The sequence below is a fragment of the Oncorhynchus keta genome, chromosome 10 (genome assembly GCF_023373465.1).
Source record: "Oncorhynchus keta strain PuntledgeMale-10-30-2019 chromosome 10, Oket_V2, whole genome shotgun sequence".
In the NCBI taxonomy this organism is placed as follows: domain Eukaryota; kingdom Metazoa; phylum Chordata; class Actinopteri; order Salmoniformes; family Salmonidae; genus Oncorhynchus; species Oncorhynchus keta.
In genome coordinates, this window is record NC_068430.1 from 46,666,319 (window position 1) to 46,810,497 (window position 144,179).

The following is a 144,179-nucleotide window of genomic DNA, read 5'->3' on the forward strand; positions in this document are numbered from 1 at the left end:
TGCCAACAAAGTGTCTTAAAAAGGGTGTTTGTCCTCCACCAGCTGCAAGAACAGCTTCAATGCGCCTTGGCATAAATTCTACAAATTTACCTAAACAGTGGCAGGAAAACACACCCCATACACACCATAAACTTTGTCCCTCATTTACTCAATTGTTTCCTTTATTTTGGTAGTTACTGGTTGCCTACAGTCTGGAAGGCTGCAATTTGGGCAGCATGCATGCCAAATGTACAGCTTGTTGTGTTGTGGCCATAGACATAATACATAGATTTTTTTGGAACTTCTTATCCTGGCATTTTGAGTGATGTCACTTGCTCTTAAAGTAGTAGTTCCCCTTGCTCTGCAAGGGCTGCGGCTTTTGTGGAGCGGTGGGTAACGATGCTTCGTGGGTGACTGTTGTTGATGTGTGCAGAGGGTCCCTGGTTCGCGCCCGGGTATGGGCGAGGGGACGGTCTAAAGTTATACTGTTAAACTAGCAGCACTATTTTTTCAAAGTAGCTCATCCTGAGATAGGCTATTGCCAAGAGGAGCGCATTGGCCATCACCGTGAGTAGTAGCATATGGTGACTTCATCATTACGTGAGTCAGTGTGCCACTGGAAATTGTATTTAATTGCCCAATGTAGTAATATATAAATAAAAAACACAATTCAAACAGGAAAGCTTTTTTAACCTCTTGAATCTAGGGGGCACTATTTTCATTTTTGGAAAACTAACGTACCCAAAGTAAACGGGCTATTTCGTCAGGACAAGATGCTAGAATATGCATATAATTGACAGCTGTGAGTATAACAGAACTGATATTGCAGGCGAAAGCCTGAGAAAAATCTAATCAGGAAGTGACTCTTATTTAGAAACCTCTGCGTTCCTATGCGTCCTTATTGAGCAGTGAATGAGATATCAACCAGATTCCTTTTTCTATGGCTTCCCTAATGTGTCTAGTGTCACAATACATAGTTTCAGGCTTTTATTTTGAAAAATTAGCCTGAACGTCAACATTGCATCAGTGGTCAGCTGGAGTCTCTCAGAGTGTTTTGTGCATGAGGGACAAATGCGGCCATTGTTTCTCTTTCCTACTAAGAAGCCATCTGTTCCGGTTGCTATATTATCGAATAGATATTTGAAAAACACCTTGAGGATTGATTATAAACAACATTTGACATGTTTCTGTTGATATTGTGGAGCTAATTTGTAATATTTTTTCGGCTTTGTCGTGAACACAATTTCCGGTCGCAATTTCCGGTCGAGTTCTCAGCCAAAGTGAAGAACTAACGGAGTTATTTCAGCTACAAAAATAATATTTTTGGAAAAAAGGAACATTTGCTATCTAACTGGGAGTCTTGTGAGTGAAAACATCTGAAGCTCATCAAAGGTAAACAATTTAATTTGATTGCTTTCCTGATTTTCGTGACCACGTTGCCTGCTGCTAGCTAGGCATAATGTTATGCTAGGCTATCGATAAACTTACACAAATGCTTGTCTTGCTTTGGCTGTAAAGCATATTTTCAAAATCCGAGATGACAGGGTGATTACCAAAAGGCTAAGCTGTGTTTCAATATATTTCACTTGTGATTTCATGAATATGAATATTTTCTAGTAATATTTATGTCCGTTGCGTTATGCTAATAGTGGCAGTTGATGATTACGCTCCCGGATCCGGGATGGGTAGTTACAACATTAACATACTCAATTACAATTTTTGGGAAGGAAAACCATTTCACTCATATTGTAAATTATAGGTCATATTTCATAGAAATCTGGAAACATTGGGCATTTACTTTAAGAAGATTTCGCCGTTTGCTATCGAGTTGATGTCCTCACCAATACCCCGCCCTCGATTCCTTTTTTCAGGGTCTTGCATGTAATGTACTTCAACCTCACCAGGTCCACGGATTATTATTTCTCTGTTGCGTAGCCGTGAATGGCCTGTGAGGAGACCCCTTTTTGAGAGTCCAACTCCTTCAACGCTTCTTTAACCAACACCATCGTGGGTGGATGAAGAGTTTTTCGTGCCACAGCAGGTGCTTTGCTGGTTTCTAACAATGAAATTGACAAATGTATCGACCGTAATCTAACCTAATAACCGTAAAATTAGGCTACTCAAACTGGCCTAAACCGCACATGGTTTTACAAACCTGAATTAGCTTTTCCTGACAATTTTTCATATTTTTTGGGCACGTCAGAAAGTGAAGTTACTTCTTCGGAGCCTGCTGCTTTTTCTTTAGGTGGCATGATCAAACGGTTCATCTCAAAGTTAGGCTACATAAAAACGTTAGTTTAAAAACAGTAACTGCATTCTCAGCCTACACACGTTCAATGTTATGCACTTCAAGCAACACTGCAGCAAAGCACGCGGTTTATCTGAACAGGCGCTGACATTTAGGTACCAGTCAGAGCATTCAAGGTCAACTGATCAGTCCGAGTAGTGTGAACTTGCTTTTTCTTCTCTCCTCCGTTCCTTCCTTCCACCCTACCTTTCCTTTACTGCGCTTATCAGTTTACCTTCACTGCTCTGGCGTATTATTAAACATGACTCACCAAACATAAATGAAATATGAAAACCCTTCTACATTTTAGAGATTCTAAAACTCTCAACCACAAATGCAGGGTTTTGCAGTTAAACTTTGTGCAGGTGTTAAAAAGTTGAAGATAAATATTTTTCTCAGAAAGACAAGTTAGTTTGTTGGTTTAAAAAATCAAATTATCGGCAATAATGATACAAAATAACATCTGTTAAAGACAGACCGCTTTAGAACCTAAACATAATTACTGATACATGATTCTGAATGTTCAGCCTCCTTGTCCTCTGCAACATGACATTATCCCATAGTTGCCATATGAGACATCTGTGGTTTTCCTGTGAACAAGCTCTACATCTGCATTTCTGTTGAAACAACAGTTAATCTTTGTCCCAGTCACTGCCACCATCTTCTGTGAAGTCAGACTAACAGTATGTATGTAGCTGTCTAAAAAATGACATTGTTCATCCCTGATATGGCTGGTCGTCTGTTTTTGCTCATCCTCCTTTTCGGTGAGTTATTTTTCCTCCCATCTGTTTGTGCTACAGGATATTCCATTATTCTTTCCCCTCTTTTAGTCTTTTACTTTAGGAACTCTTAATATTTCAACATGTTATGGTTATAATGAGTGTGTCTTATTCCATTGATCATCCTATTGGTTTATATTTCTCTGTCATTATTTTACATTTTGTACAGATAGGAATGACCACTGCTTGATAACATGGCTGTGAATGCATTACAGACTGTTCTGCTTCGCCAGCTTGTGTAAAGTGTTCCCATCTCATGTTTTCTTATTTTTCATAATGGCAAAAAGAGCATGATAATGACCCATTTTGTTATGTCTAGATACCTTCCAGTACCTCAAAGCCAAAGGTCAGTATTATTATTATAAATTTAAAGCTGCAATATGTAACCTTTTGGGCTACCAGACAAAACAACGGGTTACCAAAAAATTCAAATAATGATTAACATATTTTCAATAATAACGTTATTTTGATTAACTTATTCATACGATTTCATCCTTCCACGAGATGCTGTATACACTGGGTATACAAAACATCAACATGACATAGACTGACCAGGAAAATCCAGGTGAAAGTCACTTGTTAAAGTCACTTAAATCAGTAAATAGATGAAGGGGAGGAGACAGGTTAAAGATATGGATTGTGTATGTGTGCTATTCAGAGGGGGAAAGGGCAAGACACAATATTTAAGTGCCTTTGAACAGGGTATGGTAGAAGGTGCCAGAACTGCATCAGTGCTGGGTTTTTCACACTCAACAGTTTCCTGTGTGTATCAAGAATGGTCCACCACCCTAAGGACATCCTGCCAACTTGACACAACTGTGGGAAGGATTGAAGTCACAATTGGTCATCACCCCTGTGGAATGCTTTCGACACATTGTTAAATCCATGCCCCGACTGTTTGGTATATTCAGTGTAATCCTGACACAAATCTAGGGTTGGTACCCAAGGCAGCTGGTCGATCCATGACGGCTGTCAACGTTCTTATTCCTTGCTTGCTTGCTAACACTGTTAACACTGTCACGTCAAACAGTGCAGCCAGAATAACAGCAAAGAAGCTGTATTTGCATTTCTTTAAGCTGTTTTCTATATATTTTCTAGGGGGATACATCCATAACAATGAGCTTATGACTCGATGCGAGGTTTCGCCTGGCATAGAAAATGTGCTCTCTCTCCAGGACATTATTCAGTGGAGCTACACCACTTCCAACTGAAGCTGGAATGACAGTAAACTAGCTGCATTTCGTGTTTTTCTATTGGCATTTCTTTGAATATATCCATAAAAATGATACTCTTTCATGATTTTGACTGGCTAAGAAAAGCTGCCAGACTCTCTCATCCCGACACATTCGTTCATTACTATGTGACAGCTGGAGATGATCAAAATTCAATATTGAAACAATGTTGCAAATGTCGGAGACAGACAGCAAGGTGAATACAAATCTACACTGTTGAAAAACAAATGCCAGTCTAAAATAAATGGGATATAATATCTAAATGCTTTTTACAGTAGAGATCAAGTTTATAAATTGCCTGGCTGGGCTGATGAGATATTAGATTGAGCAGTCAAATGGAATAGTGAATAGACCATTTTTTTGTGTTTGCAAGTGTTGCTGCCCTCCTGCGGCAACGTTTGCAAAGACAAAAAATATCCACTATGGTGACAGAACATGGGGGAGTTTTTCTAGACGCCAACAAAAAAAAGCCTCTATTTAAATGTTGCATAAGAGTGCATCTCACACTACTTTTGGATTGAAATTGGAGTTTAAGGCTCGTATGAATGACCTGCTTAATATAATGTTTGTGTCATCATCGCGAATCAACTGCATTATACTTCAAAATAACATACTTCAACCAGTAAAATGTCTCTTTTGCTACATCCTATGGCCATGTCAGTGAGTGTTTAGCATTCTAGCTAACAACTTGCTGCATCCAAAATAGTTATTTTACAAAGATCACAACAGAATATAATTTTAGCGACTGTTCAAGCAAGAATCAAAACATCATTGTCAGGGTAGGAGAGCCCCCCAAAAGTTATTTTGTTTCGAACTAATAAAAACGTAGGCTATGTTGAATGGGCGCAGATGGAGTGGTTTTCTTACTGCAGCCAAGAGTCACGCGCATCTGTATGTGATGTCAGTGTGTCGTTCACTGGAAAGTATGGAACGTCATTTTGGTCATTGCATTTCAATAAAGATACACGTGAAATATCACTGTTTGAAGCATCAAATAACAATATTTGAAGGGTCAAATCAGCTTGTTGACCAATCAGGACCTGGATATGACTGTACATCACATAATCATTTCACACGTTTGTTACTTTTTTATGTAGTTATTACAGATTGATTACACTATCACTGTATTTCATATGTCACAGTGATTCACCGATATGTGTGATGCTGGTAAAGTTTTGTCTTGTGCACCTGCCGCTGCAGCACAAGCGCAGACACACCTCCCCAAGCTCTGGGACAGTTCTGGTCAGAAAGAAATCCATCACTTCCGTTGTTTGGCTGTGCCCATTTAGCAACGTTCCAAAATGAGCATATGTCCTGGTGGAAGGATGAAAATAAAACACATTTACTCAGAACAATACTACGTCTTTAATGAAAGACATGTCCTTCATCTTTTGTTTAAATGTTGGCAACCGTTTTACAAATGCCAAATGTCCATCGAAGCCGAGGATTATTGTGTGATAACTCCCTCCTAAGGGCTGTTCCTGGCACGGGCTCTCATTGTTTATTTATTGCAGTGTCTGAATTGTTTTTCTCTTTCAAACTCATAATATTACGTGGTACATTATCTGTATGAGTCGTTAAACATTGAAAATGAATTTATAATTCAATTAAAAAAGACACTCCATCTCTCTGATCTCACAGATCTTCCTCAGCCCAGTCTAACAGTGATTCCTGCAGTCATCAAAGAGAGAGACACAGTTCAGCTGAACTGTCAGACTCCTCCATCTGTCTCTGAGTGTTACTTCAAAATAGAGGGGAAAGTAGAATTCACCCTTCCATCACCCTGTCAACAGACACTCACAGGAACACTACTGGTGAGGTGGACAGGTCAGAGTTCACCAGCTGAGGTCAAAATACAATGTCAGTACAGTGCTACAGGTTCACAGTTTAGATCCATATACAGTGAGCCTTCAACAGTCACAATTACGGGTAAGAAGACTATTTGAATGGTTGTAAACTATGTACTGATGTGCCATCATTACCATATTCCTCTTGGGATATGTTATCATACGGTGTGTTGTCATAATCTATTACATAAAGCAATCAAGCAATATATTATATCTCCTTAATTTCCCATACTGTCGCTGCATAAAGATATTGACTCAAGATCCTTAAGTCTGAAATAACAAGGAGGGATTAGTCTGTCAGTAAATTTCTCAAAACCACAAAATGCTAAATGCTTAATTCCCCTATTCTCACAGACCTTCCTCAGCTGACAGTGAATTCTACAGTCATCAGAGAGACAGAATCAGTTCAGCTGAGTTGTGAGACTCCTCCATCTCTCCCTGTGTCTCACTGTTACTTCAACATAGAGGGGGGGAAGAATCTTCCAGACTCATTGTGTACTCAGACAATAACAGGAACTGAGCTGCACAAGAGGTCTGGTCCAACATTTCCAGCTGTGGTCAAAGTGACGTGTTACTACACTGTATGGAAGTCTCACACATCTCCTTTTAGTGACCCTGTCTCAGTCACTGTTCTGGGTAAGTAGGTGGTATAAACAATGATACACTTCACTGTTATACCGTATTAATTATGCTCGTTCTGAAAATGAGATCTTCTGTCGTATTTCCTAAACGTCTTCATTTCACATAATGATAGGATTTACTGTACTTTGTACAAACATAAATGCTGACATAGTTGAATATTTTATTAATGTATTTTCCATACTGTTAGTATGTATGGATTATCTGTAATGTTTTTTAAAAACGTTCAAACTGACAGTCAGTTCTACAGTCATCAGAGAGAGACTCAGTTCGGCTGAGCTGTCAGACTCCTCCATCTGGTTCTGTGTCTCAGTGTTACCTAAACCCTCACCCTGTACGAGGTCACTCACAGGGACTGAGCTGCTCTCGTGGGCAGGTCAAAGTTCATCTGTTGAGATCACTGAGATGTTTTTACACAGTAGAAACTTACTATACATCGACGCACAGTGGTTCTGTCTCTCTTACTATTCTTGGTAAGAAATTATTATTCAGATTGTCTTAAATGATTCTGTTTAAATCACAATCTCATCCAATGTCATTTCAAAATGTTTGTTGTGAAGACATTAAATCCCTAGAATATTTGAAATGTTTATGTCAAAAGTAGAGTTCTTAGATCCCACGCAAACAACCACAGAGAGGCCAAAGTACAATCAAAGGTTCTTTATAAACTATTAGAAACATGTAAATAGTCTGGGATTTAGGGTTGTAGGCTAACTAGAAGCAACGGGACAAACTAACACAGCGGTTGACTCCCGATTGGTGGCCAATGTTCATTCTGGTCCTTCCCGAGCAGGGTTTGTTTGTTCGGTTTTCCCCGAGCAGGATTAGTTCGGCTCTACCCGAACAGGGTTCGGCTCTTCCTGCTGAGCAGGGATCGTTAGTCGATGGCTGGTCTGGTAGTCAATTGCTGGTTTGGTGTTCAGTGGTAGGTCGCCTTCTGTCCCTCACTCTGCACCGGCCTGGCTGTGTATTAGAGTTGGGTGTAGCGGCGTCAAGCGTGTCCCCCGTGTCTGTAGTTGTGGGGGACAGAAAACATACAATTAGAGCATGTACTGGCCAACAATTGGGGTCACACACGCGTTCGAAACAAGCACTTTCCTTTAGTAGTGTTATAAAGAGCTTTGTGATTTGTGTCTTTCCCACAGCAGGCGACCAGCGGAAACGAGAAGCAAGTCGGTCGAGATGTCCCTGGTTCAGTTCCTTTTTAACTCTAGTTCTGGGGAGTGTTTAGCAATTTGTTTAGGGAGGGAGAAGGTGATAGAGAATCATCTCAATGTCAGTTTAGTCTGTGTTCATTTTTGGAATCACAGCACACCATACAAGCAAGCAAAATAGTCCATGCAAATCAATTTGATTCACCCGTGAGAATGTAAGGAAGTAAGTGAAAGGCAATCGTTGTAAATGCACAGCACACAAGATTAAATGGCACTCATAAATAGGAATGATATCAAATAAGACATGCTGATACGTAATATAAAGAGAATGGCAGGCTCTAGTTTAGTAAGAGTGTCACTTGTGACATACACATTACATTCAAAGAGTGATGCAAAAAGGAATCTCTGTCCTTTCCTAACAGATCCAAAACCAGACATTACAATCAAATTTGATGAGGACTTCAACATCATCTGTTTGATTCCTGGATCCGTCAGTCCTGACACCACCTGTAACCTGTATGTTGGAGAGGAGAGTCAGCCATCCTTCACAGCACCGATCAAGTCATCTCAGCATCCGGAAAGCCGGAAAGCCATCTCAGCATCCGGACAGCAGTTCTGTCAATTCATCCCAAAACATAGTGATCTGATCAGTTGTCTACAGTCAGTGAGGCGTAAGGAGGTGAGCTGTGACTACAGATTGAGCTCAGGACCAAACTCTCTCTCTCCACGCAGTGATGGGTACAGCTTTACACGTGAGTCATTATCTAAACAAATATATCAGTGCTGCAGGTCTTCATGATCTGACTCAGTTTGATTTTAGCATCTTCTTAGTATGACTATATTAATTCTGACCAACAAACTAAATACCACATTTCAATCCCAACTGATTTTAGATCTGGTGGGAGTTCACATCAGCGATCCAACAACTATACAGACACCTTCTATAGCAGGTAGACTACACATTTGTGCTTTTATAGTGTGTCACTGCTTTTATTTTTAAAGCAAACACAAGTTTCAGCAATAAGAATAGTTGTGTTAATGTGTAAATGAAGCTGTTCTGTTAGATAATTAAGCTGTTCTATAGATATTATGACACAAGCCTCAACACCAACGTCTGGGATAATCAGCACAAGTATTATAATGTCTGTGTTCATCTAGTCGAGTGTTTAGATCGTATCTCGTATCTATACGCTGTTAGATAACATGGTGACTTTATTCTAAGAAGCTGTCAACAACAATCAACACCTTATCTGTCCTGATTATAAGCCTTGTGTTCACCTTATGAATTGGATTATCTATCTCTATAATGAGGAGAAATATAATCTACCAGGGCAGGAAGCAATCTGTCAGTAGTGATTTTATAGTCCTACTTTTCCCACTTTGAATAGACAAGTCATGAAGGTATTTCAAAAGGCCAACAACACCATGATGATCATTAATACAATCATTAATAAAATGCTATGGGCCTCTAAATGACCACCTCTGCAAATAGTAATTATACAGTCAAAGGTTTAGATTACGGGCCTGTAAAATTAATTGACCCAAATGTGAATGTAAAACCTTATTCTTGTGTGATCATATTGCTTCCCACTCGTTTCAACTGTTACTTGTACCTTTACCCCAGACACCACACTGACACCAACTACCAGTAAGTAGATCTTCCAATTTGAACTTAGTTTGCAAATACAATATCTTTGTTCACATTCATTCACTAAAGCTCTGACTGGTTAACTAATAGATGTATTCATAGCTGCTTGTAATTTCAGTCCAGATTTTTAACCACTTTTAGTCCATCTGATTTGTAGGTAATGTGTAGTGTACTTCTCTCTTCATGCTTATCGAAAGACCTTAGATATTACATTAACTTTCATTTGTTCTTGTGTAATATGAGTAATGTCTTCTCACCAGGTTTGACCTCCCCTTTGACTCCTAGCAGGGCAGTGAATCCTTCATCAGTTCTCCCAATCATCTTTATCTAGTTAGCAAATATAAGTAAAACAAATAGAGTAGCTTTATCTTCTCCATGTTTTGATATCGCAAATTTGTCTCATTACAAAAAGAGGTTGATATTCGATTGATTAAAATCAACCCATTTAGATGTATTTTCGTATAATCAGATCCAATGATTTGCTTTGCATCAGGGTTGACTGTTTGCTGTACTTTGACCACTGACACCCCAGCGAGTCCAACTGAAATATTTTTGTCTATTAAAGCATAGACCAATTTTGCAAATATAGCCAAATGTAAATTCAGTCAAAGCTTTAGAATTAATCAAACAATTTGTCTCCTTAGAAATATTTACATAACTCTGTCCTTCTCTTTGTTAACTGTCCTTCTCTCTTGCATGTGACCAGGAGGTCAAAGCTCCACAGAAAGTGAAGTGGAATCAAACAGTCAAGAAAGCATTCTGGGTAAGAATCCTTTTCTAGCTGTCTTTTCTCACACATGAAAGCAGAGCTGTGTACATTTTCTTAGAAGAACAAGAACTAATGACCTCTCGTGATGTCATCATGTCACCAAATAGTGGGGCAATTATGGCAGGCAGCATTGGGTGTGGCTTCTGGAGTGGGCGTGTTCCTGGTAGGATTGACAGCTGTCTGTTTCTGCAGGAGGACCAGTGAGTACATTTGATTCTGCAAAACAAATCATTTCAACATTTACTCATTTTGATCATATTGTATAGGTTAGACTATATTCAATTTAATTAATTTAACTGCATTTGTTTTTCAGAGAAAACCAATTCTCTGAGGTAAGAATTCCCTTGTGAATATGATTCAGATTGTATCAACCTTTAGTTCTGTATTGTCCATGATGAGATATTCTTACCACAACCTTCTTATATACTTTTATGTTGTACAGACCTACAGCCAGACAGGATGATCACAGACAATGTATGTTCCAAAACAAAATACATCAAACATACACACATATTCCTAGGATAGGATAAAGTAATCCTTCTCCCCCTTAAAAGATTTAGATGCACTATTGTAAAGTGGCTGTTCCACTGGAGGTCATAAGGTGAATGCACCAATTTGTAAGTCGCTCTGGATAAGAGCATCTGCTAAATGACTTAAATGTAATGTAAATGTAACATACGACTTATAGAACTATATACACGCATGTACAAACACTGTAATCCCATTTTCATTGTGTTTCTGTTGTAGATGATTTGGTGTCTGTGGGAGCGGTGAGCAGCGGAGTCATGGTGATTATTCTACATTACAGTGGAATCTGTACACATGTACTCCTCTGACAGAGGAGGCTGGTGGGATGAGTTATAGGAGGACAGGATCATTTTAATGGCTGGAATGGAATTAATGGAACAGAGTCAAATAAATCAAACACATTGAAACTACGTGTTTGACTCCATTCCATTAATTCCATTTCAACAATTACAATGAGCCCGTCCTCATATAACTCCGCTCACCAGCATCCTCTGACTGTCTGATCTGAGGATCAAGACCTTAATGTTACATTAGTAGTGCTTCAACATATGAATGTTCAAAGTATCAAATTAACAGCTGTATTTATTTACAGATTTATATGGCTATTAATTATCAAATAAGATGTTTATCCGAAGAAATAATTTCTTAATACATTAATTAATGTTAAACCTTGTAAATGTGTTCCTAAGTAGGTAGAGTTTTTAGTCTTATAAACTATTTTTGATCAAATAACCTACATCTTGCATTGGACATGTGTAGACCTCAAAACCCACAAACACTTCCTGTGATACAAAGGAGGGTGCAGTTCATTTCTCGAGTTAGAGAATAGAATAGAAAGACAGTTTGTTACGACTGGAGGATAAAAAGTCTCTTCTCCCTCTCTCCACTTACAGGTTGATTCAGGAGATGCTGGAATCGATTCTCAGATGACTTATGTACTGTACGCATTCATGCCCTCAGGTTTGTCCCTCAGAACTCAGAACCATCTGCACGTGCACAGCTACTGTACATGCTTAAACTTTGGGCCTAACCATATCAACCTTATCAAAACGCATATATGACACTTAAAACAGAAATGAATGTGTCAGAGCATCGTGAGAATAGAGCTGTAGATCTTCAGGGGGGTTTGAGACATGAGGAGAAGTGTGAAATGACATCAAGCCTTGTTACTTGCACTTCTTCTGTTTGGCTGTTAGTAACGCAATAGGTCAAACTTGACTAAATAACACACATGCAATGTCGACATGTGAAATACACATGATCCCCCTCAAACACACACTCATACATACATACACAACCTATTACTCATGGAATTGTCTTTCTCTGTGATGTGCAGGTCCCGTTGATGTGGATTCACAGGCATTTGCAAATAAACATGTAAGTACTGCACAAATAATTGCATGGAGTATAGATATATCGTTGTACAATTCATTGTATTATATTGTTATATTATTATATGTAGCATTGTTTTCACAGACAGACTGACTAGAGGATAAAATTATCTCTCTCTCTCTCTCACTTCTGACAACACTTTAGTGGCTCCCGAGTGGCACTGCATCTCAGTGCTAGAGGCGTCACAACAGACACCCTGGTTCAAATCCAGGCTGTTTCACAGCAGGCCGTGATTGGGAGTCCCATAGGGCGGCATACAATTGTCCGGGTTTGGCCGGTGTAGGCAGTAAATAAGAATTTGTTCTTAACTGACTTGCCTAGTTAAATAAAGGTTAAAAAAACTTTTTTAAAGTCTCTCTCACTGTTTTTTATGACTTTCAGTTTAAGATTGGTGTTACATCCTCATAAAATTTCCCTTATGAATTACATTTACTGTAATGTAGATTCGAAGCCCTCAAGTGAATCTGTTTCTTTCCTCTAGTTTGATATGTACCATGTATACAGCTCAATCCCCGACAGACCAGCAACCTCAGCCCAGCCGGATGGGTTGTACAGTCTGCAGACACACTGAAACTACACCTCTGGCTTTCTGTATCTGTCTCACACATCTCACACAAATACATTCTTTCCCACACGACATCCTTGGTTTATCACACATCCAGTTAGTGTAAATAAGTTGATTAACTGGTTTCTGTTACATGTCTATCCATAATATCTGTTACTTTTTAAATATTTTTTATTTCGGAGGGGTCCGGTGCATATTCCCCTTTGAGCATTTGTCTTATTTCTTCCCCCTAGTAAATGTTAAATCTACTGTAATTATGTACATTATGTTGACTGTGAGATACCTCCTTCCATAGCGGTTGGATATAATTAATTTCCTATTGGGCAAAACATAATCTAAAGCACAACCAAAACAAACTGCAAATGCATCCAACAAGTTTGTTGAGTCACAAGCTTGATGTATTTATTGGGTGCAAAGAATATAGGACCAAAATATTAAATGTTTGACTACCTGAATACACCATAAATGAGTTTGTCCAAATATTTAACACAGCATTTGCAACCTTCCGGTTACTAGTCCAACGCTCTAACCACTAGGCTACCCTGCCAAATGTGGGGTCTATATAGATAAAGTGCTTTTATAACTAAATGGTAAAACATACAATGCCTTCAGAAGGTCTTCACACCCCTTGACGTTTTCCACATTTTGTTGTGTTACACACTTCAAGCAAAGCACGCGGTTTATCTGAACTGGCGCTGAAATGTAGGTACCAGACAGAGCAGTAAAGGTTAACTGATCAGTCCGAGTAGTGTGAACTCGCTTTTTCTTCTCTCCTCCGTTCCTTCCTTCCATCCTTTCCTTTCCTTTACTGGGTTTATCAGTTTACCGTCACTGCTCTGGCATATTATTAAACGTGACTCACCAAACAAATGAAATATGAAAACCCTTGCAGGGTTTTTGTAGTTAAACATTGTACAGCTGTTAAAAACTTTAAACAAAAAGTCGAATGTAAATATTTTTCTCCGAAAGACAAGTTAGTTTGTTGGTTTTGAAATGGAATTGCCTGCAATAGTGATACAAAATACAATTGGTTGAAGACAGGAAGCTTTAGAACCTAAAAATCATAACCGATAAATTATTCTGAATGTTCAGCCTCCTTGTCCTCTGCAACATGACATTAGCCCACAGTTGTCATATGAGACATCTGTGGTTTTCCTGTGAACAAGCTCCACATCTGCTTTTCTATTGAAACATTTCATCTTTGTCCCAGTCACTGCCACCATCTTCTGTGAAGTCAGACTAACAGTATGTATGTAGCTGTCTAAAAAATGACATTGTTCATCCCTGATATGGCTGGTCGTCTGTTTTTGCTCATCCTCCTTTTCGGTGAGTTATTTCTCCATTCCATCATGCTTGTGCTGCAGGTTATTCCATTCTTCTTTCCCCTCTTTTAGTCTTTTACTTTAGGAACTCTTAATATTTCAACATGTTATGGTTATAATACGTGTGTCTTATTCCATTGATCATCCTAGTGATTATTTTACATTTTGTACAGATAAGAATGACCACTGCTTAATAACATGGCTGTGAATGCAATACAGACTGTTCTGCTTCGCCAGCTTGTGTAAAGTGATTCCATCTCATGTTTTCTTATTTTTCATAATGGCAAAAAGAGCATGATAATGACCCATTTTGTTATGTCTAGATACCTTCCAGTACCTCAAAGCCAAAGGTCAGTATCATTATTATGAATTTAAAGCTGCAATATGTAACTTTTTGGACTACCAGACAAAACAACGGATTACCAAAATATTCAAATAATGGTTGACATATTTTCAATAAAAACGTTATTTTGATGAATTCATCCATACGATTTCATCCTTCCATGAGCTGCTGTATACAAAACATAACATGGCATAGACTGATCAGGCAAATCCAGATGAAAGCTATGATCCCTTATTGATGTCACTTGTTAAAGCCACTTAAATCAGTAAATAGATGAAGGGGAGGAGACAGTTTAAAGACATGGATTGTGTATGTGTGCTATTCAGAGGGGGAAAGGGCAAGACACAATATTTAAGTGCCTTTGAACAGGGTATGGTAGAAGGTGCCAGAACTGCATCAGTGCTGGGTTTTTCACGCTCAACAGTTTCCTGTGTGTATCAAGAATGGTCCACCACCCTAAGGACATCCTGCCAACTTGACACAACTGTGGGAAGGATTGGAGTCAACATGGGTCAGCATCCCTGTGGAATGAGACAGACAGCAAGATGAATACAAATCTCCGCTATTGAAAACCAAATGCCAGTCTAAAATACATGGGATATAATATCTAAATGCTTTTTACAGTGGAGATCAAGATAATAAATTGCCTGGCTGGGCTATTGAGATAGTAGATTGAGCAGTCAAATGGAATAGTAAAATAGACAATTTTTTGTGTTTGCAAACGTTGCTCCCATTGCCCTCGTGCGGCAACGTTTACAAACACACAAAAATGGTCTATTCACCATTCCATTTGACTGCTCAATCCACTATGGTGACAGAACGGAACGCCAACAAAATAAAGCCTCTATTTACATGTTGCACATGAGTGAATTTCACACTACTTTTGGATTATAATTGGAATTTAAGGGTCGTACGAAAGTCCTGCTTAATATAATGTTTGTGTCATCATTGTAAATCAAATGCATTATACTTAAAAATAACTTCAACATCAACCGGTAAAATGTCTCTTTGGCTATCTTTGGCTGCAGCCTATGGCCATGTCAGTGAGTGTTTAGCATTCTGGCTAACAACTTGATGCACCCCAAAATAGTTGTTTTACATAAATCACAACCAAAATATAATCTTAGTGACTGTTCAAGCAAGAATCAACACATCATTGTAAGCGTAGGAGAGCCCCCAAAAGTTATTTTGTTTAGAATAATAAAAATGTAAATCTAGGCTATGTTGAATGTGAGCAGATGGCGTGGCTTTCTAACTGCAGCCAAGAGTCACGCGCATCTGTACGTGACGTCAGTGTGTCGTGCACTGGAAAGTATCAATTTTTTTTGTCACATAGACAAAGTTAGCAGATGTTAATGTGAGTGGAGCGAAATGCTTGTGCTTCTAGTTCCGACAATGCAGTAATAACCAACGAGTAATCTAACTAACAATTCCAAAACTACTACCTTATACACACAAGTGTAAAGGGATAAAGAATATGTACATAAAGCTATATGAATGACTGATGGTACAGAACGGCATAGGCAAGATGCAGTAGATGGTATCGAGTACAGTATATACATATGAGATGAGTAATGTAGGGTATGTAAACATTATATTAAGTGGCATTGTTTAAAGTGGCGAGTGATACATTTTTTACATCAATTTTCCATTATTAAAGTGGCTGGAGTTGAGTCAGTATGTTGGCAGCAGCCACTCAATGTTAGTGGTGGCTGTTTAACAGTCTGATGGCCTTGAGATAGAAGCTGTTTTCAGTCTCTCGGTCCCTGCTTTGATGCACCTGTACTGACCTCGCCTTCTGGATGATAGGGGGGTGAACAGGCAGTGGTTCGGGTGGTTGTTGTCTTTGATGATCTTTATGGCCTTCCTGTGACATAGGGTGGTATAGGTGTCCTGGAAGGCAGGTAGTTTGCCCCCGGTGATGCGTTGTGCAGACCTCACTACCCTCTGGAGAACTTTACAGTTGGGGGCAGAGCAGTTGCCGTACAGCCCGACAGGATGCTCTCGATTGTGCATCTGTAAAAGTATGGAACTCCATTTGGGTCGTTGCATTTCCAAAAAATACACGTGAAATAACACTGTTTGATGCGTCAAATCAGCTTGTTGACCAATCAGGACCTAGATATGACTGTACGTCAAATAATAAATTAACACGTTTGTTACTTTTTTACGTAGTTATTACAGATTGATTACACTATCACTTGTATTTCATATGTCACAGTGATTCACCGATATGTGTGATGCTGGTAAAGTTTTGTCTTGTGCACCTGCCGCTGCAGCACAAGCGCAGACACACCTCCCCAAGCTCTGGGACAGTTCTGTTCAGAAAGAAATCCATCACTTCCGTTGTTTGGCTGTGCCCATTTAGCAACGTTCCAAAATGTGCATATGTCCTGGTGAAAGGATGTAAATAAAACACATTTAGTCAGAACAATAATACGTCTTGAATGAAAGACATGTCCTTAATCTTTATTTAAAAGTTGGAAACCGTTTTACAAAAGCAAAATGTCCATCAAAGCCGAGGATTCTTGTGTGATAACTCTCTCCTAAGGGCTGTTCCTGGCACGGGCTCTCATTATTTATTGCTTAAATAGACAACAGTGTCTGAATTGTTTTCTCTTTCAAACTCATATACTATTAAGTTGTACATTATCTGTATGAGTAGTTAAACATTGAAAATGAATGTATAATTCAATTAAAAGACACTCCATCATCCCACTGATCTCACAGATCTTCATCAGCCCAGTCTAACAGTGATTCCTGCAGTCATCAAAGAGAGAGACTCAGTTCAGCTGAACTGTCAGACTCCTCCATCTGTCTCTGAGTGTTACTTTCAAATGACTGGGCAAGTGGAATTCACCCTTCCATCACCCTGTCAACAGACACTCCCAGGAAGACTACTGGTGAGGTGGACAGGTCAGAGTTCACCAGCTGAGGTCAAAATCCAATGTCAGTACAGTGCTAATGGTTCACAGTTTAGATCCATACACAGTGAGCCTTCAACAGTCACAATTCAGGGTAAGAAGACTATTTGAATGGTTGTAAACAATGTACTGTTGTGCCATCATTACCATGTTCCTCTTGGGATATATTATCATACTGTGTGTTGTCATAATCTATTACGTGAAACAATCCAGCAATATATTATATCTCCTTAATTTCCCATACTGTCGCTGCATAAAGTAATTGACTCAAGATCCTTAAGCCTGAAATAACAAGGAGGGATTAGTCTGTCAAAACCACTAAATGCTAAATGCTTAATTCCCCTATTCTCACAGACATTCCCCAGCTGACAGTGAGTTCTACAGTCATCAGAGAAACAGAATCAGTTCAGCTGAGTTGTGAGACTCCTCCATCTCTGCCTGTGTCTCACTGTTACTTCAACATAGAGGTGGGGAAGAATCTTTCAGACTCATTGTGTACTCAGACAATAACAGGAACTGAGCTGCTCAAGAGGTCTGGTCCAACATTTCCAGCTGTGGTCAAAGTGACGTGTTACTACACTGTATGGAAGTCTCACACATCTCCTTTTAGTGACCCTGTCTCAGTCACTGTTCTGGGTAAGTAGGTGGTTTAAAAAATCCTAAACACTCACCCTGTACAAAGTCACTCACGGGGACTGAGCTGCTCTCATTGGCAGGTCATAGTTCATCTGCTGAGATCAAACTGAGATGTTTTTACACAGTAGAAACTTGCTATCCATCGATGCACAGTGGTTCTGTCTCTCTTACTATTCTTTGTAAGACATGTTATATTCAGATTGTCTTGAATGATTCTGTTTAAGTCACAATCTCATCCAATGTCATTTCAAAATAGTTGTTGTGAAGACAATAAATATTTGAAGTGTAAATGTCAAAAGTAGAGTTCTAAGATCCCACGGCAAACAACCACAGAGAGGCAAAAGTACAATCAAAGGTTACAAGTACAATCAAATGTTCTTTATAAACTCAGTAATACACAGTATCACTACGGTCCTATTAGAAATGTATAAATAGGCTGGGATTTAGGGCTGTAGGCTAACTTGAAGCAACGGGCCAAACTAACACATTTACATTTTACATTCAAGTCATTTAGCAGACGCTCTTATCCAGAGCGACTTACAAATTGGTGCATTCACCTTATGACATCCAGTGGAACAGCCACTTTACAATAGTGCATCTAAATCTTTTAAGGGGACACAGCAGTTGCTTCCCGATCGGTGGCCAATGTTCATTCGGGTCCTTCCGAGCAGGGTTTGTTCATTCGTTTCTACCCGAGCAGGATTAGTTTGGCTCTACCCGAACAGGGTTCGGCTCTTCCTCCCGAGCAGGGAAAGGGACATCTGTGGAATGACTGCACACCAAACAAGCAAGCAAAATTGTCCATGCGATTCAATTTGATTCAATTTGATTTCACATGTGAGAATGTTAAGGAATTAAGAGAAAGGCAATCGTTGTAAACACACAGCACACAGCACCACTGCAGGGGTGGCAGGGTAGCCTTGTGATTAGAGCGTTGGACTAGTAACCGAAAGGTTGCAAGTTCAAATCACCCAGCTGACAATGTACAAATCTGTCTGTCTGCCACTGAACAGGCAGTTTACCCACTGTTCCTAGGCCGTCATTGAAAATAAGAATTTGTTCTTAACTGACTTGCCTAGTTAAATAAAGATAAATTAAAATGGCACTCATAAATAGGAATGATATCAAATAAGACATGCTGATACGTAATATAAAGAGAATGGCAGGCTCTAGTTTAGTAAGTGTCACTTGTGACATATCCATTACATTCTAATAGAGTGATGCAAAAATGAGTCTCTGTCCTTTCCCAACAGATCCAAAACCAGACATTACAGTCCATTTAGATAAGGACTTCACCATCATCTGTTTGATTCATGGATCCTTAAGTCCTGACACCACCTGTAACCTGTATGTTGGAGAGGAGAGTCAGCCATCCTTCACAGCACCGATCAAGAAGAGAAAAGCCACCTCAGCATCCGGAGAGCAGTTCTGTCAATTCACTCCAAAACATAGTGATCTGATCAGTCGTCTACGGTCAGTGAGGCGTAAGGAGGTGAGCTGTGACTACAGAGTGAGCTCAGGACCAAACTCTCTCTCTCCACGCAGTGATGGGTACAGCTTTACATGTGAGTCATTATCTAAAATTACAAATATATCATTATCTCTGGTGCTGCCTCCCTACCACAGGTCTTCCTGCCCAGTCAAAACTGTTCGTTGCTCTGGCCCCCCAAGTTTGATTTTAGCATCTTCTTTAGAATACCTGATAGGATAAATTAATCCTTCTGACCAACAAACTAAAGTGGCTGTTCCACTGGATGTCATAAGGTGAATGCACATTTCAATCTTAAATGTAAATGTAAATTATATCATTTTAGATCTGACCAACAAACTAAATACCACATTTCAATCCCAAATTATTTTAGATCTGGTGGGAGTTCACATCAGCGATCCAACAACTATACAGACAGCTTCTATAGCAGGTAGACTACACATTTGTGCTTTTAAGGTGTCACTGCAGTTATTTTAAAGCAACACAAGTTTCAGCAATAAGAATAGTTGTGTTAATGTGTAAATGAAGCTGTTCTGTTAGATAATTAAGCTGTTGTATAGATATGACACAAGCCTCAACACCAATGTCTGGGATAATCAGCACAAGTATTATAATGTCTGTGTTCATCTAGTTGAGTGTTTAGATCGTATCTATACTCTGTTAGGCTTCTGCTGTTAGATAACATGGTGACTTTATTCTAAGAAGCTGTCAACCACAATCAACACCTTATCTGTCCTGAAAGCCTTGATCACCTTATGAATTGGTGTTATCATCTCTATAATGAGGAGAAATATAATCTACCAGGGCAGGAAGCAATCTGTCCGTAGTGATTTTATAGTCCTACTTTTTCCACTTTAATAGACAAGTCATGAAGGTATTTCAAAAGGCCAACAACACCATGATGATCATTAATACAATCATTAATAAAATGCTAATTTCAGTATTATGTGTTTTCTCAGTGAGTTTGACTCCAGGTCCTAGGTCTACTTTGCCGCCCAGCACGACAGTGAGTCCTACAGAAGGTGTGTTGGGCCTCTAAATGACCACCTCTGCAAATAGTAATTATACAGTCAAAGGTTTAGATTACGGGCCTGTAAAATTAATTGACCCAAATGTGAACGTAAAACCTTATTCTTGTGTGATCATATTGCTTCCCACTAGTTTCAACTGTTACTTGTACCTTTACCCCAGACACCACACTGACACCAACTACCAGTAAGTAGATCCTCCAATTTTAACTTAGTTTGCAAATACAATATCTTTGTTCACATTCATTCACTAAAGCTCTGACTGGTTAACTAATAGATGTATTCATAGCTGCTTGTAATTTCAGTCCAGATTTTTAACCACTTTTAGTCCATCTGATTTGTAGGTAATGTGTAGTGTACTTCTCTCTTCATGCTTATTGAAAGACCTTAGATATTACATTAACTTTCATTTGTTCTTGTGTAATATGAGTAATGTCTTCTCACCAGGTTTGACCTCACCTTTGACTCCTAGCAGGGCAGTGAATCCTTCATCAGTTCTCCCAATCATCTTTATCTAGTTAGCAAATATAAGTAAAACAAATAGAGTAGCTTTATCTTCTCCATGTTTTGATATCGCAAATTTGCCTCATTACAAAAAGAGGTTGATATTTGATTGATTAAAATCAACCCATTTAGATGTATTTTCGTATAATCAGATCCAATGATTTGCTTTGCATCAGGGTCGACTGTTTGCTGTACTTTGACCACTGACACCCCAGCGAGTCCAACTGAAATATTTTTGTCTATTAAAGCATAGACCAATTTTGCAAATATAGCCAAATGTAAATTCAGTCAAAGCTTTAGAATTAATCAAACAATTTGTCTCCTTAGAAATATTTACATAACTCTGTCCTTCTCTTTGTTAACTGTCCTTCTCTCTTGCATGTGACCAGGAGGTCAAAGCTCCACAGAAAGTGAAGTGGAATCAAAGAGTCAAGAAAGCATTCTGGGTAAGAATCCTTTTCTAGCTGTCTTTTCTCACACATGAAAGCAGAGCTGTGCACATTTTCTTAGAAGAACAAGAGCTAATGACCTCTCCTGATGTCATCATGTCATCAAATAGTGGGGCAATTATGGCAGGCAGCATTGAGTGTGGCTTCTGGAGTGTTCCTGGTAGGATTGACAGCTGTCTGTTTCTGCAGGAGGACCAGTGAGTACATTTGATTCTGCAAAACAAATCATTTCAACATTTACTAATTTTTATCATATTGTATAGGTTGGACTATATTCAATTTAATTAATTTAACTGCATTTGTTTTTCAGAGAAAACCAATTCTCTGAGGTAAGAATTCCCTTGTGAATATGATGCAGATTGTATCAACCTTTAGTTCTGTATTGTCCATGATGAGATGTTCTTACCACAACCTTCTTATATACTTTTATGTTGTACAGACCTACAGCCAGACAGGATGATCACAGACAATGTACGTTCCAAACAAAATACATCAAACATACACACACATATGACTTACAGAACTATATACACGCATGTACAAACACTGTAATCCCATTTTCATTGTGTTTCTGTTGTAGATGATTTGGTGTCTATGGGAGCGGTGAGCAGCGGAGTCATGGTGATTATTCTACATTACAGGGGAATCTGTACACATGTACCCCTCTGACAGAGGAGGCTGGTGGGATGAGTTATAGGAGGACAGGCTCATTGTAATGGCTGGAATGGAATTAATGGGACGGAGTCAAACACATTGAAACTACATGTTTGACTCCATTCCATTAATTCCATTTCAACAATTACAATGAGCCCGTCCTCCTATAACTCCTCTCACCAGCATCCTCTGCCCTCTGACTGTCTGATCTGAGGAACAAGACCTTAATGTTACATTAGTAGTGCTTCAACATATGAATGTTCAAAGTATCAAACTAACAGCTGTATTTATATGGTAATATTTATAATTACAATATAAAGATGGATGTATTATTTATATTTTGTATTTATTACAAAATACGATGTTCTTCACCAGAAATAATTTCTTAATACATTAATTCATGTTAAACCTTGTAAATGTGTTCCTAAGTAGGTACAGAGTTTAGTCGTATAAACTATTTTTGATTGCATTGGACATGTGTAGACCTCAGAATGACACAAATCCGACGAACACTTCCTGTGATACAAAGGAGGGTGCCGTTCATGTCACGAGTTAGAGAATAGAATAGACAGACAGTTTTTAGACTGGAGGATAAAAAGTCTCTATTTTCTCTCTTATCTTCTCCCTCTTTCTCCACTACAGGTGGATTCAGGAGATGCTGGAATCGATTCTCAGATCACTTCTGTACTGTCCACGTTCATGCCCTCAGGTTTGTCCCTCAGATCTCGGGACCATCTGCAAGTGCACAGCTGCTGTACATGCTTAAACTTTGGGCCTAACCATATCAACCTTATCAAAACGCATATATAACACTTAAAACAGAAATGAATGTGTCAGAGCATCGTGAGAATAGAGCTTTAGATCTGCAGTGGGGTTTGAGACATGAGGAGAAGTGTGAAATGACATCAAGCCTTGTTACTTGCACTTCTGTTTGGCTGTTACGAATGGAATAGGGCAAACTCGACGAAGTAACACACATGCAATGTAGACATGTAATATACACATGATCCCACCTCAAACACACACTCATACATACATATCTTCACAAAAAAATACAGTTTTATATCTTTATGTTTGGAGCCTGAAATGTGGCAAAAGGTCGCAAAGTTCAAGGGGGCCGAATACTTTCGCAAGGCACTGTACATACACAACCTCTTACTCATGGAATTGTCTCTCTCTGTGATGTGCAGGTCCCGTTGATGTGGATTCACAGGCATTTGCAAATAAACATGTAAGTACAGCACAAATGTCCTATTCATTGTATTATATTATATTATTATAATTGTATATAGCATTGTTTTCACAGGCAGACTGACTCGAGGATAAAAGTATCTGTCTTTCTCTCACTGTGTTTTGACTTTCAGTGTAAGATTGGTCTTACATCCTCATAAAATACCCCTTATGAATTACATTTCCTGTACTGTAGATTCAAAGCCCTAAACTGAATCTGTTTCTTTTCTCTAGTCTGATACGTACCACGTATATAGCTCAATCCCCGACAGACCAGCATCCTCAGCCCAGCCGGATGGGTTGTACAGTCTGCAGACACACTGAAACTACACCTCTGGCTTTCTGTATCTATGTCTCACACATCTCACACAAATACATTCTTTCTCACACGACATCCTTTGTTTATCACACATCCAGTTACTGTAAATAAGTTGGTTAACAGGTAATATTTCCACTGTATTTCACATGGACAACTGGTTTCTCTTACATGTCTATCCATAATATCTGTTACTGTGTTAATATTTATATTTTGAGCATTTTGGAGGGGTCCGGGGCATACTCCCCTTTGAGCATTTTTCTTATTTCTTCTCCCTAGTAAATGCTAAATCTACGGTATTTAAGTATATTATGTTGACTGTTTGATACTTTCTTCCATAACACTTGGATACAATTAATTTCCTATTGGGCAAAACATAATCCAAACCACAACCAAAACAAACTGCAAATGCATACAAACTCAAGTTTGTTGAGTCACAAGCTTGGTGCATTTATTGGGTGCAAAGAACCAAAATACATCATGCTTGACTACTTTAATACACTATGAATTAATTTGTCCAAATACTTATGACTTCTTGAATCGGGGGGACTATATACATAAAGTGCTTTTATTTCTAAATTGTAAAACATACAATACCTTCAGAAAGTATTCACACCCCTTGATGTTTTCCAAATGTTGTTAAGTTACAGCCTGAATTTAAAATGTATGAAATTTAGATGTTTTTATGTCCCTGGCCTACACACAATACCACATGTCAAAGTGGAATTATGTAAAAAAAAAAGTGTCAATAAGTATTCGAATACTTTGTTATGGAAATCCAAAATAAGTCGAATAATACATTGCATGGACTGTGTGCAATAAGTGTTTAACATGATTTTAATGACTACCTCATCTCTGTACCCCACACATACAATTATCTGTAAAGTCGGTCAGTCGCGTAGTGAATTTCAAGCAGAGATTCAACCAAAAAAAACAGGGAGGTTGTCTAATGTCTCACAAAGAAGGAAACTATTCTAAAATACTATAAAATCCTTTTTAAAAAAGCAGACATTGAATCTCCCTTTGAGCAAGGTGAAGTTATTAATTACACATTGGATGGTGTATCAAAATACGCACTCACAACAAAGATACTGCCATCATTCCTAACTTAGTTGCCGGAGAGGAAAAAACCCACTCAGAGATTTCACTATGAGGCCAATGGTGACTTTAAAACAGTTACAGAGTTTAATGGCTGTGATAGGAGAAAAGTGAGGATGGATCAACAACATTGTCTACCAAACTAACCTAAATGACGCAGTGAAAAGAAGGAAGCTTGTACCTGTTTGCAGGAAAGGAACTAAAGTAAAACTGCAAAAACTGTGGCAAAGCAATTCACTTTTTGTCCTGAATACAAAATGTTATGTTTGGGGCAAATAGGATACAACACATTACTGAGTACCATTCTCCATATTTTCATGCAAAGTGGTGGCTGCATCTTGTTATGTGTATACTTGTAATCATTAAGGGACTGGTGAGATTTTCAGGATAGAAAATAAATGTAATGGAGCTAAACACAGGCGAAGTACTAGAGAAAAACCTGGTCGAGTCTGCTTTCCACCAGACACTGGGAGATGAATTCACCTTTCAGCAGGATAATAACCTAAAACACAAGGCTAAATATACACTGGAGTTGCTTACCAAGAATACAGTGAATGTTTTTGAGTGGCAGAGTTACAGTTTTGACTTGAATCTACTTGAAAATCTATGGCAAGACCTGAAAATGGTTGTCTAGCAATGATCAACAACCAATTGGACAGAGCTTGAAGAAATTTGAAAAGAATAATGGGCAAATGTTGCACAATCCAGGTGTGGAAAGCTCTTAGAGACTTAGAGACGCAGAAAGACTCACAGCTGTAATCGCTGCCAAAGGTGCTAATACAAAGTATTGACTCAGTGGTGTAAAGACTTATCTAAATTAAATATTTCTGTATTTCATTTTCAAAAATGTAGCAAAAAATGACAAAAAACATGTTTTCACTTTGTCATAATGGGGTATTGTGTGTAGATTGGTGAGATTGTTTATTTATTTAGTACATTTTGAATTCAGGCTGTAACACAACATAATGTGTGATAAGTCAAGGGGTTTGAGTACTTTATGAAAATACCCTCAAATAAAGGGGAAATTCTGTACTGTCGCCTTATATAAAACATTGTATCTTAAATCTAAAATACTGGAATATAGAGCTATATATACTTTTTGGGCTTCACTGTCCAAATGCATATGGAGGGGAGTGTATGGGGCGGCAGGGTAGCCTAGTGGTTAGAGCGTTGGACTAGTAACCAGAAGGTTGTGAGTTCAAACCCCTGTGCTGATAAGGTACAAATCTGTCATTCTGCCCCTGAACAGGCAGTTAACCCACTGTTCCCAGGCTGTCATTGAAAATAAGAATGTGTTCTTAACGGACTTGCCTGGTTAAATAAAGGTAAAATAAAATAAATAAATATGATTCTGATTGTTCAGATACCCTTACTTCTGCAACATCACCTCACACTTGCTGTATGAGACTGTTGTTTAGGTTGCTGCTCTCTGTGGTTTTGCTGTTCACAAGCTCCACATTTCTACGTCTACGTCTCTATTCAAACAATCCTCTGACTCAGTCACACACCTTACTGTGAAGTCAGACTAATCGTATGTAGCTGTCTGACAAATGGCATTGTTCATCCCTGATATGGCTGGTCATCTGTTCTTGGGCATCCTCCTTTTTGGTGAGTTATTTCTACATTTCTACAGTTTCATCATCTGTTTGTTCTACAGGATATTCCTCTTCTTAGAGAGGATATTCCCCTCTTTCTGTGTTTTAATTGAGGAACTCTTGATATTTCTGAATCTCATGGCTATGATGAGTGTCTTGTATCTTATTCCATTAATCATCTTATTTATTTCTCTCTATCATTATTTTACAATTTGTTCAGATAAGAATGACCAATGCTTGATCCCCATTAATGCATTACAGTAGATTACGCTACTTTACCAACTTGTGTGAAGTGTTCAGGTGTCTCCTGTTAAAACATACTTTTTGAATGGCAGATGATGATCTATTTTATCATTTCTAGATACGTTCCAATCCATCAAAGCCCAAGGTCAGTATCATTATTATGAGTTATGAGTAAAAATCTAATAATAATCATGGTATATATTCTTATCATTCAAATAATATAACATTAGCTGATAGCATATCCATCTGACACTATGAATTCAAAAGGAATTACGGATACATGATTAATACAATACAATGCTGAAGGTTGGCAGTTTAAATCTGTATACAGTGAACCTACTTCTGTCCAAATTCAGGGTAAAACAAATGTCTATAGCTGTAAACACTGCAAACAATGTTCTGCTCAGTTGGTCCTCTAGAAACACGCTATTATTGTATTTTGTAAAGAGCTGTTGCATGAAGCAATATATTATATCCCCATTATTTACCATACTATCGCTGTGAATTATTCTCAAAGATCTAGGGTCTGAGAAAGCAAGTAGATGGTATCGAGTAGAGTATATACATATGAGATGAGTATGTAAACAAAGTGGCATAGTTTAAAGTGGCTAGTGATATATTTTACATCAATTCCCATTATTAAAGTGGCTAGAGTTGAGTCAGTGTGTTGGCAGCAGCCACTCAATGTTAGTGGTGGCTGTTTAACAGTCTGATGGCCTTGAGATAGAATCTGTTTTTCAGTCTCTCGGTCCCAGCTTTGATGCACCTGTACTGACCTCGCCTTCTGGACGATAGCGGGGTGAACAGGCTCGGGTGGTTTTTGTCCTTGATGATATTTATGTCCTTCCTGTGACATCGGGTGGTGTAGGTGTCCTGGAGGGCAAGTAAGTTTGCCCCCGTTGATGCGTTGTGCAGACGTCACTACCCTCTGGAGAGCCTTACGGTTGTGGGCGGAGCAGTTGCCGTATCAGGCGGTGATACAGCCCGCCAGGATGCTCTCGATTGTGCATCTGTACAAGTTTGTGAGTGCTTTTGGTGACAAGCCAAATTTCTTCAGCCTCCTGAGGTTCAAGAGGTTGCTGCTGCGCCTTCTTCACGATGCTGTCTGTGTGGGTGGACCAATTCAGTTTGTCTGTAATGTGTATGCCGAGGAACTTAAAACTTACTACCCTCTCCACTACTGTTCCATCGATGTGGATAGGGGGGTGTTCCCTCTGCTGTTTCCTGAAGTCCACAATCATCTCCTTAGTTTTGTTGACGTTGAGTGTGAGGTTATTTTCCTGACACCACACTCCGAGGGCCCTCACCTCCTCCCTGTAGGCCGTCTCGTCGTTGTTGGTAATCAAGCCTACCACTGTTGTGTCGTCCGCAAACTTGATGATTGAGTTGGAGGCGTGCGTGGCCACGCAGTCTTGGGTGAACAGGGAGTACAGGAGAGGGCTCAGAACACACCCTTGTGGGGCCCCAGTGTTGAGGATCAGCGGGGTGGAGATGTTGTTACCTACCCTCACCACCTGGGGGCGGCCCGTCAGGAAGTCCAGTACCCAGTTGCACAGGGCGGGGTCGAGACCCAGGGTCTCGAGCTTGATGACGAGCTTGGAGGGCACTATGGTGTTAAATGCTGAGCTGTAGTTGATGAACAGCATTCTCACATAGGTATTCCTCTTGTCCAGATGGGTTAGGGAAGTGTGCAGTGTGGTTGAGATTGCATCGTCTGTGGACCTATTTGGGCGGTAAGCAAATTGGAGTGGGTCTAGGGTGTCAGGTAAGGTGGAGGTGATATGGTCCTTGACTAGTCTCTCAAAGCACTTCATGATGACGGAAGTGAGTGCTACGGGGCGCGGTAGTCGTTTAGCTCAGTTACCTTAGCTTTCTTGGGAACAGGAACAATGATGTCCCTCTTGAAGAATGTGGGAACAGCAGACTGGGATAGGGATTGATTGAATATGTCTGTAAACACACCAGCCAGCTGGTCTGTGCATGCTCTGAGGGCGCGGCTGGGGATGCCGTCTGGGCCTGCAGCATTGCGAGGGTTAACACGTTTAAACAATACACTAACCTGCAACAATATAATTCTGATTTCAAAGACAATGTTTCACAAAATGATTTACTGTCTTTTTACAATCTAGAAGTAATTTGTGTGATGAGTCATGTTCTTGAAATGCTCAGGTCTGTTACACATTAAGATTTTATGTACATAGTAATCTGTTGAATATTAGATTGACATACTATTTCCCTCTGAACTCACAGTCCCTCCTCAGCTGACAGTGAGTCCTGAAGTCATCAGGGTTACGGACACAGTTCAGCTGAGATGTCACACTTCTCAATCTACCTATGTGTCTCAGTGTTACTTCTACATAGAGAAAATACACCATCTCCAACATACCACATCCTGTCAGCAGTCACTCACAGGGACCAAGCTGCTTGAATGGGCAGGTCATGGTCCAACCACCAAGGTCAACATGAGATGTATCTACTATGCTGTAGAGATGTCTATCTACTCTCCCTACAGTGACCCTGTCTCAGTCACTCTCCTGGGTAAGCAGGGTAGTTTATGTATTATTATACATATTATTATATGTCTTTACACAGTAGAGACTCACTATCCATCGATGCAAAGTCATCCTGCGCCTATCACTATTCTTGGTAAAATAGTAGTATTATTATGAATACACTGATCTGATTGGCTCACTGTAATCAGATTGGAATATGTAATGTCATGCTAACATATACAGACTCTTTAGTTCTTACTGGTAAAGAAAGAGGTGTGTATTCTCATTAACCTACAGTATGGACAGTTATTGACGTGTCCTCCTCACAGGTAAACTGCAGAAACCAGACATTAGTGTCAATGACGAATCATCTCATGACATCACTATTGCCTGTGTACTTCCTGAGTCTGTCAGTGATGGTGATAGCTGTAACCTGTACACTGGAGACCAGCCTCAGGCCTACAAAGAGGCTTGGGTGAGGAGATTTAACACAGCATCATCCAAACTATTCTGTACCTTCAGTGTTACTAAGAATGATCTGTTCAGGCATCTGCAGTTGGAGAGAGATGTGAGCTGTGACTATAGAGTGAACACAGGATCACACTCTCTATCTCCCCGCAGTGATAAATACATAATTACAGGTAAGATACTTACATAAACAAATGCAAAAATATGTATTATATGTACATTTTTTAAGTGTAGAATGGTATGGGCAAAAACTGGTTTAATCAATGTTGTTTACACGCCATTTCAACAAAAAAAATACTATGTTTTTCCTTCTGATGACATTCAATCAATGTGGAAAATGTATTGGATTTGCTGAAATAATTTGGGGGAAATTTGTATTTTTTTCACCCAACTTAAAAAATAAACTAAAAATTTTATTATTTTTACCCCCCTTTTTCTCCCCAATTTCATGGTATCCAATTGTTAATCGTTACTGTCTTGTCTCATCGCTACAACTCCCGCACGGACTAGGGAGAGGCGAAGGTCGAGAGCCATGCGTCCTCCACACACAATCCAACCAAGCCGCACTGTATCCCTTCCGGCCAAACCCTCCCTAACCTGGACGACGCTAGACCAATTGTGCGCCGCCCCATGGGCCTCCCGGTCGTGGCCGGCTGCGACAGAGCCTGGGTTCAATTTTTCACCCAACTTGAACCTAAATCCCATGACATGGCTGAAATGTTGACAACTAAATCAAATGTAAATCAAAACTAGGTGTGGAACTGACGTCTGTGCCCGTTGGACAAATGCTATTTTTATCTTATTTTGAACATTTTGACTGACTTAGCATAGTGAAAGACTGCGGGCTCTACAGTATATTGTTATGTGCAGAATAGTGTGCCTTGTACTTCATTAAGTTGTTGTCCTCTCCCAACAGGTCAGAAACCAAATATTACAGTCAGTCTGAAAGGGAACCTCATCCTCACCTGTTTAATTCCTGGCTCTGTCAGTAATGACACCACCTGTAACCTGTATGTTGGAGAGAAGAGTAAGTGTCTTTTTAGAGCACAAATCTGGAAGAAGAAACACAAAGATTCCGAATGCTGGTTCTGTCAATTCTCTGCGGCTGAGAGTGATCTGATCAGTTGTCTACAGTCAGTGAGGCGTAAGGAAGTGAGCTGTGACTACAGAGTGAGCTCAGGACCAAACTCTCTCTCTCCACGCAGTGATTGGAACAGCTTTACATGTGAGTCATTATTATTATGATGCAATAATAATCTATCAGTGCAGCAGGTCTTCATGATCTGACTCCCCTTACATGTTTTAGTATGACTATATTCATTCTGACCCTCCGTCCCTCCATCCCCCACTCACTCACTCACTCACTCACTCACTCACTCACTCACTCACTCACTCACTCACTCACTCACTCACTCACTCACTCACTCACTCACTCACTCACTCACTCTTTGCTTGCTCACTCACTCACTCACTCTTTGCTTGCTCCTTCGAGCACAGCACCTTGACATATGGATCTCTACACTGTCTTATTCTGGGCCAGGTCCCAGGCTGATCTGGTGTTGAGTCCCAGGTTGTGTAGGTCGTCCCCCAACTGGCCGGACCACCTGGCTCTCGGTCTTCCTCTTGGGTGTGACCAGTTGGGGGAATGCTCCTTGAGGATGAGGGCAGGCAGGGAGCTACTGCCACCAAATAACATTCTGACCCACAAACTAAAGACCCCATTCCAACCCCAAAGTGGTTGTAAATCTAGTGGGAGTTCACATCAGTGATCCAACAACTACACAGACAACCTCTACAGCAGGGAGACAAAAGGGGGTTAGCTTTGGTAATGTGTAGCTGTTGGAATGTCTTTCTCTGTAGTTCATTGTGTTGAAGATGGAGGATGTTGTTAAGAACACTTTACAGTAGAAACCTTATGTAATTTGTTCATAGATATGAAACCAGTCTCATCATCAACGCCTGGAATCATTTCCACAAGAATTACAAATTAATTTTTTAACTGGTTCAGTGTTTAGATCATGTCTGTACACTGTTAGGCTTCAGCTGTTAGTTACATGGGGACCTTATTCTAGGAAGCTGATAACAACAATCAACACCTTATCTGTCCTGAAAGACTTGATCACCTTATGAAGTGGTCTCATCATCTCTATAATGAGGAGAAATATAATCTACCAGGGCAGGAAGCAATCTGTCCGTAGTGATTTTATAGTCCTACTTTTCCCACTTTGAATAGACAAGTCATGAAGGTATTTCAAAAGGCCAACAACACCACGATGATCATTAATACAATCATGAATAAAATGCTAATTTCATTCATGTGTTTTCTCAGTGGTTTTAACTCCAGGTCCTAGATCTACTTTGCTTCCCAGCAAGACAGCGAGTCCTACAGAAGGTGTGTTGGGCCTCTAAATGACCATCTCTGCAAATACCAATTGTAGTCAAGGGTTTAGATTAATGCTTTATCTTATTCTTGTGTCATCATATTGCTTCCCACTAGTTTTGACTGTTACTTCTACTTTGACCCCAGACACCACAGTGAGACCAACTACCAGTAAGTAGATCCACTCATTTTAACTGACATGTATATTTTTGTTTACATTAATTCACTAAAGCTCCATCTGATTTATGAATTGACCCATTCATAGCTGCTGTAATTTCGTCTAGATTTGTGCACTTTTAGTCCATCTGATTTGTAGGTAATGTGTAGTGTACTTCTCTATTTCTGCTTATTGAATGACCTAATAAATTAAATGAATTTACATTTGTTCTTGTGTAATCTCCTTTCACCAGGTTTGACCTCTCCTTTGACCCCCAGCACAGCAGTGAATCCTACATCAGGTGTGTTGGTCATCTTTCTCTAGTTAGCAGATAGGACTTAAACAAATAGACTAGCTTTATTGAACCCAGGTTTTAACTCACAAATTTCCCCTGATTAAAAAAAAGATGTTCATTTTTGGAAAAATAACATTCCCGTAGTAAACGGGATATTTTGTCAGGACAAGATGCTAGAATATGCATATAATTGACAGTTTAGGATAGAAACACTCTAAAGTTTCCAAAACTGTAAAAATATAGTCTGTGAGTATAACAGAACTGATGTTGCAGGCGAAAGCCTGAGAAAAATCCAATCCGGAAGTGCCTCATGTTTTGAAAGCGCTGCGTTCCAATGCGTCCCTATTGAGCAGTGAATGGGCTATCAACCAGATTACTTTTTCTCCGTATTCCCCAAGGTGTCTACAACATTGTTACGTAGTTTTACGCATTTATGTTGAAGAATACCCGTAAGCGCAACTGGTCACCTGATGCTCCCAAAGAGATTCTCGCGTAAAATACAGAGGTAGCCATTATTTTAATCGGTCCTACTGAAAAACAAATTGTCCCAGTGGATATATTATCGAATAGATATTTGAAAAACACCTTGAGGATTGATTGTAAACAACATTTGCCAAGTTTCTGTCGATATTATGGAGCTATTTTGGAGTATTTTTTCGCCGTTTTCGTGACTGCAAGTGGTCACCTGATGCTCCCAGAGAGATTCTCGTGTAAAATACAGAGGTAGCCATTATTCCAATCAGTTCTACTGAAAAACGAATTGTCCCGGTGGATATATTTGAATAGATATTTGAAAAACACCTTGAGGATTGATTGTAAACAACGTTTGCCATGTTTCTGTCGATATTATGGAGCTAACTTGGTATATTTTTAGGCGTTTTCGTGACTGCAAAAAAAAAAACTCAATCAGGACTTACCAGTGACTCGCTCAATACTGAAATGGTCAGATGACACGCATGCTAAGCTACAGGACTGTTTTTCTAGCACAGACTGGAATATGTTTTGGGATTCATCCAATGGCATTGTGGAGTATACTACATCAATCACCGACTTCATCTGAACGTACATATGCCACCCAGAAGCCATGGATTACAGGCAACATCCGCACTGAGCAAAAAGCTAGAGCTGCCTCTTTCAAGGAGCGGGACACTAATCCGGATGCTTATAAGAAATCCCCCTATGCCCTCCGACAAACCACCAAACAGGCAAAGCATTAATACAGGGCTAAGATTGAATCCAACTACACTGGCTCTGATGCTCGTCGGATAAAGCAGGCTTGCAAACAATTCTTCTACGGATTACAAAGGGAAATCCAAATGTGAGCTGCCCAGTGACGAAAGCCTACCAAACGAGCTAAATCCCTTCTATGCTTGCTTCAAGGCAAGCAACACTGAACCATGCATGAGATCGCCAGCTGTTTCGGACGACTTTGAGATCACGCTCTCCGTAGCTGATGTGAGTAAGACATTTAAACAGGTCAACATTCACAAGGCTGCAGGGCCACACGGATTTCCAGGATGCATATTGAGAACATGCACTGACCAACTGGCAAGTGTCTTCACTAACATTTTCAACCTCTCATTCAGTCTGTAATAACGACATGTTCAAGCAGACCACCATAGTCCCTGTGCCCAAGAATGCCAAGGTAATCTGCTTAATCAAATCAAATGTATTTATATAGCCCTTCGTACATCAGCTGATATCTCAAAGTGCTGTACAGAAATAACTACTGGCCAGTAGCACTCACATCGGTAGCCATGACGTGCTTTCAAAAGCTGGTCATGGCTCACATCAACACCATCATCCCACCGTCTCCACACTGCATTTTCCCACCTGGACAAAAGGAACACCTACGTGAGAATGCTGTTTGTTGACTAAAGCTCAGCGTTCAACACCATAGTTCCCCTTAAAGCTCATCACTAAGCTCAGTACCCAGGGCCTAAAATCCTCCCTCTGCAACTGGATCCTGCACTTCCTGACGAGCCGCCCCCAGGTTGTAAGGGTAGGCAACAAAAAAATCTGCCTCATTGATACTCAACACAGGGGGAAGTCAAATGTGCGTGTTGAGTCCCCTCATGTACTACCTGTTCACCCACGTCTGCGTGGTCATGCACGTCTCCAACACCGTCATTAAGTTTGCCGACGACACAATGTTGACAATGATGAGACAGCCTATAGGGAGGAGGTCAGAGACCTGGCAGTGTGATGCCAAGACAACAAGCGCTTCCTCAGCCCCCCCCCCCCCATTCACATCGACAGGGCTGTAGTTTGAGAGCTTCAACTTCCTTTCTGTCAACATCACTAACAAACTATCATGGTCCAAACACAGCAAGACAGTCGTGAAGAAGTCATGACAATGTCTATCCCCTCTCAGGAGACTGAAAATATTTGGCATGGGTCCTCAGAGCCTCAAAAAGTTGTAGAGCTGCACCATAGAGAGCATCCTGACTGATTGCATCACCGCTTGGTTTGGCAACTAATCGGCATCCGACCGCAGAGGTTAGTGCGTACGGCCCAGTACATCTCTTGGGACAAGATTCCTGCCATCCAGGACATCTATATCAGGCGGGGTCAGAGGAAGGCCCTTAAAATTGTCAAAGACTCCAGCCACCCAAGTCATGAACTGTTCTCTCTGCTACTGCATGGCAAGTGGTACTGGATTGCCAAGTCCAGGTCCAAAAGGCTCCTTAACAACTTCTACCCCCAAGCTATAAGACTGCTGAAGAGTTAATGAAATGGCGAACCAGACTATTTGCATTGACCCCCTTTTTTATTCTGCTGCTAGTCTTTGTTTATTACCTATAAATAGTCACTTTACTACGTATACTTCCTACGTATACATACTACCTGAATTTCCTCCTTTATATTGCTTCGCTATTGTTATTTTATTGTGTTGCTTTTTAAAAAGTGTTTTTATTTTGAATTATTAAAAAAATTAAACAAAGGTAGCAAATATTTTCTTACATAAAAAAAATGCATTGTTGATAGTAAGTGTTTCATGGTAAGGTTGTATTGTAACACCTGTTGTATTCGGCGCATGTGCATAACGATGGTCATTATGGCCAAACAGTTCAATTTTTCTGTCATCAGACCAGGGGATATTTCTCCAAAAAGTATGATCTTTGTCCCCATGTGCAGTTGCAAACCATAGTCTGGCTTTTTTATGGCGTTATTGGAGCAATGGCTTCTTCCTTGCTGAGCGGCCTTTCAGGTTATGTTGATTTAGGACTCATTTTACTGTGGATAAATATACTTTTGTACCTGTTTCCTTCAGCATCTTCACAAGTTCCTTTGCTGTTGTTCTGTGATTGATTTGCACTTTTCGCACCAAAGTACGTTCATCTCCAGGAGACCGAATGTGTCTCCTTCCTGAGCGGTATGACGGCTGCGTGGTCCCATGGTGTTTATACTTGCGTACTATTATTTGTACAGATGAACGTGGTACCTTCAGGGGTTTGGAAATTGCTCCCAAGGATGAACCAGACTTGTGAAGGTCTCCAATTTTATTTGAGTTCTTGGCTGATTTCTTTTGATTTTCCCATGATGTCAAGCAAATAGGCACTGAGTTCGAAGGTATAGCCCTTGTAATACATCCACAGGTACATTTACATTTACATTTAAGTCATTTAGCAGACGCTCTTATCCAGAGCGACTTACAAATTGGTGCATTCACCTTATGACATCCAGTGGAACAGCCACTTTACAATAGTGCATCTAAATCTTTTAAGGGGGGGGGGGTGAGAAGGATTACTTTATCCTATCCTAGGTATTCCTTAAAGAGGTGGGGTTTCAGGTGTCTCCGGAAGGTGGTGATTGACTCCGCTGTCCTGGCGTCGTGAGGGAGTGTGTTCCACCATTGGGGAGCCAGAGCAGCGAACAGTTTTGATGGGGCTGAGCGGGAACTGTACTTCCTCAGTGGTAGGGAGGCGAGCAGGCCAGAGGTGGATGAACGCAGTGCCCTTGTTTGGGTGTAGGGCCTGATCAGAGCCTGGAGGTACTGAGGTGCCGTTCCCCTCACAGCTCCGTAGGCAAGCACCATGGTCTTGTAGCGGATGCGAGCTTCCCAACTGGAAGCCAGTGGAGAGAGCGGAGGAGCGGGGTGACGTGAGAGAACTTGGGAAGGTTGAACACCAGACGGGCTGCGGCGTTCTGGATGAGTTGTAGGGGTTTAATGGCACAGGCAGGGAGCCCAGCCAACAGCGAGTTGCAGTAATCCAGACGGGAGATGACAAGTGCCTGGATTAGGACCTGCGCCGCTTCCTGTGTGAGGCAGGGTCGTACTCTGCGGATGTTGTAGAGCATGAACCTACAGGAACGGGCCACCACCTTGATGTTAGTTGAGAACGACAGGGTGTTGTCCAGGATCACGCCAAGGTTCTTAGCGCTCTGGGAGGAGGACACAATGGAGTTGTCAACCGTGATGGCGAGATCATGGAACGGGCAGTCCTTCCCGGGAGGAAGAGCAGCTCCGTCTTGCCGAGGTTCAGCTTGAGGTGGTGATCCGTCATCCACACTGATATGTCTGCCAGACATGCAGAGATGCGATTCGCCACCTGGTCATCAGAAGGGGGAAAGGAGAAGATTAATTGTGTGTCGTCTGCATAGCAATGATAGGAGAGACCATGTGAGGTTATGACAGAGCCAAGTGACTTGGTGTATAGCGAGAATAGGAGAGGGCCTAGAACAGAGCCCTGGGGGACACCAGTGGTGAGAGCGCGTGGTGAGGAGACAGATTCTCGCCACGCCACCTGGTAGGAGCGACCTGTCAGGTAGGACGCAATCCAAGCGTGGGCCGCGCCGGAGATGCCCAACTCGGAGAGGGTGGAGAGGAGGATCTGATGGTTCACAGTATCGAAGGCAGCCGATAGGTCTAGAAGGATGAGAGCAGAGGAGAGAGAGTTAGCTTTAGCAGTGCGGAGCGCCTCCGTGATACAGAGAAGGGCAGTCTCAGTTGAATGACTAGTCTTGAAACCTGACTGATTTGGATCAAGAAGGTCATTCTGAGAGAGATAGCGGGAGAGCTGGCCAAGGACGGCACGTTCAAGAGTTTTGGAGAGAAAAGAAAGAAGGGATACTGGTCTGTAGTTGTTGACATCGGAGGGATCGAGTGTAGGTTTTTTCAGAAGGGGTGCAACTCTCGCTCTCTTGAAGACGGAACAGCCAGCGGTCAGGGATGAGTTGATGAGCGAGGTGAGGTAAGGGAGAAGGTCTCCGGAAATGGTCTGGAGAAGAGAGGAGGGGATAGGGTCGTGCGGGCAGGTTGTTGGGCGGCCGGCCGTCACAAGACGCGAGATTTCATCTGGAGAGAGAGGGGAGAAAGAGGTCAGAGTACAGGGTAGGGCAGTGTGAGCAGAACCAGCGGTGTCGTTTGACTTAGCAAACGAGGATCGGATGTCGTCGACCTTCTTTTCAAAATGGTTGACGAAGTCATCTGCAGAGAGGGAGGAGGGGGGAGGGGAGGAGGATTCAGGAGGGAGGAGAAGGTGGCAAAGAGCTTCCTAGGGTTAGAGGCAGATGCTTGGAATTTAGAGTGGTAGAAAGTGGCTTTAGCAGCAGAGACAGAGGAGGAAAATGTAGAGAGGAGGGAGTGAAAGGATGCCAGGTCCGCAGGAGGCGAGTTTTCCTCCATTTCCGCTCGGCTGCCCAGAGCCCTGTTCTGTGAGCTCGCAATGAGTCGTCGAGCCACGGAGCGGGAGGGGAGGACCGAGCCGGCCTGGAAGATAGGGGACATAGAGAGTCAAAGGATGCAGAAAGGGAGGAGAGGAGGGTTGAGGAGGCAGAATTAGGAGATAGGTTGGAGAAGGTTTGAGCAGAGGGAAGAGATGATAGGATGGAAGAGGAGAGAGTAGCGGGGGAGAGAGAGCGAAGGTTGGGACGGCGCGATGCCATCCGAGTAGGGGCAGTGTGGGAAGTGTTGGATGAGAGCGAGAGGGAAAAGGATACAAGGTAGTGGTCGGAGACTTGGAGGAGTTGCAATGAGGTTAGTGGAAGAACAGCATCTAGTAAAGATGAGGTCGAGCGTATTGCCTGCCTTGTGAGTAGGGGGAAGGTGAGAGGGTGAGGTCAAAAGAGGAAAGGAGTGGAAAGAAGGAGGCAGAGAGGGAATGAGTCAAAGGTAGACGTGGGGAGGTTAAAGTCGCCCAGAACTGTGAGAGGTGAGCCGTCCTCAGGAAAGGAGCTTATCAAGACATCAAGCTCATTGATGAACTCTCCGAGGGACCTGGAGGGCGATAAATGATAAGGATGTTAAGCTTGAAAGGGCTGGTAACTGTGACAGCATGAAATTCAAAGGAGGCGATAGACAGATGGGTAAGGGAGAAAGAGAGAATGACCACTTGGGAGAGATGAGGATCCCGGTGCCACCACCCGGTGACCAGAAGCTCTCGGGGTGTGCGAGAACACGTGGGCGGACGAAGAGAGAGCAGTAGGAGTAGCAGTGTTATCTGTGGTGATCCATGTTTCCGTCAGTGCCAAGAAGTCGAGGGACTGGAGGGAGGCATAGGCTGAGATGAACTCTGCCTTGTTGGCCGCAGATCGGCAGTTCCAGAGGCTACCGGAGACCTGGAACTCCACGTGGGTCGTGCGCGCTGGGACCACCAGATTAGGGTGGCCGCGGCCACACGGTGTGGAGCGTTTGTATGGTCTGTGCAGAGAGGGGAGAACAGGGATAGACAGACACATAGTTGACAGGCTACAGAAGAGGCTACGCTAATGCAAGGAGATTGGAATGACAAGTGGACTACACGTCTCGAATGTTCAGAAAGTTAAGCTTACGTAGCAAGAATCTTATTGACTAAAATGATTAAAATGATACAGTACTGCTGAAGTAGGCTAGCTGGCAGTGGCTGCGTTGTTGACTTTGTAGGCTAGCTGGCAGTGGCTGCGTTGTTGACACTACACTAATCAAGTCGTTCCGTTGAGTGTAATAGTTTCTACAGTGCTGCTATTCGGGGGCTAGCTGGCTAGCTAGCAGTGTTGATTACGTTACGTTGCGTTAAAAGAATGACAATAGCTGGCTAGCTAACCTAGAAAATCGCTCTAGACTACACAATTATCTTTGATACACAGAAGGCTATGTAGCTAGCTATGTAGCTAGCTACGATCAAACAAATCAAACCGTTGTGCTGTAATGAAATGAAATGAAAATGTGATACTACCTGTGGAGCAAAGCGGAATGCGACCGGGTTGTTGAGTGCGGAAGTTCTATTCAGTAGACGTTGGCTAGTTGTTGGCTAGCTAGCAGTGTCTCCTACGTTAAGGACGACAAATAGCTGGCTAGCTAACCTCGGTAAATTAAGATAATCACTCTAAGACTACACGCTCTAAACTACACAATTATCTTGGATACGAAGACAGCAAAGACAACTATGTAGCTAGCTAACACTACACTAATCAAGTCGTTCAGTTGAGTGTAATAGTTTCTACAGTGCTGCTATTTGGTAGACGGTGGACGTTTGCTAGCTGGCTAGCTGCTGGGCAGATAGCAGTGTAGACTACGTTAGGACGACGAAATACGAAGTTGCAATAGAAGTGCTGACTGTTTCACTTTGTTGTCCTTTCTTTTCCTTTTTCTTCTGTCCTTCTTTTGTCCTTAATTTGTCTTCCTTTCTTCTGTTAACTAGATATTTTTTGTTGTTATTCTTTGTAAGCTAGCTAGCTTCTTCCAGGAGAGTCCCTAGCAACTGCTTAGCAACAAGTAAACAATTCTGCTAGCAATTCAGCTAGCTAAGATAACTGTACAATTTTATGAAAAATAGTTCATTTTTCAGAAGCCTGTCTTTTTTGGTTTGTTCCTTGTTTTGTCTTCTATTGAGTCTTGCAGTTCTCTTGATTTTTTCGATGTACTTCACTCTAAAAAAACATTTAAATCTCAATATATACAGGAGCTCATTTTTCAGCAGCTGCTCAATTTAGAACTCCGGAACAAAAACAAGGTACACCTCCAATTGACCCAGATGATGTCAATTAGCTTATCAGAAGCTTCTAAAGCCATGGCATCATTTTCTGGATTTTTCCAAGCTGTTTAAAGGCACAGTCAACTGAGTGTATGTAAACTTCTGACCCACTTGAAATGTGATACAGTTAAAATAATCTGTCTGTGAACAATTGTTGGAAAAATTACTTGTGTCATGCACAAAGTAGATGCCCTTACCGACTTGCCAAAACTATAGTTTGTTAACAAGAAATTTGTGAAGTGGTTGAAAAACGAGTTTTAAGTCAGAAGTATGTAAACAGAAGTATGTAAACTTCTGACTCCAACTGTATGCATAGTCACATTACACCTTCCTACATACACATTTTACCTGAGTTACCTCCAGTATATAGCCTCGTTATTGTTATTTTATTGTTACTTATTTAAATGTTTTTTTTATGTGATTTTTTTAGAGTTTTTTAGCAAATATTTTCTTACTTTCAGCAATGCAGTGTTTTAAAAGTAAGTCTTTCATGGTAAGGTTGTATTGTAACACCTTTTGTATTCGGAGCATGTGACAAAAACATTTTATTTTATTTGATATGAAACAAATGTACATTTCTCTTCTCATCTCTTCTCACCAGGTTTGACCTCTCCTTTGGCCCCCTGCACAGCAGTGAATCCTACATCAGGTGTGTTGGTCATCTTTAGTTAGTAAAACTGAAAATAATTTAATGATTTTTATCTTACCCAGGTCTTTGTATACATTTTTTGAATCACAAATGTGCCTAATTACTAGAAATGAGGTTGATATTGGATTGATTAAATCATCCCGTAAAGATACCTTATTGTATAACCAGATCCAATGATTTTGCTTTGCACCAGATTTGACTGTTAGTCCTACTTTGACAAATGACACACCAAAGAGTCCAACTGAAAGTGAGTATGGCCACACGATTTTTGTTTATTGATGTTGACTAAGTTGTGATGTGTGTTAACTGTTAACAAACTGTCTCTATCTTGCATGTGCACAGGAGGTCAAAGCTCCACAGACAGCATTGTGAATTCAAACAGTCAAAAAAGAGTTTGGGGTAAGTGTCCTTATTTAGTAATTCCACAGCAAAAATGCACTTGTCTTTTTTCTGCTAGCTTGGACTTAGCTGATAACTACTTCGTTGAGGGAAAATGTACTTGTTGTGATTGTGATATGTTGTTGCCTCACCAAGCTATCTTCAGATTAATGCACATAAGTCGCTCTGGATAAGAGCCTCAGCTAAATTACTTGTCGCGGAAATTATCATCAGGGACACCTGAAGTCAATATTAAATGAATAATTCTTTATTATCAACAAGCTGGAGAGGTTCCAACAAACTTAATGTACCATAGTACACGTTGGTCAGGAGCTCCCCTGGGGATGTCCCATTAGTTGTCTTATATACTGCTTTAAACAGACAAGTTATATTTGCAGGATTTAGCTTATTCATAATTCATAATTAATTCATCATTAACGTTTGGTTCATGTATGTGACCAACCAATACCTCACGAGGCTTCTTCTCTTCAAGCTGAGACCTTGAAATTGAGACACCCCTTTTGGTTTTCAAAACAATGTTCTTGGCGCACTGATAGTGAGGATTCCTCCCAGTCACGATTAATCAGTCAGTTGCATGGACCCAGTCCAATTGGTTATTAAAAAAGCACAAACATAACATTTTCCTTCACAGACTCAAATGTAAAACGCTTAGCTGAATAGCTGTCTTTTCTCACATATATGAAAACGGAAACGTTTACCAAGACTACTAATAAAGTGGTATTCTAACACTTGTCTAAAATTGAAGAATTTACATTTGGATTAAGAGCTAATGAGCTCTTCTGATGTCATCATGTCACCAAACAGCGGTGCAACTATGGCAGACAACTGTGTGTATGGCTTCTGGAGTGGGCGTGTTCTTAATGGGATTGACAGCTGTCTATCTCTGCAGGAGGACCAGTGAGTACTTCTGATTCTGCATAACAAATCATTTGCAAACATTTTCCTTCTCATATTAATGTAAGTGCCTTTGACATGGGTTAATCTTTCAACTCCTTTTGGTGATATTGTGTAGTGTAGGCTATATTCAATATCATTCATTTAGCCTCATTTGTTTTTCAGAGAAAACCAATTCTCTGAGGTAAGAATTCCCTTGTGAATATGATGCAGATTGTATCAACCTTTAGTTCTGTATTGTCCATGATGAGATGTTCTTACCACAACCTTCTTATATACTTTTATGTTGTACAGACCTACAGCCAGACAGGATGATCACAGCCAATGTATGTTCCAAACAAAATACATCAAACACTGCACACACTACTAACACAACTACACACATGCATGTACAAACACGTATCCTAATTTAATTTTTCATTTTGTTTCCGTTGTAGATGATTTGGTGATGGGAGCTATGAGCAGTGCAGGCATGTTGGATTCAAGGGATGCTGGGATCTATTCTCTCATCACCTCTGTACCGTCCACGTTTTTGCACTCAGGTGAGTTTGTAACAGAATGTCTTCTATCCCTGTCTTCCTGACCTGGGACGTGAATTTGAGACCCTCGCCACAATAACACTTAGTCACTCAATGCCAACCTTACTAACTTACATTTTTAGTCAGAGCATCTTGAAAGCGTGAGAACAGAGCTGTAAGTCTCCAGGGTGGTTTGAGTCAGGAGGAGAAGTGTGAAGTGACATCAAGCCCTGTTATTTTCACTTCTTCTGACCCCCCCCCAACCTCTTACTTGTGGCTTTGTCTCTCTCTGTGAGATGCAGGTCCTGTGCAGCAATCTGCAAATGAAGATGTGAGTACAGCAAAAATAATAGCCTTGGATATAGATACAAACTTGTATCAGACAGTCTTAGGGATAATACGGATCCTTCTCTCTCTCTTTCGTCCAGGCTGATTCAGAGAATGCAGGGGTCTACAGCCTGATCACTTCTGTACCATCCACATCTGTACCATTAGGTTTGTCTATTTAACTCTGTCCCAATGTTTCATAACATGTCAGGCTTTTTATAGGACTCAAAGTTGTTTAGGCTTGTTTGTTGGTCTGAGGTAGTCATATCAGTAAGCATGTATGTGTATAAGTTATACATAAGATAATGTGTTAGAGCATGAGAATAGAGCTGTACGTCTACAGTATGGTTTGAGTCAGGAGGAGAAGTGTGAAAGGACATTAAGTATAGCAAAGTGACATGCAACCACACACTCACTCACTCAGGATCCCTCTGTGTTGTACAGGTCCTTTTGAAGAAAATGGAAAGTCATCTGAAAACGACAAAGTAAGTTCAGAATCACCCACTGTGTTTGGTGAATGTGAATGGCTCTCAGTTTCAGATTGATGTTACATCCTTTTAAATTACATTACATTTACAGTACTGTAGAATTAAAGGACTGATGCTAAACTGTTTGTTTATTTTCTCTAGTCTGATATGTACCATGTATACAGCTCAATCCCCGACAGACCAGCATCCTCAGCCCAGCCGGATGGGTTGTACAGTCTTTTACAGACACACTGAAACTACACCACTGGCTCTCTGTTATGTCTCACAGAAAAGTGGTTTCTTTCAGGATGTCCTTTATTTATCAGACATCATGTTACTTTAAATAAGTATCTAAAACATCTACCACAGTGCCGTTTCTGTTTATAAGCGACATACAGTAAGCAGCCGTTAAGAGGCCCCTCCCCCCTCCAAAAACAACTGTAGGATAGTAGAATACACAACGTGCAGTTTCGAAATGTGGTTCTTCGTCAGAAGTTTTTCTCTTGTTATGTCAGTCACTGACAGTCACTCAATAAATCCCATGACAGCTAAGATTTTATAGATTGCTCGGCCCAGTTAGTCTCGCCAGCTATCTAAGCCTTGTAGTAATGGCCGAATTACTGCCCAGGGGCCCTGACCTCCAGGGGGCCCCCAATAATTTTGTTAGTCACTCTCACTCAGATATCAAATTAACATGACATAAGTCATGGCAAATGTTTAGAATTGCAGTAAATTAGCTTGAAAACCGAATGTTATTGTTTCAACGACAATGGCATACTGTGTTGAATTGTAGGACATTAAGTTCTCTCCGCCCCATGGCAAAATGAGTAGAATTGCAGGACATTAACTTTAAAGCTCCAAATGTTTCTCTTCGCTGCCATAACCGGGGCCACTAAAATGTTTTGTCGGTGAGGTGGGCAAATCTCGCTTAGGGCCCCCAAAATGCTTGGAACTGCCGTAATTTGCTGTATCACACATGGAAACCTGGATTGTGTTACATGCCTATCCATAATATCTGTTAATATTATTATTTTTATTTGGGGATTTTGGAGGTGTCCGGGGCATACTCCCCTTTAAATATTTTTAAGTAAATGCCCAAATAAATATACACTGTATTTATATATATTCTGTCATCTGTGTGATACCTCCTTCCATAACGGTTTGATAAAATTTACTAAATAAAATATATTTGTGATCAAAATCGATAGATACAGACAATTAAAAATCAATAAATATATAACATATTCACACAATGCAAAAAAACCAGGTAAATAGGAAATTAAGATAAATTCATCGAAATGAAGTCATTAAGATCCAGTGGTATTGATAAGACATTTTTCTTGGTAAAATTCATCTTGTGTTTAAATATGCCTATAATATAAGCCCCCACAAAAAAAAAAAAAAAACTGGGGAAAAAGTCTAATGTTAATTTAACAATTTTTGCGGCAAAAGTTATCAACCCCAAAAGCCAAATTTTATAGCAAAAGTATTGATGTTGATATTTCCCACATACTTTGTTACAAGCTACAAAATATAACATTTTGGTTTTAAAAATGTTTACATTGTTGGCAAAACTGAAAAATATAGATGACCTAAATGCTATTCAAATCTCAAAATTTCTCCATGTTTACTTGTTATTTTCCAAGTTCCCAGTTTAATTTAAACTTACTCAGCACATCAGTCGCGCCTTCAATGTGCAGTGTTGTAGACACATTCTAGCCTTGAAGTCCAATGACTGCGGAGTTTATTTGATTTGATTTGAGTGGTTAAGATGTAAATGGTGTGGAGAACACAACTTCATTACATTGTTTTCCAGTTTACCATGAGCTTACATTCTGTTTCGATGCACACTTGAGCCCAGCGATCAGGGTGGTCCTTCTGTAGCACAGTTGGTAGAGCATGGCGCTTGTAACGCCAGGGTAGTGGGTTCGATTCCCGAGACCACCCATACGTAGAATGTATGCACACATGACTGTAAGTCGCTTTGGATAAAAGCGTCTGCTAAATGGCATATATTATTATTATTATTATTATGCTATGGGGATGGCTTTGTTTGTTGAAAAGGGGTGGCTCCCCCCTCCCCTCCCATATACACTGTACACACTGTGCATAGATCTTTCTATTGTGTTATTGACTGTACGTTTGTTTATGTGTAACTGTGTTTTTGTTTTTGTTGCACTGCTTTGCTTTATCTTGGCCAGGTCGCAGTTGTAAATGAGAACTTGTTCTCAACTGGCCTACCTGGTTAAATAAAGGTGAAATAAAATAAAATAAAATATAAATCCCTCTTCAATGACACCTTTAAGTTAGTTAATACAAATCCTATATTTTTTGCTCCATTTGAAATGCTCTCTTCTGTAAAACCGAAAAGTAAGAAGAATAAATTGAATACAACCATTCCCTCATCTTTGTTAGTATTTTACATGATTTGATTTTGATCTTGATTATTCAAGATAATGCAAAAAATATGTACTGTTGTAAACGTCACATTTTCTGGCCAGTGGTAAAGATCAAGGTGCTATTTTTCTTTCAGTCCTTATACAGTGCATTTGGAAAGTATTCAGATCCCTTGACTTTTTCCACATTTTGTTACGTTATAGCCTTATTCTAAAATGGATTCATTTGTCCCCCCCCATTAATCTACACATAATGACAAAGCAAAAACAGATTTTTAGACAAAGGCTTTTAGACAAACTGAACATTATTCAGACCCATTACTCAGTACTTTTCTGAAGCACCTTTGGCAGCAATTACAGCCTCAAGTCTTCTTGGGTATGATGCTACAAGCTTGACACACCTGTATTTGGGGAGTTTCTCCCATTCTTTCCAGAACATCTCAGGCTCTGTTAGGCTGGATGGGGAGCGTCGCTGCACAGCTATTATCAGATCTCTCCAGAGATGTTTGATCGGGTTCAAGTCTGGATTCTGGCTGGGCCGCTCAAGGACATTCAGAGACTTGTCCCAAAGCCACTCCTGCCCTGTCTTGGCTGTGTGCTTAAGGTCCTTATCCTAGTGGAAGGTAAACCTTCGCCCCAGTCTGAGGTCCTGAGTACTCTGGAGGAGGTTTTCATCAATAATCTCTCTGTACTTTGCTCTGTTCATCTTTCCCTCGATCCTGACTAGTGTCCCAGGCCCTGCTGCTGAAAAACATCCCCACGGCATGATGTTGCCACCACCATGCTTCACCATAGGTATTGTGCAAGGTCTCCTCCAGACGTGATGCTTGGCATTCATGCCAAAGACTTCAATCTTGGGTTCATCAGACCAGAGAGTCTTGTTTTTCGTGGTCTGAGAGTCCTTAAGGTGCTGTTTTGCAAACTCTTAGCTGGCTGTCATGTGCCTTTTACTGAGCAGTGGCTTCTGTCTGGCTACTCTACCATAAAGGCCTGATTGATGGTTGTCTGTATGGATGGTTCTCCCATCTCCACAGAGGAACTCTGGTGCTCTGTCAGAGTGACCATCAGGTTCTTGGTCACCTCTCGGACCAAGGCCCTTTTCCCCTGATTTTCCCCAGAGACAGATAATGCTTAGTCCTGGACTAAAAATATTATTCAAAGGACAATTTATAGATGATCTGTACTGTGGTTTGGTTCTACTGCGAGGGAGGCAAAGTGGCCTGCATTCTCCTGCAGCAGTCACACAGTCTACAGATCACATACCAACCAGTACGTTTATGCTGCCACGTATCCACACCTGCAAACAGGTGCACGAGTGCACACATGCACACGCACCCACCCACACACACCACAGTAGGTTGGAAAGTTAGACGAGACTCTTGCCACATCCTGTCCTTCTGAAACTTCAGCCTATCATATTTCAGAGACTAGTTGTGTTGAGGAGATTGACAAAAGTACTGTTGAACCAAACCTCAGATACATCTAACTGAAACTATTCAACCACTTTACCTGACAATTTTAGCAAGATGTAAAAAAAACTCAACTAAATTCATACCCCAAAATCACCATTATGAGAAATGTATTCATGCTTCTGACCATTACAACAAGCAACACTTGTCATGTTATATTTCCATGGAAATATTCAGTGTTGTAGTTTACTGCTTATGTATCTGCACCTCTTTCTTATTAAGCTAATAACTACAGTAGATAGGAAAAATATTGCCTCTAATGCACAATATGGAGAGTCATATGGAGACACAGCAAGACTCTTTCTTGTTTCTTACTTTTGGATGTTGGCAATATATACTGTTGTTGTACATGAAACGTGCTTTTTATTGTGCAGTGTAGTTAAAAATAAATCCTGAATAAAATATAATTATTTCCTCTGACAGATAAGCAAATAGTTTTGGCTCATGTTAGGAGCAGGAGACATTTAGTTAATATTATATTCATGTTGACCCTGACCTCTGACATGACCGTTGACCCTTAATCAGCAGTTACTGCCTTCGTCCTTGGCATGATATGTTGCAAATGGCAGGGTAATACCAAAGCAAAGAGCAGAATAATTCCTGACAGTGAAGCAGAGTTCAAACTGCATTCTTTGTGTGTCTTCCACTAAGATACCAGTTGCATTTACATAGAAATGTTGGTTCTGCGTCAGTTACATTACATACTGTGTTTTACAACTATAAGAATACATGTGAAAAGGAGCACTGCAATTGTTTGAATTGCATTAAATTATTACTTATCTTGTAATATATCAATGATGCATTGGAGCATGGTAGAATAATGCCATAGGGTAATACTAATTATAAAAAATTACCATGAGATTGCAAAGTAAATGATTTGTATACACTACCGGTGTAGTATAACACCTACTCATTTAAGGGTTTTTCTTTATTTTTTACTATTTTCTACATTGTAGAACAATAGTGAAGACATCAACACTATGGAATAACACATATGGAATCATGTAGTAACCAAGAAAGTGTTAATCAAATCAAAACATATTTTATATTTGAGATTTTTCAAATAGCCACCCATTGCCTTGATGACAGCTTTGCACACTCTTGGCATTATTTCAACCAGCTTCAACCTGGAATGCTTTTCTAACAGTCTTGAAGGCGTTCCCACATATGCTGAGCACTTGTTGGCTGCTTTTCCTTCACTCTGTGGTCCAACTCATCATTGGTTAGAGCGTTGGGCCAGTAATCGAAAAGTTGCTAGATCAAATCCCCGAGCTGACAAGGTAAAAATCTGTCGTTCTGCCCCTGAACAAGGCAGTTAACCCACTGTTCCTAGGCTGTCATTGTAAATAAGAAATTGTTATTAACTGACTTGCCTAGTTAAATAAAGGTCAAATAAAACATTTAAATAAATAATGTCAAAGTCAACAACAAAAAAAGTGTGAATGAGTATTCAACAACTTTGTTATGGAAATCCAAAATAAGTTCAGAAGTAAAATTGTGTTAAACAAGTCGCATAATACTTTGCATGGACTCCCTCTGTGTGCATTAATAGTGTTTAACACTATTAAGACTATCTGATCTCTGTACCCCACACATGCAATTATCTGTAAAGTCGGTCAGTCGCGTTGTGAATTTCAAACACAGATTCAACCAACAATACCAGGGAGGTTGTCTAATGCCTCACAAATAAGGACATTTGTTGGTAAAATTACACAATTACACTTTGGATGGAGTATCAATATAAACAGTCACAACAAATATACCGGAATCATTCCTAACTTAGTTGCTGGAGAGAAAGAAACCCGCTCAGAGATTTTACCATGAGGCCAATGGTGACTTTAAAACAGAGTTTAATGACACGCAGCCACACCTTCTCCATGCTGCTCTTCGTCGTCCTCCTCACCTTCCTGAGGAGGAACTGGGAGGTCATCTCGCAGTAACTGGATCGCTTCATGATATGTCCCCGAGTTGACCTACAGGGGTGGGGCTCTCTCAATGAGTGACGAAGGGAGGCGACGGCGGGGCGGGGCTCCCTGAACAATGAGGGACAGGCGGGGCCTGGTGTGAGGGGCGGGGGACAACTGACTAACAAACCCGTACTCTGCCTCTGATGCATGTGGTGGAGCCAGGCCAACACAGGGCGGGTTTAGCGGAAAGGAGGAGGATGATGAGGAGCCAGCGAAAACATCCTGTGGCGGACTGCAATAGCATCGAATAGTCCCCGCGATATGCAACTGTTCAGGGAATTCAGGAACCAATACACACAGTCAGTCAGGAAAGCAAAGGCTAGCTTTTTCAAACAGAATTTTGCATCCTGTAGCTCTAACTCCAAAAAGTTTTGAGACACTGAGAAGTCCATGGAGAACAAGAGCACCTCCTCCCAGCTGTCCACTGCACTGAGGCTAGGCGACAAGGTCACCATGATAATCTAATTAATTAATTGATAAAATTTCTCTACGGCTGGCCTCCTGGCTACCCCAACCCCGGCCAACAGCTCCACACCCCTCGCAACTACTTGCCCGATCCTCCCCAGCTTCTCCTTCACCCAAATCCAGATCGCAGATGTTCTGAAAGAGCTGCAAAAAAAACCTTTATTTAACCAGGCAAGTCAGTTAAGAACAAATTCTTATTTTCAATGACTTTCTAGGAACAGTGGGCTAACTGCCTGTTCAGGGGAAGAACGACAGATTTGTACCATGTCAGCTCGGGGGTTTGAACTTGCAACCTTCCGGTTACTGGGACTTCCGGGTTGGAGCGAGCGGTCGCATCGGCACTTCGCTCCGCAGGTAGTATAACTTTTTCATTACATTTCATTACATTTCATTATAGTACAACGGTTTGATTTGTCTAATCTTAGCAATTTCTTCTTAGCTAGCTACATAGCCGTCCTTGTATCAAAGATAATTGCATAATTATCGTATTTCGTCGTCCTAACGTAGTCTTCACTTCACCAGCTAGCCAGCTAGCAAACGCCCACCGATTAGCAGCACTGTTACACTCAACTGAACGACTTGATTAGTGTAGTGTTAGCTAGCTACATAGCTGTCTTTGCTGTCTTCGTATCCTAGATAATTGTGTGGTTTAGAATGTGTAGTCTTAGAGTGATTATCTTAATTTACCGAGGTTAGCTAGCCAGCTATTTGTCGTCCTTAACGTAGGAGACTCTGCTAGCTAGCTAACAGTTAACAGCTAGCCAACGTCTACTGAATAGAACTCAACAACCCGGTCGCATTCACAGGTAGTATCACATTTTCATTTCATTTCATTACAGTACAACGGTTTGATTTGTTTGATCGTAGCTAGCTACATAGCCGTCTTTGTATCAAAGATAATTGTGTAGTCTAGAGCGATTTTCTAGGTTAGCTTGCCAGCTATTGTCGTTCTTTTAGCAACGTAACGTAAACAACACTGCTAGTTAGCCAGCTAGCCCCGAATAGCAGCACTGCAGAAACTATTACACTCAACGGAACGACTTGATTAGTGTAGTGTCAACAACGCAGCCACTGCCAGCTAGCCTACTTCAGCAGTACTGTATCATTTTAATCATTTTAGTCAATAAGATTCTTGCTACGTAAGCTTAACTTTCTGAACATTCGAGACGTGTAGTCCACTTGTCATTCCAATCTCCTTTGCATTAGCGTAGCCTCTTCTGTAGCCTGTCAACTATGTGTCTGTCTATCCCTGTTCTCTCCTCTCTGCACAGACCATACAAACGCTCCACACCGCGTGGCCGCGGCCACCTAATCTGGTGGTCCCAGCGCGCACGACCCACGTGGAGTTCCAGGTCTCCGGTAGCCTCTGGAACTGCCGATCTGCGGCCAACAAGGCAGAGTTCATCTCAGCCTATGCCTCCCTCCAGTCCCTCGACTTCTTGGCACTGACGGAAACATGGATCACCACAGACAACACTGCTACTCCTACTGCTCTCTCTTCGTCCGCCCACGTGTTCTCGCACACCCCGAGAGCTTCCGGTCAGCGGGGTGGTGGCACCGGGATCCTCATCTCTCCCAAGTGGTCATTCTCTCTTTCTCCCCTTACCCATCTGTCTATCGCCTCCTTTGAATTCCATGCTGTCACAGTTACCAGCCCTTTCAAGCTTAACATCCTTATCATTTATCGCCCTCCAGGTTCCCTCGGAGAGTTCATCAATGAGCTTGATACCTTGATAAGCTCCTTTCCTGAGGACGGCTCACCTCTCACAGTGCTGGGCGACTTTAACCTCCCCACGTCTACCTTTGACTCATTCCTCTCTGCCTCCTTCTTTCCACTCCTCTCCTCTTTTGACCTCACCCTCTCACCTTCCCCCTACTCACAAGGCAGGCAATACGCTCGACCTCATCTTTACTAGATGCTGTTCTTCCACTAACCTCATTGCAACTCCCTCCAAGTCTCCGACCACTACCTTGTATCCTTTTCCCTCTCGCTCTCATCTAACACCTCCCACACTGCCCCTACTCGGATGGTATCGCGCCGTCCCAACCTTCGCTCTCTCTCCCCCGCTACTCTCTCCTCTTCCATCCTATCATCTCTTCCCTCTGCTCAAACCTTCTCCAACCTATCTCCTGATTCTGCCTCCTCAACCCTCCTCTCCTCCCTTTCTGCATCCTTTGACTCTCTATGTCCCCTATCCTCCAGGCCGGCTCGGTCCTCCCCTCCCGCCCGTGGCTCGACGACTCATTGCGAGCTCACAGAACAGGGCTCCGGGCAGCCGGAAATGGAGGAAACTCGCCTCCCTGCGGACCTGGCATCCTTTCACTCCCTCCTCTCTACATTTTCCTCCTCTGTCAGCTAGTCATTTTCTACCACTCTAAATTCCAAGCATCTGCCTCTAACCCTAGGAAGCTCTTTGCCACCTTCTCCTCCCTCCTGAATCCTCCCCCCCCTCCCCTCTCTGCAGATGACTTCGTCAACCACTTTGAAAAGAAGGTCGACGACATCCGATCCTCGTTTGCTAAGTCAAACGGCACCGCTGGTTCTGCTCACACTGCCCTACCCTGTGCTCTGACCTCTTTCTCCCTCTCTCTCCATATGAAATCTCGCGTCTTGTGACGGCCGGCCGCCCAACAACCTGCCCGCTTGACCCTATCCCCTCCTCTCTTCTCCAGACCATTTCCGGAGACCTTCTCCCTTACCTCACCTCGCTCATCAACTCATCCCTGACCGCTGGCTATGTCCCTTCCGTCTTCAAGAGAGCGAGAGTTGCACCCCTTCTGAAAAAACCTACACTCGATCCCTCCGATGTCAACAACTACAGACCAGTATCCCTTCTTTCTTTTCTCTCCAAAACTCTTGAACTCTGAGTGACCTTCTCTGAATGACCTTCTCGATCCAAATCAGTCAGGTTTCAAGACTAGTCATTCAACTGAGACTGCATGTCTCTGTATCACGGAGGCGCTCCGCACCGCTAAAGCTAACTCTCTCTCCTCTGCTCTCATCCTTCTAGACCTATCGGCTGCCTTCGATACTGTGAACCATCAGATCCTCCTCTCCACCCTCTCCGAATTGGGCATCTCCGGCGCGGCCCACGCTTGGATTGTGTCCTACCTGACAGGTCGCTCCTACCAGGTGGCGTGGCGAGAATCTGTCTCCTCACCACGCGCTCTCACCACTGGTGTCCCCCAGGGCTCTGTTCTAGGCCCTCTCCTATTCTCGCTATACACCAAGTCACTTGGCTCTGTCATAACCTCACATGGTCTCTCCTATCATTGCTATGCAGACGACACACAATTAATCTTCTCCTTTCCCCCTTCTGATGACCAGGTGGCAAATCGCATCTCTGCATGTCTGGCAGACATATCAGTATGGATGACGGATCACCACCTCAAGCTGAACCTCGGCAAGACGGAGCTGCTCTTCCTCCCGGGGAAGGACTGCCCGTTCCATGATCTCGCCATCACGGTTGACAACTCCATTGTGTCCTCCTCCCAGAGCGCTAAGAACCTTGGCGTGATCCTGGACAACACCCTGTCGTTCTCAACTAACATCAAGGCGGTGGCCCGTTCCTGTAGGTTCATGCTCTACAACATCCGCAGAGTTCGACCCTGCCTCACACAGGAAGCGGCGCAGGTCCTAATCCAGGCACTTGTCATCTCCCGTCTGGATTACTGCAACCGCTGTTGGCTGGGCTCCTGCCTGTGCCATTAAACCCCTACAACTCATCCAGAACGCCGCAACCCGTCTGGTGTTCAACCTTCCCAAGTTCTCTCACGTCACCCCGCTCCTCCGCTCTCTCCACTGGCTTCCAGTTGAAGCTCGCATCCGCTACAAGACCATGGTGCTTGCCTACGGAGCTGTGAGGGGAACGGCACCTCAGTACCTCCAGGCTCTGATCATGCCCTACACCCAAACAAGGGCACTGCGTTCATCTACTTCTGGCCTGCTCGCCTCCCTACCACTGAGGAAGTACAGTTCCCGCTCAGCCCAGTCAAAACTGTTCGCTGCTCTGGTCCCCCAATGGTGGAACAAACTCCCTCACGACGCCAGGACAGCGGAGTCAATCACCACCTTCCGGAGACACCTGAAACCCCACCTCTTTAAGGAATACCTAGGATAGGATAAGTAATCCTTCTCACCCCCCCCCCCTTTAAGATTTAGATGCACTATTGTAAAGTGACTGTTCTACTGGATGTCATAAGGTGAATGCACCAATTTGTAAGTCGCTCTGGATAAGAGCGTCTGCTAAATGACTTAAATGTAAATGTAAATGTACTAGTCCAACACTCTAACCACTAGGCTACCCTGCCGCCCCAAATCAGCTGGGCTAGACAATCTGGACCCTCTTTTTCTAAAGCTATCCACCGCCACTGTTGCAACCCCTATTACCAGTCTGTTCAACCTCTCTTTCGTTTCGTCCGAGATCCCTAAAGATTGGTAAGCTGTCGCGGTCATCCCCCTCTTCAAAGGCGATGACACTCTAGACCCAAACTGTTACAGACCTATATCCATCCTGCCCTGCCTTTCTAAAGTATTTGAAATCCAAGTTAATAAACAGATTACTGACCATTTCGAATGACACCGTACCTTCTCCGCTGTGCAATCCGGTTTCCGAGCTGGTCACGGGTGCACCTCAGCCACGCTGAAGGTACTAAACAATATCATAACCGCCATCGATAAAAGACAGTACCGTGCAGCCGTCTTCATGCCAAGGCTTTCAACTCTGTCAATCACTGTATTCTTATTGGTAGACTCAATAGCCTTGATTTCTCAAATGACTGCCTCGCCTGGTTCACCAACTACTTCGCAGATAGAGTTCAGTGTGTAAAATGTTGTCTGGACCTCTGGCAGTGTCAATGGGGGTACCACAGCGTTCAATTCACGGGCCGACTCTTTTCTCTGTATATATCAACGATGGTGCTCTTGCTGTGGGTGATTCCCTGATCCACCTCTACGCAGACGACACCATTCTGTATACATCTGGCCCTTCTTTGGACACAGTGTTAACTAACCTCCAAATGAGCTTCAATGCCATACATCACCCCTTACGGGGCCTACAACTGCTCTTAAATGCTAGCAAAACCAAATGCATGCTTTTCAACCATTCGCTGCCCGCACTCGCCCGCCCGACTAGCATCACTCCTCTGGACGGTTTTGACCTAGAATAAGTGGACAACTACAAATACCTAGGTGTTTGGCTAGACTATAAACTCTCCTTCCAGGCTCATATCAAACATCTCCCAATCCAAAATAAAAACTAGAATTGACTTTCTATTTCTCAACAAAGCCTCCTTCACATACGCCGCCAAACTTACCCTAGTAAAACTGACTATCCTACCAATCCTCGACTTTGACGATGTCATCTACAAAATAGCTTCCAATACTCTACTCAGCAAATTGGATGCAGTTTATCACAGTGCCATCAGTTTTTTACCAACTCGCCGTATACCACCCACCACTGCGAACTGTATGCTCTAGTTGGCTGGCCCTCGCTACATATTCGTCGACAGACCCACTGGCTCCAGGTCATCTACAAGTCTATGCTAGGTAAAGCTCTGCCTTATCTCAGCTCACTGGTCACGATAACAACATGGTCCAGCAGGTATATCTCATTGGTCATCCCCAAAGCCAACACCTCCTTTGGCCGCCTTTCCTTCCAGTTCTCTGCTGCCAGTGACTGGAACGAATTGCAAAAATGGCTGAATCTGGAGACTTACATTTCCCTCACTAACTTTAAACATCAGCTATCTGAGCAGCTAACTGTTTGCTGCAGCTGTACATAGACCATCTGTAAATAGCCCACCCAATCTACCTACCTCATCCCCATATTGTTTTTATTTACCTTTATGCTCTTTTGCACACCAATATCATTACTTACACACTGCTCATCTATCACTCCAGTGTTAATCTGCTATATTGTAATTACACTGCTACTATGGCCTATTTATTGCCATACCTCCTCATGCCATTTGCACACACTGTAAATAGACTTTCTTTTTTTCTATTGTGTTATTGACTGTACGCTTGTTTATTCCATGTGTGTTGTTGTTTCTGTTTGCTCTGCTTTGCTTTATCTTGGCCAGGTCGCAGTTGTGAGAACTTGTTCTCAACCACCTTACCTGGTTAAATAAAGGTGAAATAAAGGTGAAATAAAAAATAAAAGATAGACCACACATTCAATGGCGTTGCCTATGCTCTCTTCCCGTGTATCCTTTTTCAAATCCAGGCCTTGAGGTCAACAGCATTAATGATTTATTCTTCTCCTTAGGGGTGGTTGAGTAAAAGCTGGTTAAACTTCCAGGGAATAAAGAACAAGGAGCACCAGCGGACAGCAATGCTCTGGGTTGGGTACCTTTGAATACCAAACTGAAGACCCAATTAGTTATTGCATCCCCTTGTGGACAAACTGAAGTGGTACAACATGTTGCATTGCACCATTGTAGGCACTGACCCATAACAGAACAGTTTTGAATAACTTCCCATAGCTTCATAGTTATGGGAAATGTTTGTTTTGAGATGGTTAGTTCTAACTGTATAGAAAGACTGCTACCACAAACCAGCAGCATCAAAAATTCCATGGTGAAGAGAACAGTGAGAGACCAGTATCAGGGTCGTCCCTCAGGAGACTGGTACCAAGATATCATGTCCAGTGTGTTCCAGGCTCAGATGGATCTCAACCATCTGCACACTCACTGTACCAGATTTCTCCAACGAATCGTGCCATGGTCGTCAACCATGAACAACAAAGTCCTGACTGTATAGAAAACAACCATCAACCATCAATATTTTCCAGGAACCGGGTAGTCACTGTACTAGTGATACAATTAATCTGGCAGAAGAGGGTACTGATTAAGCAGGTGCAAGAAACAAGAACTTAACAGCTTTATATATATATATATTTTTTTTTAACTTATAAACTTGCATCAGTGAATCATTAAATATCTTTACAAAGGTTTTAACTTCAGGAGCAGCAGTGTCCCCTTCATCACCCTCCGCAGGCTTCTGGAAAGCTTTGGCCTTTGCACCCTTCTTGGCTGCCCCTTTACCCTTGGTAGTCTTCTGTGCTTTGGGTTGATCCTCAGCTGTCCTCTCTGCCCCTTTGTCCTCTTTGACTTGAGCTTCTTAGCAGGGGCCACCTTGGAAGCAGATACTTTTGCGGACTTCCTGAGTTTTCATCCTGAAAGATGAAAATGACAGGTTTGCAATGCTGCTAGTTTGTGGTGGCATTTAAAACATGAGATTCAATTTGAGATTAAATTCAACCATGGTAAAGCCCAAATAGGGAACAGTACCCATGACAAAAGTGTTTAAAAAGTCCCTATAACCCAAAACCACTTGAACAATGCCAATAGTCATAACATAACTGAAACCACACTTGCCTCTGAAGGTTTTTCCTTCTGCTTTTTGGCTGTAACCTTTTTCTTCTCAGCTTCTAGAGACAAGAGTTAGTGATGTGTGTGTATGCATGCAATCATAGACACAATGAGGTGAAGAGAGATACCCATACAAGTCATTGAATGAGCAATGTTAAATGTCCTCCATTGCAATGGGTGTAGCTCAATAACAATGATCCCATACAATTGGGCAGATTATAGGGTGATGTCTAAATCCTAGGAGTGATGAGCACAATCAATTCAGTGGATTCAGTTTCCTGGCTTCCTTGTCCTTAGTCTTCTTGGCTCCAACCTTGGCAGTATACTCCACATTGGGATCAGTGTTCTCAGTGGCCTTTGGCTTGGGCTCCTTGACCCTACCCCTGACTGCCAGCTGGCAAGGGAGAGTGATCACACGGTGAGCTACATTATATTAAACAGCAAGCCCATGTTCAATATGTTTGGCATATAATAAACACACCACTTTATATTCAACACTGGTACCATGAAGTTTGGCTCATTTGGCAGGTAAGCTACTGTAACGGATGTGAAACGGCTAGCTTAGTTAGTGGTGTGCGCTAAATAACGTTTCAATCGGTTACGTCACTTGCTCTGAGACCTTGAAGTAGTAGTTCCCCTTGCTCTGCAAGGGCCGCGGCTTTTGTGGAGCGATGGGTAACGATGCTTCGTGGGTGACTGTTGTTGATGCGTGCAGAAGGTCCCTGGTTCGTGCCCGGGTATGGGCGAGGGGACGGTTTAAAATTATACTGTTACATTGATGCTGTTGACCCGGATTACTGGTTGCTGCGGAAAAAAGGAGGAAGGTCAAAAGGGGGGTGAGTGTAACGGATGTGAAACGGCTAGCTTAGTTAGCGGTGGGCGCTAAATAGCGTTTCAATCGGTTACGTCACTTGCTCTGAGACCTTGAAGTAGTAGTTCCCCTTGCTCTGCAAGGGCCGCAGCTTTTGTGGAGCGATGGGTAACGATGCTTCGTGGGTGACTGTTGTTGATGCGTGCAGAAGGTCCCTGGTTCGCGCCCGTGTATGGGCGAGGGGACGGTTTAAAATTATACTGTTACACTACGATCACATTCAGAAAATAAAGTCCATTCACCTTGGATCACATTATTCTTGATTTAATTACTTGGGTTAACAAAGCCTAGTTGCCACAAGGAGCCTATTAAAGTAACTATCCAGTGGAGATCTCACTTTAAAAAAAAATGTATATTCTGTTAATTTGTACCCAAAAAATGTTGTGGACTCATCCGGTATAGTGATGTTATGTTTGATGCCTGAGCTCTGAGGTATGCGTTGAAATCACCTTATCACAAGCACGTGATCAATGACGTCCAAAGCTTTGTTTCGTCAAACAACCACCTGATTGGTAGAAGACAAAAAGGCTACACTGCACACACACTCTATGGGGTGTGGGACATAATCTATAATAATTTGGCTGCTCTAAATTCGATGACCAGCAGGCGGCACTAGTGTGCACTCGATCAAAGCCTTGAGTAATTAACCTATTTCAGACAATTAGCTGGAAATTCTCAACGCTCCAGGAAGCTTTGTTTCCCCATCAGGATTAACAAAGGTGCTTCCCTTGGCTGAAGCCCCTGGGCCCAGAAGGCAGAAAAAAGGTCACAAATTTATACATACATTTTACAGTACATATTAGATATGTAGTATATATTTTTTACTGCAACCGCAAAGCACAGAAGGATTCAGGAGCCCGCTCTCAATGAGTGTAGACAGCTTCCTACTGCCACTCTGCTAATCATCCGATGGAGGGAGGAAAGGTTTGGGTAAATGGGAGGCCCTGCCTTGATTGGGTAACTGAAAAAATAAACTGCATAATAACTAAATGTGACTGGTCAATTATGTGAGTCAGGGGCTGGGCCCAAGAGGCAAAAAAACAAATGAATTATTTTTTAACCAACCAAGGGAACCTGTTCTCAATGTTCAAAATACACCAGAGAACATATTTAGCCACAGAGGATCAATAGTTTCTCAAAATAACTGGATTCAATTTTATCACAAGAGCATGCAGGTAACTGCCAAAATAAAGAAAACGCCAACAAAGTGTCTTAAAAAGGGTGTTTGGCCTCCACCAGCTGCAAGAACAGCTTCAATGTGCCTTGGCATAAATTCTACAAATTGATCTAAACCATGGCAGGTAAACCCGACACACACCATAAACTTTGTCCATCATTTATTCAAATGTTCCCTTTATTTTGGTAGTTACTGGTTGCCAACAGCCTGGAAGGCTGCAATTTAGGCAGCAGGCATGCCAAATGTACAGCTTGTTGTGTTGTGGCCATAGACATAATACATTGATTTTTGGATCCTCTTACCCTGACATTTTGAGTAGAAACTCATGGGTACACTAGCAATGGCTGCCAGTTCTGATTTGAACTGAACTGCCATCCATGGATTATAAGTAGTTGGTAGCAGCTGTCTGTTTGCACATTTCAATATAAAAATGACATAGTTTGAAAAACATTGTTTGGAAATTAAATGTCTACTGCTAAAAATAGAAGACTGTCTCTAGAACCAATATAATTCTCAACTTCCATTTCACTCATGTTGTAAATTATAGGTCATATTTCATAGAAATCTGGAAACACTGTGCATTTACTTTAATAAGATTTAGACATGCATGGGTCACTTACCTGAAACCTCCCCTGTGCGCCGTTTGATATCGAGTTGATGTCCTCACCAATACCCCGCCCTCAATTCCTATTTTCAGGGTCTTGCGTGTCATGTTCTTCAACCTCATCAGGTCCACAGATTGATATTTGTCTGTTATGTAGCCGCGAATGGCCTGTGATGAGACGATTCGAGTCCAACTCCTTCAGCGCTTCATTAACCAACACCATCGTGGGTGGATGAAGAGGAGTTCTTCGTGCCACAGCAGGTACTTTGCTGGATTCTAACAATGAAATTGACAAATAAATCTAACCAAATATCCGTTACTTCTTCAGCGGCTGCTGCTTTTTTTTAGGTAGCATGATCAAACGGTTAATATCAAAGTTAGGCTATATAAAAACGTTAGTTTAAAAACAGCAACTGCATTCTCAGCCTACACAGGTTCAATGTTATGCACTTCAAGCAAAGCACGCGGTTTATCTGAACGGGCGCTGAAATGTAGGTACCAGTCAGAGCATTAAAGGTAAACTGACCAGTCCGAGTAGTGTGAACTCGCTTTTTCTTCTCTCCTCCGGTCCTTCCTTCCATCCTTTCCTTTCCTTTACTGCTCTGGCATATTATTAAACGTGACTCACCAAACATAAATGAAATATGAAAACCCTTCTACATTTTAAAGATTCTAACTCTCAACCACAAATGCAGGGTTTTTGTAGTTAAACATTGTGCAGCTGTTAAAAACTTAAAACAAGTCGAAGATAAATATTTTTCTCAGAAAGACAAGTTAGTTTGTTGGTTTAAAAAATTTAATTGCCTGCAATAATGATACAAAATGCAATTTGATAAAGACAGGTAGCTTCAGAACCTAAAAATAATAACCAATAAATTATTCTGAATGTTCAGCCTCCTTGTCTTCTGCAACATGACATTAGCCCACAGTTGTCATATGAGACATCTGTGGTTTTCCTGTGAACAAGCTCCACATCTGCTGTTCTATTGAAACATTTAAACTTTGTCCCAGTCACTGCCACCGTCTTCTGTGATGTCAGACTAACAGTATGTATGTAGCTGTCTAAAAAATGACATTGTTCATCCCTGATATGGCTGGTCATCTGTTTTTGCTCATCCTCCTTTTCGGTGAGTTATTTCTCCGTTCCATCATCTGTTTGTGCGACAGGATATTCCATTATTCTTTCCCCTCCTTTAGTCTTTAACTTTAGGAACTCTTAATATTTCAACATGTTATGGTTATAATAAGTGCATCTTATTCCATTGATCATCCTATTGATTTATATTTCTCTGTCATTATTTTACATTTTGTACAGATAAGAATGACCACTGCTTGATAACATGGCTGTGAATGCATTACAGACTGTTCTGCTTCGCCAGCTTGTGTAAAGTGTGTAAAGTGTTCCCATCTTTTCTTATTTTTCATAATGGCAAAAAGGAGGATGATAATGACCCATTTTGTTTTGTCTAGATACCTTCCAATTCCTCAAAGCCAAAGGTCAGTATCATTATTATGGATTTAAAGCTGCAATATGTAACTTTTTGGGCTACCAGACAAAACAACGGATTACCAAAATATTCAAATAATGATTGACATATTTTCAATAAAAACGTTATTTTGATTAATTCATCCATACGATGTCATCCTTCCATGAGATGCTGTATACATACACTGGGTATACAAAACATAAACATGACATAGACTGATCAGGCAAATCCAGATGAAAGCTATGATCCCTTATTAATGTCACTTGTTAAAGCCACTTAAATCAGTAAATAGATGAAGGGGAGGAGACAGGTTAAAGACATGGATTGTGTATGTGTGCCATTCAGAGGGGGAAAGGGCAAGACACAATATTTAGGTGCCTTTGAACCGGGTATGCTACTAGGTGCCAGAACTGTAACAGTGCAGGGTTTTTCACGCTCAACAGTTTACTGTGTGTATCAAGAATGGTCCACCACCCTAAGGACATCCTGACAACTTGACACAACTGTGGGAAGGATTGGAGTCAACATAGGTCCGCATCCTCGTGGAATGAGACAGACAGCAAGATTAATACAAATCTCCACTGTTGAAAACCAAATGCTAGTCTAAAATAAATGGGATATAATATCTAAATGCTTTTTACAGTGGAGATCAAGATAATAAATTACCTGGCTGTGCTGATGTGATAGTATATTGAGCAGTCAAATGGAATAGTGAATAGACTCTTTTTTGTGTTTGCAAACGTTGCGCGCATCGCCCTCGTGCAGAACGCCAACAAAAATAGCCTCTATTTACATGTTGCCCATGAGTGCATTTCACACTACTTTTGGATTATAATTGGAGTTTAAGGGTCGTACGAAAGTCCTGCTTAATATAACGTTTGTGTCATCATTGTAAATCAAATGCATTATACTTAAAAATAACTTCAACTTCAACCAGTAAAATGTCTCTTTGGATATCTTTGGCTGCAGCCTATGGACATGTCAGTGAGTGTTTAGCATTCTAGCTAACAACTTGATGCATCCAAAATAGTTAATTTACAAAGATCAACACCAAATTATATTCTTATTGACTGTTCAAGCAAGAATCAACACATCATTGTAAGCGTTAGGAGAGCCCCCCCCAAAAGTTATTTTGTTTAGAACTAATAAAAACGTAAATCTAGGCTATGTTGAATGTGAGCAGATGGCGTGGCTTTCTTACTGCAGCCAAGAGTCATGCGCATCTGTACGTGATGTCAGTGTGTCGTGCACTGGAAAGTATCAAATCAAATCAAATTGTATTTGTAACATACACATGGTTAGCAGATGTTAATGCGAGTGTAGTGAAATGCTTGTGCTTCTAGTTCCGACAATGCAGTAATAACCAACGAGTAATCTGACCTAACAATTCCACAACAACTACCTTATACACACAAACGTAAAGGGATAAAGAATATGTACATAAAGATATATGAATGAGTGATGGTACAGAATGGCATAGGCAAGATGCAGTACATGGTATCGAGTAGGTATGTAGGTATGTAAACATATAAAAGTGGCATTGTTTAAAGTGGCTAGTGATATATGTATTACATCATCATGGCAAGATGCAGTAGATGGTATAGAGTACAGTATATACATATGAGATGAGTAATGTAGGGTATGTAAACATTATATTTTAAGTGGCATTGTTTAAAGTGGCTAGTGATACAGTTTTCCATTTTTAAATTGGCTGGAGTTGAGTCAGTATGTTGGCAGCAGCCACGTGAAATAACACTGTGAACAGGCAATGTTAGTGGTGGCTGTTTAACAGTCTGTTGGCGTTGAGATAGAAGCTGTTTTCAGTCTCTCGGTCCCTGCTTTGACGTACTTGTACTGACCTCGCCTTCTGGATGATAGCGGGTGAACAGGCAGTGGCTCGGGTGGTTGTTGTCATTGATGATCTTTATGGCCTTCCTGTGACATCGGGTGGTGTAGGTGTCCTGGAGGGCAGTTAGTTTGCCCCCAGTGATGCGTTGTGCAGACCTCACTACCCTCTGGAGAACCTTACGGTTGGGGGCAGAGCAGTTGCCGTACAGCCCGACAGGATGCTCTCGATTGTGTATCTGTAAAAGTATGGAACTCCATTTGGGTCTTTGCATTTAAAAAAAGATACACGTGAAATAACACTGTTTGATGCGTCAAATCAGCTTGTTGACCAATCAGGACCTAGATATGACTGTACGTCACATAATTTAACACGTTTGTTACTTTTTTACGTAGTTATTACAGATTGATTACCCTATCACTTGTATTTCATATGTCACAGTGATTCACCGATATGTGTGATGCTGGTAAAGTTTTGTCTTGTGCACTTGTCCAGTTCAGAACAATATAGGAGTCGGTCTCTTTTACTGTGACCTCACTATGCCACAGAGGATCCAGTTCAGAACAATATAGGAGTCGGTCTCTTTTACTGTGACCTCACTATGCCACAGAGGATCCAGTTCAGAACAATATAGGAGTCGGTCTCTTTTACTGTGACCTCACTATGCCACAGAGGATCTAGTTCAGAACAGACTAAGATCCCACTTCAAGCGCAGACACACCTCCCCAAGCTCTGGGACAGTTCTGTTCAGAAAGAAATCCATCACTTCCGTTGTTTGGCTGTGCCCATATAGCAACGTTCCAAAATGTGCATATGTCCTGGTGAAAGGATGTAAATAAAACACATTTAGTCAGAACAATAATACGTCTTGAATGAAAGACATGTCCTTAATCTTTATTTAAAAGTTGGAAACCGTTTTACAAAAGCAAAATGTCCATCAAAGCCGAGGATTCTTGTGTGATAACTCTCTCCTAAGGGCTGTTCCTGGCACGGGCTCTCATTATTTATTGCTTAAATAGACAACAGTGTCTGAATTGTTTTCTCTTTCAAACTCATATAATATTAAGTTGTACATTATCTGTATGAGTAGTTAAACATTGAAAATGAATTTATAATTCAATTAAAAGACACTCCATCATCCCACTGATCTCACAGATCTTCATCAGCCCAGTCTAACAGTGATTCCTGCAGTCATCAAAGAGAGAGACTCAGTTCAGCTGAACTGTCAGACTCCTCCATCTGTCTCTGAGTGTTACTTCAAAATGACTGGGCAAGTGGAATTCACCCTTCCATCACCCTGTCAACAGACACTCCCAGGAAGACTACTGGTGAGGTGGACAGGTCAGAGTTCACCAGCTGAGGTCAAAATCAAATGTCAGTACGGTGGTAAAGGTTCACACTTTAGATCCATACACAGTGAGCCTTCAACAGTCACAATTCAGGGTAAGAAGACTATTTGAATGGTTGTAAACGATGTACTGTTGTGCCATCATTACCATGTTCCTCTTGGGATATATTATCATACTGTGTGTTGTCATAATCTATTACGTGAAACAATCCAGCAATATGTTATATCTCCTTAATTTCCCATACTGTCGCTGCATAAAGTAATTGACTCAAGATCCTTAAGCCTGAAATAACAAGGAGGGATTAGTCTGTCAAAACCACTAAATGCTAAATGCTTAATTCCCTATTCTCACAGACATTCCCCAGCTGACAGTGAGTTCTACAGTCATCAGAGAAACAGAATCAGTTCAGCTGAGTTGTGAGACTCCTCCATCTCTGCCTGTGTCTCACTGTTACTTCAACATAGAGGTGGGGAAGAATCTTTCAGACTCATTGTGTACTCAGACAATAACAGGAACTGAGCTGCTCAAGAGGTCTGGTCCAACATTTCCAGCTGTGGTCAAAGTGACGTGTTACTACACTGTATGGAAGTCTCACACATCTCCTTTTAGTGACCCTGTCTCAGTCACTGTTCTGGGTAAGTAGGTGGTTTAAAAAAATCCTAAACACTCACCCTGTACAAAGTCACTCACGGGGACTGAGCTGCTCTCATTGGCAGGTCAAAGTTCATCTGCTGAGATCAAACTGAGATGTTTTTACACAGTAGAAACTTGCTATCCATCGATGCACAGTGGTTCTGTCTCTCTTACTATTCTTTGTAAGACATGTTATATTCAGATTGTCTTGAATGATTCTGTTTAAGTCACAATCTCATCCAATGTCATTTCAAAATAGTTGTTGTGAAGACAATAAATATTTGAAGTGTAAATGTCAAAAGTAGAGTTCTAAGATCCCACGGCAAACAACCACAGAGAGGCAAAAGTACAATCAAAGGTTCTTTAGAAACTCAGTAATACACAGTATCACTACGGTCCTATTAGAAATGTATAAATAGGCTGGGATTTAGGGCTGTAGGCGAACTTGAAGCAACGGGCCAAACTAACACAGCAGTTGCTTCCCGATCGGTGGCCAATGTTCATTCGGGTCCTTCCGAGCAGGGTTTGTTCATTTGTTTCTACCCGAGCAGGATTAGTTTGGCTCTACCCGAACAGGGTTCGGCTCTTCCTCCCGAGCAGGGAAAGGGACATCTGTGGAATGACTGCACACCATACAAGCAAGCAAAATTGTCCATGCGATTCAATTTGATTCAATTTGATTTCACATGTGAGAATGTTAAGGAATTAAGAGAAAGGCAATCGTTGTAAACACACAGCACACAGCACCACTGCAGGGGTGGCAGGGTAGCCTTGTGATTAGAGCGTTGGACTAGTAACCGAAAGGTTGCAAGTTCAAATCACCCAGCTGACAATGTACAAATCTGTCTGTCTGCCACTGAACAGGCAGTTTACCCACTGTTCCTAGGCTGTCATTGAAAATAAGAATTTGTTCTTAACTGACTTGCCTAGTTAAATAAAGATAAATTAAAATGGCACTCATAAATAGGAATGATATCAAATAAGACATGCTGATACGTAATATAAAGAGAATGGCAGGCTCTAGTTTAGTAAGTGTCACTTGTGACATATCCATTACATTCTAATAGAGTGATGCAAAAATGAGTCTCTGTCCTTTCCCAACAGATCCAAAACCAGACATTACAGTCCATTTAGATAAGGACTTCACCATCATCTGTTTGATTCATGGATCCTTAAGTCCTGACACCACCTGTAACCTGTATGTTGGAGAGGAGAGTCAGCCATCCTTCACAGCAATGATCATGAAGAGAAAAGCCACCTCAGAGCAGTTCTGTCAATTCACTCCAAAACATAGTGATCTGATCAGTCGTCTACGGTCAGTGAGGCGTAAGGAGGTGAGCTGTGACTACAGAGTGAGCTCAGGACCAAACTCTCTCTCTCCACGCAGTGATGGGTACAGCTTTACACGTGAGTCATTATCTAAACAAATATATCAGTGCTGCAGGTCTTCATGATCTGACTCAATTTGGTTTTAGCATCTTCTTAGTATGACTATATTAATTCTGACCAACAAACTAAATACCACATTTCAATCCCAAATTATTTTAGATCTGGTGGGAGTTCACATCAGCGATCCAACAACTATACAGACACCTTCTATAGCAGGTAGACTACACATTTGTGCTTTTAAGGTGTCACTGCAGTTATTTTAAAGCAACACAAGTTTCAGCAATAAGAATAGTTGTGTTAATGTGTAAATGAAGCTGTTCTGTTAGATAATTAAGCTGTTGTATAGATATGACACAAGCCTCAACACCAACGTCTGGGATAATCAGCACAAGTATTATAATGTCTGTGTTCATCTAGTCGAGTGTTTAGATCGTATCTATACTCTGTTAGGCTTCTGCTGTTAGATAACATGGTGACTTTATTCTAAGAAGCTGTCAACAACAATCAACACCTTATCTGTCCTGAAAGCCTTGATCACCTTATGAATTGGTGTTATTATCTCTATAATGAGGAGAAATATAATCTACCAGGGCAGGAAGCAATCTGTCCGTAGTGATTTTATAGTCCTACTTTTCCCACTTTGAATAGACAAGTCATGAAGGTATTTCAAAAGGCCAACAACACCATGATGATCATTAATACAATCATTAATAAAATGCTAATTTCATTATTATGTGTTTTCTCAGTGAGTTTGACTCCAGGTCCTAGGTCTACTTTGCCGCCCAGCACGACAGTGAGTCCTACAGAAGGTGTGTTGGGCCTCTAAATGACCACCTCTGCAAATAGTAATTATACAGTCAAAGGTTTAGATTACGGGCCTGTAAAATTAATTGACCCAAATGTGAACGTAAAACCTTATTCTTGTGTGATCATATTGCTTCCCACTAGTTTCAACTGTTACTTGTACCTTTACCCCAGACACCACACTGACACCAACTACCAGTAAGTAGATCCTCCAATTTTAACTTAGTTTGCAAATACAATATCTTTGTTCACATTCATTCACTAAAGCTCTGACTGGTTAACTAATAGATGTATTCATAGCTGCTTGTAATTTCAGTCCAGATTTTTAACCACTTTTAGTCCATCTGATTTGTAGGTAATGTGTAGTGTACTTCTCTCTTCATGCTTATCGAAAGACCTTAGATATTACATTAACTTTCATTTGTTCTTGTGTAATATGAGTAATATCTTCTCACCAGGTTTGACCTCCCCTTTGACTCCTAGCAGGGCAGTGAATCCTTCATCAGTTCTCCTAATCATCTTTATCTAGTTAGCAAATATAAGTAAAACAAATAGAGTAGCTTTATCTTCTCCATGTTTTGATATCGCAAATTTGCCTCATTACAAAAAGAGGTTGATATTCGATTGATTAAAATCAACCCATTTAGATGTATTTTCGTATAATCAGATCCAATGATTTGCTTTGCATCAGGGTTGACTGTTTGCTGTACTTTGACCACTGACACCCCAGCGAGTCCAACTGAAATATTTTTGTCTATTAAAGCATAGACCAATTTTGCAAATATAGCCACATGTAAATTCAGTCAAAGCTTTAGAATTAATCAAACAATTTGTCTCCTTAGAAATATTTACATAACTCTGTCCTTCTCTTTGTTAACTGTCCTTCTCTCTTGCATGTGACCAGGAGGTCAAAGCTCCACAGAAAGTGAAGTGGAATCAAACAGTCAAGAAAGCATTCTGGGTAAGAATCCTTTTCTAGCTGTCTTTTCTCACACATGAAAACAGAGCTGTGCACATTTTCTTAGAAGAACAAGAGCTAATGACCTCTCCTGATGTCATCATGTCACCAAATAGTGGGGCAATTATGGCAGGCAGCATTGGGTGTGGCTTCTGGAGTGGGCGTGTTCCTGGTAGGATTGACAGCTGTCTGTTTCTGCAGGAGGACCAGTGAGTACATTTGATTCTGCAAAACAAATCATTTCAACATTTACTCATTTTGATCATATTGTATAGGTTAGACTATATTCAATTTAATTAATTTAACTGCATTTGTTTTTCAGAGAAAACCAATTCTCTGAGGTAAGAATTCCCTTGTGAATATGATTCAGATTGTATCAACCTTTAGTTCTGTATTGTCCATGATGAGATATTCTTACCACAACCTTCTTATATACTTTTATGTTGTACAGACCTACAGCCAGACAGGATGATCACAGACAATGTATGTTCCAAAACAAAATACATCAAACATACACACATATTCTTTAAGGAATACCTAGGATAGGATAAAGTAATCCTTCTCCCCCTTAAAAGATTTAGATGCACTATTGTAAAGTGGCTGTTCCACTGGAGGTCATAAGGTGAATGCAGCAATTTGTAAGTCGCTCTGGATAAGAGCGTCTGCTAAATGACTTAAATGTAATGTAAATGTAACATACGACTTATAGAACTATATACACGCATGTACAAACACTGTAATCCCATTTTCATTGTGTTTCTGTTGTAGATGATTTGGTGTCTATGGGAGCGGTGAGCAGCGGAGTCATGGTGATTATTCTACATTACAGTGGAATCTGTACACATGTACTCCTCTGACAGAGGAGGCTGGTGGGATGAGTTATAGGAGGACAGGATCATTTTAATGGCTGGAATGGAATTAATGGAACAGAGTCAAACAAATCAAACACATTGAAACTACGTGTTTGACTCCATTCCATTAATGCCATTTCAACAATTACAATGAGCCCGTCCTCCTATAACTCCTCTCACCAGCATCCTCTGACTGTCTGATCTGAGGATCAAGACCTTAATGTTACATTAGTAGTACTTCAGCATATGAATGTTCAAAGTATCAAATCAACAGCTATATTTATTTACAGATTTATATGGCTATTTATTATCAAATAAGATGTTTTTCCGCAGAAATAATTTCTTAATACATTAATTCATGTTAAACATTGTAAATGTGTTCCTAAGTAGGTACAGAGTTTAGTCTTATAAACTATTTTTGATCAAATAACCTACATCTTGCATTGGACATGTGTAGACCTCAGAATAACACAAAACCCACAAACACTTCCTGTGATACAAAGGAGGGTGCAGTTCATGTCTCGAGTTAGAGAATAGAATAGAAAGACAGTTTGTTACGACTGGAGGATAAAAAGTCTCTCTCTTCTCCCTCTCTCTCTACTACAGGTGGATTCAGGAGATGCTGGAATCGATTCTCAGATGACTTATGTACTGTACACATTCATGCCCTCAGGTTTGTCCCTCAGAACTCAGAACCATCTGTACGTGCACAGCTACTGTACATGCTTAAACTTTGGGCCCAACCATATTAACCTTATCAAAACGCATATATAACACTTAAAACAGAAATGAATGTGTCAGAGCATCAGCAGCATGAGAATATAGAGCTGTAGATCTGTAGGGGGGTTTGAGACATGAGGAGAAGTGTGAAATGACATCAAGCCTTGTTACTTGCACTTCTTCTGTTTGGCTGTTACTAATGGAATAGGGCAAACTCGACTAAGTAACACACATGCAATGTAGACATGTGAAATACACATGATCCCCCCTCAAACACACACTCATACATACAGTGCCTTGCGAAAGTATTCGGCCCCCACTGAACTTTGCGACCTTTTGCCACATTTCAGGCTTCAAACATAAAGATATAAAACTGTATTTTTTTTGTGAAGTATCAACAACAAGTGGGACACAATCATGAAGTGGAACGACATTTATTGGATATTTCAAACTTTTTTAACAAATCAAAAAACGGAAATATTGGGCGTGCAAAATTATTCAGCCCCCATATTAAGTTAATACTTTGTAGCGCCACCTTTTGCTGCGATTACAGCTGTAAGTCGCTTGGGGTATGTCTCTATCAGTTTTGCACATCGAGAGACTGACATTTTTTCCCATTCCTCCTTGCAAAACAGCTCGAGCTCAGTGAGGTTGGATGGAGAGCATTTGTGAACAGCAGTTTTCAGTTCTTTCCACAGATTCTCGATTGGATTCAGGTCTGGACTTTGACTTGGCCATTCTAACACCTGGATATGTTTATTTTTGAACCATTCCATTGTAGATTTTGCTTTATGTTTTGGATCATTGTCTTGTTGGAAGACAAATCTCCGTCTCAGTCTCAGGTATTTTGCAGACTCCATCAGGTTTTCTTTCAGAATGGTCCTGTATTTGGCTCCATCCATCTTCCCATCAATTTTAACCATCTTCCCTGTCCCTGCTGAAGAAAAGCAGGCCCAAACCATGATGCTGCCACCACCATGTTTGACAGTGGGATGGTGTGTTCAGGGTGATGAGCTGTGTTGCTTTTACGCCAAACATAACGTTTTGCATTGTTGCCAAAAAGTTCAATTTAGGTTTCATCTGACCAGAGCACCTTCTTCCACATGTTTGGAGTGTCTCCCAGGTGGCTTGTGGCAAACTTTAAACAACACTTTTTATGGATATCTTTAAAAAAATGGCTTTCTTCTTGCCACTCTTCCATAAAGGCCAGATTTGTGCAATATACGACTGATTGTTGTCCTATGGACAGAGTGTCCCACCTCAGCTGTAGATCTCTGCAGTTCATCCAGAGTTATCATGGGCCTCTTGGCTGCATCTCTGATCAGTCTTCTCCTTGTATGAGCTTAAAGTTTAGAGGGACGGCCAGGTCTTGGTAGATTTGCAGTGGTCTGATACTCCTTCCATTTCAATATTATCGCTTGCACAGTGCTCCTTGGGATGTTTAAAGCTTGGGAAATCTTTTTGTATCCAAATCTGGCTTTAAACTTCTTCACAACAGTATCTCGGACCTGCCTGGTGTGTTCCTTGTTCTTCATGATGCTCTCTGCGATTTTAACGGACCTCTGAGACTATCACAGTGCAGGTGCATTTATACGGAGACTTGATTACACACAGGTGGATTGCATTTATCATCATTAGTCATTTAGGTCAACATTGGATCATTCAGAGATCCTCACTGAACTTCAGGAGAGAGTTTGCTGCACTAAAGGGGTAAAGGGGCTGATAATAATTTTGCACGCCCATTTTTTCAGTTTTTGATTTGTTAAAAAAGTTTGAAATATCCAATAAATGTCGTTCCACTTCATGATTGTCTCCAACTTGTTGTTGATTCTTCACAAAAAATACAGTTTTATATCTTTATGTTTGAAGACCATGGTGCTTGCCTACGGAGCTGTGAGGGGAACGGCACCTCAGTACCTCCAGGCTCTGATCAGGCCCTACACCCAAACAAGGGCACTGCGTTCATCCACCTCTGGCCTGCTCGCCTCCCTACCACTGAGGAAGTACAGTTCCCGCTCAGCCTAGTCAAAACTGTTCGCTGCTCTGGCTCCCCAATGGTGGAACAAACTCCCTCACGACGCCAGGACAGCGGAGTCAATCACCACCTTCCAGAGACACCTGAAACCCCACCTCTTTAAGGAATACCTAGGATAGGATAAAGTAATCCTTCTCATCCCCCCTTAAAAGATTTAGATGCACTATTGTAAAGTGGCTGTTCCACTGGATGTCATAAGGTGAATGCACCAATTTGTAAGTCGCTCTGGATAAGAGCGTCTGCTAAATGACTTAAATGTAAATGTAAATGTACTTTCGCAAGGCACTGTACATACACAACCTCTTACTCATGGAATTGTCTCTCTGTGATGTGCAGGTCCCGTTGATGTGGATACACAGGCATTTGCAAATGAACGTGTAAGTACTGCACAAATAATTGCATGGAGTATAGATATATCATTATACAATTCATTGTATTATATTGTTATATTATGATATGTAGCATTGTTTTCACAGACAGACTGACTAGAAGATTAAAGTATCTCTCTCTCTCTCTCTCTCTCTCTCTCTCTCTCTCTCTCCTGACAACTCTATAGTGGCTCCCGAGAGGCGTCACAACAGACACCCTGGTTCAAATCCAGGCTGTCCAGGCTGTTTCCCACAGGGCGGCATACAATTGTCCGGGTTTGGAGAATTTGTTCTTAACTGACTTGCCTAGTTAAATAAAGGTTAAAAAAACATTTAAAAAGTCTCTCTAACTGTGTTTTATGACTTTTAGTTTAAGATTGGTGTTACATCCTCATAAAATTTCCCTTATGAATTACATTTACTGCACTGTAGATTCGAAGCCCTAAAGTGAATCTGTTTCTTTTCTCTAGTCTGATATGTACCATGTATATAGCTCAATCCCCGACAGACCAGCAACCTCAGCCCAGCCTGATGGGTTGTACAGTCTTCTGCAGACACACTGAAACTACACCTCTGGCTTTCTGTATCTATGTCTCACACAAATACATTCTTTCTCACACGACATCCTTTGTTTATCACACATCCAGTTACTGTAAATAAGTTGGTTAACAGGTAATATTTCTACTGTATTACACATGGACAACTGGTTTCTGTTACATGTCTATCCATAATATCTGTTACTGTGTTAATATTTATATTTTGTAGTTTTTGAAGAAGTCCGGGGCATATTCCCCTTCAAGCATTTTTAAAAAATTATTCCCCCTAGTAAATGCCAAATCTACTGTAATTATGTATATTATTTCACCTATGTGATACCTCCTTTCATAATGGTTGGATACAATTCATTTCCTATTGAGCAAAACATAATCAAAACAAACCGCAAATGCATCCAACAGGTAAAAAAAGAGTAAATAAGTATTCAACCCCTTTTGTTATGGAAAGCCTAAGTAAGTTCAGGAGTAAAAATGTGCTTAACAGTGACATAATAAGTTGCATGTACTCACTCTGTGTGCAATAATAGTGTTTAGCATGATTTTTAATGACCTCATCACTGTACCCCACACATACAATTATCTGTAAGGTCGGTCCGTCGAGCAGTGAATTTCAAACACATATTCAACCACAAAGACCAGGGAGGTTGCCTTACGCCTCATATAGAACGACACTTATTGGTAGATGTGGAAAAAAAGAAGAAGCAGCCATTGAATATCCATTTGAGCATGGTGAAGGTATTAATAACACTTTGGACACTGGCATTATTCCTAACTTAGTTGTCGGAGAGGAAGAAACCCGGTCAGAGATTTCACCATGAGCCCAGTCATGACTTTTAAACAGTTACAGAGTTTAATGGCTGTGATAAGAGAAAACTTAAGATAGTTCAACAACATTGTAGTTAACCCACAATACTAAATAAAATGACAGAGTGAAAAGAAGGAAGCCTGTACCTGTTTGCAACAAGGCACTAAAGTAATACTGCAAAAAATGTGGCAAAGCAATTCACTTTATGTCCTGTACTCAAAATGTTATATTTGGGGCAAATCTAATACAACACGTTACTGAGTACCACTCCAAATTTTCAAGCACAGTGGTGGCTGCATCATGTTATGGGTATACTTGTATTCATTAAAGGACTGGGGAGTTTTTCAGGACAGAAAAGAAACAGAATGGAGCTGAACACAGGCAAAGTCCTAGAGGAAAACCTGGTCGATTCAGCTTTCCAGATGAATTCGTCTTTCAGTAGGATAATAACCTAAAACACAAGGCTAAATCTACACTGGAGTTGCTTACCAAGAAGACAGTGAAAGGCAGAGTTACAGTTTTGACTTGAATATACTTGAAAATCTATAGCAAGACCTAAAAACTATTGTCTGGCAATGATCAACAACCAATTGGACAGAGCTTGAAGAAATTTGAAAAGAATAATGGGCAAATGTTGCACAATCCAGGTGTGGAAAGCTCTTAGAGACTTAGAGACCCAGATAGACTCACAGCTGTAATCGCTGCCAAAGGTGCTAATACAAAGTATTGACTCAGGGGTGTAAATGCTTATCTAAATGAGATATTTCGGTATTTAATTTTCAATACATTTGCAAAAAATGACAAAAAAACATGTTTTCACTTTGTCATAATGGCGTATTGTGTGTAGATGGTTCAGACGTGTTTTTTTTAAATACATTTTGAATTCAGGCTGTAACACAATAGTAATAATAATAAAAAGTCAAGGGGAATGAAAACTTTTTGAAAATATCCTAAAATAAAGGGTCAATTCTGTACTGTCGCCTTACATGAAACATTCTCAAATGTAAAATACTGGAGTATAGAGCCAAATATATATGTTTAGCTTCACTGTCCAAATGCATATGGAGTAGAGCGTATGACCATACACTTGCTGTATGAGCCTGTTGTTTAGGTTTCTGCTCTCTATGGTTTTGCTGTGCACAAGCTCCACATTTACGTCTCTATTCAAACAATCCTCTGACTCAGTCACACACCTTACTGTGAAGTCAGACTAATCGTATGTAGCTGTCTGAAAAATGTCATTGTTCATCCCTGATATGGCTGGTCATCTGTTCTTGGTCATCCTCCTTTTTGGTGAGTTATTTCTACATTTCTACAGTTTCATCATCTGTTTGTTCTACAGGATATTCCTCTTCTTCTCTCCCCTCTTTTAGTCTTTTAATTGAGGAACTCTTGATATTTCTGAATCTCATGGCTATGATGAGTGTCTTGTATCTTATTCCATTAATCATCTTATTTATTTCTCTCTATCATTATTTTACAATTTGTTCAGATAAGAATGACCACTGCTTGATCCCCATTAATGCATTACAGTAGATTACGCTACTTTACCAACTTGTGTGAAGTGTTCAGGTGTCTCCTGTTAAAACATACTTTTTGAATGGCAGATGATAATCTATTTTATAATTTCTAGATACGTTCCAATCCATCAAAGCCCAAGGTCAGTATCATTATTATGAGTTTTTAGTTACCCAGTAAAAATCGAATAATAATCATGGTATGAGATGTTTTTTCACAGTAGAGACTCACTATCCATCGATGCACAGTCATCCTGCGCCTATCACTATTCTTGGTAAAATAGTATTATTATTATGAATACACTGATCTGATTGGCTCACTGTAATCAGATTGGAATATGTAATGTCATGCTAACATATACAGACTCTTTAGTTCTTACTCTTTTCGTTATCTGGTACAGAAAGAGGTGTGTATTCTCATTAACCTACAGTATGGACAGTTATTGATGTGTTCTCCTCACAGGTAAACTGCAGAAACCAGACATTAGTGTCAATGACGAATCATCTCATGACATCACTATTGCCTGTGTACTTCCTGAGTCTGTCAGTGATGGTGATAGCTGTAACCTGTACACTGGAGACCAGCCTCAGGCCTACAAAGAGGCTTGGGTGAGGAGATTTAACGCAGCATCATCCAAACTATTCTGTACCTTCAGTGTTACTAAGAATGATCTGTTCAGGCATCTGCAGTTGGAGAGAGATGTGAGCTGTGACTATAGAGTGAACACAGGATCACACTCTCTGTCTCCCCGCAGTAAGAAATACATAATTACAGGTAAGATACTTACATAAAAAATGCAGAAATATGTATTATATGTAAAAAAAAAATAAGTGTAGAATGGTATGGGCAAAAACTGGTTGAATAAACGTTGTTTATACGTCTTTTCAACAAAAAATAGTTTTCCCTTCTGATGACATTAAATTAACGTGGAAAATGTATTGGATTTGACAAAATAACTTTTGAACCCAACTTGAACCTAAATCCATTGACATGGCTGAAATGTTGTTGATTTCACTTTGAATTCACATTAGTCGACAACTCAATCAAATGTAAATCAAAACTAGGTGTGGAACTGATGTCTGTGCTCATTGGGCAAATGCTAAATTTATTGCTAACTTATTTTGAACAAATCAATTCATTGTAATTCATGTTTTTAAATCACAGTCCAAGTTAATTCAAAGTAGTTATGCAAATCATAAGTCCATGTCATGTTTATGACCATCATGATTTGAACTTGTATTGTTAAATACTATAGGCTCTTTGGTATATTTTTATATGCTGAATAGTGTGCCTTGTACTTCATTAAGTCCTTGTCCTCTCCAACAGGTCAGAAACCAAATATTACAGTCAGTCTGAATGAGAACTTCATCATCACCTGTTTAATTCCTGGCTCTGTCAGTAATGACACCACCTGTAACCTGTATGTTGGAGAGAAGAGTAAGTGTCTCATAAGAGCACATATCATTAAGAAGAAACACACAGATTCCAAATGCTGGTTCTGTCAATTCTCTGTGGATGAGAAAAACCTTATCAGAAGTCTACAGTCAGTGAGGCATAAGGAGGTGAGCTGTGACTACAGAGTGAGCTCAGGACCAAACTCTCTCTCACCACGCAGTGATGGGTACAGATCTGCAGGTGAGTCATTATTTATACAATAAGAATCTATCAGTAGTTCTTCATGATCTGACTACCCTTTGATTAGTTTAATATGACTATATTAATTCTGACCCTCCCTCCCCCACTAACTCAATCACTCACTCATTTTTTTATCGCTCCTTGGAGCATAGCACTTTGACATATGGATCTCCACACTGTCTTAATCTGGGCCAGATCCCAGGCTGATCTGGTGTTGAGTCCCAGGATGAGAAGTTTAATTTCTTTGTTGAACTGGTTCAGCGTTTAGATTGTATCTATGCGCTGTTATGCTTCAGCTGTTAGACACATGGTGACCTTATTCTAGGAAGCTGTCAACAACAATCAACACCTTATCTGTCCTGAAAGACTCGATCACCTTATGAATTGGTCTCATCATCTCTATAATGAGGAGAAATATAATCTACCAGGGCAGGAAGCAATCTGTCCGTAGTGATTTTATAGTCCTACTTTTCCCACTTTGAATAGACAAGTCATGAAGGTATTTCAAAAGGCCAACAACACCACGATGATCATTAATACAATCATTAATAAAATGCTAATTTCATGAATGTGTTTTCTCAGTGGTTTTAACACCAGGTCCTAGATCTACTTTGCCTCCCAGCACGACAGTGAGTCCTACAGAAGGTGTGTTGAGTCTCTAAATGACCATCTCTGCAAATACCAATTATACAGTTAATGGTTTAGATTACAGGCCTGTAAAATTAAGTGAACAACATTTTAATGTAACACCTTATTCTTGTGTAATCATATTGCTTCCCACTAGTTTCGACTGTTACTTCTACTTCGACCCGAGACACCACAGTGACACCAACTACCAGTAAGTAGATCCACTAATTTTAACTTACATGTATATTTTACAATAATATTTACAATAATTCACTAAAGCTCCAGCCGATTTATGAATTGACCCATGCTTGTAATTTCAGTCCAGATTTGTGTACTTTTAGTCCATCTGATTTGTAGAAAATGTGCTTTCTGCTTTTTGAATGACCTTAGATACTAAAATAATTTACATTTGTTCTTGTGTAATCTCCTCTCACCAGGTTTGACCTCTCCGTTAACCCCCAGCACGGCAGTGAATCCTACATCAGGTGTGTTGGTCATCTTTATCATGAAGAAGGCATGATCCCCTCTCAGGAGACTGAAAAGATTTGGCATGGGTCCTCAGATCCTCAAAAAGTTATACAGCTGCACCATAGAGAGCATCCTGACTGATTGATCACCGCTTGGTTTGGCAACTTCTCGCCATCTGACCGCAGAGGTTAGTGTGTACATCCAGGACATCCATATCAGGCGGGGTCAGAGGAAGGCCCTTAAAATGGTCAAATACTCCAGCCACCCAAGTCAAGAACTGCTCTCTCTGCTACTGCATGGCAAGTGGTACTGGATTGCCAAGTCCAGGTCCAAAAGGCTCATTAACAGCTTCTTTTTTAATTCTGCTGCTACTCTTTGTTTATTACCTATACATAGTCACTTTACACCTTCCTACATATACATATTACCTGAATTTCCTCCTTTATATTGCCTCGCTATTGTTATGTTATTGTGTTGCTTTTTTAAAAGTCTTTTCAGTTTAATTTTTATTATTATTTATTTAATAAATTAGGTAGCAAATATTTTCTTACATTAAAAAAAATGCATTGTTGATAGTAAGTGTTTCATGGTAAGGTTGTATTGTATCACCTATTGTATTCTGAGCATGTGCATAACGATGGTCATTATGACCAAACAGTTCAATTTCAGCATTGTGAATTCAAACAGTCGAAAAATAGTTTGGGGTAAGTGTCCTTATTTAGTAATTCCACAGCAAAAATGCACTTGTCTTTTCCTGCTAGCACTGACTTTGCTGATAACTACTTTGTTGAGGGAAAATGAACTTGTTGTGATTGTGATATGTTGTTGCCTCACCAAGCTATCTTTGAATGAATGCACTGATGTAAGTCACTCTGAAAAAGAGCCTCTGCTAAATGACTTGTCATGGAAATGTACATCAGGGACACCTGAAGTCAATATTAAATTAATCATTATTTATTATCAGCAAGCTGGAGAGGTTCCAACAATCTTAATGTACCATAGTACACGTTGGTCGGGAAAAGTCCCATTAGTTCTCTTATTTAGTGCTTAAACAGACAAGTTATATTTGCAAGATTTAGCTTATTCATTATTCATAATTAAGTCATCATTAACATTTGGTTCATGCATGTGACCAACCAATACCTCACAAGGCTTATTCTCTTCAAGCTGAGACCTTGAAACTGAGACACCCCTTTCGGTTTACAAAACAATGTTCTTGGCGCACTGCCAAATTGCTTATACTGATAGTGAGGATTCCTTCCAGTCACAATCAATCAGTCAGTTGCATGGACACAGTCCAATTGGTTATTAGCAAAGCACAATCATAACATTTTCCTTCACAGACTCAAATGTAAAAATCTTAACTGACTAGCTGTCTTATCTCACATATATGAAAACGGAAACGTTTACCAAGACTAATAATAAAGTGGTATTCTAACACCTGTCTACAATTGAAGTATTTACATTTGGATTAAGAGCTAATGACCTCTCATGTCACCAAACAGTGGTGCAACTATGGCAGACAACAGTGTGTATGGCTTCTGGAGTGGGCGTGTTCTGGATGGGATTGACAGCTGTCTGTCTCTGCAGGAGGACCAGTGAGTACTTCTGATTCTGCATAACAAATCATTTGCAAACATTTTCCTTCTCATATTAATGTAAGTGCCTTTGACATGGTTTCATTTTTCAACTCCTTTTGGTGATATTGTGTAGTGTAGGCTATATTCAATATCATTCATTTAGCCTAATTTGTTTTTCAGAGAAAACCAGTTCTCAGAGGTAAGAATTCCCTTGTGAATTTGATGCAGATTGTATCAACCTTTAGTTCTGTATTGTCCATGATGAGATTTTCTTACCACAACCTTTTGATACTTTTATGTTGTACAGACCTACAGCCAGACAGGATGATCACAGACAATGTATGTTCCAAACAAAATACATCAAACACTGCACACACTACTAACACAACTACACACATGCATTTACAAACACAATCTAATTTCAGTTTCAATTTCTTTCTGTTCTAGATGATTTGGTGATGGGAGCTATGAGCAGTGCAGGCATGTTGGATTCAAAGGATGCTGGGATCACCTTTGTACTGTCCACGTTTTTGCACTCAGGTGAGTTTGTAACATAATGTCTTCTGTCCCTGTCTTCCTGACCTTGGATGTGAATTTGGGACCCTCAGCACAATAACGCTTAATCACTCAATGCCTACCATACAAACGTACATTTTGTAATCAATTGCATCTTGAAAGTGTGAGAACTGAGCTGTAAGTCTCCAGGGTGGTTTGAGTCAGGAGGAGAAGTGTGAAGTGACATCAAGCCCTGTTGTTTTCACTTCTTCTGACCCCCTACCCCCCCCACACACACACACAGACACACTGACACACAGCCTCTTACTTGTAGCTTTTGCCTCTCTCCGTGAGGTGCAGGTCCTGTGAGTACAGCAAAAATAATAGCCTTGGATATAGATACATACTTGTTTTCGTACAAAAAGACAGACAGTCTGAAGGATAATAAGGATCTTTCTTCTCTCTCTTTCCTCCTGATTCAGAGAATGCAGGGATCTACAGCCTGATCACTTCTGTACCATCCACATCTGTACCACCAGGTTTGTCTATTTAACTCTATTCCATAGATTCATATCATGTAGGGCTTTTTATAGGACTCAAAGGCTTGTATGTTGGTCTGAGGTAGTCATATCAGTAAGTTATACATAAGATAATGTGTGAGAATAGAGCTGTAGGTCTACAGGATGGTTTCAGTCAGGAGGAGAAGTGTGAAGGGACATTAAGCACAGCAAAGTGACACACACACACACACAGGCTCCTTCTGTGTTGTACAGGTCCTTTTGAAGAAAATGGAAAGTCATCTGAAAACGACAATGTAAGTTCAGAATCGCCCACTGTGTTTGGTGATTGTGAACGGCTCTCAGTTTCAGATTGATGTTACATCCTTTTAAATTACATTACATTTACATTACTGTAGAATTAAAGGACTGAAGTTAAACTGTCTGTTTCTTTTCTCTAGTCTGATATGTACCATGTATACAGCTCAATCCCCGACAGACCAACAACCTCAGCCCAGCCGGATGGGTTTTACAATCTTCTACAGACACACTGAAACTACACCACTGGCTCTCTGTTTGTCTCACAGAAATATTGTTGCTTTCAGGATGTCCTTTATTTATCACACATCACGTTACTGTAAATAAGTACCTAAAATATCTACTACAGTACCGTTTCTATTTATAAGTAACATACAGTGGGCAGCCGCTAGAGGCCCCTCCCCCCTCCAAAAACAATGTGGTTCTACATCAGAAGTTTTTCTCTTGTTATTTCAGTCACTGACAGTCACTCAATTATCCCATGTCAGCTAAGATTTTATAGATTGCTAGGCAAGTTAGTCTAGCCAGCTATCCAAGTCTTGTCGTAATGGCCAAATTACTGCCCAAGGGGACCTGACTTCCAGGGAATTGTATTATGTCAACGACAATGGCACAACGTGTTGAATTTCAGGAAATTTGCAAAGTTCTCTCCGCCCCATGGCAAAATTAGTAGAATTGCAGGACATAAACTTGAAAGCTCCAAATGTTTCTCTTTGCTGCCATGAGCGGGGCCATTAAAATGTTTTGTCGGTGAGGTAGGCAAATCTCGTTTAGGGCCCCCAAAATGCTTGGAACTGCTGTAATTTACTGTATCACACATTGACACCTGGCCTGGAGTTTGGAGCGGTCCGGGGCATACTCCCCTTTAAATATTTTTAAGTAATTGCCCAAGTAATTATATATTGTATTTATATATATTCTGTCATCTGTGTGATATCTCCTTCCATAAAACAGTTTGATACAGTTTACTAAATAAAATATATTTTGATCAAAATCGAGTTACAGACAATTAAAAATCAATAAATATATAACATATTCACACATAATGCAAAAAACAGGTAAATAGGAAATTAAGATGAATTAATTCAAATTAAGTCATTTAGATCCAAAGTGGTATTGCTAAGACATTTTCATTTAATCTTGTGTTGAAATATGCTTATAATATAAGCCAGATGCACACAAAAAATCTGGGGGAAAAGTCTGTTATTTTAACAATTTTTGCGGCAAAGCAAACCCCAAAAGCCTGATCTTATAGCAAAAGTATTGATATTGGCCACATACGTTGTTACAAGCTACAAAATAACATTTCATTTAAAAAAAATGTTTACATTGTTGGCAACATCAGATCATCAAAACTGAAAAATATAGATTTCCAAATGTTATTCAAATCTCCAAATTTCTCCATGTTAACTTGTTATTTTCCAAGTTCCCAGTTTAATTTAAACTTACTCAGCACCTCAGTCGCTCCTACAATGTACAGTGTTGTAGACACATTCTAGCCTTGAAGTCCAATGACTGTGGAGTGGTTCAGATGTAAATGGTGTGAGAACACAACTTCATTACATTTTCTTCCAGTTAATATGAGCTTACATTCTGTTTCGATGCACACTTGAGCCCAGCGGTCAGGGTGGTCGATTATGCTATGGGGGATGGCTTTGTTTGTTGAAAAGGGGTGGCTCCCCCCTCACCTCCCATATACACTGTACACACTGTACATATATCTTTCTATTGTGTTATTGACTGTACGTTTGTTTATGTGTAACTCTGTGTTGTAGTTTTTGTCGCACTGCTTTGCTTTATCTTGGCCAGGTCGCAGTTGTAAATGAGAACTTGTTCTCAACTGGCCTACCTGGTTAAATAAAGGTGAAATAAAATAAATAAATCCCTCTTTTATAAGACCTTTAAGGTACAGCAAATACAAATGTTTTTTTTCTCTGTTTGAAATGCTCTCTTCTGTAAAACAAAAAATTAAGCAGAATAAATAGACTATTCCTTCATCTTTGTTAGTATTTTACATTATTTGATCTTGATTTTTCAAGATAATGCAACAACTATGTCACCTTTTTCTGGCCATTGGTGAAGATCAAGGTGCTATTTTCCTTAAATGTTTCTTAAAATGTTTCTTTCAGTCCATATACAGTCCATATACAGCGCATTCAGAAAGTATTCAGACACCTTGACCTTTTCCACATTTTGTTACGTTAAAGCCTCTCTAAAATGGATGAAATAGTCCCCCCCCCCATTAATCTACACACAATGCCCCATAATGACAAAACAAAAACAGATTTTTAGACATCAACACTGGAAATGATATTTAAATACGTATTCAGACCCATTACTCGTACTTTGCTGAAGCACCTTTGGCAGCAATTACACTCTCAAGTCTTCTTGGGTATGATGCTACAAGCTTGGCACAACTGTATTTGGGGAGTTTCTCCCATTCTTCTCTGCAGAACCTCTCAAGCTCTGTCAGGTTGGAGGTGGAACATTGCTGCACAGCTATTTGCAGGTCTCTCCAGATATGTTTGATCGGGTTCAAGTCCGGGTTCTGGAAGGGCCACAATAAGAACTTTCAAAGAGTTGTCTGAAAACCACTCCTGTGTTGTCTTCGCTGTGTGCTTACGGTCATTATCCTATTGGAAGTTAAACCTTCGCCCCAGTCTGAGGTCCTGAGTGCTCTGTAGCAGGTTTTCATCAAGGATCTCTCTGTACTTTGCTCTGTTCATCATTCCCTCAATCCTGACATGTCTCCCAGTCCCTGCTGCTGAAAACATCCCCACAGCATGATGTTGCCACCACCATGCATCACCATAGGGATTGTGCAAGGTTTCCTCCATACGTGATGCTTGGCATTCAGGCCAAAGACTTCAATCTTGGTTTCATCAGACCAGAGAATATTGTTTCTCATGGTCTGAGAGTCGTTTAGGTGCCGTTTGTCAAACTCTAAGCGGGCTGTCATGTGCCTTTTACTGAGCCGTGGCTTCCATCCGGCCACTCTACCACAAAGGCCTGACTGATTCTCCTGCAGCAGTCACACAGTCTACAGATCACATACCAACCAGTAAGTGTATGTTGTCACGTATCCACACCTGCAAACAGGTGCACGAGTGCACACATGCACACGCACAACACAGTACGGTGGAAAGTTAGACGAGACTCTTGCCGCATCCTGTCCTGTCTTCTTCATATTTCAGAGACTACTTCTGTCATTCTCCTCAACACAAGTACTGTTGAACCAAACCTCCGATACATTTAACTGAAACTATTCAACTACTTTACCAGACATTTTTAGCAAGATATATAAAAACTCAACTAAATTCACACTCCAAAATCACCATTATGGGAAATGTATTCATGCTTCTGACCATTACAACAAACATCTCACGAGTGATGAAACCCCACTTGTCATGTTATATTTCCATGGAAATGTTCAGTGTTGTAGTTTACTGCTTATGTATCTGCACCTCTATCTTATTAAGCTAATAACTACAGTAGATAGGAACAATATTGCCTCTAATGCACAATATGGAGAGTCAAATGGAGACACAGCAAGACTGTTTGTTGTTTCTTACTTTTGGATGTTGGCAAAATATACTGTCGTTGTACATGAAACCTGCTTTTTATTGTGCAGTGTAGTTAAAAAGAAAGCCTGAATAAAATGTAGTTATTTACTCTGACAGATAAGCAAATGGTTTTGGCTCATGTTAGGAGCAGGAGACATTTACCTCTAATCACACCAGTTGATGGACTTTCTTTGTGGTTTCCTGTGAGCAGGCTCCTTGTCTTCTTCTCTATTAAAAACATTCTCTCAGTCGCAGACACAGTTCATATTTCATGTGAATATTGTACACTGAGTATACAAAACATTAAGAACACATGGTCTTTCACCAATTATATTTCAACTCGGGTGAAAAAATATCAAATATTTTTTTCAAATCCAATCAATTTTCCACATTGATTCCACATCCTTTCAACAAAAAATGCAATGTGATTACGTTGAATCAAAGTTGATTCAACCAGTTTTTGCAAAGTGGGTAGTTACTACCATGATGTTACCTGTGCACTTTGACTGATGGCAATCGATATAAATGTTAAACGTTTGTTCTCAAGAATAATATCCCCACCATGTTTTTAATGTCCTTTTCTTTCAAAACATGACCCACCAAGCCGTGCTTCTTAACACCCGCTTGCTTAACCTGGAATCCAGTTGGAACAATGTGAAACACCATTCAACTGACAACTGAAGTCAGCCTGCAGGTGCCCGGTCCACCACAAGGAGTCGCTAGAGCGCAATGAGCCAAGTAAAGCCACCCCAGCCAAAGCCCCCAGCCAATCGCGCACCACCCTATGGGACTGCCCGTTTGTGACACAACCTGGGATCCAACCCCAGGCTGTAGTGACCCCGCAACACTGCGATGTGGTGCCTTAGACCGCTGCACCACACAGGAGGCCATTAAAGAACATTCTAAAAGAATCCCTCCCTTTTAGTATGCCGTACACTTGAGGATTCCATTGATCATTTGGTGTCTCAATACAAAGTGCCATTGGTGTAACTCAATTTTATTGTGAGCAAAACTATTAATCATATCGATTTAGTCAATTATTTTGAAAGGGTATTTTAACTAGAACGATGTTACCATCATAGTAAACATGATTTAAAGTCATTGAGCTGCCATATCAGTTGATTTATAATGGGAAGATGTACCCAAATACATTAAAATTAATAAAACAATCAACAAGAATGTATTAATGCCCAAATGCCTTCGCATTTCAAGAACGACCGTTGAACATTCAAAGTGTCAAACCAACAGTTGGTTGACTGCTGTTCCAGACAGACAGGATAACTAAGATATATTCTCTCTCTTCTAGGTGGAATCAGGGGATACAGGAAACTACAGTCTGATCACCTCTGTACCATCCACATTAATGCCCACTGTTGGAGTGGATACGCAGGCATCTCAAAAAGTACAGCACAAGTAAAAATGAGCCATAATTTGTCTAATTCACCATCACCCATGTGATTGTGTTCTGCACTTCTTTAAATTGTTCTTACCATATCATTTATATACTAAATACCGTAGGTCAAATAGTCTCTTTCTGTCTTGTAGTCTGATATAGACCACGTGTTCAGCTCAATCCCCGACAGACCAGAAAACTCAGTGAAACCACAACTGTCACTTTCTCTAGCTACAGATCCCAGATACCCCTCTCATATAATGTCATATGTCTGTTCTGCTCAACAAGTTAAATGCTCGTCTCTCACAGGATGCTGTATATAGAGCATGTCTTGAGTTTAATGGTCAGACAATAAGACCTTCTGTTAAACACCTACCTATCTCTTACGCCTGTCTCAGTGATTCTATTTTTGGTATTTCTATTTCTCATGTTTTTATTCTGATAAACTGAGGTGGCTTGGCTTTTTTTCCATCTGTTTAGCTAATTCCATTAGGTGTCAGTTAAGCAAACTGTAAAACAACACCAACATCCACCTTACACATAAAAGCAACTGTTGAAGTTGAACCAAACCTCAGATACATTCCACTGACGCTATGGTTACATTTAACATCTTTACCAGACTATTTTAGATATGAATACCCAAACTAAATTCACCCTCTAGAAATACCAACATGAGAAACATATGAATGCTTCTGTAAGCACCTCAAGATGTCAACAGAAATGTAGTGTTGTTGAGTTACAGAGCCAGACATGGAGTCACAGCCAGAATATTAACTTTTGTGTGTTGCCAATGCTGTACATGAACCTTACTTCTTTTTATCAGAGTTGTCGCAGTCAAATAGGCCTCAAACAAAACATATGAATTTACTCGGACAGTGAAGCTAATGCTTTTTGGTTCATTGTCAAATATTGGAGCAAAATATAACTACAGAACATTGACTGATTGACCTTCCCCCAACCTCATGATGTGAGACACTACTTGATAGTTAATGGACTTTGTTTGTGGTTTTCCTGCAAGGAAGTTTCTCATCTATCTCTCTATTCAAACCGTTCTCTAAGTCACAGACACCATAATCCTAGTAGTTTGTGAGAGTCATTTACTATTGTCGGAACTAAGAAGCACAAGTATTTCGCTACACTCGCATTAACATCTGCTAACTATGTGTATGTGACAACTAAAATTTGATTTTAGTCAGAGGATCTGTGAAAATGGTATTGTTCATCCCTGATATCATCTGTTTTTGGTCATCCTCCTTGTCTGTGAGTTATTCCTCCATTCCAAGTTCTTGTAGCATTCTACAGCTGTGGTAAGTTGATGTCTCATTTTATCAGTCCATTCTACTTTGATTTGAATGTTATTTTTTTGCCTAGAGGAGTATTGCCATTACTACTAAATAAGTTCAATTGAAATAAGATGTCTGATCTGAAGTAATAATGTCATGAGCTTGTGTGAATAGTTACTAACATTATGTTACTATAGAACTGTGACTCATGCCAATCTATACTGGTTTTGAAAAAAATTCTATTTTTTGTTATTTCTAGATACCTTCCAATTCATCAAAGCACAAGGTCAGTATCATCATGGTCAAATAGCTTGACATGGTCAAACAACTCAAGCATAGTTTGGTAACTCTTTTTTTAATCTGGCACACAGAAACTAGAGGCCATGAGTAATTGGTCAAAAAGATTGGCCTATAGGTGGAGCTGTTATAAGAAGACTCACTTAAACCCTCATATCCGCTGCCCCGTTTGACCTAGAGCACGAGTGTCAAATATACAGCTGGTTTGAGTGAGGAAAAACAAACTCAATATTCAGTGCATTCGGAAAGTATTCTAAAAACCAGTTTTTCCTTTGTCATTATGGGGTATTGTGTGTAGATTGGTGAGGGATTTTTAAAAAAATTCAATTTTAGAATAACAAAATATGGAAAAAGTAAAGGGGTCTGAATACTTTCCGATTTCATTGTACTTTAAAATGACTAAAATCAAATCTAAACTTTAGAAACAGTAATAATCCTACATTCATACAGTTTCTTGACTGTCTAGATTGCTTATAATCACCAAAATGAAAGCTAGACAGTCAGGGAGCTTACATTTTTTTAAATTGATGGATGGAGGACTATTTAGGGACATTTTACACGGCAAGGAAATATAAACAATTGTCAGCGGGGTCCTCTGGGGAAACATTTGTTTTATACCCCTGACCTAGATACTTGAAACTTTGTATGTAGGTGTCTGTCCTCAGGCTGAACATATTTGCCTCAATGACATGGTCAATCAAACAGTTTTAGAAACTTCAGAGTGTTTTCTATCCAATACTACTAACAATATGCATATATTAGCTTCTGGGACAGAGTAGCAGGCAGTTTACTCTGGGCACACTTTTCATACAAAAGTGAAAATGCTGCCCCGAAGGGTTAACACTTGAGCCCTCATAAAGAATAACCACAAGGGGCCCACAAAGTTGTCCTAAATAACCACGTTGGCCCCACATGTGGTTGCCATGTTGGGCTTCATAAGTTGTCCTCACGGGCAAATTGAGGACTTACTTGCATTGTAACCCATTTGGGTAAACACCTGGGACCCAAGTCCCCAATTTTCCCGCTAGGGCAATAAGTAGGCTGTAAATGTTGGTTTCAAATGGGCTGTCCACCTAGGACCAAACTGGTTTTATTCTCAGTCTCCCCAGATGTTGCTGCCCAAGCTGCTTTCCTAAGAGATGACAAAATCATAGTTTTCTTTAAAATAAAAAGTGTATTTATATCACATCAAATGCATTGTAGGAACTTCAATTAGAGGGATAGTTCAACATAATTACACATTTACAAATTGGTTTCCTTACCCTGTAAGCATCCTTTTGACAAGGTATGACAACAATCCATGCTTTGCTTTATTTACCTGGCTACTATTTCCAAATGCTAACTTTTTACAATTTGTAGTACAAATCCAATGCAAATAAATGATACAAACTTTTGCATTTTTCGCACTTCATGTCTAAATCATCTTAAATCAATAATACAGTATGTACAATGTGTATTTTCAAAGGTCTAAAGTATAACTGCCCGTTTCTTTTATCTAGTCTGATATATACCACATATACAGTTCAATCCCTGACATACCACTAACCTCAGCCCATCAGGACAGCCTACTGATGTAGTTTTGAAACCACAACTATGAATTTCTCTACAGTGCCATGAAAAAGTATTTGACCCCTTTCTGATTTTCTCTATTTTTGTATATTGTTGATACTGAATGTTATCAGATCTTCAACCAAAACCTAATATTAGATAAAGGGAACCTGAGTTTACAAATAACAAAAAAAGAAATATACTTATTTTATTTATTCAATGAACAAAGATATGTAACACACAATTCCCTGTGTGAAAAAGGAATTTTCCCCTTATACTCAATAACTGGTTGTGCCACCTTAAACTGCAATGCCTGCAACCAAACGCTTCCTTGGTTTTCGTCAGACATAATGGGACACATCTCGTCCAAAAAGTTGACTCAGGTTTGCCAAAAAGCACCTGGAAGTACCTGGATGATTACAAGCCTCTTGGGAGAATGTTCTATGGACAGATGAGTTTAAGTATAACTTTTTGGATAACATGGGTCCCGTTATGCCTGGCGAAATCCAAACACTGCATTCCACAGTAAGAACCTTATAACAACGGTCAAGCGTGTTGGTGGAAGTGTGATGGCTTGGGAATGCTTTGCTGCCTCAGGACCTGGGTGACTTGCCTTAATAGAAGGAACCATGAATTCTGCTCTGTAGCAGAGAATTCTACAGGAAAATGTCAGGCCATCCGTCTGTGAGCTGAAGCTAAAGCACAGCTGGGTCATGCAGCAAGACAATGATCTAAAACACACAAACAAGTGAAAATGGCTAAAAAGCAACAAATGGGATGTTTTGGAATGGCCTAGTCAAAGTCCAGACCTAATTCCAATTGAGATGTTGTGTCAGGACTTGAAACGAGCAGCTCATGCTTGAAAACCCACAAATGTCACTGTGTTAAAGCAGTTCTGCATGGAAGAGTGGGACAAAATTCCTCCACGGCGACGTGAGAGACTGATCTACAACTACAGGAACCGTTTGGTTTGAGTCATTGGAGCGAAAGGTGGCACAACCAGTTATTGAGTGAAAGGGGGCAATTACTTTTTCCCACAGGGGCATTGGGTGTTGCATAACTTTGTTTCTGAAATAAATTAAATATGTAATTATGTTATTTGTTCACTCAGGTCCCCTTTATCTATGAGGTTTTTGTTGAAGATCCGATAACATTCAGTATTAAAAAAATATGCAAAAGTAGAGAAAATTTGAAAGGGGAAAATACCTTTTCACAGCATTAGCTACTGATGGCAAAATGTCCTGTGTCTGCATACCCTTTGAGCCTCTTACAAGATGTTGTATGTAGAGAATGGCTACAGTATTATCACTGCTCTCTATTATCACCTGGCTCAATGATTGTATTTATACTTATTTCATGTTTTACTAGTTCATGTTTTTGTGTAAGATCATTATGATAAACCGTAAGGGCTAAATACAGTAGTTTTTTTATTCATTTGTTTAGCTAATTCCATTAGGGTAACTGTAAATCAACACCCACATAAATGCAACTGTTGAAGTTAAGTAAAGAATTGGAGCTGAAAGACAGATGATAGAAAATATTGATTTGTGTTTATTTAGATAGTAGCAGTATCCTCAAACGAGGGGGTTTGGGATCGGGGTAAGCATTATAGGTTACAATAAACATTTAAAACATGCAAATGTTCATATTTTCAGTTTACAGCCAGAGCTCTGAACTTTATTCCTTTCACGTGACTTAAATGTATTCTTTTTTATCCTTCACATGCATATTTTGAATCTGTTTAAGATGTTCTCCGCTGTAAAATTTAAAGCAGGCAGAATAAATTGACTTCAACCATCCGCTCGTCTCTAAAATCGTACAATCGCGTCTCTATACCATCTTTTTTTTTACAGTTTATTTTCAATTGTATAGTACCCTTTTTTTTAAAGGTGGATTTGTTTTGTTCTTTTAATTCATATAACTACCTTGACGTTACTCTTGTTATTTTCTACAGTGCATGTACAGTACACAGGGATATTGGTTTCTTTGCTCTGGCATCCACAGAGGGGTCTGTAATGTGCTCAGGATCTCATCATTGCTGTCACAGTGCTTTCTCATCCTTTTTGTGATCCAGAGCCAAGCTGTGAAACCTTTTGTTATTCTTCATCCCCCCCTTGACATGGTCAAATAACTCAAGCATAGATTAATAATTTATTTCTAAATTTTTCACATGGAAACTAGAGTAACTTTGTCAAAAAGAATGCCACTGATTGGCCTATAGGTGGCACTGTTACAAGCAGTCTAACTTAAACCTTCATATCTGCTGCCCCGTTTTACCTAGTGACGGGAAACTTTGTATGTAGGCGTCTTTCCTCATGGTGCACACATTTTCTTCAAGGACTCATTAGGTCTGTTTGGATAGATTTTCCTCCATCTTGGACATTTTGGAAAATGTTTGAAAACGTTATTATCATGAACCATAGGTCCAAATAAAACCAAATTCAGTGTGTAGGCCTATGGAACATCATTCAATTTAGGGTTATTGATAAATCTTGAAATCAGATTGTATGTGCCCATTTAAATCCTTTGTAAATCCACTTCACAATGGCCTATCAACGTCAAACATTTTAGGGTCATCAAAGACATTACGTGATGAGCCATGTTAAGTTCCTGTCGCACATTGTCAAGACAACCATGAGACCAGACATAACCCTGGTGTCAGAGTCCACAAAGACCATCATTATTGTTGAGCTGACAGTCCCTTGGAAAGATAGTCTTCCGGTGGCGTACGAGAGGAAGAGGGCAAAGTACGAGGGACTTGTCAACGACTGTCAGAAGCAGGGTTGGAAGGCTAGGTGCCTATGGAGGTAGGCTCCAAGGGTTTTGATGGGCAATCCCTCTACAGAGCCTGCAGCGCACTTGGCATCAAGGGAGTGAAGAGGAAAAGAGCCATCAGCAGCACAATGTCTCTGGATCAAGAGAGGAGATCCATTGGGAGCAGCGTAATGCTACCTGGAGACAAGTCAGGATCTGATCAACCTTGGTTGGGTCTCCTGTGCGAGGGTGTGTGATGTTGACCCGAAACACCCTATGACTCCAGGTTACATCACTGATTATGTGTCCAGGAGCATCAAAATATGTATTCATTTGATTTTAAAAAACAAGGAAATTATTAACAATTCCCTGTTATTTATCTGTCGTGATTGGTTTTGAGGCTTCTTTGGTGCGTAACGTCACTCTGAGCCCTTACCAAAACATGGCGGAGAGTTTTACTCGTCATCTGAAACCAGTACTGACCACCAAGTTCAATGACAGTTAATAACATTGCTGCTGAGGAGGCCTAGCTAGCTAGCTACAGTACTTCTTCTAGGTTTGGGATCTCATGGGGGCTTCAGGTGCCAGCGGGTTTGAATTTAAAACTAGATCCGTGTTTAGCTATTCCTTGCTAGTTAGTGAGTTATTTGCCCAGTTATAGCAGATTGTTGGTCAGCAAACAGTTTTCTTTTGGTCATGAAAGTCGAGGGGGCTGCTGCTCAAGGAGAGAGAGACAATGCAGTAGCAGGTAGGCTAGCCTATAGAATAAATAATAAAAAATAGACAGCCAATTCAAAACATCATGTAGCCTAGTCTGGCTACTTACATTGGTGTTTAACTACTCTGAACAAAAACATAAAGGCAACATGTAAAGTATTGGTCCCATGTTTCATGAGCTGAAATAAAAATATCTCAGAAACTTTCCATACACACAAAAAGCTTCATTCTCTCAAATTGTGTGCACAAATTACATCCCTGTTAATGAGCATTTCTCATTTGCCAATATAATCCATCCACCTGACAGGTGTGGCGTATCAAGAAGTTGATTAAACAGTATGATCATTACACAGCTGCACCTTGTGCTGGGACAATAAAAGGTCACTCTAAAATGTGCAGTTTTGTCACACAACACAATGACACAGATGTCTAAAGTTGAGGGAGTGTGCAATTGTCATGCTGACTGCAAGATGGTCTGTCCACACGAGCTGTTTACGGAGAATTTAACATTAATTTCTCTGTTTTAGAGAATTTAGCGGTATGTCCAACTGACCTTTAATAACGCAGACCACATGTATTGCATTGTGTGGTTGAGCGGTCTGCTAATGTCAGCATTGTGAACAGAGTGCCCCATGGAGGCGCTGGGGTTATGGTATGGGTAGGCATAAGCTACGGACAACGAACACAATTGCATTTTTATCAATGGCAATTTGAATGCACAGAGATACCATGACGAGATCCTGAGGCCCATTGTTCGGCCATTCAACCACCTCCTTCCTTCAGCATCATAATGCACGGCCCCTTGTCGCAAGGAACTCTACTCAATTCCTGGAAGCTGAAAATGTTCCAATTTTTAAATGGCCTGCATGCTTACCAGACATATCACCCACTGAGCACGTTTGGGATGCTCTGGATTAACTTGTACGACAGTATGTTCCAGTTCCGGCCAATATCCAGCAACTTCGCACAGCCATTGAAGAGGAGTGGGTCAACATGCCACAAGCCACAATCAACAGCCTGATCAACTATATATGAAGGAGATGTGTCACGCTGCATGAGGGAAATGGTGCTTGCACCATAGTGACAGGTTTTCTGATCCATGCCCCTACCTTTTTTTAAGGTGTCTGTGATCAACATATGCATAGCTGTATTCCCAGTCATGTAAAATCCATAGATTATGTCTTAATAAATGTATTTCAGATGACTGATTTCCTTATATGAACTGTAACTCAGTAAAATATTTGAAATTGTTGCATGTTGTGTTTATATTTTTGTTCAGTATATTTCGCCATTAGCAGCATGTATTATTGTCATGTCCTATGTTCTGTCCCTGTTTTGCTGTATGCTCTCACTCTCTCTCCCTACTTTGTACGCCGAGTGAAGGGAGAGACTCATTCTGAAAGTGCAAGCACATGACATTTGAGCAAGATTTGAAAATGTAATCACAGCTAAAACACCGTTTTTAAAACAACTACTGTTACTGTTTTAAAGAGAGGGGAGACTCAGCTTTTGGTGAGTTTAAATACTATATTTAAAACATTCAATGTCATGTCAGATGTCCTCTTTCGTTGGCCTAGTCTTGTTAAATGTTTTTAAAATATAACGTGGGGTATATGGGGCAAACAGAAAGGGAATTCCAGACTGCATAGCTCAAAGTAGGGGGTTCTATGAATTCAGTAGGTCACAAAGCATTTCATGCACTCTACCTTATGAATTGTGTTGTTAATAAAGATACTTGTTTTCTATATCTGTGAGTTTTCGTGTCCTAACCTCGCTGGACCATACCAGTCAAACAAAGATGGTGGCTGCGTCACACTACTTTGCTCAATCCAGTAACTGCCCCACCTATCGTGTGGTCTTGCGAGCATTATTATATATGTTTATATGTCAGACCATGAGGACACAAACTTAGGCACAGGTGCGGCCCAGATGGTAGCCCCCGTCCCACATAATGGTCAGCCACTTCCCCCCAACATGCAGTCGGTGCGCCCTGTCTTTATGCCAGAAACATTTACCAGTATGGGGCTGGAATGATCTGTTTGGGCTGGACAGTTTGAAATGGCTGCCAAGGTAAACAATTGGAGTGATGGGCTCAAGTTAAAATATATCTCTTTGTTACTATCAGGGTGGGCTCGAGACATTAAAAGCGGTCTCTCCGTTGAGGATAGAAGTGACTACACAGTTGAAAAATGCTATGGTGAAACGTTTAGACCCTTGTGACAGTCACAATGGGAACTGTGCTAACTTCCTGGCTACGAGGAGGCTGCATAACGAAACAGCCCGTGAATTTGCCAATGCTCTATGTCGGTTAATGGAGAAAGCGTACCCGACTGCAGATGCCACTACTCTGGATATGTTTACACATGATCATTTTATTGATTATGTATGTAGTGGGGACTGGCGAGTCAGTCTTCGTTCTGCTAGGCCCGCTACTAGGGAACAAAGCGGGTTTGCTTATGACCGAGGGAACAGAGGCTGAAGCTAATTCTGCTAGGAATGTGGATGTAACCGTCGTACACAAAGAAACTGCCGCTACTGCAGAATCTGCCAAATTCTCACCCCCCCTCCTCCTTCTAGACTGGCCTCTCCATGTGACAAGAACACTTCCGGGGTGTACCTCAATGTTAAACTAAGTGGGTGGGACTATCGTCTACCAGTTGATACCGGGGCTCAAGCTTCAATTGTTTCCATAGCTAAAAAACACTAATGGAGACACTGAGTTGATGGGTTACCAGGGCTAAGTTGCTGTAGCGATTGGGGGGAATTGAGATCCTGGGCTGTTGGCAGACCATTTGTCAATTTGAGTCTTTAGCTGTAGTTACTGAATTCTTATGGTGGATATCCTGCCCTAAGACATTTTGCTTGGCACTGACATTCTAGCTACATTTGGTGATGTGATTGATATGGGGGAAGATAAAACCGACTGGGAAAGAAGCTACCTCTCTTGTTCTATGATGCTAACAAACCCAAACTTGTTACTGTTCACTATGATATAGTAGTCTCACCCCGCTGCAAAGTAATTATCCTGTGGGCAGTTGAAGGTCTTCCCAAGAAGTACACCAAAGGCATGCTGGAACCCTCTTCCTCTTTGCTCAACCATTGTGATGTCAAGGTGGCTCACGTCGTGTGTACAGTTGATCAGGGGGTTATGCCAGTACGTGTAATTAATATGACTGATGAGAACCAGATTCTAAAACGGGCATGGAAATTGCCACTCTGTTCACTGAGGTGGAGGTAGATAGTGAAACAGTGGGCTTCGAAACGCGGAGTAAAGAGGGCATCACCACTTCCTGGTCTGTAAACACCATTATGGCACATTTTGGTTTGGAAACGAGAGGTTTTGAATTCACCGAACTTCTGTTTCTGTTTTTAGTACAGGAGATACAGATCTAGGGCAAACTCACCTTACGATGCATCAGATAGATACCAGTAACGCAAAACCCATTCAAATGGCCCCGCGCAGAATCCCCCTCCAACTGCAACAGGAAGCCGTAGACCACGTTTAGCAGATGCTAAAGCATGGCATCATCCGCCTCTCATGTAGCCCCTGGACAGCCCCTGTCGTTCTGGTAAAAAAAAAGAGACTCAATGATGTCACTGAGAAAGATTCTTACCTGCTCCAGAGAATTGACGATGCTCTTGACAGTTTAACAAGGCTCGCTGGATCTCCACCCTCGAAACAGTCGGGTTGGACCCCAAAGACAGATCAAAAACGGTGTTTCCAACCAGACGGAGCTTGTTTGAATTCAATGTTTTACATTTTGGTTTATGCAATGCACCAAGTACCTTCCAGAGATTGATGGATGTAGTCCTAGCAGATTCACAGTAGACCACCCGTTTAGTTGATTTGGATGACATTATTGTGTCCGGTCGTACCGTTCAAGAACATCTCCTCCATTTGGATGAAGTTCTTTCCAAGCTGCGCCAGGTCAATCTTGCCCAGCTTACTGAGAAAGGAAGACAGTTTCAAATGGCGGGAAAACTGCCAGCGGGCATTCACGCAGTTGAAAGTTAGCCTCACTACTGCATCAGTCGTGTCCTACCCAGATCCTAACAAGGCCTTTATCCTAGGAACCGATGATAACAATGAAGGAATTGGAGCTGTACCATACCAAGGAAGGAAGGATTGGAGTGTATGGTAGCATATGCTAGTCAAGTTCTGACAAAGCAACAATGCAAGTATGCTAAAACGAAGGAGGAGCTGTTGGGCATGGTTGCTTTCAGAAGATACTATAAACATGACCTCTTAGGCAAAGAGTTCATTCTGCGAACAGACCACATCCTCCTACGATGGTTGCACAACTTTAAAGGTTTAGAAGGGCAGCTAGCTCGGTGGGTGGAACAGTTGGCCAATTTTCAATATAAGATTGTGCACCGCCCCGGAAAGCAGCATGCGAATGCAGACACCCTGTCGAGGCTACCAGCATTCTCTGCCGCACCCTGTGTTGTGTCAAGCCCTCCCGCTGATCAGCGCCCCGTGGTTTGTGCATTGATGCATGTCAACCAGCTGGCATGGCTAGAACAGGAAGCAGGGGGATGACTTTGCAGACGCCCAACAAGAAGACGCAGAAATACGCCTTCTCCTCTAGCTTAAAAGAAGTATAGGGGACAAGCGCAGGGAGGTAGCGTAATCAAGCCTTAATATGTGCCAGTATGGGATCAGCTTCAGGTGCAAGGGCTGAGTTTAGTGCATGTCCCCTTGCCTAATTCTGATGCCATTTGTAAGACACAAGTGGTCCTCTGCAAAGCTGTGGCGCCTACAGTTTTGGACATGCTACATAGCACAACAACAGGGGGTCATTTAGGAGAGCTACAGGGGAAAGACAAAGATCGTTTTGACTGGCCGGGGAGTTTGACAATGTCGCAAAATTGTGTAAGGAGTGTGTGGACTGCACGTCCCGTAGCCCAAGGGCGGCCGCCCTGTGCACCCCTAAACATGTCTGTCACCTCTTGGCCGTGTGAACGTATAGATGTGGATATCTTGGCTCCCCTCACTAAAACCGCCAATGGGAAAAGTACATCCTGGTAGACTGAGATTATATCTCAAAATGGACAGAGGAGTTTGTGGATGTGTTCACAAATCTCGAACCTCTGCTTATCATCCCCGGTCAGATGGGTTGCTCGCGCACATCTGACCTCCAGCATCCACGAGAGGGGTAGTCTTCAGCAATGGGAGGGAGGTCAACGGGAGCCCAACGTTCTCGGGGAGCACGAGCTGTGCGAGACCAGAAGCCACTAGCGTGGTCCAAAGTTACCACATGGCTTCGGAGTGACTCAGGGACAAGCTTTTCCATCCAGGATTGGGGACAGTGGGTTGAACTGGGATGTTCTTCTACCATATGTCATGATGGTCTAACGTAGTAGAGTTCATGCAAGTACCGGTTTCAACCCATTCAAAGTGCTGTTTAGTTAAAACATTGTGACTAGGGGGCAGTATTTTCATTTTTGGAAAAATAACATTCCCGTAGTAAACGGGATATTTTGTCAGGACAAGATGCTAGAATATGCATATAATTGACAGATTAGGACAGAAAACTCTAAAGTTTCCAAAACTCTAAAAATATTGTCTGTGAGTATAACAGAACTGATATTGCAGGCGAAAGCCTGAGAAAAATCCAACCAGGAAGTGCCTCATGTTTTGAAAAGCGCTGCGTTCCAGTATTTTACACGAGAATCACTCTGGGAGCCACCAGGTGACCAGTTGCGCAATGTATTGTCCCGGTGGATATATTATCGAATAGATATTTGAAAAACACCTTGAGGATTGATTATAAGCAACGTTTGCCATGTTTGTCGATATTATGGAGCTAATTTGGAATATTTTTCGTCATTTTCGTGACTGCAATTTCCGGGCGATTTCTCAGCCAAACGTGAAGAACAAACGGAGCTATTTCGCCTACAAAAATAATATTTTTGGAAAAAAGGAACATTGGCTATCTAACTGGGAGTCTCGTGAGTGAAAACATCCAAAGCTCAAAGGTAAACGATTTAATTTGATTGCTTTTCTGATTTCCGTGACCAAGTTACCTGCTGCTAGCTGGACAAAATGCTATGCTAGGCTATCGATAAACTTACACAAATGCTTGTCTAGCTTTGGCTGTAAAGCATATTTTGAAAATCTGAGATGACAGGGTGATTAACAAAAGGCTAAGCTGTGTCTCTATATTTCACTTGTGATTTTCATGAATAGGAATATTTTCTAGGAATATTTATGTCCGTTGCGTTATCCTACTTAGTGTCAGTCGATGATTACGCTCCCTCATGCGGGATGGGGAGTCACTAGAGGTTAAGAAATTGTTCTTCTCGTCAATATGATGCTTGACATAGATCACAGGAAAATGTTTACATCTGTCAGTGAATATGTATTATGGTTGGATGACACTTTGTCAACATTAGTGCGGTCAGTGAAAAGACACCAAGCTAGTGCCTCCGGTCAGCAGAAGGCTAGCTTTGATTTTCAGGCCAATTATCTATATTAATCTGTGGGTAAATTGGTTTGGTTCGAAATAAGGCTAAGAAGTGGTGGGTATGTCCTAAGTTTCAGAGGTGCTACTGTAGCCGATGTGAAATTCCTAGCTAGTCAGCGGTGGTGCACGCTAGTGGCGTTTCAAATCGGTGACGTCACTTGCTCTGAGACCTTGAAGTAATGGTTCCCCTTGCTCTGCAAGGGCCCGCGGCTTTTGTGGAGCGATGGGTAACAATGCTTCGAGGGTGACTGTTGAGGTGTGCAGAGCATCCCTGGTTCGCGCCCAGGTCAGGGCGAGGGGACGGACGTAAAGTCTATAGTGTTACACTACAAACACCCTTTCCAAGTGGTAGAGAAGGTTTTACTGTGCCGTATAGAATTGGCGGAGAGAGGTCCTAAAACTATCGTGCATTTCAAACAACTCAACCCCTTTGTTCCTTGTTCATTTGCAGACACTCCAGTACGACCCGGCTGGGTGGGAGAGAGAGAGATTTCCTGCCCAACCTCGCAGGCCATCCCGCCGACTGGAGGTCAACCCATGACCCAATTGGGTTATCACAGGGCGGGGTTCCATTCTGCTGTGTATTTTCCCAGAGAGAGGCTGTTCTGCATCAAGGACTGCTAGCTGTATCTAGCACACGATAGGGGTCATCTGACCTCCAGCATCTACGAGACGGTACTTCCAGCATTCTTCAGCAACGGGAAGCACCAGCCGTATCTCTTTCAGTGGGAGGAAGGTCAACGGGAGCCCAACAATCTCAGGGAGCATGACTGGCAGCCACCAGCGTAGTCCAAAGTTACCACATGGCTTTGGAACAACTCAGGGATGGTCTTTTCCACCCAGGATGGGGATAGTGTGATGAAGCTGTAGGACAGCTTGTAAGGGAAGATATCACTAAATCATGAACTAATTGCTCACACCTGTGCCTGCTTACAAGACTCTGACCAGAACTCTGAGACACTGACATAAGGCAGAGCCAAGAGTGCAGGCAGGTCTTGGCAGGGGAGCTGTGCTTTGATGAACGCTGGACTTGCAGATACTTGCAAAGGCTACATTTCACTCACCTTAACAGAGGGAGGTTTTGGCCAGTTCTCCTTAACCGTTCGGACAAGAAAGAAAAAAAGAAAAGGAAAAAAATCTGTCTTTCTTGTCTGAAGGACAAGTTTCAGAAAAAGTTCATGTCAAGCCCTGCAGATAATTCCACCATGGGTAACTGGCTATAAGAACTGTGCCGATGGACAAGGGGCAATGAAATGTGGTATGTAAACCTTAAGTATATCCTTAGTAGCTGTGTGAATATAAAGTCACTGCAACCTTAGATGGCTGCACCAGACCAAATGGTGGCACTATAGATCTCATCGTCACCAGTGCCACAATATTATACTGTATTAGAGCAATAATTATTGATCAAGTGGACTTTGTCTCATGCAATAAATTATGTCAAATATTGTGTTTAGTATATCTGTACAATCACATATCGTTGCCCGTGTTATGTTGTCTGAACGTAGGGAAAAGTGGATCTTTTATTCTGTAAAATCCTGCCTTGCCGCTTGCACAGTCAGCGTATTACAGCTGTGAGAGTGTATTGAAGTATTTTGGAACGCTAATGTGGAGTGAACCAACAGATTTAAATCAACATGGTAATGCTTTCACTGACTGCACATAAAGGAAGATAGTTCCTACATCACAGAGGGCTGGCTTTGTTATCCAACTGATATTTTGTCCTTTCTGTCATCTTGTGAAACCCGTTCATTGCTGCTCTCAGGTATATTTTTTTCTGTCTAATGTCCATATTGTTTTCCCCTTTGAATACTGTTCTGTTTCTCTTGAACAATGTCTAATTTGTCATTTCTCTGCTGGTCAGGGAGATTGATTTACAATTGGTCCATCTCTCTGTTGGTAATAAGTAACTCAGTTGTGAGCAAGTTCTTCTTGTTGGCGAGGCTCCCTGTGCGTTGTCAGCATTTGATGGTGCGCCAGTCTATCAATCTCTCCAGTGTTAGGTCCAGTGTTGGGTCCAGGAAGGTGGGCCTCGAGGGCGGTGTGGTCACCTGCTAATGAGAGTGGCCAGTAGGGGGAGCAGTGCTGCTGTAAGGGGGGCAGAGAGGCCTGCTGTTCCTCCACACTCCATGGCATTCTCCTGCATCAGACACAGGGGGCATCACAGGAGTTTCAGACCATAGAAATGAATTAATACATACAATACATTGTTCAGACAATATACAGATGGTCACATATGCTTAATTTCATGATATTAAACACTCAAAGAGGCATTCATGTACTTTCCGTGTAATCACAGAATTGTGACGCAGACACATATCTACACACTGCGTACCTCAGGGTGAAAAGGATGACACGTTTCTGGCCGCTTTCTGTCTTTCTGAAACTTCAGCCTATCACATTTCAGAGACTCATTGTGTGCAGAGGGGTTAAGGATAGAAATACTGATGATGAACCACACCTCAGATACCTCCGATACATTTAACTGATAGTGTGGTGACTGTTTCTGCAACATCATTCTAGCATGATGAGAAAACCAAACCGTAATGCATGCTTCATAAATAGCTACATGTATGAGAAATGTATTAATACCTCTGACAATGAAGCTATGCACATTCTCAGAACACTAAAGTCTAAGTTCAGAGTTCACTTACAAAACATTTATATTAAAAAATACTTAAAAGCTTTGTACTAACAATACACTCCAACACCTCAAACGTATTGAGGGTTAGTAAAGGATATACATGATCTCGATGGGATCCATGGAAACCAGGGGGGCAGAGCTGCAGTCACACTTGTTGTCCACGACGACCATGAAGAGATTACTGCTGGGAATCTGCTGAATTACAAAAGATCTGAGGAGTGAGATAGAGAAAGAGAGATTTGAGTGGATGCTTTTAACATAAGGCTAGGTCCCTATTTTCTCCACTTCCTGTCTGACTGACGTGCCCATGTTAAACTGCCTGTTGTTCAGGCCCTGAAACCAGAATACGCATATAATTGTACCATTGGTAAGAAGACACTTTGAAGTTTGTAGAAAAGTTAAAATAATGTAGGAGACTATAACAATAGACATGGTTGGAAAAAATAAAAAGAAAGACCAACCAACATTTTTTTTTTTTTTTTTTTTGGGGGGGGCATGCTCTTACAATGGAATGTGTAGGGAAATAATTAAATCTAGCTCCAGGTATGCAATTCCTATGGCTTCCACTGGGTGTCAGTAGTCTTTGTTTCAGACTTGTTTCTTCTAAAACGAGTAAGAAAAATTAGTTTTACTACAGGGACACAGACTTGGAAATTTGTGTATGCACACGATGACACGCACATGCTAATATCGTTTTCGTATTGAACATAATTCTTTCTGTATGAAATATTATAGCTTAATTACATTTGATGGCATCTTTGAATCGAAACATTTTGACTTGTTGAAACAAAGTTTAGGGGTAGATTTTAAGATTCCTATCTTGGCATGTTGAACGAGTGGATTACTCAAATCGATGGCGCCAACAAAAGACTTCTTGGGATATAAAGAAGGATTTTAATCTAACAAAACGACACTACATGTTATAGCTGGGGACCTTTTGGATGACAAATCAGGGTAAGATTTTCAGAAAGTATGTGAATATTTCATTTGTGAATTTATGAAACCTGTGCCGGTGGAGAAATATTTTGATGTGGGGCGCAGTCCTCAAACAATCATATGACATGCTTTCGCTGTAAAGCCTACTGTAAATCAGACACTGCAGTTAGATTAACAAGTATTTAAGCTTTCAACCGATATAAGACGCTTGTGTTTACCTAAATGTTTAATATCCATAATTGTTATGATTATTTATTTGAATTGCGCGTCCTCCAGTTTCACCGGAAGTTGCGCTAGCGGGACGCCTATCCCAGAACTAACGCATGAAATTACCCTGTATTGTGTATACACCTTCAACACACAGGCTAAGTGAGTTTATCGGTGCCTAATACACAGATTTACATTTACATTACATTTAAGTCATTTAGCAGACGCTCTTATCCAGAGCGACTTACAAATTGGTGCATTCACCTTATGACATCCAGTGGAACAGCCACTTTACAATAGTGCATCTAAATCTTTTAAGGGGGGGGAGGGGGGTGAGAAGGATTACTTTATCCTATCCTAGGTATTCCTTAAAGAGGTGGGGTTTCAGGTGTCTCCGGAAGGTGGTGATTGACTCCGCTGTCCTGGCGTCGTGAGGGAGTTTGTTCCACCATTGGGGGCCAGAGCAGCGAACAGTTTTGACTGGGCTGAGCGGGAACTGTACTTCCTCAGTGGTAGGGAGGCGAGCAGGCCAGAGGTGGATGAACGCAGTGCCCTTGTTTGGGTGTAGGGCCTGATCAGAGCCTGGAGGTACTGAGGTGCCGTTCCCCTCACAGCTCCGTAGGCAAGCACCATGGTCTTGTAGCAGATGCGAGCTTCAACTGGAAGCCAGTGGAGAGAGCAGAGGAGCGGGGTGACGTGAGAGAACTTGGGAAGGTTGAACACCAGACGGGCTGCGGCGTTCTGGATGAGTTGTAGGGGTTTAATGGCACAGGCAGCCAACAGCGAGTTGCAGTAATCCAGACGGGAGATGACAAGTGCCTGGATTAGGACCTGCGCCGCTTCCTGTGTGAGGCAGGGTCGTACTCTGCAGATGTTGTAGAGCATGAACCTACAGGAACGGTCCACCGCCTTGATGTTAGTTGAGAACGACAGGGTGTAGTCCTTCTGTAGCTCAGTTGGTAGAGCATGGCGCTTGTAACGCCAGGGTAGTGGGTTCGATCCCCGGGACCACCCATACGTAGAATGTATGCACACATGACTGTAAGTCGCTTTGGATAAAAGCGTCTGCTAAATGGCATATATTATTATTATATTATTGTCCAGGATCACGCCAAGGTTCTTAGCGCTCTGGGAGGAGGACACAATGGAGTTGTCAACCGTGATGGCGAGATCATGGAACGGGCAGTCCTTCCCCGGGAGGAAGAGCAGCTCCGTCTTGCCGAGGTTCAGCTTGAGGTGGTGATCCGTCATCCACACTGATATGTCTGCCAGACATGCAGAGATGTGATTCGCCACCTGGTCATCAGAAGGGGGAAAGGAGAAGATTAATTGTGTGTCGTCTGCATAGCAATGATAGGAGAGACCATGTGAGGTTATGACAGAGCTAAGTGACTTGGTGTATAGCGAGAATAGAAGAGGGCCTAGAACAGAGCCCTGGGGGACACCAGTGGTGAGAGCGCGTGGTGAGGAGACAGATTCTCGCCACGCCACCTGGTAGGAGCGACCTGTCAGGTAGGACGCAATCCAAGCGTGGGCCGCGCCGGAGATGCCCAACTCGGAGAGGGTGGAGAGGAGGATCTGATGGTTCACAGTATCGAAGGCAGCCGATAGGTCTAGAAGGATGAGAGCAGAGGAGAGAGAGTTAGCTTTAGCGGTGCGGAGCGCCTCCGTGATACAGAGAAGAGCAGTCTCAGTTGAATGACTAGTCTTGAAACCTGACTGATTTGGATCAAGAAGGTCATTCTGAGAGAGATAGCGGGAGAGCTGGCCAAGGACGGCACGTTCAAGAGTTTTGGAGAGAAAAGAAAGAAGGGATACTGGTCTGTAGTTGTTGACATCGGAGGGATCGAGTGTAGGTTTTTTCAGAAGGGGTGCAACTCTCGCTCTCTTGAAGACGGAAGGGACGTAGCCAGCGGTCAGGGATGAGTTGATGAGCGAGGTGAGGTAAGGGAGAAGGTCTCCGGAAATGGTCTGGAGAAGAGAGGAGGGGATAGGGTCAAGCGGGCAGGTTGTTGGGCGGCCGGCCGTCACAAGACGCAAGATTTCATCTGGAGAGAGGGGAGAAAGAGGTCAGAGCACAGGGTAGGGCAGTGTGAGCAGAACCAGCAGTGTTGTTTGACTTAGCAAACAAGGATCGGATGTCGTCGACCTTCTTTTCAAAATGGTTGACGAAGTCATCTGCAGAGAGGGGAGGAGGGGGGGGAGGAGGATTCAGGAGGGAGGAGAAGGTGGCAAAGAGCTTCCTAGGGTTAGAGGCAGATGCTTGGAATTTAGAGTGGTAGAAAGTGGCTTTAGCAGCAGAGACAGAGGAGGAAAATGTAGAGAGGAGGGAGTGAAAGGATGCCAGGTCCGCAGGGAGGCGAGTTTTCCTCCATTTCCGCTCGTCTACCCGGAGCCCTGTTCTGTGAGCTCGCAATGAGTCGTCGAGCCACGGAGCGGGAGGGGAGGACAGAGCCGGCCTGGAGGATAGGGGACATAGAGAGTCAAAGGATGCAGAAAGGGAGGAGAGGAGGGTTGAGGAGGCAGAATCAGGAGATAGGTTGGAGAAGGTTTGAGCAGAGGGAAGAGATGATAGGATGGAAGAGGAGAGAGTAGCGGGGGAGAGAGAGCGAAGGTTGGGACGGCGCGATACCATCCAAGTAGGGGCAGTGTGGGAAGTGTTGGATGAGAGCGAGAGGGAAAAGGATACAAGGTAGTGGTCGGAGACTTGGAGGGGAGTTGCAATGAGGATAAGATAAGGTAACTGTGTTACAAGTACCTGACACACCCCTCACAGTCGATGTTTCCCGTGGTCTCTTTGATGGTACGCTCAGAGACGAATGCAGGGTACTCCGTGTCACATGGCACCATCATGGTCTTTCCCCTCGACCTTTGGGCTGGAGATGGGACATGTAAATCTTAACATAATAAAAACACGAAAGACACACACCTCAAGGTATATTCTTGCACACACTGACCTTTGACTGAGAGATCAACATGCCACCAGCTGTAAAGGTTGAACTCCAGCAGCAAACTGAGGAAAACAAACATACATTGATATAATAATACAATAATATGTACTGTGGTTGATAATCAGTGCATCTCATTATTTTATCGTATCAAGGTGATTATTTTATTGTTCTCACATGACAAGTTTGGTCAGGAGCCATTTCACGATGGAGAAGGGCTGGGAGAGAAGAAATTAAATAAATAGCATTGAGGGGATGTATGTAAGTCTGATGAGTAGTTTAGGGACAGTATGTAAATGTGATATTTAGGGAGAGTCCTTACATGTGACAATATTTAGGGACAGTACTTACATGTGATAGAGAGCGTGCGCTGTCACTGCTGCCAGCATACACTCTACAGAGAGCCTGGTAGTCATACAGAGTGATCCTAGAGAGAGGAGAAAATAGACCATTCATTTTGTGTGTGTGTGTGTGTGTGTGTGTGTGTGTGTGTGTGTGTGTGTGTGTGTGTGTGTGTGTGTGTGTGTGTGTGTGTTGTGGGTATGACTAACATGATTTATCCTCTAACCTTTTGAAGGAGCCCATGAGAAGCAGCTTGTTCATAACAGCACTCTCCACCTCTCCAAAGAACAGCCCCGTCTGAGGAAGATGTTTATTTAAAGGCAAATACTAAGAACCAGGGGAGCTACAGGACACACACACATCTAGTATATAATTTATGGTACCTGAGAGTAGTCCTCTGTGACCAGAATAAATCCGTTGTTGTCAATAAGGTAACACTTGATGTCCTGTTAGAAATAAAGGAACATTAATTCAGATCTTTAAGGCATGACATCATTTAATAATTAAATACTGAGAGGAAACAGAAAGGTCACAGACAGTAAGTAGAACATCTGAGACATGGACCACATGCTAAGAAACAGGAAGTAGCATGAGCCAGTGACAGACAGCTACTGTCTGGTCTTACCTCATTATCACAGCTAATGGTGCACTTCCCATCCAGAGCAGCACACTGGATCAAATCAATAAGATTAATAAATTATTAGAATAATCCATAAAGCATGTCTCACAGCACTGGATATTGTGTGTGTGTCTACCTGTCTACTAGCGGTCCAGAACTTCCTCTGAAAGAAATCCAGCTTCATCTGAATCCCAACGGCTATAGTGGGTTTTAACAAAAACAAACAGAACAGTCAGCACACTGTACATCTAGAAGAGGATTTAAAAATGTATTAAAGAGTTTCTTCACATGTCTTCAAAGGGTTTTTATATAGTTTAAAACATTACAGTTACAAGCCTATAACAGGTACAGTAGCCCTCTATGTCAGGGAGAAGTTAGGGTCTTTTTCAGAGAGCTTACAGGCAACAATAGGCGACTTCCTGTCATCCAGCAGTTGTATGGCAGTGCTGGCCAAAACCACACTCTTATTCTCATTTCCTGGCGTAAAACAGGAACACAGAAGCACAGATATTAGCCTCAATCAACAAATGTTGTGTACATGGAAAATTCCTACTATTTCAAAAGAATATATAAAATACACTATATATTCCATTCCACCCTCAGCACCTCAGCATAATCACAGCTGGAAAACCAGGTCAGAAACAAAAGGGAATACTCCTTTTCTAGCCTAAAGATGGCGCCATACCCACAGCTTTCAGCAGGCAATAGCAAACCATAGTACTCCACTCAGTGATGGAATCCCATCAGTAGCCTACAACCAGGATGTTTGAAGTGATTCTGATAGAGTGATGTGTTCTTATGAAAAATAAACAGTTCTGATACTAGCACTACAGAACCTCTGGGGACAGGGATTGTTGGAGGAGGTTATAGTATTAAATGGGGGAGGTGATAGTAAAGTAGGGATATTTTACAGACTAAGGGATGAGAGCAGTTAGAGGAAGGTAGAGGCTGGTAGACAACAGGGAACAGTGTGATCCTGATCCCCTCTTTCCCTCAGTGGGAAGAAAGTGGGGCACATTAAAACAAAAATAATAATTTAAAAAATTACAGACAGCAGTGAGAGATGAGCTGTACAACACAACCCAGCTTCGCTAATATACAGTAGCTCACTCTCCCTAACTTGTAATTGAGTGTCATCTGTAGCCCTTTTCCCCACACCCCACTCAATAGATCTCTTTAGTTAACCATGTGTACTGTATCTCTGATAGGTTACCATGACGATTCGCTGTATCTGTGTCTCTGATAAAGGGTGTAGTTAGCCTCTTCGCTCAGTGAGACTTGTACACAATCTAGTCTCCTGTCACTGCAGGCCACATCCTGTACCCCAATAACATATTTATCAGCCCCTCTGATTGACCTATTTCCGTGAACCTTTTCCCATCACAAGGCAAAACTATAATACGGAATGCCTTACAGATCGGTACGGGCTATAAAGTGTGTGAACTATGGTAAAAATAAACGTTTAAATCCACATTTTCCAAAAGTCACTCCCTAGTCCCATACTCCGTAGTTGTCGCCATGCAAGATTACCGCGTGATCTCAGCTGGCAACGAACCTTTGGCTTTAGGGTGTGTGAGGGCTCAGATGAGTTAAGTGGTCCGACTGCGCCCTCTGCTGGAGGTGGGCTGCAGCACAGCCACATGTGCTCACCTGGGGACAATTGACTGAGTATTGTCTGTGCTCTCTAAAGGCCTGACTGAAGGGGCAGAGGGGGGAGAGTGATGATGAGCCAGAGACTATGGTGAATTCCAGGACAGTAGGATGTCCTGTTAATGGTTTGGCTCAAGCTGTTGGATTGGCGTTTGGTACCAACTGTTAGTTTTTACGGTCCTGGGGAGAGTTGAAAGAACACAGAATACAGTTTCCTTTTTTTGTTGAAGTCACGTCTCTGCGTCTCATTTCGTGCTGTCCCGCCTAGGATTTTGTCAGTGAAAATGTACGGCCTTTCACAGGTGACATGGTGTGAATTCGGTAAACTCTGGAAAAGTTGGATTTAAACGTTTATTTTCACAGAGTGGATAGTCCGTAAAAACTGGTAGGGCATTCCGGGTTATAGATTTGCCTTCGGTGACAGGAAAAGTTGATCGGAAATAGATAAACATTTACCAGGCTTCTGGTTTTCGGGGTTCACGATGTCGCCTTCAGCTACGGGAGACCAGATTAATGTGTGCATGTCTCCCAGAGTGACGAGGCTAACTACACCCTATATCAGTGACACAAATACACTAAATCTTCATGGTAAAACCTATCATAGACACACTGAATCTCTACGGTAACCCAGAGATACAGTAGACAGGGTTAACTAAAGAGATCTATTGAGTGGGGTGAGGAGGAAAATAGGCTACAGATGACACTCAATTACAAATAAGGGAGAGTGAGCTACTGTATATTAGAGAAACTGTATATTGATTAAAGTAAAATGAAGTTGTACTTCAAAGACAACTTAATTGAAATACAGTGCAAGTAAATGATGGTGTAACACCTTGTGTTAAGTGAAGGTGTGTTTAAGGTGAGGGGATTCTGGACATAGAGTAAAGGTACGTTTTGTGTAAGTGTCTCCATACCTCCAAAGGGGATCGAGTAGACAAAGGTGCCGGGAACCTGCTCTGCTGCTCTCTTGTACCACAGAGGGAAGTGGTCAGCGTTGAACACCCCCTCCTTATCCTCTGCCGTCAGGAAGTCTCTGAGACAGGAGGACATGAAGGAGTCAGAGGAGAGACTACAAGTCACTGGGACATTGCTTTGTCTCAGTTGTTGCACTGATTGGCCAGATGCTCAGTATCGTACTCACTGATTGGATAGGTGCTCTGGGACAACAAACAGGCTGGTTCTAGAGAGGCCAGTGCGTGTGCCTAGGTAAGCAATCTCCACCCCTTTGTCTGAGTTCCTGTTGGGGTGATGCAAACAAACAATGAAAACAAAGAGTAATACATTCAGCACATTAATCACGATACCACAGAGTAGAGAGGATTGTGGGAAGAGGCGGGAACCACAAGGGTGATCAAAGCAGAGAGCCCTAGTGACGCGCTGATGTCGTTGATGTTTTGAACTTTTTAACGACGACCACCAACCCCGCAAAGAGCTCTGAGAGCAACAGAGGGAGGCGAGTTGCATAAAGGAGTTGAGGAGGAGTTAGTTCAAGTTCAGGAGTTAGTAGGCTAGACTCACTCGGACTTGTTGAGGGCCAGGCCGGTCCAGTAGGCCTCCAGTGGGGCTGTGACCACAGCATCAAACAACACCTCCTGGATCAGCTCCCTGTCACCTACAGCAGAGAGGGAGTGGTTCAGTCCTGGAAACACACTACCAAGTCCTCTACAGACAGGACATAGGATATAGGGTTAGGGTTAAGGCTAGGGTTGGAGCGAGGGTTAGGGTTACAGCTAGGTTATATGACTTCCCAGGATGTATAATGAAACCCCAGTAGATCCCAGTGTGGTGTAACTTACATTTGATGTGTGGCTTGCGTCCGGTCAGGTAGAGTTTAATGGCCTGGATCTGGGAGAGGGAGCGGTGCTCATGGTGCTCATCTGTGTTGCAATACGTCCTGTCAAATTAATAGGTAGACACACACCCAAAACACTTGAGGAGCTGACCAACAGAAACTAAACTAAATTATAGATAGAAAAATATAGAAAGTGGCACACTCTATTTCAGGCAAATAACCCATGTTGCTGCGTTTCAGCTGAACAGAACATAGCCAGACATGCTGTTATATCACATGGCTCAACATAACATGCCTACTAAGAGAAACAGGGTGCGTTCATGTAATTTCACTACATCTACTCAGGTTTCAGAGCACTCTTGACTGAGTGTACCAGAGTGCAGAATAACTGATGAATTTACGAACGCGCAAACACTCGTTGAATATGACAGGTCTCAGTAAGTGACGGCAAATAAACATAATTCAATTATTGCCAGCAGCACAGCTACAGTCACCAATGCTCTAGATAACATGAAAGCAGCCTAACCAGCTCTGCTTGGGCGAGTAAAATGGTCAGAGTGATGTGTTCTCTCATTTGTGTCTGGAAGTAGCTAGCTAGCAAGCTAGCAAGATTTAGCCAGTGAGCTTGGGTGCTTGACAGCCTTTGAGGTCAGAACGCTCGGATCAACCCTACTCCTCGGCCAGAGCGTCCAATGTGCACTCCGAGAGCAAAACACTGAATTTACCAAAAGACAATCTTACAAAGCTCTTAATTTACAAAAGTCCAAAGCGAACACTGAGCGCACTCTGGCATTCCAGAGTGAATTTACGAACACACCCACAGAAAGCAATAACCTATATAATGCTTGACTGACCTATCCCAAGCTCATAACCCCCCACATCACCCAAAACCCCCTGCATTACCATTCATCTGCCAGCGCAACATCTGGCTGTTCCAGGTCAAGGAGCCCTGCAAAACACATGAACATCAGATAAGTGACGCTTCAACAGGGCCAGGCTGAGTGCCCTGATATATGGACTTAAGAACAGGCAGACCACAGGTACAGAATATCCATAAACGTCTATGAAACTGATGAAGCTCTCATAGTTCGTTGAGTGAGTGAGTGAGTGAGTGAGTGAGTGAGTGAGTGAGTGAGTGAGTGAGTGAGTGAGTGAGTGAGTGAGTGAGTGAGTGAGTGAGTGAGTGAGTGAGTGAGTGGCTCTTACCTGCTTCCACTGAGACGTTTCCTCTGAAGAAGAATTTGCCATGGCCTCTAGACAAAGCCACTCCGACACTGAACACAGAAACACACAGCAGGGTGAGCAGCAGAGAGAAGTCAACAGTTACACTCTTAGGGCTGGTTTCCCAAACACAGAATAAAGCCTAGTCCTGGACTAAAAATAATGTTCAGTGGGGATTCTCCACTGTGGCACAGCAGTCTAAGGCACTGCATCTCTGTGCTAGAGGCATCACTACAGACCCTGGTTTGATTCCAGGCTGTATCACAACCAGTTGGGATTGGGAGTCCCATTGGGTGGCGCACAATTGGCCCAGCATCATCCAGGTTTTATTTTTATTTTTTATTTTACTAGGCAAGTCAGTTAAGAACAAATTCTTATTTTCAATGATGGCCTAGGAACAGTGGGTTAACTGCCTGTTCAGGGGCAGAACGACAGATTTGTACCTTGTCAGCTCAGGGATTCAAACGTGCAACCTTTCGGTTACTAGTCCAACGCTCTAACCACTAGGCTACCCTAGGGTTTGGCAAATAAGAATTCTTTCTTAACTGACTTTCCTAGTTAAATAAAACTGCTTTTCAGTCTAGGACTAGGCCACAGGAGGTTGGTGGTATAATAAATTGGGAGAATTGGCTTGTGGTAATGGCTAGAGCAGAATAGGTGGAATGGTATCAAATACATAAAACACAAGGTTTCCATGTGTTTGATGCCATTCCATTTGCGCCACTCCAGCCATTATTACAAGCCTCCCCTCAGCAGCCTCCACTGGACTAGGCGTTATCTGTGTCTGGGAAATGGGCCCACAGAGACACATTACACACTCACTGAACCAGCCATCGTGTCAACTCTCAGGACATCAGAGTATTGATCAAGATTTATGGATGAATCAATGAATGTGCTGAAAAACTAAAGTAGTGTGTGTACCCTACTCTCAAAGCATCTCCCCTTACCTGAAGGGAGTTCCCTTGACTTCAGTGTAGAAATAGTCATTGTGCATCTTCAGGAGTCTTTTCTGAAAGCACATAAAAAGCATGGAGAATGAGGAGTCATCCAGTGGATCTCATTAAAAGATGAAGTCCGTGCCCCTGCGGAAATCGAATTAGCATAATCAAAGAATCCCCATAAAAAAAATGTCTGTTTACGCTAGAGACTTCTGTTTTGAATGGGCTACGCCGGCCTTCCGAATCTGCGGTGGAAGGTGGCAGAGCTACAGCGGTGTTTGTAGGACCAGGAAACATCCCGCAAATCGGTCTTCTCATGAAAACGTCTGGTAGCGTCCGAAGATGAGATTCTCACAAACACGATGACGTTTTGCTCTACGACCCCCACAAGCGTCAGTCGGCACCACCGATCTGCCAACTTCTTGTCGGTAGCGTGTGAAAGGTTTAGCCTACACACTAATACAAGGTTTGCCAAACTCTGTCCTTGGGACCCATGTACGAACACTTACATGCTGGTTGTTTTGCTCTAGGAAGCCCACCCCATAAGCCTCGTCTGAATGTAGCCCGGTACCAGTTTAAAAAATAAATGGAAGCATATATGGAAGTAGTTTAGAACATAAAAAAGTGGTTCAATTTGGTTAAAACCTTCTTTCTTTTTTTAAAGATTTCCTGATCTTTCGTAGATCTCTCAGATATAGGACTTACACTGCAAAACATAGTTCCTTTTTATTTATTTTTTGGGGATATCTGTTTTGCAATGTATTCAATGTGTTCCTATGGGCTAATAGCATTAAGCCCACATTTGATTAAATAACTTATTGCAACTATTTTTTTAGGGGTCCTAAAATTCTAAATCAAATAGCTAAATGATCCTTGGTTTGGCTTTCTTAAAACAATTCCATATGTTAACCCATTCCCGGGCCCATAGACCTTAAGGGGTTCAAAAAGGAGAGTGTAATCTTTTCTTTAATTGTCAGAATTGAATCTTCAGTCTCACCCCTTTGTCCACTGTCTTCTTCACCTCCATGGAGAATGTCCCAGTCTTCCTGTTGACCATGGCATTACGCAGCTGTAACATAAGAACAGGATATTTATCAGGATGCAAAGAGTCCATGCTGTCTTAGAGTATACAGCGGCAGGGTAGCCTAGTGGTTAGAGCGTTGGACTAGTAACCGGAAGGTTGCAAGTTCAAATCCCCGAGCTGAAAAGGTACAAATCTGTCGTTCTGCCCCTGAGCGGGCAGTGTTCCGTCATTGAAAATAAGAATTTGTTCTTAACGGACTTGCCTAGTTAAATAAAGATACAAAAATAAAAACTCCCTGGAAAACAGTGGCAATTCTTACTGAGTGGACGTTCCAGGTTATTTAAATAAATAGGGATACCTCAGGATTTTGTCAATGAAGCCCTTTATCTACTTTCCTAAGAGTCAGATGAACTTGTGGATAACATTTGTATGTCTCTGCGTGCAGATTGAAGAATGTTGCTAACTAGCAATTGCGCAATTGCTAACCAGCGTTAGCACATTGACTGGAAGTCTAAGGTGAATGATAGCATGCTAGTAGATACCATAGACCTCCAGTCCTTGCACTAACGCTACAGTAGTTCACATTGGCTCACGAAACTACCTCTAACTTCCTTCATACTGGATGCAGAAACATAAAAATTGTATCCATGAGCTCATCTGACTCTGGGGAAGTTATCCCGAAGTATCCCTTTAAGTATAGTAAAGGCAGTAGTAGTTTAACAGGAGTGTGTGTCAATTGTTTTGTTACGTCATGATTTAGACGTACAAAGTCATCCTTGTCCTCCCACTCCACTTCGGACAGGTCCACACTGCTGTAGTTGGGTTTCCTCCTCTTCTGGCCCTCCTGGTACTGAGGCACAGAGGAAACACACATTTGATGGGAACAGTTGAGGAAGTCTAGATTTCGTTGTGGGCGGTTTGGGTGCACAGCTAAGTTAAGAGTGAACCTATACAAGGCTTCGTTCACACAGTCTTGCTCAAAACCAGAACAATCCTAGCCAGGTTAAGCAGTCTGACCGCTGAGATCAGGCTGGTTCCACCAGGCTAGAACTCCCCAAAATGCAATCCCAAATTGATCAGTTCAATCAACAACCAATCACATAAACATGTCCGGTCCCACACACAAAGTCCAGTAGGGTCTAGTACAGCCTCAAAAGAGACAACCACAGTCACAGCACAGAGAAACACACACTTACAGTACATAGAAAACCAACACATTCTAAAACACATATACACACACAAACACACACAATGTCACAGAGAGGTACTAACATCACATAGACACTGTTACACACAGATCCACTAGCACCAGTTTCCAGTGGAACCCATGCAGGGTCCCAGAGAGAGAGTGAGTGTCTGTGGTCTAGTCTCTGTATGGTACAGTTACAGGACAGGAGGGTTACCTCTGGGTTAGTGTTAGCTCAGTTAGCCAGGGCCAGCCAGCCCTACAGTAGTAGCAATGGCCTGTATCCCTCCCTGCATGCATACATCAAAGGAAAAGGTGGGCATTACAGATTGAGTCTCCCAAACTTCCTCGGTAATACACACTCACACTGTTTATGTGTATGTGGTCAACATAGTCTGTCATGGAACAGAAAAGGAACCTTTCTGTTTTTCAAAACACAGGCATTCAGTGTCTGTATTTAAACTATTTATTTAAAGAGATTCTCCGGTACTTTTTCTATACTTTACTTTTTAGCCAGTAGTTCTGAAAGTAATGCTCACGAGCAAAAAGTTGTCTGAGAAAATGGTGTACTATGTCACATACAGTGCATTCGGAAAGTATTCAGACTCTTTGACTTTTCCAAATTTTGTTAGGTTACAGCCTAATTCTAAAATAAGTAAATAAAAATCCTCATCAATTTACACGCAATACCCTATAATGACAAAGTGAAAACAGTTTTGGGGGAATTTTTTGCTAATTTATAAAAACGTAATAAACAGAAATATCTTATTTACATAAGTATTTAGTCCCTTTGCTATGAGACTTGAAATTGAGCTCAGGTGCATCCTGTTTCCATTGATCATGTCACGCCCTGGCCATGGAGAGGGTTTTATTCTCTATTTTGGTTTGGCCAGGGTGTGACTAGGGTGGGAATTCTAGTTTCTTTAGTTCTATGTTTTCTATTTCTTTGTGTTTGGCCGGGTGTGGTTCTCAATCAGAGGCAGCTGTCTATCATTGTCTCTGATTGGGAATCATACTTAGACAGCTTTTCCCATCTGTGTTTTGTGGGTAATTGTTTTCTGTTTCTGCACCTGACAGAACTGTTCGTTTTTTCTCTTTGTTATTTTGTTCTAGTGTTCAGATTTTAATAAACATCATGAACACGTACCACGCTGCGCTTTGGTCCACTCCCTCTTCTTCAGACGAGCGTTACAGAACTATCCACCACCAATGGACCAAGCAGCGTGGTAAGGAGGAGCAGCGTGTAATGGACATGGGAAGAAATCCTGGACGGGAAAGGACCCTGGAGGCAGGCTGGGGAGTATCGCCGAACTGGGAATAGGGTGAGCATCCAGCCAGGAAGGATTGTGCCAGCCCTGCTCTCCAGACCTCCAGTACATCTCTACAGCCCAGGACATCATGCGTCGGCTCTGCACACTGTGTCTCCAGTGCATCTGCACAGCCCAGTGCGTCCTGTGCCTGCGCCCCGCACGTGCCGGGCCAAAGTCACCATCCAGCCAGGACGGGTTGTGCAGGGTCTTAGCTCAAGATCTCCAGTGCGCCTCCACGGCCCAGTGTATCCAGTGCCTCTGCCTAGGACAGGGCCTCCTGTATGTCTCTCCAGCCTGGTGAGCCCTGTGCCTGCGCCCAGAACTAATCCTCTTGCATGTCTCCCCAGCCAGGTGAGCCCTGTGGCAGCTCCACATACCAGACTGCCCATACGTCTCCTCCATCCAGTGATGGTCCATGGCAAGAAGCCTCCAGTGATGATCCATGGCACAAAGCCTCCAGTGAATATCCATGGCAAGAAGCCTCCAGTGATGATCCATGGCACGAAGCCTCCAGTGATGATCCATGGCATGAAGCCTCCAGTGATGATCCATGGCACGAAGCCTCCAGTGAATATCCATGGCAAGAAGCCTCCAGTGATAATCCAGTGATGATCCATGGCAAGAAGCCTCCTGTTATGATACATGGCAAGAAGCCTCCAGTGATGATCCATGGCAAGAAGCCTCCAGTGATGATCCATGGCACGAAGCCTCCAGTGATGATCCATGGCACGAAGCCTCCAGTGATGATCCATGGCACGAAGCCTCCAGTGAATATCCATGGCAAGAAGCCTCCAGTGATGATCCAGTGATGATCCATGGCATGAAGCCTCCAGTGAATATCCATGGCAAGAAGCCTCCAGTGATGATCCATGGCACAAAGCCTCCAGTGATGATCCATGGCAAGAAGCCTCCAGTGATGATCCAGCGATGATCCATGGCACGAAGCCTCCTGTTATGATACATGGCAAGAAGCCTCCAGTGATGATCCATGGCAAGAAGCCTCCAGTGATGATCTATGGCACGAAGCCTCCAGTGATGATCCATGGCACGAAGCCTCCAGTGATGATCCATGGCACGAAGCCTCCAGTGATGATCCATGGCACGAAGCCTCCTGTTATGATACATGGCAAGAAGCCTCCAGTGATGATCCATGGCAAGAAGCCTCCAGTGGTGAGACATGGCACAAAGCCTCCAACGAGGGCCTCCAGCGCCGCCCTCCAGTCCGGAGCCTCCAGCGACGCCCTCCAGGCCGGAGCCACCAGCGACAGCCTCCAGTCCGGAGCCCTGGCCATAGAGAGGGTTTTATTCTCTATTTTGGTTAGGCTAGGGTGTAACTAGGGTGGGCGTTCTAGTTTCTTTAGTTCTATGTTTTCTATTTCGTTGTGTTTGGTTCTCAATCAGAGGCAGCTGTCTATCGTTGTCTCTGATTGAGAATCATACTTAGGCAGCTTTTTCCCACCTGTGTTTTGTGGGCAATTGTTTTCTGTTTTGTTTTTCTGCACCTGACAGAACTGTTCATGGTCATTTTTGCTCTTTGTTATTTTGTTCTAGTGTTCAGATTTTAATAAACATGTACCAAGCTGCCCTTTGGTCCACTCCCTCTTCTTCAGACGAGCGTTACAGATCATCTTTGAGATGTTTCTACAACTTGATAGGAGTCCACCAAAGGTAAATTAGATTAATTGGACATGATTTGGGAAGGCACACACCTGTCTATATAAGGTTCCACGGTTGACAGTGCATGTCAGAGCAAAAACCAAGCCATGAGGTCGAAAGAATTGTCTGTAGAGCCCCCGAGACAGGATTGTGTCGAGGCACAGATCTGGGGTAGGGTACCAAAAAAAATCTGCAGCATTGAAGGTCCCCAAGAACACAGCGGCCTCCATCGTTTTTAATTGGAAGAAGTTTGGAAACACCAATACTCTTCCTATAGCTGGCCGCCGGACAAACTGAGCAATCATGGGAGAAGGGCCTTAGTCAGGGAGCTGACCAAGAACCCGATGGTCAGAGAGCTCAAGAGTTCCTCTGTGAAGATGGGAGAACCTTCCAGAAGGACAACCATCTCTGCAGCACTCCACCAATCAAGCTTTTATGGTAAGTGGCCAGACGGAAGCCACACCTCAGTAAAAGGCACAACAGTCTGCTTGGAGTTTGCCAAAAAGGCCCCTAAAGGACTCTCAGACCATGAGAAACAAGATTCTCTGGTTGGATGAAAACAAGATTGAACTCTTTGGCCTTAATGCCAAGCGTTACGTCTGGAGGAAACCTTGCACCATCCTTATGGTGAAGCATGGGGGTGGCAGCATCATGCAGTGGGGATGTCTTTCAGCAGCAGGGCCTTGGAGACTTGCCAGGATCGAGGGAAAGATGAATGGAGCAAAGTACAGAGAGATCCTTGATGAAAACCTGTTCCAGAGCGCTCAGGACCTCAGACTGGGGCGAAGGTCTACCTTCCAACAGGACAACGACCCTAAGAACACAGCCAAGACAACGCAGGAGTTGATTCGGGACAGGTCTCTGAATGTCCTTGAGTGGCCTAGCCAGATCCTGGACTTGAACCTCATCTCTGGAGAGACCTGAAAATAGCTGTGCAGTGACACTCCCCATCCAAGCTGACAGAGCTTTGGAGGATCTGCAGAGAAGAATGGGAGAAACTCCACAAATACAGGTGTGCCAAGCTTGTAGCGTCATACCCAAGAAGACTAAAGGTGCTTCAACAAAGTATTGAGTAAAGGGTCTGAATACCTATGTAAATGTGATATTTCTGTTTAGTTTTTTTAGAGATGTGCAAAGATTTCTACAAACGTGTTTTTTGCTTTGTCGTTATGGGCTATTGTGGATAGATTGAGAACTTTTTAAAAATCCATTTTAGAATAAGTCTGTAACGTAACAAAATGTGGAAAGGTCAAGGGGTCTGAATACTTTCCTAATGCACCATATGTACACATACTGTACATGCAACATGTCACTGTGCTCTCTCTCTCTCTTGCTCTGCTGTGTGTGCATCTTGCTTGTGTTCCCTCAAATGGTGAGGGGCTGAAGCTCATTGGCAAGAACTTGAATTGCTAGGAGGCTGACCCACTTGGGGGAAAATGTAGGGAAAATAGTGCAGCACAACAAACTAGGGATTTCGTGGTTAATTGAGGTAAGACAGTAATTCTGCTCATAGATTATGCATGTATGAACTACACACTGACACATCCGGGCCCAAAGCAGGAAATAGTCGTTCAGTAGTCGCCAAAGTTCCGGAGAATGTCTTTAAAAGGTCCAATGCAGCCACTTGTATCTCAATATCAAATGTCTGGGTAACAATGAAGTACCTTATTGTGATTGTTTTCAATTAAAATGTTTGTTTTTTTTATTTTAAAAGAATTTTGCTAGGACTCTCTGGGAGGAGTTTGGGTGGGGAGGGGAAAACTGCAATGTACTGTAGCTGTTTAACCACTCCAAAGATTAGTATGTGTAAAGGCTTTTGGGGTTAGGGTTAGTGCATTGTGGCAAGGCTTGGGTTAGGGACACGGGTAGGGTCACAAAATTCAGGCAACTTTCCCAGAATTCCCAGGTTTTCCAGAAATCCTGCTTCGACGATGCCCGGTATAAGGAGGGGATAAGCAGGAAATCCTGAATCCTCTAACCATTATTTCTGAGGAAACCTTTGATTTTACAACCCTAGGCAGAGGACATAGTGTATGAGTGTGTTTAAAAGACAGTGTGTTACCAGTGGCCTCAGGTCCGGATGGGTCAGGATGTAGCCGTTGTTTGTGATGGCAAAGGCGTAACCGTGGATACCCAGCTGAAGGCATAAAAACAATATATAGAGTAGAAGCATGGCTGATTAATTAGGGCCGATTTGAAGTTTTCATAATAATCGGTCATCTGCATTTTTGGCATTTTTATAAAAAAACAATCAATCTTAAATCACGAGTTAACTACATATGGTTGATGATATTACTAGTTTAACTAGCTTGTCCAGTTTTGCAAATAATCAATAATAATAATCAAAAAAAGCCTGTTAATTTATCATCGAATCATGGCCTACTTTGCTAAAAGTGTATTTACGAAAAAGCGCTGTCGTTGCACCAATGTACCTAACCATAAACATCAATGCCTTTCTTAAAATCAATACACAAGTATATATTTTTAAACCTGCATATTTAGTTCAAAGAAATCATGTTAGCAGGCAATATTAACTAGGGAAATTGTGACTTCTCTTGCGTTCTGTGCAAGCAGAGTCCAGGTATGTGCAGCAGTTTCGGCCACCTGGCTCGTTGCGAACTGTGTGAAGACCATTTCTTCCTAACAAAGACCGTAATTAATTTGCCAGAATTGTACATAATCATGACATAATATTGGAGGTTGTGCAATGTACCAGAAATATTTAGACTTATGAATGCCACCCGTTCAATAAAATATGGAACGGTTCCGTATTTCACTGAAAGAATAAACGTTTTGTTTTCGAAAATGCTAGTTTCTGGATTTGACCATATTAATGACCTAAGGCTCATATTTCTGTGTGTTTATTATATTATAATTAAGTCTTTGATTTGATAGAGCAGTCTGATTGAGCGGGGGTAGGCAGCAGCAAGCTCTTAAGCATTAATTCAAACAGCACTTTCCTGCGTTTGCCAGCAGCTCTACACAATGCTTGAAGCACAGTGCTGTTTATGATTTCAAGCCTATCAACTTCCAAGATTAGGCAGGCAATACTATGGTGCCTATAAGAACATCCAACATCAAAGGTATATGAAATACAAATGGTATTGAGCGAAATTGTCCTATAATTCCTATAATAACTACAACCTAAAACTTCTTAACTGGGAATATTGAAGACTCATGTTAAAAGGAACCACCAGCTTTCATATGTTCTCATGTTCTGAGCAAGGAACTTAAACGTTATCTTTTTTACATGGCACATATTGCACTTTTACTTTCTTCTCCAACACTGTGTTTTTGCATTATTTAAACAGAATTGAACATGTTTCATTATTGTTTTGAGACTAAATTGATTTTTATTTATGTATTATATTAAGTTAAAATAAAAATGTTCATTCAGTATTGTTGTAACTGTCATTATTACAAATATTTTTTTTATATATACACATATATAAATATCGGCTGATTAATGAAGTAGAGTACAGTACAACAGTAAATGACAAGGCATCTAATGGGTCATAAACATGGGTTAGTAAACCCAGTACCAGGTGTTTAGGGATGATCTTCATGAGTTCCTGAAGAGGAATGTCTGTGCCCACTACCCCTAGGAGTATACCCTGGTTCTTCTGTAGAGGAAAGAAGAGAGAAAGGGTGAGTATAACACACACAGACACACACACACACACACACACAGACACAAAACACTTACGGTCTCGTTCTTGGTGCTGAACACAGGCATGGCCACAGTGGTCATCAGGCTTGGGCCCTTCTTGTTTCTGGACTGAGATGGAACACAGTGACAGTGACAGAAAGTGGCAAAGACCGATCTCGATTGCATTACTCCTCGTGCCCTCTTTCCTTGTCTCCTTCTCAAAACACATTGGATAAGAAAGACAGAGGTTCCTCCCCTCTGACCTTCTCCTCCAATGGGTTTTGAGAGGGAGACGAGGAGAGAGGACACGAGGAGGTTGCAATCAAGATTTTCCAATTACTTTAACCATCAGAGGCTATTGCTACAGTATTCCATGTCTGACTGATGCTAAATGCTATCCTATTCGGTGTCAATAGAGGAATATATGCACCAATGTCCATCCCTATCAAGTAGGCTTCATCACAACACATCTACAGTCCAGTAATTTCACCAAAATAAACTTCACCAAACACTGTGTCGCCAAATGCTTTTAAAAAAAAATAGAAGTGAGTCTGCAGTGTAAATATATGGTAAATGTTGCTTGCGGGTTTGTGGTTTTACAGTAAATGCACAGTGAAGCTCCAGTTTAGAGCGATCCCCAGTGTGTGTGTGTGTGTGTGTGTGTGTGTGTGTGTGTGTGTCCATTTTGAGAGCGGGGCTGTGTTCAGCAGGATGAGAACTGACATGATTAAACACATGAGCTCACTGAAACTAGGTCTGCTATTCCCTCACCTCAGAGGCTCACGGCCACAGCTGTGAGTGCACTGTGTGTGAGGGTCATAGCCGCTGGAAGTAGAGGTGCTAAGGGTGTTCCAGCACACACTGATGAATCACAATTAAACGATAATGAATATAACAATTATAAATAAATAGTTGTAAAAATGTCATCCACCAAATTAGTGCACTCCCACCCCTAAACATCTTCCCGCAGCCATGGTGAGTGTGCGGCTATTTGTGTATGTGTGTGTGTGCTTGTGTGTGTGTGTGCTTACATGTTTGGCTGTTGTGCGTGTTCATGTACGTGCGTACGAGAGAGGCAATGAACGGTTACTAGGGTGGGATCGTCTTGGCTGCTCGACAAAATGACTGATGGAGGGTCTCACCATCGACCAACCCGCTTCCCCCCAGAGCGACAGCCAAAGCCTAGTCTCACCTATATAGGTAGACCCTGGTAGAATCCCTCAGTCCATCAGAGGAGCTTAGTAAAGACACACTGGGTATACGCAGCAGTAGATACGAGAACTTTCTGGGAAACGACCTTGTGCTTAGCCCCCCCGTCCCCCGTCCCCTCTCCCTCTCTCTACTCCAATGTCAGTTTTATTACGAGCTTGAGGAGATAAAGGCAATGATCCACAGAATGATGAATGGCGATTCTCTGTGGCTGAGATACAAGAGCACACACGCCAGAGGACAATCCCCCAGCCCTTACCTCTGTGTGTGTGTGTGTGTGTGTGTGTGTGTGTGTGTGTGTGTGTGTGTGTGTGTGTGTGTGTGTGTGTGTGTGTGTGTGTGTGTGTGTGTGTGTGTGTGTGTGTGTGTTCTGTGCACAATACACATACAGTAGTGGACAATCCACATACTGAGTAGAAGTAGAGCTTTACACATTACAGCAGTCTCAACTGCGGCTGCAATGCCTTAACTCCACAGCAGGGGAGAAACTCACTACTCAAGGACCCTCAGCAACCAGATTACAGACAAATATCCATGGCAACCATTAACACCTCAAATAAGGTATCCATGTTATACACCATAATGGAAAATAATCCAAATGTGCACAGTAAATACTCTCTAAATGACAAGGAAATGAGAGAGAGTGAGGAAGAGAGAGCGATAGAGAGAGCATTAGAGAGAGGCTTTACCTTGTGTGCCTGGGAGAGCTGCAGAAGGAGACAGCAAAAATGACAAATGAGAATTGAGCTCTCCTCCTGTACAACAGACAGACAGACTGCTCCTCTAGCATTTTAACATTCTAGACACAGAAGTGCAGAACATTCCAGTCAGAATTAATGAAGCTCATAATGAGGAATCAATCCTGTAGCATGAAGGGGACTGATCAGAGAGGACACGGGCGCACACACACACACAGATGCAGGAACACACGCGCACATTCACATACACACACGCACGCACCCTCGCACACACTCACCGATACGCAAGCATGTTCGGGCATGTATACATACTGTATGAACTCATATAGAGGGTGGAAACCAGTGTTGGAAACCAGTGTTGGGAATAGTTACTTGAAACAGCAATATATTACATATTACATTTTTATTTATTTATTTAATTTAAAGTTCCGCGTTACTTTGCATTACGAGAGCCGCACGCTCTACCAAGGATGTGCTACTTACTAACTCAGCTTTGATCGCTTGTTTCTCCTTTCATCTGTGGCGCTGCTTTCCTGTGCTCGTCTACAAGTGCTGCGCTCTATAGGGGCTGCTTAATTAGCCGTATATACTGTTAGCCAAACATCTGTACCGATTCCCTATCTTTCCGTTCAAAATCTCTCTCTCGAGCTGCCAGTTTGCTGCCAGACTGCACATACACGATGGACTCATAGAGATGTATAGAGGGCACACTTTCCACTAGACCCAAAATCCCTCTATGGGCTTTGCTATCACAGAAGCGATCAATGGCAAAGATGAGGGGTGCGCCCTCTATACATTTCTCTGGACAGCAGCTGTCATGACATTTCTCCAAACATCCTTTCTCCGCTCGCGGTCGAGATTGGATCATGGAAATATAAGCCCGGCAGAGATATGATTCTGAAAGCTGTTTGACAAAGTAACTGTAATAATAACACCCCATTTTAAAATGTACCGCAGTCACTTGACTTCGTTACTTATAAAAAGTAAACCGATTGCGTACACTGGTGGACATACAGTACATTATGTACATTATGTACCTTACACACAGTCACTAACTTTTTCCACTCACTATGAAACTTACAGTGCTGTCCACGTAGGCCTCCGTCCAGACCGTGTCATGCTCATGGTCGATGACTTTAGGACGACTCATAACATGAAGATACCTCATCACATTTTCCTGTACGTCAGCCAGTGTGGAGATCTGACTGAAATACCCTGAGGCAACAAGCACACACACGCACACACACACACACACACGCACACACACTGTATCACATTAAGGTATTTCACAGGCATTTCCCAGTAAGTGTGTGTTACTGTGAGTATCAGAATAAGGTTAGACTAGCTGGGCTGTGTAATCCCGCAAGTCATCAGTTTTCCTGACTGTGACTTTCCCAGTCCAGAGCGTTCTCCTCTCATCCGGAGCGTGGGCACACGGGAGCCATCAGCGGCAGGCGGTCAGGGGGAAAGGCTCTGACAGGAAGAGGGATGAGGCAGGGATGCCCCCTGACCCCTCTGTGTCACTCCACTGCTGCTCCGCTCTGCACTACTCACATCAGCAGCACAGCCACCCCCAACACCTCCAAACACACACTAAAACCTGCATATCTTCGCTCCCCACACCTCACACACTAACACCCACAATCCCCCCCTCCCCAAAACACACTCACAATCTAACACCTGCGTCTCTTCTCTTCCCTCCCCAAAACACACACACACACCTCTTTGACAAACACACACCAATAACCACAATTCCTATCACCCGACACACACTCACACCCACCCACACATTTACACACAGCCAAGTGTATGTGTTTCTTATGGTATAGTACGAAGAGGAGACACACCTTTATTAGCACAGGCCATCCATTTCATGTTATCAGCAAAGGCAGACTCTCGGCCAATCAGGTAAGGGAATATGCGCACCTATACGGAGAGGAGACAGCATCGTCAGGCGTTTACAGGGTGGTTGCCAGCTCAGATTTAAATAGAGAGTGCATAAACATTCACCGTGACGGAACGACATGGGGCTCCATCTTCCTGCTCTCATTTTATCTATCTGGAGAGAGGAGATGAGGGGTGGCTGTATGCACTACTACAGTGCTAGATGTGCCTCACGAGGAAAGACCAGTGCTCCGTAGCCATTTATCTTTATTTCTCCCTTCCTCTCTCCTCTCCTCTCCTCATCCCTTTCTCCTTTTCATTGTTTTTCCCTTCCTCTTGCTCCCTTTCTTGCTCATCCATCCATCCATATATCTGCACGCCTGTGCTTCATTAGATCTCTGTGTATGTATAAACCCAAGTCGACAGCACGAAGAGACAAGAGGCAGGTTACGTTCTCTCTGTGGCGTAAGCCAATCAGAGGGCTTCAAGCTGGACATGGGAACGGGTCCATGTGTGCACTTTCTGTGACTCTCTGCCAATACGGCACGGCTCATTGGCTCCAGATGCTATGCTAAGCATATAGGAGAACCAGAGTGAACGGCTGCCAAATACTGCCCCTCTGGGTATGTTTGGGGATGGGGGGTTACACTGCCAAATACTGCCCCTTTGTGCGACACGCATTTGCTTGATAGGACTGGACAAAAGGGCCGTAAGCTGCTGTTTTTATTGCACTGTGAATAGCACAGCAGCCCATTTAATTTCAATTGCATTTGCCTAATGCTTTCACCCAGCCGTTTGTCACAGAGTGGCCCAGAAAACACCCCCCCAGAAAGACCCTCCAATATAGAGCCAGCCTGGGGCGACAATGACAGAGGCTGAGAGGCAGAAGCAGGGCGAAGCCTATGGTACTGGAGGAGGGGATTCAGAGATTCTATTGCCAGCCTGGGGCGCCAGAGGCAGAGGCAGGGGTAGAGGCAGGGGAATGACTGAGAGTAGATACAGGAGGAGAGGGGCTCCACAGCACAGAGCTACAGTCTGGGGCAGTATAGCGGTAGAGGCAGGGAGAAGGCTACTCTATGTGGAGACGTACAGGAGAAGAAGAAGGGCTCTAGATCACTGAGAGCCAGCCCGGGGTAGTAGAGGCAGAGAGAAGACAGGAGGAGAGAGGCCAGACACTGGAGTACATTCAGTCCTCTTCCTCCAGCCAAGCACACGCAAGAGCAGAGTTCGCTGTCTGCGTGAGTGGCTGATTGTGTCAGGCCAATCGGTCGTTGAGGTGGATGGAGGTCAAACAGAGATGAACCGGGCCCCAGGGACAAGCTCTCTGAGCCATCTCCGCAGCCCCTCCATTGTGACTCTTTATGTCGCGCTTATAAAGGCTTTGTGAATGCTACGTAATGTGTTGTCCGTTTTGTCTTTAATTTTTTTTAAAAATTGTATTTCTTTTATCCAAGCATTGTCCCCACGAGGCCTTTTTGCCTCTTGCCAGGCCGTCATTGTAAATAACAACTTGTTCTTAATTGACTTGCCAGGTTAAATAAAAGGTCAAGTGAAAAATCGACATTAATCATCAGCTTAAGTAAAGTGTTACCGGATTTTCTGGTCATTGAACAGGGTTTGGACTGTTTGGATAAAACAGCTCAAAAACAGACGTGCTTAATAGGCAAAGGAAAGCAGCTTGAGTGAAATGTTTTAGGTTTTGACTGGCTCTTTGTTCTGTGTGCAGCGTAAACCATGCGCGAGTGCGGGCTCAGGGACTGAGGCTGAACCATGATTCTGCCCTTGAAAAACAGTTCATCCCTCATGTTTCTCTGGTTAAGGACAAATGTCACGGTGTGTCAGGTCGGCTCTATGAAATACATGTATAGTTCAGGCACTTGTACATTTACTGGGCTGTGAGCTGTACTTTGATAATAAGAACTACATTTCGCCAAACGTTCCAAGAAGGAAAATCAAACTGCCGTCAAATAACCGTCATTTTAAAACGACGGAAAAGGACAAGTCTCAAAGGAAGGAAAACACGGCACAAGCATGAAGGAAATCTCAAATGAAACAGATTCACAATGAGAGTTTGAAAGGAAAACCGAGGCAGTGAGAAAATGAGAAGCAGAGATGGATTGGAGTGTTGGTGTGTCGTTGTCATAACAATACAAAATCAACCAAAGCAAAGTTGCCAGAATGTTTGAATTGCAAATGTTTGGTTGATAAGAGCAACAGTGTTGCCATGGTGATTACATTGATTAGAATACAATTATATTTTAAAATGATGATATAGCAATTGAAAATGGAATGTTGAAATGTTTGGTTGATAGGCACAAATGTTGATTTGGAACTCTGTTTTGGTGGAAATAACCCGAGACTGGACGCTTCTTTCCGCTATCTAAGATTATACACCCAGTGATTTAACCAGTGCCTACCATGGATGGCACAGGGACATCACTATCTTCTGCAATACCTTCAAATTCCATCAGCTATGGTAATACTGAGAAAAATACTGTTTTTTATTTACCAGGATTTGGTTCATTGCTTATTTTTGTGTATTTCTGAGTATTACAGTTTCGAATGCATTTAGGTACATATCAGATCATCAAGTTCCTGCAGGAAACCAATGGACTCCATTTGAATTCAAATTCTATCACTTGAATCTGAATGAATGACTCGACTGCTCCCCACATGAAGAAAAAGCATTTCTGTGGGTTTCTGTTGCATTTATGTAAATCACGAAGTCCATTTGCACTCTTTTGCATTTTCCTGTGGAGGAAAACTTTCTGCAACAAAAGGGTGATGAAAAGAAGTTTTACGAGGATGGAGTTTTACGAGGATGGAGTTTTACGAAAATTTAGCTTTACGAGGATGGAGTTTTATGATACTTTTCTGATGAAGAGATTGAGCAACTTGAATCCATTTCAGGGGTGTTGGAGATGGCTGTGAATCTCTGAGTTATTTTGCAGAAGAAATAAGAAATATAAGATAGGATTGGTAGGTATAGTAAGTTTGATAAATGCATATTGTCCATTTTGATTTTACAAATCAAAAATAGCAGCTGTGTGTATGTGAGAGTGAGTTATTGAATGGTGAATGGTTGTTTGAGAGAGAGAGAAAGAGAGAGAAAGAGAGAGAGAGAGAGAGAGAGAGAGAGAGAGAGAGAGAGAGAGAGAGAGAGAGAGAGAAAGAGAGAGACTACCTATTGTAGCACCTTCCCAGCCATGACCAGTATCTTACCTTTCTGTCTGGCCAATTGAACTTGGCAAAGACATCGTCGTACATCTGCGTTGCCCCGTCAGTCACCAGCATGATAGCCTGGCTACACACACTGCCATGCCCAGTCTGGTTAAACTACGCACACAGAGAGAACACACACGCTTACACAGAGATACACAATACATCGTTAGGAACTTGACTCTGTAGTTTTAGGCAGATTTTGGTTGATTAAAGTTCTGATGATTAATTGATATAGATGATCTACTATTTACAATTTTTCTAATAAGGAAACTCATTGAGTTGAACCAGATGGGAACATCAACGACAGGTTGTGCACCATGGTCTTCCCGACAGCCATATGTCTATCTCCAAAAAGGAGCAACATTTATTCACAGGGCATGTTCATCTCTCCTCTAATCCTATCCCATCTCTGTCTCTGACACCTGGGCTACCTCCGAGAGATCTGGGTTCAAACACTATTTGGGCTTGATTAACTGGGCTTGATTGAGCTAGTCTGACACAATTGAACCAATAGAATACTCACAAGGAGTGCAAACCCTGCCCATCTCGCACTCCAAACGAAAATGCTAAAAGTATTTGAAAGATTTCAAGTAGTGTTTGAGTATTTGAACACAGGTCTACTCTGAGACTCTGTGCCTGTCATCTCTGCCCGTGGCCGTGTAATAGCTGTTTTCACTGCTGATGTCTGATGATGTCTGATACTGGTGCCCGGCGTGCCCGCGGGCCCCGTCAGGGACTAAAACACAGATAATCTCTTTGTAAATAAACCAGGAAGTGCAGCCCACATGAATCTGATGGAAGAAGATGCATGGCGGTAATTAACTGGTTTATTGACCTGTGTGACAGAGGGAATGTGGAGAAATAGAGGTTTGTGGAGGGAGCGCTTTTATCGCCGTCCGAAAGCTGCTGAGCTGAGCACGACTCTGCTCCCAATACACACCAGCATAGCAAGAATGTGTGTGGACACACACACAGGATTACAATACCACACGGACTGTCTCTTTTGACACACACACCTCTTACACATGCATGCACAGTGGTCTCCGTACCCACTGCGGATTACCACAAGTTTTTTTTTTGGTGTATTTTTTCACCTTTATTTAACTAGGCAAGTCAGTTAATAACAATTTCTTATTCACAATGACGGCCAAGGAACAGTGGGTTAACTGCCTTGCTCAGATTTTTACCTTGTCAGCTCGGGGATTCGATCTAGCAACTTTTCAGTTACTGGCTCAATGCTCTAACTAGGCTACCTGCCGTCTTCCAAAAGTTGACCTTGCTCAGAGCATCCCTTCGAGCTAGGGTAAAGAGTTACTGTAGCTATGTCAGAAAGAAGGACAAACACAGCAAGTGATTTACATGTATTTTCTCAACAATATGGTCATCGCTAAACGCTTTGACACCGCAAGCCATTTTAAATCTACGGCGGTTTGGCAAAGAATTGGCAAAGAATTGTAAATAAGGCTGTATTGGATGAAACAAACAGAATTCAAAGCCTGTCAACCACAGTGAACTACACCAAAAAAAAAATATATATATATATATATATATATACCACCCAGACAGAACATAATGTTCACCATAATATTTAAAACAGATTCAGTGTAGAATACATGATTCCATGGTGGGGTCAGTGGTGTGGATCCATGGATGCCAAACAAATTGACCAGTATTTTGGGGTTTTAAACAATAAATAATTGATCGTTCATCTCTCTGCGTGTCATCATTTTCCGTCAATTCGCAAGAGGCTGAATGTGTCTCACAGGAGTTAACATCCGAGTGTGCAAAACAACGCCCTTCTGTCTCTCAACGTGTAGAGCTGTAGATCTGGCGCTGTCTGGTCCAAACGAGGATGGCATTTCTGCTGCCCTTTGCATTGAAGGCAACGGAAGCCAGCGAGCATCTGGGCTTCCTTGACGACAAAATAAAGTAGAAAACATTTGCCATTCACAGCTCAACTGGGAATGGTCCTGGCGCACCAAAAATGGATTTGGATTTGGCATCACTCCTATCAAATCCCATTGAGACCATACGTCCTTGACAGAAAAAAAAAATAATTGTTGCATCTCGCTGTGTTGGTGTCCTTCCCTGGTTAGCTAGCGAGCTAAAATGGTCCCTTTTTCTAAATTAGCCATGGATGGAGCTAGGGATTTGGACTAATTCTCTGTTCTGGGCAATGATTATAATGGCGATTCTGATCCAACCATTCATTTATACATTGTTGTGCCCCTGGCTGGAGAGGACGGAAGTTCAATATGTAGCTAGATGCAGAAGGCTACTGTTAACTAGCTAACGCTGCCCATGAATGGAAGTAAGGCTAGCGAGCAAGCATTTTAACCAGGTAGCCTAGGACAACAAAACAATTAAAGCATGTACTGTATGACAGAGTGATAGACCGTTTCGTCAGCATGAAAGAGAGGAGGATGGTATTGACGTTTCTCTACAAGTAGAGTGAGTCAACGTGTTTTTCTACTTGCTTCCCAAGTGATTTTACCAGTGGTGGAAAAAGTACCTAATTGTCATACTTGAGTAAAAGTAAAGATACCTTAATTGAAAATGACTCAAGTAAAAGTCACCCAATAAAACACTACTAGAGCAAAAGCCTAAAAGTACTTAGTTTGAAGTATACAGACAATTCGGAAAGTGTTCCTCATTTTGTCACTTTACAGCCTTATTCTAAAATGGATTCAATTGTTTTTTCCCCTCAATCTACACACAATACCCCATAATGACAAAGGAAAAACAGGTGTTCAATTTTTTTTGCAAATGTATAAATAACCTGAAATATCACATTTACATAAGTATTCAGACCCTTTACTCAATACTTTGTTGAAGCACCTTTGACAGCGATTACAGCCTTGAGTCTTCTTGGGTATGATGCTTCACGCTTGGCACACCTGTATTTTGGCAGTTTCTCCCATTCTTCTCCGCAGATCCTCTCAAGCTCTGTTAAGTTGGATGGGGAGTGTCGCTTCACAGCTATTTTCAGGTCTCTCCAGTGATGTTTGATTGGGTTCAAGTCCGGGCTCTGGCTGGGCCACTTCAGGGCATTCAGAGACTTGTCCCGAAGCCACTCCTGCGATGTCTTGGCTTTGTGCATAGGGTCATTGTCCTGTTGGAAGGTGAATCTTCACACCAGTCTGAGGTCCTGAGCGCTCTGGAGCAGGTTTTCATCAAGGATCTCTCTTTACTTTGTTCTGTTCATCTTTCCCTCGATCCTGACGAGTCTCCCAGTCCCTGCCGCTGAAAAACATCCCCACAGCATGATGCTGCCACCACCAGGTTTCCTCCAGACGTAACACTTGGCACTCAGGCCAAAGAGTTCAATCTAAGTTTCATTAGACCAGAGAATCTTGTTTCTCATGGTCTGAGAGTCCTTTAGCTGCTGTTTCACAAACTCTAAGTAGGCCGTCATGTGACTTTTACTGAGGAGCGGCTTCCGCCTGGCACTCCACTATAAAGAACTGATTGGTGGAGTGCCGCAGAGGTAGTTGTCCTTTTGGAAGGTACTCCCATCTCCACAGAGGAACTCTAGAGCTCTGTCAGAGTGACTATCACCTCCATGACCTCGGTCACCTCCATGATCAAGGGCCTTCTCCCCTGATTGCTCAATTTGGCTGGTCGGCCAGCTCAAGGAAGAGTCTTGGTGGCTCCAAACTTCTTCCATTTAAGAATGATGGAGGCCACTGTGTTCTTGGGGACCTTCAATGCTGTAGACATTTTTTAGTACCCTTCCCCAGATTTGTGCCTCGACACAACCCTGTCTCGGAGCTCTATGGACAATTCCTTCGACCTCACGGCTTGGTTTTTACTCTGACATTAACTGTCAACTGAGGGACCTTATATAGACAGATGAGTGCCTTTCCAAATCATGTCCAATCAATTGAATTTACCACAGGTGGACTCCAATCAAGTTGTAGAAACATCTCAAGGATGAGATGAAATGAAATGAATGAAAACAGGATGCACCTGAGCTCAATTTCGAGTCTCATAGCAAAAGGTCTGAATACTTATGTAAATTATGTACTTTTTACTCCATACATTTTCCCTGACAACCATTACTTATTACATTTTGAATGATTAGCAGGACAGGAAAATGGTCTAATTCACACAATTATCAAGAGAACATCCCTGGTCATGCATACTGCCTCTGATCTGGTGGTGGCACTAAACACATATGCTTCATTTGTAAATGATGTCTGAGTGTTGGAGCATGCCCCTGGCTATCTGTGCCGTCTGGTTTGATTAATATAAGGAATATTAAATTATTTATACTTATACTTCTTATACTTTTAATTTATACTTTTTTTTTTTTTACTTTAAGCATATTTTAGCTATTACATTTACTTTTGATATGTTTTCCTAGTCTCCACACAATACCCCATAATGATAAAGCGAAAACAGATTTTAAAAATATGAATAGTAAAGTAGAGCACAGATAGCCCCCCAAACTACTTAAGTAGTACTTTCAAGTATTTTTACTTAAGTACTTTACACCACTGGATTTTACCCACAAACCGCTACTGGGTAGGATACGAGGGTTGACAAATGTGGAGATTATGGGATGATGGTGATGATCAATATTATGGTCAAGGTGTGTTTATGCTCAGACCCACGGTCCTGGTTCTAACAGAGAAACACACAAGCACCTTCGGGAAACCATAGTCTTGAGAATGCTGCAGTGTACTCCAGAGCTAGTCAATCGCCTCCTACCTTCGATCTGCCCTGCGATAAGCCAGAGAGAAAAATGGCTCTAGCCCAGTCAGTATCCACTCCATCCATTCACCAAGGTGGTAGCCTGGCCTACTGTAACAATGCATTTCACACTTGGCCTATTGGCCAACTGATTACCATATTCATTGGACTAGCTTCAATGAATCGTACCAATGCAGACATTGAAGCCGTGCTCACGGGACTCTGCGCGTTGCGGCGGACCGCTAGCCTGAAAACAGAGAGATAAAAGGAGAGCAGAGAGGTCTTATCTCCACCGGCTTTGTGTTCCAATCATCCTCCTTATTAATCAGCACCGTTAATTACAGTCATTAATCACCTTCAGAATCGACGTGTCTGTGTTCGCTGGGGGTGGAACGGAGGATAGCGGGGATTGCAGTGAAGCGTTTCGAACGGGGAAAACGGGGAGGAGACGCGCTGTACTCAGAGCTTGAGAATAAGTAGGTACACCTTGCTGGAGTGTACTGATGTTGCTCGTTTTCATCATTCAATTAGGTTGGGACATGAAACTATTGTGCCTGAACTAATTGCCTTTCTACTCAAACTTCTCTGGCGTGTACCCAAGAGTGTTTACGTATTTGTTGTTCAATCAAGTAAAAAGTAATTCTGGAAATTTACTGAAGTCTAAGACGCATTTGAGAACCAATTTGTGTTTAAGGTTTTGTGTTGTGTGTTTCATCCGCTCTACATAGTAGACAGTTGCTGTGTGATGTTCATTATGTGGATACACAGATACGGCACATGTAAGACGCACAGTTGAAATCGGAAGTTCACATACATCTTAGCCCAATTACATTCAAACTCAGTTTTTCAAAATTCATGACATTTAATCCGAGTAAAGATTCCCTGTCTTAGGTCAGTTAGGATCACAACTTTATTTTAAGAATGTGAAATGTCAGAATAATTATTTATTTAAGCTTTTATGTCTTTCATCACATTCCTAGTGGATTAGAAGTTTACATACACTCAATTAGTATTTGGTAGCATTGCCTTTAAATTGCTTAACTTGGGTCAAACGTTTTGGGTAGCCTTCCACATGCTCCCCACAATAAATTGGGTGAATTTTGGCCCATTCCTCCTGACAGAGCTGGTGTAACTGAATCAGGTTTGTAGGCTTCCTTGCTCACACACGCTTTTTCAGTTCTGCCCACAAATTTTCAATAGGTTTGAGGGCAGGGCTTTGTGATGGCCACTCCAATACCTTGACTTTGTTGTCCTTAAGCCATTTTGCCACAACTTTGGAAGTATGCTTGGGGAAGGTAATTTGTCCATTTGGAAGGTCATTGTCCATTTGCTTCAATATATCCACATAATTTACCTTCCTCATGTTGCCATCTGTTTTGTGAAGTGCACCAGTCCCTCCTGCAGCAAAGCACCCCCACAACATTATGCTGCCACCCCCGTGCTTCACGGTTGGGATGGTGTCTTCAGCTTGCAAGCATCCCCCTTTTTCCTCCAAACATAGCGATGGTCATTATGGTCAAACAGTTCTGTTTTTGTTTCATCAGACCAGATGACATTTCTCCAAAGAGTACGATTTTGTCCCCATGTGCAGTTGCAAAATGTAGTCTGGCTTTTTTATGGCGGTTTTTGAGCAGTGGCTTCTTCCTTGCTGAGCGGCCTTTCAGATTATGTCGATCTGGACTCATTTTACTGTGGATATAGATACTTTTGTACCTGTTTCCTCCAGCATCTTCACAAGGTCCTTTGCTGTTGTTCTGGGATTGATTTGCGCTTTTCGCGCCAAAGTATGTTCATCTCTAGGAGACAGAACGCGTCTTATTTCTGAGTGGTATGATGGCTGCGTGGTCCCATGGTGTTTATACTTGCGTACTATTGTTTGTACAGATGAACGTGGTACCTTCAGGCATTTGGTAATCGCTCCCAAGAATGAACCAGATTTGAGGAGGTCTACAATATTTTTTTCTGAGGTCTTGGCTGATTTATTTTCATTTTCCCATGAGGTCAAGCAAAGAGACACGGCGTTTGAAGATAGGCCTTGAAATACATCCACAGGTACACTTCCAATTGACTCAAATTATGTCAATTAGCCTATCAGAAGGTTCTAAAGCCATGACATCATTTTCTGGAATTTTCCAAGCTGTTTAAAGGCACAGTCAACTGAGTGTAACTGAGTGTATGTAACTTCTGACCCACTTCTGACCCACTGGAATTGTGATAAAGTGAAATAATCTGTCTGTAAACAATTGTTGGAAAAATTACTTGTGTCATGCACAAAGTAGATGTCCTAACTGACTGGCCAAAACTATAGTTTGTCAACAAGAAATTTATGGAGTGGTTGAAAAACTAGTTTAATGACTCCAAAGTAAGTGTATGTAAACTTCCGACTTGAACTGTAGCTACTGTATATTTCTTTGTGCAATGTCTGTGGTGAACGAATGAATGAATGAATGAATGAATGAATGAATGAATGAACTTTTACAGTGTTAAAGTCGGAGGCTGAACTTACATCATTTAGAATGGTGAATGCTTCGGTCAGAGCATCACCCAGCAGACCAATCCCTTTGGCGAACAGCTTGTCCAGATGTTCTCGGAAATGCTAACAGATAACATAGGAAGAGGCAAACATGATATGATCTACATACAATTGTGTGTGTGTGTGTGTGTGTGTGTGTGTGTGTGTGTGTGTGTGTGTGAGAGAGAGAGGGGAACTTACAGCTTTATTATTTCTGTCTGCTCGTACCAGTGTACCGTTCAGACAAGGCTCCACATAGTGCATTTCCTGATTGTACTGTGAACACATATGGAGAGGGTTAGATATGAGTGGAATGATACATGAAGTGCGCACACACACACACACACACACACACACACACACACACACACACACACACACACACACACACACACACACACACACACACACACACACACACACACACACACACACACATTGTGCAGGAAATTCTAGACATACCTATTCATCCATTGTCATTGTTTTAGATAAGAGGTTGACTAATCATCATAAACACGGTATAGAAAAACGAGCTGTAGAAACACCTTATTTTACTCAAATAAACAGATAAGTTTAATTACCCCCCACACACACACACAAAATACCACCCCCACAAACAGGTCATTAATGATACTGACAGCGATGATGTTGAAGAAGTCATCGTCTCCCAGTGTGTCCAGTATAGAGGAGACCGTCTGTCTGGCAATGGTCAGTCTCAGGCCCTTCATACTGCCACTAACGTCCACCAGGATCACCATGTCTTTAGGAGACGTCGCTGCCTGGATGTACCTGAGCACGGAGGGATGATAACCTAGTTTCCACACAGTAGCCCAACATTGGATCTATCTATCCATCAAATACATGGGAGTATAGCAAGTGCGTGGACAACAACACACAACCTGGTGCCCAACCTAGGACTGCAATGCAGCAAACATTGACTGGAATCAATTTACTGTAGCGGAGCCAAAGCAACACACAACAAATGGACAACGTACGTGACAGGGTTCAAGACTTGCCATACTGTACGCTGCACAAACGTCTTGATATGGACATCATACTGTAGGCTACAGGGCAAGAGAGGAAGCCGTGTTCTAATTGGCTAATGTTGACCTATTGTGAAAAAGCTTACCACTTCCTGTTCCTGCAGTCGAAGGCGATGACCCCGTGTTCGTCTGGATGCCATTTGACCCCTGCAGCCATGAGGAGAAAGACATGTAGCTAGATACACAAAGCACCATGTTTATGTCATACGGAGTGTAAGGATGTGCCAGAGTCAACTATGGGCTGCACATTGCCTGTAGAAATGGCAGTTAAACATGTCTCCGTTTCTTTCATTGCTACTCAATAAAAATTAGAAAGGAGAGTCAGGTCTAAGAATGCCAGATCCCTGAAGGGCACAGTGCTATGCTAGTATGTCCTACACTCTAAAGCAGGCCTGGGAAATTCCAGTCCTCGAGGGCCTGATTGGTGTCACAGTTTTGCCCCAGCCCCAGTTAACACACCTGACTCCAATAATCACCCAATCATGAGCTTCAGTTTCGAATGCAATTTGATTAATCAGCTGTGTTTGCTAGGGATGGGGAAAAAGTGTGACTCTGCTCTAAAGCCTCATTCACATTACTGAGCAGTCTGGACATCATTCATTTCAATGGGGATCGTCCACAACGGAGTGGTACCGCAGCTCCCCCTTGCGGTTGAAGGCTCATGTGCAAAACGGATGTTGCATGCTTCAAATTTTTCCAAACTTTGAGTTGTCTTCACTGCAGCCAGAGAGGAAGAGGTGAAGCGAGAGGGATAACTGTGTCCATAATCTGTTTTAGTGAATAGTGAATACTATTTTAATAGTAATGTTAAATTGACTGTTGCCTCCCATTTCATTTTATTGTGATGGTAATGACTTTTGTTTTTGATGAGAATTGTTAAGTGGAGGTCACTAGCGACACTATCTTCAACTTAGCCTAGCTTTTAGCTAGCTAGCTGCTCTGATAACTAGCTTGACTTGCTAGAAAGTTAGAGAAACAAGTTGAGGAAAAAGTAACTAAACAAAACATTTAATTATCACCTGAAACAATATATTTCACCCCCCAAATGCTATCTCTGACGAGAGACTGGGCACTCCTCTATCTTGTCTTGCGTTGTGAAACCCTATGCTCTCGGTCCACCAGCGGAACGAGATTGTGTGAAGATGACATACAACGTAATGAAACACGTCATGATGTGTACGGGGCATAGCACTACACTAGCCTGACCTAATGCAGGACATCATCTACTGTCATCCACAGTGATGAATGACTTTAAATGATGTGACTACAATGAGAAGGGGACGCATTTCTGCATCACCACTTATTGGCCATCTTTGTGGTGTTACAGTAGGATATAGTACTGCAGTCAGCCCTGTGGCTGTCTGATGGTGCTGTAATGATCCAATATCTGTGACTGCCATTGCTCTGGACTGCTTTGTAGTATGCCGCTGCTGGACTCACACATTGGGATTAATTTGCTATATGCATCCTCTCTGACGGTCTGTAAAATTACAACATTAGCAAAATCACCCTTTTAGCGATTCCATTTCATTTCCCCGCAGTTCGTACAGTGACTGCTCCAAGAACCTCCCCCCCACACACACACACTTAGACACACAGACACACACTTAGACACACACACACACACAACTCACCGGGATACTGCCTAAAGAAGCCCTTGGCACTGCCAAAGTACTGCCATATCAGGGACGGATCTTTTTCAAAGTTATCCACAAACACTTTATTCAAGGCCTCTGACCAGTACACCCCATTCACTATGGCTGGATCTGAGCGAGAGAGACAGAGAGAGACAGTGAGCGGGAGAGAGACACAGACAGACAGACAGACAGACAGACAGACAGACAGACAGACAGACAGACAGACAGAAGAGAAAGGAGAGGGGAGGGGAGGGAGACAGAGTGAGTGAGATAATAACCAGGTAATAATGATCATCATCACCATTAACACTAAACACAGGTGTGCTGGACCGTTAACCTTTGGCCCTTATTGACCCTGCTGGTGGAGGGACATTGAGGTTGACGAAATTACCGTCCTCCCGTCCTTCTGCTGCATGGCCTCCACATACATACACACCCACAGAGACACAAACGCACACACACAAACACACAGCCAAAGCAGAGACTGATCCTGTCAGGGAGCCTCTCATTGTGCCAAGAACAAAGGGGGAGTGTGAAGCGCTGATGAGGCCATTATATCCAAAGGAAAGAGATCATTATATCCAGAGAAAAGTCAGCCAGGACTACACAGAGAGGCCACACACTGGGTTAGAAAACAAATAACAGTCAGTCACTACAAGAGAAAAAAAATAAACATCCCTTCCTCTCTCCTCTCGTCACTCACTCATGCTGTGACTGCTCTCTCTATCGTCGGGCCATTATGGACCACACACCCTCCAGTGATACCGACACGGCTAGAACACTTCACCTCATTCTCACCATGCAGGGTCGGGGTCCATTCCATTGAAAATATATGGCACGTTTCAGTTGTTTTAATTCAAATTTTGGAATTTGACATGAAATTGACCACAAATCAGCTTCTCATTCAATTGAAAATATTTGTATTTTCACTGAAGGGCAAATCTGTTCCCGCCGTGCACCCACTCCTATCTCATCTCTTGTGGGCATCTCTACTTTTGCTGTATCCATTTTTGCACACAGTGGTGTCTGAATGTCCCTACCTTTGTTGTAAATGTTGGTGGGCACCCGGACCACAATGAGGCTTAGATCTACCCATACACTTTATTTCCAGTAGGCTCTGTTGGGTGTTCGTGATGGTGTGTGCTGTTGAACGTACCTTTGCTGTACACGTCGGTGTGCGCTGTTGAACGTAGCTTTGCTGTAAACGTTGGTGTGTGCTGTTGAACGTACCTTTGTTGTACATGTTGGTGGGCACCTGCACCACACTGAGGCTGAGGTTGACTGACAGGTTGTTGAAGTGGTCGTTGGGTTCCAGAACGAACTCTCCTCCCAGCTCCACGTTGTTGCCCTCCTCATCCACCTCGTTGATCAGCACCGCGTTAAAGTACTCATACTGAGGAGAGGGAAATAATCCAGACCGTAATGATAGAAGTAACATTGAGTTAGCATCAGCACTGCGTTGAAACACTCATACTTGGGAGGAATAGACAGTACACCAGTGGAGGTTGCTGAGGGGAGGACAGCTCATAGTGATGGCTGGAATGGAGTCAATGGAATGGTTTAAGCCACGTGGACGGCAGATAGCCTAGTGGTTAGAGTGTTGGACTAGTAACCGAAAGGTTGCAAGATCAAAGTACTCATATTGGGGAGGAACAGATACAATGCCTTTAGAGAGTATTCAAGGCCCCTTTGATTTTTTCCACATTATGTTGCATAATTCTAAAATGGGTTAAATATTTATTTTTCCTCTGTACCCTACACACAATACCCCATAATGGCAAAGCGAAAACAGGTTTGACAGAGCTCTTGATCTGATAGAGCTCTAGAGTTCCTCTGTGGAGATGGGAGAAACTTCTCAAATACAGGTGTGCCAAGCTTGTAGAGTCATACCCAAGAAGACTCGAGGCTGTAATCGCTGTCAAAGGGGCTTCAACAAAGTACTGAGTAAAGGGTCTGAATACTTATGTAAATGTGATATTTACATTTGTTATTTGTAATAAATAAAAAACAGTTTTGCTTTGTCATTATGGGGTATTGTGTAGATTGTAGATTTAATCAATTTTAGAATAAGGCTGTAATGTAACAAAATGTGGAAAAAGTCAAGGAGCCTGAATACTTTCCGAATGCACTGTATATAGAGTTACAAATCCAATAATCAGAACAGTGCTGCATTGAAGTACTCACACTGACGAGGGGAAACGGAAGAGTTAACATTCAACTCAACAACCAGTTTCAATAGCCTTGTAGCTATAAAGTCCTACTTTATTTATCTTGACAACCCAGACCCTGATGAGAAAAACACAGAAGTGTTGCATAAACGGGACATCCTTTGTGATGAGGTCAGAATACAATAGAGGTGCGTTCAGACTGTGCATTTACACAGTAACTAGAGTCAAGTCCAACACTCTCTCGGAGATGTCTCAAATGGAGTGGATGGTACAGTGTAGCAGACTAGCAGTGGTGGTTAGCTCTGCTGCTCGGCACTCTGGACGATGTGGGTTAAGAGAACAATCAGACGTCTCTGAAGTGTAACTCTGCCGTGTGATTGGCCTGTCCTTCGCAGGGAACCTGCTTAGAGGAGAGACTCTCTCATTCTTTCTAAGCAGCCCGGATTTGGCTCTGGCAGTGGACTGACGGGCCAGTGTTGTGCTGGGGGGAGGGATGGGGGGAGGGAGCTGGAGAGGGGAGGTGTGATGGACTCTGTGGCGTACTCTGGGAAGGCCACGCCGGCATCACCATAAAGCAGGGCCTGACAGCTCATATCACGCCTGAGCGCCCCTCTGACTGGCCGAGGCGGGGGGAAGGGAGGAGGAGGGAGGAGGGGAGGAGAGAAATGTGCACGCTCAGCAGAAGTGATCGTGCAGTAGAGAAAGAGGGCCGTTAACCATCAGGGTTATTACTGTAGCACAGAGCAGGAGTAGAGCAGGGCCAGGCTGGGCAGGGGACACTGCGGCTCCACGCCCGAGACGCTCCACTGACTCTTCATGTAGGTTACTGTACACCACTGCAGTGAGATTGGGCCTACACTCTTCGAAAAAAGGCGCAATCTAGAACCTAAAAGGGTTATTTGGTTGTACCCGTAGGAGAACCCTTTGAAGAATTGTTTTTCCACAGAGGGTTCGACATGGAACCCAAAAGGGTTATACTTGGAACCACAAAAGGATTCTACCTGGAACCATAAAGGGTTCTCCTGATTTCTAAGAGCATACTGTACCAGGGTTGGCAGCATAGGCAGGCATTGGTGGGTCTAATCTCCTTTTCACATTATTGCGCAACCCTGATTTTTCACAATGTCCTTTCCAGTACAGTTCCATGCAGAAAACTATGGATGGATACGTAACCGGGCCAGGCACAGTACAGCTTGGCTTGGCTTGCCTCAGTAGTGTATAAAGGGTATAACTGGTCTAAAACCGGGCTGACTCGGCTCATGTGTTCCCTTCCTTAGTCGACCCCATCTTGGAGGTCAGTGTCTCAAGTCTCTTCAATGAGACCCCGTGCTCCGTCGTGGCCATTTGATCCTCAGACTGAAGGTAGGCAGCCAGAAATGACTGAGACTTCTCTGCAATAGTAACAGGCTTCCCACAAAGTTTTCAAAAATACTGTCTGTAGAAAAAGACTGTAGATTAATAAATGTAATGATATATACAGGCCCGTGTTCTAATATTATGTCCCAGCTATAAGCAATCCCTCTGGTTACACACTGGTTGAATCAACGTTGTTTGCACATCACTGCAATGAAATGACATTGAACCAACGTGGAATAGACTTGACGTCTGTGCCCAGTGGAATGTAACATTGTTTGATTTTTAAAAAAAGTCTTATGTTGAAGCAAATACACTGTAGCCTATATGCAGCCTACTTTATCGAGTGGAAATTCCAACAGACGAAAACGAGGCTACATAAAAAAACAGCGTTAAGGACATTAGATAATTTTATAACATCAAAGTCTGTGACGCATCATTTCATCAACCTATTGCCGTTTTCTGACACCGTGCATTTTTCACGCACCATTTCCCGAATTCACGATTGTCTCGTTTTAAGAGGGTGTAGTGTTTTACATTGACCCGTGTTAGGTTTTACAGACAGGGTTTAAGGACGTGCAGGTGACAACATGGTATACCGCAAGGTGAACTCTCTCAACCACTGTATCCGCTCAGTAGCCCCTAGGTTATCGATAACAGATCCCACAAAATAATAATGTATTTTTACTGTTGTGTCATTTTATGTTAGATGTCTCTCTGCAGTGTAGATTTAATTGTTGAATAAGATATACGTATTTTGTAAGCAGTAGACGTTTATGAGGCTTTAAAATAGTCTGGCTACTTTTGCTGATAATAAATACACATCAGACATTGTTTTGCAGTTCAAAGCAGGCTATGCTTTGAAGGGGGAAAAAAATCTGGTTTAGCCTACTCTAATCTTAACGATTAGCAATTCTGAAAATCTTTTACGACAGTTTTCTAGAGAGACGTGGAGCTACGGGGTAGCCTACGCTAGATATTTACAATGAAGAATAGGCGTTAGGATTTTTACAATGAACATGCGGGCATGAAGTTGCAGCAAGTTCACTGTAAAATAAGTAGCCTGAATAGAGCCTAAAGGAAATAATGAAAGTACATGTTTTGACGTAATAATAACCACGTGAGAGATCGATGCACGTTATTCGCCAATAGGTTGCATCTCATATAGCGTTAACAAAGGGATGAATTTGGTCACCATTTCAAATAATACCAAACAATGCTTATCTAAAATAGTGTCCCTGTTAAGTACGCACTAAAATGTCAGCTAAACAATTAGTAACAGCCTTCAAAAGCTGTGAAAATGTGTTACAAAGCTTGTGAAGCATGTGTAGCTTATTGTAAACGTGTAGGCCTATACTGTAAATACAGCGTATGTGTAGCCTAAATATAACACCCATAAAAAAAACAGGAAACCATTTTCCCAATGACAATATGCTATTAAATCATAAAACAATACAATAACGTTATATACATACATATATCACCAGAGCAAGGAACATACATAATCATCTGGACACATGTAATCAGAGTGTTATCCCCAAACTGGAATAAGTGCAGAGTAATGAAGAATAATAACATTGAAATATGGAGAAGGAAATGTGGTCCTAATGACCTGCTCGACCTTCTTCCAATGCGTTCATATAATCACCAGCGAAACAAACCCTGCAAACCATGATCACAAAGTATCTATAACGCAAATGCTTCTATTAACTGGGAAGTGTGGCGCCATTATTTCAAAGTGTTTTTGTTGCCCGAGTGAGTTTCTAATCTTCAGGAGGAAATGTGGAACAATGCACTGTGCATAAGAGTTGCATTAATCCTTGTCTACTGGGAAGAGGGAGAAAGGGGGGAGCAGGGTCCTGTACATTCTCAGTGTTACAGAATTACTGCAATCCCACCGCATAGGAAGAGGAGGCTCACTGCGCCAAGGAAAGGGAAAGGAAGCCAGTGATAACAGCTGTACTGTCCTTTAAAGAGCACAATGGCCAATGACGAGCTGTACAATACACCTGCATGAGAAGTTGGAAACCACACCTGGACAGATGCCGCAGCACACGCAATGGGAATATTCAATTCTCTCAAATTCCACAAATGTACGAGTATGTATGAATGTATGAACATTTCCTGTATGAAGTGAGCATATCCCGAAGACACAGCTGAATTGTCGTAGCATGACAATCCAATAATTTGTTTGTGCAGCATTACGTCTCATATCAGTGTACAATTTATATCACTATGCTTCGTTAGAAGACAAAAAAAAAGTTCCTTGAGTGTGAAATTGCATTTCGGACTTGTCAAAAGAAGAAGTACCCCATTATTGCTAATGCAGTTACAGAACATTATGATATAATATGAGTCCATTGTGGTTTGTCAGTGGGCGCTGAACTTGAATATTTGGCTTGTGTTTTTCCCAACAGCAGTTTACTGGAACTGTCGCCACTCCCTCTTCAACGGGCTACTTATAAATGATGATTACGCTTTCAAATAATCAGCGAGTTGTGACAGCCGCAGTTTGGTATGGCGTTCGTCAATGTATGCAGGGTTTGCTTATTAAAATGTGTCATTTATCATCACTGTGACAGGGTATTCATGCGAATGACTGTCAATGCCAGCAGACACTATACTGTCCTTAAACCCCTTCTCTCACCTTGCTATAACTTGCACCCCTCCCATCCGTCTTACCTGCAGCTCTGGGTCCTCCTC

General features: G+C 41.9%; 3 protein-coding genes and 1 long non-coding RNA gene across 14 annotated transcripts in view; 2 read left to right on the forward strand and 2 right to left on the reverse strand.

Moving 5' to 3' along the window:
* The first annotated feature begins 2,882 nt into the window (after positions 1-2,882).
* Positions 2,883-12,575, forward strand: LOC118383533 (uncharacterized). 3 transcript variants are annotated; one of them, XM_052527200.1, is made up of 15 exons: positions 2,883-3,030; positions 3,365-3,391; positions 5,919-6,206; positions 6,479-6,760; positions 8,340-8,669; positions 8,811-8,867; positions 9,542-9,565; positions 10,272-10,328; positions 10,442-10,534; positions 10,648-10,666; positions 10,777-10,808; positions 11,082-11,122; positions 11,756-11,822; positions 12,199-12,239; positions 12,399-12,575. In XM_052527200.1, the coding sequence occupies exons 1-15, from the start codon at positions 2,973-2,975 to the stop codon at positions 12,429-12,431; spliced, it is 1,449 nt and encodes a 482-aa protein (XP_052383160.1). In that variant the 5' UTR covers positions 2,883-2,972; the 3' UTR covers positions 12,432-12,575. The 3 variants fall into 3 exon arrangements, 2 of the variants coding, with proteins under 2 accessions (XP_052383160.1, XP_052383161.1); XR_008144635.1 differs by lacking the exons at positions 12,199-12,239; positions 12,399-12,575 and adding an exon at positions 10,889-10,951 and having other exon boundaries at positions 11,756-11,819; XM_052527201.1 differs by lacking the exons at positions 11,082-11,122; positions 11,756-11,822; positions 12,199-12,239; positions 12,399-12,575 and adding an exon at positions 10,889-11,072.
* LOC127932228 (uncharacterized) lies at positions 7,409-19,462 on the reverse strand. The gene is made up of 2 exons (XR_008144637.1): positions 19,383-19,462; positions 7,409-8,424 (listed from the first exon to the last, which is right to left on the reverse strand). It is a non-coding gene; the product is annotated as an uncharacterized LOC127932228 (long non-coding RNA).
* Positions 13,992-82,906, forward strand: LOC118372821 (uncharacterized). Of its 9 annotated transcripts, none has more exons than XM_052527193.1 (19): positions 23,719-26,420; positions 26,769-26,795; positions 28,901-29,188; positions 29,472-29,783; positions 30,527-30,835; positions 31,940-32,002; positions 32,108-32,161; positions 32,401-32,448; positions 40,999-41,046; positions 41,240-41,293; positions 41,389-41,445; positions 42,250-42,342; positions 42,505-42,523; positions 42,634-42,665; positions 42,777-42,881; positions 43,160-43,188; positions 43,286-43,352; positions 43,629-43,669; positions 81,055-82,906. In XM_052527193.1, the coding sequence occupies exons 1-19, from the start codon at positions 26,363-26,365 to the stop codon at positions 81,145-81,147; spliced, it is 1,797 nt and encodes a 598-aa protein (XP_052383153.1). In that variant the 5' UTR covers positions 23,719-26,362; the 3' UTR covers positions 81,148-82,906. The 9 variants fall into 9 exon arrangements, with proteins under 9 accessions (XP_052383155.1, XP_052383156.1, XP_052383153.1 ...); XM_035758836.2 differs by lacking the exon at positions 81,055-82,906 and adding an exon at positions 43,814-46,044; XM_035758837.2 differs by lacking the exon at positions 81,055-82,906 and adding an exon at positions 43,814-46,044 and having other exon boundaries at positions 32,138-32,161.
* Positions 82,907-99,703: 16,797 nt separating this feature from the next.
* LOC118372827 (voltage-dependent calcium channel subunit alpha-2/delta-3) overlaps positions 99,704-144,179 on the reverse strand; it is a 55,784-nt gene continuing 11,308 nt past the window's right edge. The window contains exons 4-38 of the mRNA XM_052527203.1: positions 144,159-144,179; positions 139,186-139,348; positions 137,953-138,084; positions 136,405-136,465; positions 135,914-136,064; positions 135,477-135,551; positions 135,270-135,359; positions 128,069-128,182; positions 124,810-124,888; positions 124,044-124,177; positions 122,954-122,971; positions 121,113-121,184; positions 120,949-121,029; positions 119,469-119,543; positions 114,021-114,104; positions 113,228-113,299; positions 112,240-112,301; positions 111,278-111,345; positions 110,975-111,020; positions 110,076-110,173; positions 109,798-109,891; positions 109,421-109,516; positions 109,194-109,312; positions 107,029-107,106; positions 106,766-106,827; positions 106,636-106,680; positions 106,394-106,456; positions 106,237-106,307; positions 106,020-106,095; positions 105,846-105,886; positions 105,678-105,733; positions 105,479-105,596; positions 101,676-101,788; positions 101,269-101,351; positions 99,704-101,073 (exon numbers count right to left, since the gene is read on the reverse strand). The exon at positions 144,159-144,179 is cut by the window's right edge and continues 39 nt beyond it. Coding sequence (XP_052383163.1) covers positions 100,981-101,073; positions 101,269-101,351; positions 101,676-101,788; positions 105,479-105,596; positions 105,678-105,733; positions 105,846-105,886; positions 106,020-106,095; positions 106,237-106,307; positions 106,394-106,456; positions 106,636-106,680; positions 106,766-106,827; positions 107,029-107,106; positions 109,194-109,312; positions 109,421-109,516; positions 109,798-109,891; positions 110,076-110,173; positions 110,975-111,020; positions 111,278-111,345; positions 112,240-112,301; positions 113,228-113,299; positions 114,021-114,104; positions 119,469-119,543; positions 120,949-121,029; positions 121,113-121,184; positions 122,954-122,971; positions 124,044-124,177; positions 124,810-124,888; positions 128,069-128,182; positions 135,270-135,359; positions 135,477-135,551; positions 135,914-136,064; positions 136,405-136,465; positions 137,953-138,084; positions 139,186-139,348; positions 144,159-144,179 — 2,904 coding nt within the window. The 3' untranslated portion in view covers positions 99,704-100,980. The remainder of the gene's footprint in view (positions 101,074-101,268; positions 101,352-101,675; positions 101,789-105,478; positions 105,597-105,677; positions 105,734-105,845; positions 105,887-106,019; positions 106,096-106,236; positions 106,308-106,393; positions 106,457-106,635; positions 106,681-106,765; positions 106,828-107,028; positions 107,107-109,193; positions 109,313-109,420; positions 109,517-109,797; positions 109,892-110,075; positions 110,174-110,974; positions 111,021-111,277; positions 111,346-112,239; positions 112,302-113,227; positions 113,300-114,020; positions 114,105-119,468; positions 119,544-120,948; positions 121,030-121,112; positions 121,185-122,953; positions 122,972-124,043; positions 124,178-124,809; positions 124,889-128,068; positions 128,183-135,269; positions 135,360-135,476; positions 135,552-135,913; positions 136,065-136,404; positions 136,466-137,952; positions 138,085-139,185; positions 139,349-144,158) is intronic.

Excerpts from the sequence above, each read along its gene's own strand:
- LOC118383533 (XM_052527200.1), top strand. The coding sequence starts at position 2,973 with ATGACATTGTTCATCCCTGATATGGCTGGTCGTCTGTTTTTGCTCATC. Across the intron at positions 10,809-11,081 it reads ACAGGATGATCACAGACAAT|ATGATTTGGTGTCTGTGGGA; the intron begins GTATGTTCCAAA and ends TTTCTGTTGTAG. Across the intron at positions 11,823-12,198 it reads GTACGCATTCATGCCCTCAG|GTCCCGTTGATGTGGATTCA; the intron begins GTTTGTCCCTCA and ends TGTGATGTGCAG.
- LOC118372821 (XM_052527193.1), top strand. The coding sequence starts at position 26,363 with ATGGCATTGTTCATCCCTGATATGGCTGGTCATCTGTTCTTGGGCATC. Across the intron at positions 41,446-42,249 it reads CAGTCAAAAAAGAGTTTGGG|CGGTGCAACTATGGCAGACA; the intron begins GTAAGTGTCCTT and ends GTCACCAAACAG. Across the intron at positions 42,666-42,776 it reads ACAGGATGATCACAGCCAAT|ATGATTTGGTGATGGGAGCT; the intron begins GTATGTTCCAAA and ends TTTCCGTTGTAG.